This window comes from Rhinoraja longicauda, chromosome 5, assembly GCF_053455715.1.
Source record: "Rhinoraja longicauda isolate Sanriku21f chromosome 5, sRhiLon1.1, whole genome shotgun sequence".
Taxonomy (NCBI): Eukaryota; Metazoa; Chordata; class Chondrichthyes; order Rajiformes; family Arhynchobatidae; genus Rhinoraja; species Rhinoraja longicauda.
The window spans coordinates 69,437,147-69,581,325 of NC_135957.1; the positions used below are offsets into that span (position 1 = coordinate 69,437,147).

At 44.0% G+C, this 144,179-nt stretch overlaps 3 protein-coding genes across 4 annotated transcripts in view; all 3 read left to right on the forward strand.

Moving 5' to 3' along the window:
- The first annotated feature begins 23,814 nt into the window (after positions 1 to 23,814).
- On the forward strand, positions 23,815 to 72,059 carry LOC144594039 (uncharacterized). The gene is made up of 7 exons (XM_078400206.1): positions 23,815 to 24,014; positions 54,943 to 55,072; positions 55,174 to 55,355; positions 61,578 to 61,741; positions 65,592 to 65,748; positions 68,997 to 69,103; positions 71,491 to 72,059. The coding sequence occupies exons 1-7, from the start codon at positions 23,921 to 23,923 to the stop codon at positions 71,719 to 71,721; spliced, it is 1,065 nt and encodes a 354-aa protein (XP_078256332.1). The 5' UTR covers positions 23,815 to 23,920; the 3' UTR covers positions 71,722 to 72,059.
- A 9,879-nt stretch (positions 72,060 to 81,938) lies between these two features.
- LOC144593732 (interferon gamma receptor 1-like) lies at positions 81,939 to 115,922 on the forward strand. 2 transcript variants are annotated; one of them, XM_078399727.1, is made up of 8 exons: positions 81,939 to 82,281; positions 93,372 to 93,498; positions 94,586 to 94,761; positions 96,549 to 96,703; positions 101,554 to 101,710; positions 107,523 to 107,738; positions 112,410 to 112,522; positions 114,904 to 115,922. In XM_078399727.1, exons 1-8 carry the CDS (start codon positions 82,203 to 82,205, stop codon positions 115,318 to 115,320), a joined length of 1,440 nt encoding a protein of 479 aa, XP_078255853.1. In that variant the 5' UTR covers positions 81,939 to 82,202; the 3' UTR covers positions 115,321 to 115,922. The 2 variants fall into 2 exon arrangements, with proteins under 2 accessions (XP_078255853.1, XP_078255854.1); XM_078399728.1 differs by lacking the exon at positions 107,523 to 107,738.
- Positions 115,923 to 139,307: 23,385 nt separating this feature from the next.
- Positions 139,308 to 144,179, forward strand: part of LOC144594040 (interleukin-22 receptor subunit alpha-2-like) — a 7,040-nt gene continuing 2,168 nt past the window's right edge. Inside the window, exons 1-4 of the mRNA XM_078400208.1 lie at positions 139,308 to 139,377; positions 142,066 to 142,183; positions 143,428 to 143,606; positions 143,977 to 144,149. Of these exons, the coding sequence (XP_078256334.1) occupies positions 139,308 to 139,377; positions 142,066 to 142,183; positions 143,428 to 143,606; positions 143,977 to 144,149 (540 nt within the window). The remainder of the gene's footprint in view (positions 139,378 to 142,065; positions 142,184 to 143,427; positions 143,607 to 143,976; positions 144,150 to 144,179) is intronic.

The window sequence follows — 144,179 nt, forward strand, 5'->3', positions numbered from 1 at the left end:
ACCAGTCGATGTGTTATATCTGGACTTTCAGAAGGCCTTAGACAAGGTCCCACATAGGAGATTGGGGTACAAACTTAAAGCACACTGTATTGGGGGTTCAGTGTTGAGGTGGATAGAGAATTGGTAAGCGGACAGGAAGCAAAGAGTAGGAATAAACGGGTCCTTTTCGGAATGGCAGGCAGTGACTAGTGGGGTACCACAAGGCTCAGTGCTGGGACCCCAGTTATTTACAATATATATTAATGATTTGGACGAGGGAATTGAATGCAACATTTCTAAGTTTGCGGATGACACGAAGCTGGGTGGCAGTGTTAGCTGCGAGGAGGATGCTAGGAGGCTGCAGAGTGACTTGGATAGATTAGGAGAGTGGGCAAATGCATGGCAGATGCAATATAATGTGGATAAATGTGAGGTTATCCACTTTGGCGGCAAGAACAGGAAAGCAGAGTATTACCTGAATGGTGGCCAATTAGGAAAAGGGGAGATGCAAAGTGACCTTAGTGTCATGGTGCACCAGTCATTGAAAGCAAGCGTGCAGGTGCAGCAGGCAGTGAAGAAAGCTAATGGTATGTTAGCATTCATAGCAAGAGGATTTGAGTATAGGAGCAGGGAGGTTCTGCTGCAGTTGTACAGGGCCTTGGTGAGACCGCACCTGGAGTATTGTGTACAGTTTTGGTCTCCTAATCTGAGGAAAGACATTCTAGCCTTAGAGGGAGTACAGAGAAGGTTCACCAGATTGATCCCTGGGATGGCAGGACTTTCATATGAAGAAAGACTGGATAGACTAGGCTTATACTCGCTGGAATTTAGAAGACTGAGGGGGGATCTTATGGAGAGGCTAGATGCGGGAAGATTGTTCCCGATGTTGGGGAAGTCCAGAACCAGGGGTCACAGCTTAAGGATAAGGGGGAAGTCTTTTAGGACCGAGATGAGAAAACATTTCTTCACACAGAGAGTGGTGAGTCTGTGGAATTCTCTGCCACAGAAGGTAGTTGAGGCCAGTTCATTGGCTATATTTAAGAGGGAGTTAGATGTGGCCCTTGTGGCTAAAGGGATCAGGGGGTATGGAGAGAAGGCAGGTACAGGTTACTGAGCTGGATGATCAGCCATGATCATATTGAATGGCAGTGCAGGCTCGAAGGGCCGAATGGCCTACTCCTGCACCTATTTTCTATGTTTCTACGCCCGCACCTCCAGACTCAGGAGCAGCTTCATCCCCAGGGCCATAGCTGCTATGAACCGGTCCTGCTGAGCTGGATGGTCACATTGCACAATGATCCGGCACAGATCTACTTGCACTTTATTCTGTTTTAAAATTCTTACAATTTGTTTCATTGGGTTGTTTAAATTAATACTGACTAGCTAATTAAATTATTGCATCGTATGGGAGGCGAATTCCCAATCTCGTTGTACCCCTGTACAATGACAATAAAGATATATTGTATTGTATTGTATTGTGTTGTATACAAGTCCAGTCGACCCATTCTTTCACCATATGTCAGTCCCGCCATCCCAGGAATTAACCTGGTGAACCTACGCTGCGCTCCCTCAATAGGAAGAATGTCTTTCCTCAAATTAGGAGACTAAAACAGCACACAATACTCCAGGTGTGATCTCACCAGGGCCCTGTACAACTGCAGTAGGACCTCCTTGCTTCTATACTCAAATCCTCTCGCTATGAATGCTCCTATGCTCAAATCCTCTCGCTATGAAAGGCTATCCCTGTGGTTCAGTTCAAGTTTCAGTAAACCAACAGGGATGTCATACACACGCACCCATTCCGAAGAGCTTCAGGGTTTCAATTTATCACCGGTTTATAGCGGCAAAACGCAATATATTTTTTTTAATTCTGATTTATTATTTCCGAATTTCATTTGTGGAGGCTCCAAACCTAGTTTGTGAAATTGTTAGTTGAATATATAACCACGGCTCAAGGCTCATTCCTTGTTTACGTGTTGGTGATGGTCCAATGAACCTAATATATCTCCAGCCTCTGATGCTTCAATGGTAGTCAATAGTCAATAGTCGTTTATTTGTCACATACACATAAATGTGTAGTGAAATGAAACATTACCCGCAGTTGAACAATAAGACCAATAAGACATCCTTGCTGTCATACATGCACTGCACAGTGAAATTCTTGTACTCATCACCATATTTTGGCGGCATTTACAAAAGAAAAATAAAATGGCCACATTCTAAAGTCTGGTTGACGAACTCCTTCCTACCCAGTCATCACATGCATGATTTAAGATTGAAAGCAATGGCAGTTGGTCGTGAGGACCTATGGCCCTTAATCTAGTAGCGGAGGTGAATTATACTTCAGAAGCCTGAAGCTCTTCTGAATGCGTGCATGTGTGTGGCTTCCCTGTTTGTTTTCTGAAACTTGGACTGAACTACAAGGATTGCCTTGCACAGGGACCAAGGGAAGGAGACATATCATATCATATCATATATATACAGCCGGAAACATGCCTTTTCGGCCCTCCAAGTCTGTGCCGCCCAGTGATCCCCGTACATTAACACTATCCTACACCCACTAGGGACAATTTTTAAAAAAACATTTTACCCAGCCAATTAACCTACATACCTGTACGTCTTTGGAGTGTGGGAGGAAACCGAAGATCTCGGAGAAAACCCACGCAGGTCACGGGGAGAACGTACAAACTCCTTACAGTGCAGCACCCGCAGTCAGGATCGAACCTGAGTCTCCGGCGCAGCATTCGCTGTAAAGCAGCAACTCTACCGCTGCGCTACCGTGCCGCCCATGAGGGGGCTTGCAATCTTAGACCTTGTCGCCCAGATTCTTCCTGAGCCATCGTCTTCTCAGGGCAATCAGCGATGGCCCAGGCTGCTACCTTGATCTCTCCAAGAAGTCATATTTACAGACACTAAATTTCACCAAGACAGTCAGCACAGAAGTTTGCACTTTTCAAACCTCCTTTGTCCATGGTGTAAAAAAGGACACTGCTTATGTAATGTGCTTGTACTATGTGCCACCAGGAAAGTAATGGCTGTAAAAATGCAGCCTGTCTTTGGATAGTGATACAAGAAACTGCAGATATTAATTTACAACCAATGACACAAAGTGCTGGAGTAACTCAGCAGGTCAGGCACCATCTCTGGAGAACATGGATAGGTGATGTTTCGGGTCACGATCCTTCTTCAGACTGCCTTTGGATAGACGGTGTGTATATACACATTTTTAATGGATTTCATTGTTAAAAAAAGTATTTTAGTTTGTAAAAAAGCTGAAAACATCAAAAGATTTTACAGAATCAAGTGATAGTGTGCTTGGTCTGTCAAGGGCTTAAACGCATCACATATCTAGTTGTACTTTTGATTTCAGTCAACCCGAAACGTCACCCATTCCTTCTTTCCTGAGATGCTGCCTGACCTGCTGAGTTACTCCAGCATTTTGTGAATAAATACCTTTGATTTTCTTTCTATATAAATGCTTACATAAAGATAACCACTGAGACAGACATTTTACTTAAGGTTTACCTGCAAAAGCTGATTCACAACTAAAATGCCAGAGACTGTGTATGGGTAAATGATTTCCATAGCTTTTTCATATAGGAGGCTGGTTGGGCCCACTCGAGGACTGATTTCAGGATTGTTGCTGGCAGTCTAGGGTAGGTATCTAGGTTAGGGTACCTCTTGCACAATGTTAGCAGTAGTTGTGCCCTTTGGCACCCATCTACTTTGTTCAAGCTATGACCATCACGGATCCTTACAGACTTACAATCAATATGAGAGGTCAGAGGCAGTGGGATGCTGGTATTCACAGCATGATGTACCATAGAGTTTTAACTGCAGCTCAGTGGCGCACTGGTAGAGTTGCTGCCTCAAAGTGCCAGAGACCCGGGTTCAAACCTGACCTGGGGTTCTGTCTGCGTGGGGTTCCCCTTGTGGCAGTGTGGGTTTCCTCCCAGTGCTCTGGTTTCCTCACTCATCCCAAAGATGTGGGATGTTGTAGATTACGTAGCCATTTTAAATTGCCCCTCGTATGTGCATGAGAAAGTGGGATAACATAGAACTAGTGTGAACAGGCATCGGAGGTTCCATTACTCAGTGGGCCGAAGGGCATATTTCCATGCTGTATCTCTACAGTAAACTAAACTAAACCGCATGTTTTTTTTTGCCAACTACATCACTCATGACAGCAACTAAGAAAAATGAATTAAAAAGCCCAGGGTCTACACTTACATATATTTATCATTGCCTTTACAGGAATATCAAACATCATAAATCACCCAAGTATCTGTCACTTACACTTCTGGTTTTAGTGTTTTTCACTCAAAACTCCACTTCCTATAAAATCAAGTTGATTCCGCTGTTTCTGCCCAAGGCTGGATTTTCCCCTTTTGCCTTCCTCACAGAGTATCATAAGTAAAGAAAGGGATGAATACAGCAGCGGCTTCTCTCAGAACTACTGAATCCAAGCCCAAATCAAACCGTGCACTCCGGGGGTCAGCAAGGAAACAAGTGTAAGAAAGGAGCGTTTTTTTAAATCGGCATTATTTGTGTGTGGAACGCAAAATGAGAGAGGAAGAGATTTGCGTCTGCGTTCGTATGTGTGTGTGTGTGTGTGTGTGTGTGTGTGTGTGTGTGTGTGTGTGTGTGTGTGTGTGTGTGTGTGTGCATGTGTGCGCCTATGAGCATGTGCGTGTGTGTATACACATGTGACGCATGTTTGTGTGTCTGTCTGTATGCTCATATATCTCTGAAGATCTACAAGGATGTTTGCAGGATTCGAGGGCCTGAGCTATAGGGCGAGGTTGGGCAGACTAAGACTTCATTCCTTGGAGTGTAGGAGTGATAGGACTGAGGGGTTATCTTACAGAGGTGTACAAAATCATGAGGGGAATAAAGGGCCTGTCCCAGTTACGCGATTTGTAAGGCGACTGCCGGCGACTGTCAAAGTCGTAGCAGATCGCCAAAATTTTCTTTGACCCTACGACAATGACCACGACAATGCCGAGTCGGGTCGATACAAGTTACTTTTTTTGTGAAACTAACACCTGGCTAAGAGATTACACCGCCTTCGGAAACATCGCGAAATTCCCATGCTTACCTGACCGTCAAACTGTGGTTAAACAAAACTATTTTCTGGTATCTTCAAATGCCTTTTCTTAATTTAATATTACATGCTTCTAAATGCATCTGCGACAACCTAGCAAACCTGGGGACAGCATGCGACAGCGCCCGCAATAAGCTACGATACCTGGCGACAAGCCAGCGGTCGCCGACAAATTTCTATCTGGAAATTTTTTCCGCGACGCGCCGAGATCCGCTACGATTCATTGAAGACTCCTCACGATCATGCCCGCGACACCCCGGCGAACGTTCGGCGACAGCCTAGTCACCAGCAGTCGCCTTAAAATCGCCTGTGGGACAGGCCCTTAAACCGAGTGAATGCACGGAGAGTTTTTCCCAGAGTAGAGGATTCAATTACTGGAGGGCATAGATTTAAGGTGAGAGGGGAAAGACTTAATAGGAATCCATCCAAGAGGCAACTCACATAGAGGGTGGTGGATATATTGTATCTTATCTTATCGTATCATATATATGAAACGGTGATTGGCCTCATCAGCGACAACGATGAGTCGGCCTATAGGGAGGAGGTCCAGCTACTTGCAACGTGGTGCGCTGACAACAACCTGGTCCTTAACACCAAGAAGACCAAGGAGCTCATTGTGGACTACAGAAGGACTAGGGGTGGTACGCACACCCCCATCCATATTAACGGGACGGAGGTGGAGCGTGTTTCCAGTTTCAGGTTCTTGGGTGTCAACATTTCTGATGACCTCTCTTGGACCCACAATACCTCAACACTGATCAAAAAGGCTCACCAGCGTCTCTTCTTCCTGAGGAGACTAAAAAAGGTCCATCTGTCTCCTCAGATTCTGGTGAACTTCTACCGCTGCACTATCGAGAGCATCCTTACTAACTGTGTCACAGTATGGTATGGTAACTGCTCTGTCTCCGACCGGAAAGCACTGCAGAGGGTGGTGAAAACTGCCCAACGCATCACCGGTTCCTCACTCCCCTCCATTGAGTCTATCCAGAGTAGGCGATGTCTGCGAAGGGCGCGCTGCATCGTCAAGGACAGCTCTCACCCCAACCACAGATTGTTTACCCTCCTCCCATCTGGGAGGCGTTACAGGTCTCTCCGTTCCCGGACCTGCAGGTTCAGGAACAGCTTCTTTCCTGCGGTCGTTACCTTATTTAACTCTGTGCTTCGGTGATTGCTGCCATCCCCCACCCCCCCCTCGGGCACTCCTCCCATCAGTGACTGATCTCGCTCACCGGAATTTCCACTACCGCTACTGAATTACTGTATATATTATATGTTTTACTATTCCATCACATGCACTCTGGTTAAGATGCTAACTGCATTTCGTTGTCTCTGTACTTGTACACTGCACAATGACAATAAAGTTTGTATTCTATTGTATTGTATGAAACAAGTTGCCAGTGGAAGTGGTTGCAGCAACAACATTTAAAAGACTTTTGGATTGGTACATAGATGGGAAAGGTGAGAGGAATTTGGGCAAATTGCAGGTAAATGCTTGGAGGGGCCACTTTGGTCGGCATGGACGTATTGAGCTGAAGTGCCTGTTTTTGTGCTGTATGACTCTGTGACCTACCCTCAAACAAACCCTACACAGCACTTCATCTCAACACACAACTTCCTCTCAGCTGTCTGATTCACCTCAACCCCACTGCGGACATTGGACTTTGTCTATTGAATTGGCAATGCTGAGAACAACATTCTGCACTCTGAATCTTCCCTGTTGCTCTACATATTGTAATTGATTGTATTTATGTATAGTGTTATCTGATCTGATTGGATAGCATATAAAAACTAATCCTTTCACTGTACCTTGGAATAATAATAATAATAATAATAATAATAATAATAATAATAATAATAATAATAATAATAATAATAATAATAATAATAATAATAATAATAATAATAATAATAATAATAATAATAATAATAATAATAATAATAATAATAATAATAATAATAATAATAATAATAATAGCAGTTTCTATACCTTCTCAAAGTCCAACTTTGATAGCCATTACTGCTCGGGGATGTGGTGGAGATATAACTTACACATACACCACACTCTGAGATAGCAAAAATGAATCTTCCAAACGCTTTTTCTTGATTAATTGGTCTTTATTAAAGTAGCACAAATCAAAAGAATAATTCATAGCTTTTCATTCGTGTCAGCTGTTTCTTCTTCAAACAATACAGTCGAGACCGTGCGGTCGTTACCATGTGGTCGTGGTAAAAAACTGTATTCTCTCCATCTTCCGAGACTAAACTGACCCCCAATCTCTGTGGCTACGCTAGCCTCCTCAGCTGTGGACACTCCCCATTACGTATCAAATCACACCCACAAGCATGCAAAAAAGACACAAACTAGAAATATTAAACATAGCCATAATATAATGACAGTAACTAATTTAAGCGTAAATGGCTAATAATAATAATAAAAATGAAACCTGTTCCTTTTCGCCTGAGTTGCTCCAGCACTTTGTGTCTGTCCACTAGTTCTCACTGAATGATATGCTACTATGGCCATCCACCCTAAGTCCACCCAGAGAGGAACATACATTAAACCATGAATCCCTTCATCCTTGGCAGACTGGGTTTGCTTCTAAATTTTTGACAGTAGGCATTTCAAAACCACTAAAGTGAACATTACCTTCCATGCAAATGGTGAGCTTCAAATATTAGTTACTTTAGAGTCATGGAGTTGTACAGCACAGGAACAGGGCCATTGGCCCACCTCATCCATGCTGACCAAGTTGCTAACCTGAGATTTTCCGTCAGTTGGCCCATTTGTTCTTTCCTATCCATGTACCTGTCCATATGTACTTTGTGCTGAAAATATATTTCTGGTCCTCTGCTCCAAGCTTATCAGCAGAAACATTTCCACCAGTCATGTTTTAGATAAATGATTACTTATGTGAAATGTTGTGCTCTTAATGGGAGACTTAATTGGGGTGCTTAATTGGAGGTTGGGGACCAATACTAAGGGGTCATTTTCTATTTCTTATTTTTACTTCCATTTCCCATTTTTATTCAATGGCTATTTTCCAGAAGCCAATAATGGGGAAAGTGAACTTCCTGTTGATTAAAAATTTCACAAGATTCCAAAACCGAGGACATAAAATGAGCAAAAAGAGCTTTGAGCACAACAGAGTAAAAACGAATACTAAAATAAATAAAACACATGATGGCTAGAAATCCTGTGAAAAAGAAGATGCTGGAATTACTCAGTAGGCCAGGCAGCATATGTGGAGAGAGAATTAAAATTGATGTTACAAATCGATACAAGTAACATATGATGAACGTTTGACCACACTGGGCCTGTACTCGCTGGAGTTTAGAAGAATGCGGGGGGGACCTCATTGAAACGTACTGAATAGTGAAAGGCTTGGATAGAGGGGATGTGGAGAGAATGTTTCCACCAGTGGGAGAGCCTAGGACTAGAGGTCATAGCCTCAGAATTAAAGGACATTTCTTTTGGAAGATTAGGAGGAATTTCTTTAGTCAGAAAGTGGCGAATCTGTGGAATTCTTTGCCACAGAGGGCTGTGGAGACCGTCAATGGATATTTATAAGGCAGAGATAGGTAGATTCGTGATTAGTACAGGTGTTAGGAGTTATAGAGAAAAGGCAGGAGAATGGGGTTAGGAGGGAGAGATAGATCAGCCATGATTGAATGGCGGAGTAGACTTGATGTGCCAAATGGTATGATAATCTTTCAACAGAACTGTAAAAGTTAAGAAATGAAATATGCTTGAAGTCGCAGAGAAAGAGGAGAGTGGAGAGGACAAAGGGAATGTCTACAGGAGAGTGGAAACTCCGAGAGACTGAACGACACAAGCGGTGATGGAGAGCGGAAGGCCCAGTCATTAATCATGACTGATCTGTCTGGAGGAGATGTAAATAAAGGGATGACGAACAACAATAGAGGAACAAGAGTAAACAATTACTGGAACTGTGAAGTGCAAGACACTCCGATTGGTCAAAATCGGGAAGAAAAAAAAGAGAATGCTCTGGATATTTAGTGTGGCAATGCAGTGAGGGTTAAATAATCAAAGTTAACTCTACTGGTTGTTGACACAGTGGTGTAACTGGCCAAGCTGCCGTAAACACAGGTTCAATCCTGACTTCAGGAGTTTTGCACGTTCTCCCATGGATTTCCTCCAGGTGTTCTGGTTTCCTCACACACCCCATGTATGAGTTTTTAGGTTGATTGGCCTCTGTTAACTCAAAAAAATATCTGCTTGCTTTAGTAACTTTAGGAAAGGAGTTCTGAGTTAAATTACTTTGCAAAAGCATTTACGAACTGCAAAGTTTGTGCTGTTGGTTGATATAGCTGCAACATATCCAAGCTTAATCCAACACTGAATCATTTCCTGGATCACGTTGTTAAAACTTCATTAGACTTTATTGCATTATGTTACTGGTAAATCTAGTAACTGGTGTGACTTAACAGCTCGAAGAGTCGCTTGAAAACTCAGCAAAGCACCATAGCAACAATGCACAGTAAAAAAACAGTCACCAAATTGTGCTCGGAAGTGGTCTCAGTGGGAAACACCTTACATATTTAACTTCTGTGAAATTGGATATTTGTGGTAAAGGGGGAAATTATTTCAAAGAATGGATTCAATGACATTACTCGGTATGTACAGAGCTGGGGTGCAGCAAATGTTGATCATACAATTAGCAGCTGGAGTAATCATTTGTTATCTAGTTAGCTCTCACCAATAGCTTATTCATGTATCAGAGTTTTATTCATGCCAAAATATTTCATAATCTAACTCATAATACTGGGCCCCCTAATGCCATAGCAACTGTTTTATTTTGAGGAAGGGATGGGTAAAATAGAAGCATTTCACAAGCATATTTTATATTCTTTCTAAAATTGACTTTCATCTGATTAAAGTTATTTATTTTCTTCCAGAACCATTATTTTCTTCCAGAACCATTCAACCTTATCCATTTGGCTGGAAAATGTCAACACGTTTGATAATGCCAATCTTGGATGTAAACATACAGTGGTGCATCAAAATAGTTTGCCATAACTCAAATTTAATAAACATGATGAGGAGTGATCTTATAGAGGTGTATAAAATCATGAAGGGAATAAATCGGGCAGATGCACAGAGTCTCTTGGCCAGAGTAACGGAATCAAGGGCAAGAGGACATAGGTTTAAGGTGAACGGGAAAAGATTTAATAGGAAGCTGAGGGATAACCTTTTCACACAAAGGGTGGTAGGTGTATAGAACAAGATGCCAGAGGAGGTAGTTGATGCTGGGACTATCCCAATGTTTAAAAAACAGTTGGACAGGTACATGGATAGGTCAGGTTTGAAGGGATATGGGCCAAAAGCAAGTAGTGGGACTAGTGTAGCTGGGACATGTTGTCTGGTGTAGGCAGGTTGGGCCAAAGGGCCTGTTTCCACACTGTTTCACTCAATGACTCTATGACAATTATTTAGATAATTATAAAAGTCTGTTTGACCTCTTTTCCAATAGCTGTCCTTCTGCTCCCCCCTCCCCTCCATTTCCGAGTCTTGTTATTAACTTCGGGTCAGGTTCTGTATCAACAGAAACATGACTGGTGTTAGCTTGTTGAAGTCTATGGATGGCACATGCCAAAGTTAAAATATGTGGACTACTAACAAGCTCTCTCTGTTTCATGTTACTGCAGTGTGAAGTTTGCAGACCAAAGCAACAGGGAACAGTCTCAGTTAGGAACATAAGAAATAGAATCAGGAGTAGGTCATTTAATCTCTCATGTCTACTCTGCTATTCAGTAAGATTATGGCTGATCTTGTAACTCATCTCTGCTTTCTAAGAGCTGCCATAAAGCCTGTGCTAGGTAGAGATCAGACTGTCAGACAACATAGAAACATAGAAACATAGAAAATAGGTGCAGGAGTAGGCCATTCGGCCCTTCAAGCCTGCACCGCCATTCAATATGATCATGGCTGATCATCCAACTCAGTATCCCGTACCTGCCTTCTCTCCATACCCCCTGATCCCTTTAGCCACAAGGGCCACATCTAACTCCCTCTTAAATATAGCCAATGAACTAGCCTCAACTACCTTCTGTGGCAGAGAATTCCACAGATTCACCACTCTCTGTGTGAAAAAAAACGTTCTCATCTCGGTCCTAAAAGACTTCCCCCTTATCCTTAAACTTCCCCAACATCGGGAACAATCTTCCTGCATCTAGCCTGTCCAACCCCTTAAGAATTTTGTAAGTTTCTATAAGATCCCCCCTCAATCTTCTAAATTCCAGCGAGTACAAGCCGAGTCTATCCAGTCTTTCTTCATATGAAAGTCCTGCCATCCCAGGAATCAATCTGGTGAACCTTCTCTGTACTCCCTCTATGGCAAGAATGTCTTTCCTCAGATTAGGAGACCAAAACTGTACGCAATACTCCAGGTGTGGTCTCACCAATGCCCTGTACAACTGCAGCAGAACCTCCCTGCTCCTATACTCAAATCCCCTCGCTATGAATGCCAGCATACCATTCGCTTTCTTCACTGCCTGCTGCACCTGCATGCTTGCTTTCAATGACTGGTGTACCACGACACCCAGGTCTCGTTGCATCTCCCCTTCTCCTAATCGGTCACCATTCAGGTAATAGTCTGCTTTCCTGTTCTTGCCACCAAAGTGGATAACCTCACATTTATCTACATTATACTGCATCTGCCATGCATTTGCCCACTCACCTAACCTATCCAAGCCACGTTGCAGCCTCCTAGCATCCTCCTCACAGCTAACACTGCCCCCCAGCTTCGTGTCATCCGCAAACTTGGAGATGTTGCATTCAATTCCCTCATCCAAATCATTAATATATATTGTAAATAGCTGGGGTCCCAGCACTGAGCCTTGCGGTACCCCACTAGTCACTGCCTGCCATTCTGAAAAGGACCCGTTTATTCCTACTCTTTGCTTCCTGTCTGCCAGCCAGTTCTCTATCCACATCAATACTGAACCCACAATACCATGTGCAACAACACCACCCCCTTGCTTGCGGGTTTGGCGAGTAGGTTGGGATTGGTGCCAAGTGAGTAAAGGTCATTAGGCCACAAGGTCATAAGTGACAGCAGCAGAATTGGGCCATTCAGACTATCAAGTCTACTCCACCATTCAATCATGGCTGATCTATCTCTCCCTCCTAACCCCATTCTCCTACCTTCTCCCCATAACCCCCTGACACCCGTACTAATCAAGAATCTATCTATCTCTGCCTTAAAAATATCCATTGATGGCCTCCACAGCCTTCTGTGGCAAAGAATTCCACAGATTCACCACCCTCTGACCGAAGAAATTCCGTCTCATCTCCTTCCTAAAGGAACGTCCTTTAATTCTGAGGCTATGACCTCCAATCCTAGACTCTCCCACTAGTGTAAACATCCTCTCCACATCCACTCTATCCAAGCCTTTCACTATTCTGTATGTTTCAATGAGGTCCCCCCTCATTCTTCTAAACTCCAGCGAGTACAGGTCCAGTGCCATCAAATGCTCATTTTAAGTTAACCCACTCACTCCTGGAATCATTCTTGTAAACCTCCTCGGGACCCTCTCCAGGGCCAGCACACCCTTCCTCAGATATGGTGCCCAAAATTGCTTACATTACTCCAATTGCGGTCTGAACAGCGCCTTTTAGAGCCTCAACATTACATCCCTGTTTTTGTATTCTAGCCCTCTTGAAATAAATGCCAGCATTAAGTAAAGAGCTCGGTGTTCAGAGGAGGTGAGACTGGAATGGGTGAGGGGAATGGAGAATTCAAGATCAACTCACTGGAATCCCAACTTTTTGTTTACTATATTTCTGTCTGACGTACATTTGAAATAATTTAAAGAAGCAACTGGTTATTTGCAATGAAACCTATGCATGGAACATGGAACTGTCCCGCACAAAAACAGGCTCTAGGGCCGACAATGTCTGTGCCGAACATGATGCCAAGACCATCACATATCTACCTGCATATAACCCTTTATCCTTCCATCCCCTGCATAGCTGCGTGCTTATCTGAAGAGATAGTCAGTCCTCTGTTCAAGGGGTTACCATAATTCCTGCACAACTGTTTCAAACGATTTGAGTGACCTGATACTGTTGGGCTGGTATTTTCCATGTTAATGGAATGACCTGGATAAGATTGGGGCAAGTGATGTGCCAGTGTCGCTGTCCACCCAGCTGTTCTTCCACTGAACACTAGATGGGGCTGTCTTCCACTTTATCAGCATGTAAGCCAGTAAGCTAAGGAGAGTGTATGAGAGGGAGCAAACCCAGTCACCTCCCACAGCATGAAACATCCCACTGGAATTTGGGCAGTACGAGGTTCTGAGATCGTAATGAAATTGTCATTTGCACACTAAGGAAGACCGTCGTTCTGTTTTTGACTTGCACTTGTTCCAAGCTCCAGTCTCGTTAGATAGAACATAGAGCATAGAACAGTACAGCACAAGAACAGGCCCTTCAGCCCACAATGCCTGTGCCAAACATGATGCCATGACGATCTCTTACCTATCTGTACATAATCCATATCCCTCCATTCTGGAGTATTGTGTACAGTTTTGGTCTCCTGATTTGAGGAAGGACATCCTTGTAATTGAGGCAGTGCAGCGTAGGTTCACGAGATTGATCCCTGGGATGGCGGGACTGACATATGAGGAAAGATTGAAAAGACTAGGCTTGTCTTCACTGGAGTTTAGAAGGATGAGAGGGGGTCTTATTGAAACATACAAAATTATAAAAGGACTGGACAAGCTAGATGCAGGAAAAATGTTCCCATTGCTGGGCAAGCCCAGAACCAGGGGCCACAGTCTTAGAATAAAGGGGAGGCCATTTAAAACTGAGGTGAGAAAAAACTTTTTCACCCAGAGAGTTGTGAATTTGTGGAATTCTCTGCCACAGAGAGCAGTGGAAGCCAAATCACTGGATGAATTTAAGAGAGAGTTAGATAGAGCTCTAGGGGCTAGTGGAATCAAGGGATATGGTGAGAAGGCAGGCACGGGTTATTGATTGGGGACGATCAGCCATGATCACAAGGAATGGCAGAGCTGGCACGAAGGGCTGAATGGCCTCCTCCTGCACCTATTATCTATGTTTCTATGTTTGTATTCCCTGCATATCCATGTGCCTATTGAAACCACTCCTACATGCCACTATCGTATGTGCCTCAACCACCAGGCTTGCTATGCAATGGGCAGAGACAATGCAATGGGCAGTGTTTGTTTGGCATCAAGAATTTTAATGGGGGATTTAATCAAGTTATTTAAAATGTTGATAAAATACCAAAGGAGAAATGGCTTCTGCTGGCAGAACAGTCAGTAATCAAAGAATGTAGAGGGTTGAAAGGCATTTTTATGCACTGTAACAATTCTACAGTTCTCTGTCTTGAAACTTCTCAGTACACATCACGAAACTGATCCCAGGGTAGTAGACAGCAGGCTCTGGAGGAGGCACAGGTACTTGCCACCCATTGCAGTTATTTAAAGTGGATCAAGGCTACCACCGCCACAGCAGGTCCATGGCTGGTGCCATCTCCCTGGTCCTACACTCATCCCTGGAACACCTGAATAAGAAGGACACCTACGTCAGGCTCCTGTTCATTGAATATAGCGCTGCTTTCAATATCATTATCCCAACCAAGGTCATCTCAAAATGTGTGGGACTTGGAGTCAGCACTCCCCTCTGCAACTGGAACCTTGACTTCCGAACCAACAGGCAACAATCAGTGAGGATAGGTAAGTCATCCTCCACGATAATTCTCAACACTGCATTCTCAGCCCCCTACTCTACTCCTTATACACTCATGGCTGTGCAGCCAAATACCAATCCAACTCAATTTACAAGTTAGCAGACGACACCACCACAGTGGGCCAGATATCAGATAATGACGAGATGGAGTACAGAAAGGAGATTGAGAATCTTGTAACCTGATGCCAAGACAACAACCTCTCCCTCAATGTCAGCAAGACAAAGGAGATAGTGATTGACTTCAAGAAGCGAATCAGTGCACACATTAAGATATACAATGTTGGCGCCAAAGTAGAAATGGTCGAAAGTTTCTAGTTCCTATGAATAAATATCACCAGTAATTTTCCCTGGACCAACCACAACTAAGCTGTGGCCGAGAAAGCACACCAATGCCTCTACTTCCTTAGAAGGCTTAGTATGTTCGGCATGTCCCTAACAACCCTCACCAATTTCTACTGATGCGCCGTAGAAAGCATTTTATCGAGATGCATCACAGCCTAGTTTGGGAACAGCTCCATCCAAGACCGCAAGAAATTGCAGAGATCTGTGGACGCAGCCCAGACCATCACACAAACCAACCTCCTTTCCATTGACTCCATCTACAATTCAAGCTGCCTCAGCAAGGCCAGCAGCATAATCAAGGACGAGCCTCACCCCGGGCACTCCCTCTTCTCCCCTCTCCCATCAAGAGAGAGGTATTGAAGTTTGAAAACGCATAACTCCAGATTCAGGGACAGTTTCTTCCCAGCTGTTATCAGGCAACTGCCTGATCCTCTCATCAGCTCGAGTGCGGTTTTGACCTCCCATCTACCTCATTGGAGACCTTTGAAGTATCTTTAATCAGACCTTATCCTTTATCTGTGCACTGTGGACAACTTGATTTTTTCTTTGACTGGATAGATTTCCACTATATATCTGTACACGTGACAATAATAAATTAAACTAAATAACGTTTGAGGACCAGGTTCAGAAAAACTGGGGAGCACGCTGCAGAAAAGCTGCTCACTTTGCATCCTTAGCTGATCACTAACCGTTTTTTGCCCTTATGTAGGATGCACTTCAGAGTGGTGTTTCTTTAAGTCTTCACATAATAACAGAGAACCATCATCAGAAAAGTTGAAAGACTGCAGAAAAGATTCACCAGGATGAGGACTTTATGTATAAATAAAGATTGACCAATCTAGGTTTATTTCTCATTGGAACATAGGAGGTTGAAGGGTGCCCTGGATAGGAATGAATACATAGATAGGAAAGGTTTAAAGGCATGTGGGACAGGCACAAAACAGGCAAGACTAGCTCAGTTAGGCATCTTGGCCAACACCAATGAAATGGGCCAAAGGGTCTTTTTCCATGCTGTATACTCTAGGACCTTATCAAGGTTTATAAAATTACGGAGGCATAAATAGGATAGATAACCAGAATCTTTTACCTAGCTGGTCTAAAGCTGTGAACACAGATTAAAGGGGTGAGAGAAGAAATTTAAAGGAAATCTGAGGGGCAGGTTTTCTAAACAGAGGGCGATACGTACGTGGAACGAACTGCCAGAGCAATTGGTAGAGATGGGTACAATTAGAACATTTAAATGGTATTTGGACAAATACTTGGAAAATGAAGGAATTGAGGGAAATGAGCCTAATACAAGCAAATGGGAATAGTGTAAATAGACATCACGGTCGGCAAGAACCAAGTAGGCCATTGGGCCTGTTTCTAGGCCGTTTAACTCTATGACTATGGATGAAAAGATTTTTTTGATCAGTCATACATCCACAGCCTTTCATATTATTTAGTCTCACTACAATGGCTTTGTAGATAAAGTTCACATTAACAGTTTGGGTCAGTGTCCAATAGACAAGATCACAGTGACACCAAGTGGAATGTAATGGCGTAGCCTAATGAATGATTTTGTTGCAGTGATGATTGGGCAGCGTAGGTTCACTAGGTTAATTCCCAGAATGGCTGGACTGTCATATATTGAAAGACTGGAGCGACTGGGCTTGTATTCGCCGGAATTTAGAAGGATGAGAGGAGATCTTATTAAAACATATAAGATTATTAAGGGATTGGACACGCTAGAGGCAGGAAACATGTTCCCAATGTTGGGGGAGTCCAGAACCAGGGGCCACAGTTTAAGAATAAGGGTAGGCCATTTAGAACGGAGATGAGGAAAACCTTTTTCACTCAGAGAGTTGTAAATCTGTGGAATTCTCTGCCTCAGAAGGCAGTGGGGGCCAATTCTCTGGATGCTTTCAAGAGAGAGTTAGATAGAGTCAGGGGGTATGGGGAGAGGGCAGGAACGGGGTACTGATTGTGGATTATCAGCCATGATCACGTTGAATGGCGGTGCTGGCTCAAAGGGCCGAATGGCCTACTCTTGCACCTATTGTCTATTGTCTATCGAATTTAAGGGTCAAGCATCAAGAGTGTTTTATTGTCATACTAGACCAAGTGGACCCGTTGGGCCCAAACCTCTCCTGCATTGGAGCAGCACCCTCTCCTCCTCCCTCCCCTCCCCCACCCGCTCCCTCCTCCCTCTCACTCCCCCTCCCGTCCCCTCCCCCCCCCTCCCCTTCCCCTCTCCCCCTTCCCCTCCCCCCACTCCATCCCCCTCAACCCCCCTTATCCTCCCTCCTCCCACTCCCTCAGTTTCTCCCCCTCCCTCCACTCCCCTCCCTCACCCCCTCCCTAGGAGATAGATTTAAATTTTTTAATGAGGATAACTAAAAATATAACACCGATTTCATGAAACTTCTTCCATTAGCACCAAAGTGACGACGGTGTGTAAGGTGGGCCTAAAATTGCCGCGTTATGGTGTACCGTTTTGGCTGTAGTTCAGGAACAAACAAACGAGAGTTTTAGTATATAGATGACCCTGATAGAATAATGAAATTCTTACTTGCAGCAGCACAACAGAATATGTAAACATAGTACATTGTAAACAATCGAAAGAAAGCATCGAACCAATTGAACCATTGGGATCTTATCGTGAAATGTGAGAACAGAGTGGGGATATTGTGAAAAGATTTTCTCAAAAGATTTACTAACCCACTTGCCAGAAAACGTGTCTGCAAACTGAGCACACTCCATGCAATTTCACAGATAATAACTGTCCATTCGAGCAATTGCCCATGCAATTTATTGACTAACTGGAGGTGCCTTCGAATCCAACAAAGTCGCTGACTGTGAACGGTCTGGAAACTCACCACCCATGCCCTCAGAAAGCTTCTGCCATCGGCGTGGCCCTGCGGAAATGGTGGTGGAAGGAATCAATGGCAATACACTCTGCCAGACCATTTCCCACATCATCAACCCTGGTGACACCGGGATACCAGGCCTTAAAGTGAGAAATGTAAGAAATGCATGTATCTTTAGGCCCGGATCGGATGTTGCAAAGACTTGGAAGTTGCCAAATAGCAGCGGAACGTGGCAACTCAATGCATGCTTTTCCAGAAGAGCATCAAGTATACAATACAATACAATACAACACAATACAATACAATATATCTTTATTGTCATTGTACAGGGATACAACGAGATTTGGAATGCGCCTTCCATACGATGCAATAAATTAATTAGCTAAATTTATACAACCCAGTGAAACAAAATTAGATTTTTTAGATTTTTAGATTTTAGAGATACAGCGCGGAAACAGGCCCTTCGGCCCACCGAGTCCGTGCCGCCCAGTGATCCCCGCACACTAACACTATCCTACACACACTAGGGACAATTAAAAAAAATTTTTTTTTACATTTACCCAGTCAATTAACTTACATACCTGTACGTCTTTGGAGTGTGGGAGGAAACCGAAGATCTCGGAGATAACCCACGCAGTTCACGGGGAGAACGTACAAACTCCGTACAGATGGCACCCGTAGTCAGGATCGAACTGAGTCTCCGGCGCTGCATTCGCGGTAAGGCAGCAACTCTACCGCTGCGCCACCGTGCTACTCAGTATAAAGTTCAAGTAGGTCTGTGCCGTTTCCCTGTGACCATCCGGCTCAGCAGGTTCATAGCAGCTATGGCCCTGGGGATGAAGCTGTTCCTGAGTCTGGAGGTGCGGGCGTAGATGGATAACATGCAGCACCAGCATTTAACATTATCTCTGCACACGTGACAATAAAGAAAGCATCGAACCAATTGAACCATTGGGAACTTATCGTGAAACGTGAGAACAGGGTGGGGATATTGTGAAAAGTTCTTCTCAAAAGATTTACTAACCCACTCACCAGAAAATGTGTCTGCAAACTGAGCACACTCCATGCTAATTCAGTGCTCATAACTGTCCATTTGAGCAATTACCCATGCAGTGATGAATCCCTGAAAAGCAGCAATAAGCTCAGTGAAGGGGCAAGTGAGATATTATGTGTACTTGCGGGATTGTTTCACCCTCATGAGGCTTTCAATGAGAATGTGCTTTAGTTGTTGGGTCACTGCATTCATGCAAAACCTGCAATGTAACAGCGGTTTTAAGAAGCTGGTTTCAGGATGTCTTGAGGTTTGACGGAAAGTCTAAGAATATCTCCAGAAGGTTTCTCTGGTTTCACACCTGCTGTTGTTTAACCATAGGTGTGAGAAAGTAACAAGCAGACTTCTGTTAAAAAAAAAACTCCCATCAGTTTTACACTTCAAGTTTATTTGGTCTTCAGACTGTCTAATTATCAGATGGCACTGGGGACCATGGAAACAAAGGGTATGATTGAGGAGCCTGCAAATAGTTTGCACCTGAGCATTATGTGGTGCCACTTAATTTGTGTTCTGGAATCAGACAAACAATGGGCAAACAATTTTAAACAAAGAAATGTGTAGGGAGGAACTGCAGATGCTGGTTTAAACCAAAGATAGACACAAAATGCTGGCTCCAACACCTCTTCTATCACTTCTGCTGCCTCTTCCAGCCATACAATGTTTCTAGGTCCCTGTGCCTTTGCCTTCTTTGCGCTTTTGAATAGCTGCGTCCTTGGAAATTGGCTGTAAACTCTGCATTCTCACCCTAACACTCTCCTCTTCTCCTTTTAACCTGGTCCTTTAAATTCCCTCTGATCACTTCTTTAATCTTCTGATTTGATATCTTTTTCTGTAACTTTATGCCACATTTTCTTGGTTTGGTGTTTACTTATACCACTGCTAAGCAAATTGGGTTGTTTAATTACATAGATATTATATTAATGCAATTTGTTTTTGATCACATTAATCACTGATTCATAAAATTGATTTTTTCTGAAGTTAGATGCCATGGAAAAGCAGAAGAGGCCCAGTGTATAAACTGTCACTAATCTTTCTTTCCACTTTGTTTTTCCTTGTGGCAATTTTGTGATGTGTGTCTTTAAATCTGGACTTTTTGTTAAATTTGTTCAAGGGACAGAGAGCTCCCTACAATGCAGTGGGTGTAATCTTGAGCTGACTTGGCAGCTACAAACCAACTATGTTAGTGGCGTGGAGTCACAAAATAGGCCACGCCAGTAAGGACAACAGGTTTCTTCCCCCAAAGGAAGTCAATGAACCAAATGTTTTTTAGACATAATCCTACAATTTTGCTATAGTATTACTGAGACTGTTTAGTTTTAATACCAGATTCAAATATCTGAAATTTAAATTCCCCTAATTTCTCTGAATCAATGGTCCAGATTGTGGTTGCTGTTCCAGACTATGCTCATTAGAACTCATCGTAGAACTCCAGAGGATCATTAGTTACTGTTTCTTTCTACTGAATCCTTCTGGTACTGATGCAGTCCTCATCCCACAGCCAGGGCCTGAAAGGGCTCTATTCTTCGTGCTACTTCAAGGATTGATGAGGCTAGTCCACGAGGTATGGTGTTCCTGCCATGTCTTAGAACTGTGTGCTGGTTCTGCTAGACCACTGATCAGTGGGAAAACGGAAAGAAATATGGATTCATACTGCACGGAAACAGGCCTTTCAGCCCATTTATCCATGATGACCAAAATGCCCCATCGAAGCTAGTTCCATATGCCTGTATTTGGCTAATACCCCATGCAACCTTTCCTATCTAAGTACCTGTCCAAGTGTCTTTTAAACGCTGTTTTAGTATCTGCCTCAACTACCTCTTCTGGCAGCTCGTTCCATATACCTGCCGTCCTCTGAGCAACAAAGTTGCCCCTAAGGTTCGTATAAAATCTTGTCCCACTCACCTTAAACATGTCTTGTTTTGGATTTCCCTACACTGGGTAAAAGACTGGGCATTCACCCCATCAATTCCCCTCATAATCCTCTGGAAGATAACCCTTCAGCCTCCTACGTGGCATGGAATACATTCCTAGTTTGCTGAATCTCTCGTTATCGCTCAGCCCCACGTCCTGGCAATATCCTTATAACTCTTCTCTGCTCTCCTTCCAGATTAATGATAATTAAGTTGTGCCAATCGGATCAGGTAGGTCAATAGAAAACGATTCTCCGCAACCATTCATCATGACCACTGAAGAAGCAGCCCACTTCTTTGGTACCTAACCTTCCATGAAATACATGTGTTCATCTATCCCAGGAACTAAAATTGTCTTCATCATGGAGCTATTAGGAGCTTCCCACTACTGTGATGTGTGGCACTATAATCGTCGTGAATGGAATAGACTCAGAATTGATCTGACTTCTCAAATCTGGAGCACTGTGGACCAACAGCAGCACCAGGCATGTGCACCAGCACAACCTGTCACCTCATATCCAGGCAGTTCTCTCATTCTGCCATTACTATCAAGCCAAATGATCAATCATGGTTCAATGGGTAACGCGGAGGACTTGCCAGGAACAACATCAGGCATAAGTAAAAGTTCTGAACTGCCAGTCTTGTGTAGTTGCAAAGGTAGATACATACCAAAAAGAACTTGCAATAAGCAGAGATAAATGATCTAACAACCAACAGATTTGTATTTGGATCACATCTAGTCATTTAGTCATTAAAGTGATACAGTGTGGAAACAGAGCCTTCGGCCTAACGCCCACACCTGCCAACAATGTCCCAGCTACACTAGTCTCAGCTGCCTGCACTTGGTCCATCTCCCTCCAAACTTGTCCTATCCATGTACCTGTCTAAATGCCTCTTAAACGATGGGATAGTCCCAGCCTCAACTGCCTCCTCCGGCAGCTTGCTCCATTCACCCACCACCCTTTGTGTGAAAATGTTACCCCTCAGATTCTTATTAAATCTTTTCCCCTTCACCTTGAACCTATGTCCTCTGGTCCTCGATTCCCCTTCTCTGGGCAAAAGACTGTGCATCTACCTGATCTATTCCTCTCATGATTTTGTATACCTCTATAAGATCTCCCCTCATCCTCCTGTGCTCCATGGAATAAAGACCCAGCCTCCTGTCCGTGGGTGCGGGGGGAGGAGAGGGGAAGTTTTGTTGCCTCCATCACAGTGAGGGGGTGTTTGGAGTCACTGTGATGGATGTTTGTGTTGGGGTCGTGTGTCCTGTGTTCTTTTCTTTTTTTGCTGTGTCTTGTGACTGCTGAAATTTCGTTCGGTGTTGTGCCGAGTGACAATAAAGTTTTGTTATACTGTTATGTTATACTCAACCTCTCCCTGTAGCTCACACCCTCTAGTCCTGGCAACATCCTCGTAAATCTTTTCTGAACCCTTTCAAGCTTGACAATATCTTTCCTATAACATGGTGTCCAGAACTGAACACAATATTCTAAATGCGGTCTCACCAACATCTTGTACAACTGCAACATGGCCTCACTGCACTGAATTGAATGCTTTATTGACAAGTCACAGTAAACTTCTTTGCATACATACCCAAGGTATACATACAAAAATTACAAATTCTTACCCCCCCCCACCCCCTCACGGCATTCCCTCAAGCTAGGTCCATTGGCATTTGTCCTCTTGTGCATTTGACAATAATCTCACAAATTCACAAGTTCACAAGTTAAAGGAGTAGAATTGGGCCATTCAGCCTATCGAGTCTACTCCATCATTCAATCATGGCTGATCTCTGCCTCCTAATCCAATTTTCCTGCCTTCTCACCGTAACCCTTGACACCCGTTCCGATCAAGAATTTGTCTATCTCTGCCTTAAAAATATCCACTGACTTGGCCTCCACAGCCCTCTGTGGCATTGAGTTCCACAGATTAACTACCCTCTGACTAAAGAAGTTCCTCCTCATCTCCTTTCTAAAAGAGCGTCCTTTCATTCTGAGGCTTTGACATCTGGTCCTAGACTCTCCCACCAGTGGAAACATCCTCTCCGCATCCACTCTATCTATGCCTTTCATTATTCTGTAAGTTTCAATGAGGTCCCCTCTCAACCTTTTTAAACTCTAGCGAGTAGAGGCCCAGTGCTGTCAAGTGCTCATCATCTGCTAACCCACTCATTCCTAGAATCATTCTTGTAAACCTCCTCTGGACCCTCTCCAGAGCCAGCACATCCCTCAGATATGGGGCCCAAATTTGCTCATAGTACTCCAAATGCGACCTGACTAGCGCCTTATGGAGCCTCAGCATTACAGCTCTGTTTTTGTATTCCAGGCCTCTTGACGTAAATGTTATCTAGGCTTGACCTGATGCCCAAGTGAATGAGCAGCCTAATTGATCCCTTCCAAGAAGGCTGAGTTCCATCACAACTGTAGTTGTTGTGTTGGTCAGTACAGGTGGCAGGGGTTATGGGGAGCAGGCAGGAGAATGGGGTTGAGAGGTAAAGATAGATCAGCCACGATTGAATGGCGGAGTAGACTTGATGGGCCGAATGGCCTAATTCTACTCCTATAATTTATGAATGAACTGTGTGCCTGCGGATTTAGTCTACACAATCAGGTGTCATGTTATTCCCCTCTGGGCAAGATGAAACCAGCCCATTTCTGTCCAGCGAAAGGCTGGATAACCCTGGACAGGGGAATGTCCATTTAAAAAAAAAATTGTATAAAAAGTACTGATTTGCCAGTAAAGACAGCCGAGCGGTATATTTGTTGCGTCTGACGTCTCTCGTTTCTCTCTGCTGTATGGAGGAGGGAAGTCCCGGGTATTTTAGTAATAAAATCCGAGGCGCTGGCGAGTTGGGAAATCATTCAGTGAAAGCGAGACTTTGGAGATTTGCCACACTGCGGAGAAGCGTTGTGTTGAAGGGGAATGGCTCTCTGAAGACGGCCGGGCGGCATGTTTGGGACTGGGATTGCGAGCCTTTATTTCTGCCTTTGTTGTTTCACCGTGGACGGTCTGGTGGTCTCTGCACATGGACAGGACAACTCGGGTAAGCGACCCTGACAGAGTGGCTGCTGCCTGGTTAGCCAGGTCGCTCCATGGCACTTCATCGCTTGAGGCGTAATCCTTTTCCATTTCAGCTGCTAGGCGTCGGTATTTCGTTCAATTTAACTTCTTGGGACATTAATCAGGAAACTTGTTTTTAAAAAAAAAATTAAAAAAATTATTCGGCCTCTTTAATGGATCAGAATATTTCAGGTCGGTTCTATTTTCAGGACAGTCGGTGATTCTTATTGTCGGGACATTCTTATTGTTCTGTTTGCTAAACAAGTAAAAGTTTAAATCGAATTAACAAACAGCCCAGGTGCACTGTGTGAGTTACATTTTGGTCTCAGTTGGGCAGCTTTATCTGTGCAATTTATTCGGACGCGGAAAAAGTAAGCATTTCTTTCGTTTTGTGTGTGTAAATGTTGGCCGTATGTCGGTGTGAAACAAAAGTGAAAGGGTTTTCTTGTGAATCGGCTTTCCACGTACTTCTCATTGGATTCCGAAGACATTGGTGGTGTTGAATAACGAGGCACACCCCGGTCACTCCCCCCTCCCTCCCTCTCCCCCTCCCTCTCCCATCAGGCAAGAGGTAGAAACGTTTGAAAGCTGTTATCAGGCAACTGAACGGTCCTCTCATCAGCTGGAGTGTTGTCCTGACCGACCATCGACCTCATTGGAGACCTTTGCATTATCTTTCATTGGATTTTATCCAACTTCAATGTTATATCTTGCACTGAGGGCGGATCAGTGGCGCAGGGTACATCTGCTGCCTTACAGCGCCAGAGAGCTGGGCTCGATCCTGACTACATGTACTGTCTGTACTGAGTTTGTACCTTCTCCCTGTGACCGCACGGGTTTTCTCCGGGTGCTCTGGTTTCCTCCCACGCGCCAAAGACATACAGGTTTGTAGGTTAATTGGCTTCGGTAAAAATTGTAAATTGGCCCTAGTTTGTCGGATAGTGTTGGTGCATGGGGTAATCGCCGGTTAACACGGACTCGGTGGGCCAAAGGGCCTGATTCCGAGCTATAGCTGTAAAATGAACTAAATGATGTACCCTTTCTCCTTTATCTGTGCACTGCGAACGGCTGTATTCATGTATAATCTTTTGTTTGACTGGATAGCACACAAACAAAAGCTTTTCACTGTATCTCTACACGTGGCAGTAAACTAAACTAAAAATGTATTGCAGTTATTAGTACAGGAACAGCCACTTTCTTACAACTATCATATTCTTGATTCCCGCCTCAGCTTGTTGGGATTGCACTATACGCCCCCAAATTCAATGGGAATTAGGGGCATAAATACGCCAGGAGATTGCAGGCAGCTGCAATGGTGTTGTCGGAGTAGGGGGATATAGACAAGGACTGCCATAATGCCAAGGGGTGGAATTTATCAAATATGTTCAGGAAAGTTTCCTCGGGCGTGCAGGGAGATCTACAGGAGAGAGGACAAAGCATGACCTACGCCGAGGGAATTAGGGAGGGCAAGTGACAAATGTGTTAGTGGACGAGCCATTTTGGACCAGCCACCACCATTCTATCAGCTTTAAAAAATAGTTAAGGATATCGTTCTAAATTGGGCCAAGGCCAACTTTGATGGTATTAGACGTGAACTTGCAAAAGTTGATTTGCAGTAGTTTGTTTGTGGGCAAAGGGAATGTGGGATGCTTTTAAATGTGTGATAGTGAGTATTCAACACATGCAAGTTGAATAAAGGGGACGCATAGAGCAAAGGGGATGCAAAGGGGACGAGAAAATAATGAGGTTCTGGACAAGAAAAAGGAGGCAGGGGTTAGTATAGGCTATGGAATTGTGCATCCCGGAGGAGTATTAGGAATAGAGGATGAAAATCAGCAGGGCAAAAGGTGGACATGACATAAACATTTCAGATATGATTCAGGGGAATTCAGAGATATTATATGTACAGTATGTACTATCCAAATACCTTTTAAGCAGCATCTTCTGCTGCCTCCTCTGGCAGTTAATAATAATATATTCCTTTATTCGTCCCACATCGGGTTCAGACCCTATACCCAGGTTACTTAAGGAAGTAGCTCTAGAAATCGGGGACGCATTGGTGATCACTTTCCAATGTTGTATAGATTCAGGATCAGTTCCTGTGGATTAGAGGGTAGCTAATGTTATCCCACTTTTTAAGAAAGGATAGAGAGAGAAAACAGGGAATTATAGACCAGTTAGTCTGACATCGGTGGCTGGAAAGATGCTGGAGTCAATTATGAAAGATGAAATTGCGGAGCATTTGGATAGCGGTAACAGGATCGGTCCGAGTCAGCATGGATTTACGAAGGGGAAATCATGCTTGACTAATCTTCTGGAATTTTTTGAGGATGTGACTAGGAAAATGGACAAGGGAGAGCCAGTGGATGTAGTGTACCTGGACTTTCAGAAAGCCTTTGACAAGGTCCTACATAGGAGATTGTGGGCAAAATTAGAGCACATGGTATTGGAGGACAAGCGGTGTAATGGAGGCAAGCACTTATAGACTATGGACAATAGGTGCAGGAGTAGGCCATTCGGCCCTTCGAGCCAGCACCACCATTCAATGTGATCATGGCTGATCATACTCAATCAGTACCCCGTTCCTGCCTTCTCCCCATACCCTCTGACTCCGCTATCCTTAAGAGCTCTATCTAGCTCTCTCTTGAACTTACTATGGCTGCCAGTAAAGCAGGACCGTCTTCCGTCCCAGCAGCCGTTTAATTGTCGCAGGGTTTTGCCAGAATTCTGCCAGAGACCCTGAAGCCAAAATCACCACTAAACTTGCAACACCTCAGTCCCAACCAAAAATCTTTATGAATGGCACCATGTGCTTAATCACATCAGGCTGCTTAACTGTTGTTTCCCAGCGTGTCATAAATGTGCCTTGACTTATGTCTGTGGCCGATACCAGTGCATGAAGAGAAGCCTCTCTGGCCAAGGATGGCAGATTGGTTCTACACTCATTACAATACAATGGTTGACATCGCACTTTGGAAGCTGCTTCCCCCTGAGGCGACGCTGTGGAGGACATGTTAGATACAAAATGCTGGAGTAACTCGGCGTGACAGACGACATCTCTGAAGAGAGGGAATGAGTGACGTTTCGGGTCCAGATCCTTCTCGACCCGAGGCGCCACCCATTCCTTCTCTCCAGAGATGCTGCTGTCCCGATGAGTTACTCCAGCATTTTGTGTCTATATTCGGTTTACACCAGCATCTGCATTTCCTCCCTACAGATTGTGGAGGACAACATGTTCTAAGCTTCCAATTCGCTGCAAATTCAAAGATGGCAAGACACGAGAGGGAAGAGGTCAGATAGACTCTGAGCCTGGGCGTCTTGCTCCAGGACACGCCATGTAATTATGGCGTTAATGGGTTGTGGACATTACGTGGGGCATCCACCCAGAGTCGTAGGATGTCTTGGCTGGGCTCCTTCTGGCATCTCAGCCCAGAGTCTCTGTAGTGTATCCAGCTCTGGAAGGGCATTACTCCCTCAGCCCAGAGGGAGTGTAAACCTGAGGTATTTTGAACAGGAGCCAAAATGTTCCACGTCTTGTACTGCAGAGAGTCGTTTGTTTTTGCGTGGAAGTTAAGCTCTCTGCGCTCTCGCGTCTCCGTTTCCACTGCGTCGTTTCCAATGTGACGACCGCGGTGCCGATAAAGTACCAGATAAATCATAGCGATGAAAAACGCAGTGTAAACTTGACACCTGGTGACCCATGGCACACTATAGAGCTGGGGTGTGGGGGGAATGTAAGCGAGGAGGAGCTCCAATGAACTCTGAAGGCTCGCTGTACAGTAAGTGTTCAATGTTTCAGATGCCTGACCTGCTGAGTTATTCCAGCTTTTTGTGTCTCAGCTTCGATTGAAGTTCCTCTCTACACAAGCGTTCAGTGTTGTTAGTTTGGCACCGCTGGACTGATACAAAGCCGGCTTGTAACGTGCAGTCATCTCATTCATCCTTCTCTGCAATCAGTTGCCGGGCACAGCCTGTTGCTAAGTCGGTGCATTCACCTCCTCCTCTCTCGTCGGACAACTTCGTCAAAGTAGACATACCTTGAGGAGATTTTGCAGTGGAACCGACAAAATGTGTAGGAAAGAAGTGCAGATGCTGGTTTAAATCGAAGGTAGACAAAATGCTGGAGTAACACACGTGTTGCGTGTGTGACGAGTGTATGCCAGAAGCTTGCTTGTCCTCCAGAACACTTGAGCGACTCACGCCCTTTGACCTTAATAAACTCCAATACATCCAGAACTCCGCTGCCCGTCTACTCACCCACTCCCCGATCCGTGACCATATCACCCCCGTCCTTTACAGGCTCCACTGGCTCCCCATCCCCCAGAGAATCCAGTACAAAATCCTCCTCATGACCTACAAAGCCCTCCATAACCTAGCCCCATCCTACCTGACTGACCTCCTCCACAGACACACTCCAACCCGTAACCTCCGCTCTGCTGCTGCTAACCTCCTGTCCCCCCCCCCCCCATCCGGACCAAACTCAGATCCTGGGGGGACAGGGCTTTCTTCATCGCTGCTCCCACACTCTGGAACTCACTACCCCAAACCGTCAGACTCCTCCTCACTCACCACATTCAAAACATCACTGAAGTCTCACCTGTTCAGCACTGCCTTCAATCACTGACCGTCACCTCACCTTCTGTCTCCTTTTCTGTTCGTTTACTTACTTATTTATCTATTTTTTTCTATGTTTTAGTAAACCCTGTAAAGCGTCTTTGAGTGTTTAGAAAAGCGCTTTATAAATGTAATGCATTATTATTATTATTATTATTATTATGACCTACCGTGCAAGGGCCCCATAGAGCCCCGGCTCTGTATAGAGCCCCTGCTCTATTTTGAATGATACAAGCAACATTCATTCATTCATTCAGACCGGTGCAGAATCTTTGCCTGGTTGCATCTTGTTCGGTTTGCTAACTATTTGTGGCACGTCCAGAGTGCATTTTGCATTGACTGCAATCTCTCCCCTGAAGAGGTTGTGTGGCGCAGATGCACACACGGTCATGGCCATTCTCGGGGCGGGGCTGCCCTGAAGGGGAGGGGAGGGGAGAGAGTAAAGCGGCGCCGGCCAGCGCCCGCCCGCCAGCCGCTAGCAACAACGTCATCGACAGCGCGGGGGCGGCGACATAAAGCGCCGACGCCGGGGGCTGCAGCGGGAGGGTGATGCGATCGGTGACGCCGTGAGGTCAGCCCGCCTGCTCCGCTTCATCGCGTCTGACGCAACATGTGCCACGTGACTGCGGCTCCCGGCGGAGATCCGGACCTGGGTCACCTGTCAATCACAGCCGCAAGAGGAAAAGCAGTGCATTGGAAGGAATTGCAGATGCTTTGTTCACACCGACGTTAGACACAGACTGCTGGAGTAACTCAGCGGTGCAGGCAACATCTCTGGAGAGAAGGAATTGGCGACGTTTCGTCTTTACAACTGGGTGGATTCCATGTCTCTGGTCTCCCTCTTCCCTGACTCTCAGTCTGAAGTAGGGTCTCGACTCAAAATTATGTGTCTATTTAAAGGAGTTTCAGTTTGCTTTGAGTTCAGTTGCGAAAAGCTTTTGTTGTTAAAGGAAAGCAATATAATTTTTGATCTGATACATAGAAACATAGAAAATAGGTGCAGGAGTAGGCCATTCGGCCCTTCGAGCCTGCACCGCCATTCAATATGATCATGGCTGATCATCCAGCTCAGTAACCTGTACCTGCCTTCTCTCCATACCCCCTGATCCCTTTAGCCACAAGGGCCACATCTAACTCCCTCTTAAATAAAGCCAATGAACTGGCCTCAACTACCTTCTGTGGTAGAGAATTCCACAGATTCACCACTCTCTGTGTGAAGAAATGTTTTCTCATCTCGGTCCTAAAAGACTTCCCCTTATCCTTAAGCTGTGACCTCTGGTTCTGGACTTCCCCAACATCGGGAACAATCTTCCCGCATCTAGCCTCTCCAACCCCTTAAGAATTTTATATGTTTCAATAAGATCCCCCCTCAGTCTTCTAAATTCCAGCGAGTATAAGCCTAGTCTATCCAGTCTTTCTTGATATGAAAGTCCTGCCATCCCAGGGATCAATCTGGTGAACCTTCTCTGTAGTCCCTCTAAGGCTAGAATGTCTTTCCTCAGATTAGGAGACCAAAACTGTACACAATACTCCAGGTGCGGTCTCACCAAGGCCCTGTACAACTGCAGCAGAACCTCCCTGCTCCTATACTCAAATCCTCTTGCTATGAATGCTAACATACCATTCGCTTTCTTCACTGCTTGCTGCACCTGCACGCTTGCTTTCAATTACTGGTGCACCATGACACCCAGGTCACGTTGCATCTCCCCTTTTCCTAATTGGCCACCATTGAAGGGTCCTGACCCGCAATGTCACCTACCTATTTTCGCCGGACATGATGCCTGACCCGCTGAATTACTCCAGCATTTTGTGTTTATCTTTGGTGTAAACCAACATCTCCCGTTCCTTGTTGTTACAATTTATCCCCCCCACCTCCCCATTCATAACTATCTCTTTACCTTCTGTAGCATTGCAAATTAATTGGTGAAAGCAGATTTTTTTGAAAAAGCAAAGTTTTGATGATAATCAAGTTCTGCCCATTCCCAGTGTGCTTTCAACGTGTATTTACAGACATGAGACGAATTGGCAGCTCTGCAATGCTCTGTTTGCTCCGTACAATGGAGCAGTGACAATTATAATCTTCAGATGGCGACATTTCTGCGCAGCTACAATGTTTGGATCTGTTACTGGGACATTTAATCCTCTCCATTCAAGTCTCTGTAATTTTAATTTGAGACAGTAATCAATCTGCTTAAATATCGTAAAATAAAACATGATCATTTATCGTCGGTATTGCATGCAGACAGAGAGTTAAAATGTCTTAATATTTCAACACTATTCCACCATGACAGAATATTTCAGAGAATGCATCGGGCAGCATTATTCTGATACTTTATTTCAACAAAGACATGCCAGAAGCAGTATTTCTAAACAAAAGCATTTTAGGTGATTCTTGTCTTGCATTGACGCATGTTATGCATGTCTGAGCGCAGGTAATGTTCATAGAGTCATAATCTTAGAGTGATACAGCGTGGAAACAGGGCCTTTGGCCTAACTTGCCCATACCAGCCAACCTGTCCCAGCCACACTATTCCCACATACCTGTGTTTGGTCCATTTCCCTCCAAACCTGCCCTATCCATGTAGCAGTCTAACTGTTTCTTAAATGTCAGGATATCCCCTGCCTCAACTACCTCCTCTGGCAGCTTGTTCCATACACCCACTACTCTTTGTGTGAAAAAGGTGAAATCTTTTCCCCTTCACCTTAAACCTATGTTGTCTGGTCCTCGACTCACTCTGCTTCTACCCAATCTATTCTCATGATCTTATACATCTCCATAAGATCCCTCATCTGCACTGCATGGAATAGAATCCCAGTAGGGGTGCCAACTATAGCACTCCCAAATATGGGACAAGGTGAGGTCACCGCCCGGGCCTCCGGCATCTGGGTCTACAGCGCCCCCCCAGGCCGAATACGGGACAAGGGTGGTCCCGTACGGGACAAGGGCGGTCCCATACGGGACAAGCCAATTTAGCCCAAAATGGGGATGTCCTGGCTAATACAGGACAGTTGGCAACCCTAAGTCCCAGCCTACTCAACCTCTGCCTGTAGCTCAGACCCTCTGGTCCTGGCAACATCCCTGTAAAGGACTCCCAGCAACCTGGCAACATCCTCATTCACTTTGGCAAGCGTTATAATATTTAAAACTTTTGCCCACCCAGCCTATTATCTTTCAACTTTCCTGTCGCTATCATTCCTTCCAATAACTTCCTTTTCTCTTTTTTCAATTCATGTGATCATTTCTAAGCCAAAGTCATAGCGTTGTCCCCTGATGCCTCACCTCCATGAGCCCTTTCATTGCTTTCACTTTTATTCCCACTTCTTTGGCCAGGATCTGCCTCACTGGTCTCGTGGATCCGAGGATACATTTCTTCCTTTACCCTCCTTGCCATTTCACCTCGAAACATTTTCAAGAGAAAAATGGAATTGACCACCTCACCATTGAATTTAGTTTAGTTTAGAGATACAGTGCGGAAACAAGCCCTACAGCCCACTGAGTCCATGCAGACCACTAGCACTGTCCTACACACTAGGGATCATTTATACCGAAGCCAATTAACCTACAAACCTGTACGTCTTTGGAGTGTGGGAGGAAACCGGAGCCCCAGAGAAAACCCACGCAGTCACGGGGAGAACGTACAAACACCGTACAGGCAGCATCAGGATCAAACCCGGGTCTCTGGCGCTGTAAGGCAGCAACTTAACCGCTGCACCATTTCTACCACTCTCGTTTACTTAAGCATATCTCCCTCAACTCCCAACCTAACCTCGTCCAACCTAACTTTGTCAGAAATCTGCTGAGTAGAGGAACCCTGAACTTCGAATTGCCTGTAGCTTTAAATCTGTTTGCCACTCCCATTCTGACGTTTTTGACTGCTGCCTTCCATTCCATATTGTTGCAATATCGGGTTGAAAAGCCGCATCTCATCTTCCTGCTGGGCATGACTGGCCTTCAGGACTCGATATCAAATTAAACAATTTCAGATAACCCACATTTTCTGTTGAAACAAAGAACTGCAGATGCTGCTCATTACACCTATGGGCATGTTTTCTGTTTTTATATCCAAACCATCCAGTTCTGTTGTAAGGTCATTCATCTGCAATAATATTTTTTATCTTCTCTATCTATGGGCAACAGCCTGACCTGCTGGGTATTTCCAGCATTTTCCTTTTGGTTTCAGGTATTAGCAATGGTTCTGAACTGCGTTTCACTGTTTAAACATGTCCCGTTGTTTGATTTCTCTCTCTAATTCCCCTCATTAATCTATTAACCAGATAGCTGTGTAAACACCAGGATTACCTGGAAACCCTGGTAACCTTTGCCTCACCACAGTAAAGGGATTCCCTTCATGCCTCCCCCCACTCTTTCTGCAACTTAAAACAAATTAAAAGCAATTTATCTTTCTGATAAATAATAGTTTTGCACTATTCCACCCTGACCTCCCTCTTTCTGATAAATAGATTCTGAAGAAGGGTCCCAACCCAAATCGTCACCTATCCATGTTCTCCAGTGATGCTGCCTGACCGGTTGAATTACTCCAGCACTTTGTGTCTCTTTTTGCAGTTCATTGTATCCACTTAAAACAGACTTGTTTCCTCACTTTCCAAACTCTAATGAAGGGACTCTGACCTGAAACATCAACTGTTTTCTTTGCACCGATGCTGCCTGACCTGCTGAGCATTTCAAGCAGTTTCTAACCTAGTTCAGATTTCTGTTTTTTAGCGAACTGACCGCTACATGTGGAAAGTAAATGCCATCGATCTTATACCTTCCATCAAACCAGGACTATCTTAAATATCAGTTGGTTGTATCCCGAATTGTCAGTGATCCCATCTCTGGAGATGGAATTTTACCCATTCCTTCTCTCCAGAGATGCTGCCTGGCCCGCTGAGTTACTTCAGCATTTTGTGTCTACCATCTCTGGAGATCTTTCCTCTGCAGCTTCTAAGATCATTGTTCCACCCACCTCGACTCCACACAATGTGTCTCTGCCTGTCTCTCAGGATCCACAAACAGGATTGCACTGTTCCAGCATTGTATTGCATTGTTTGCGCCCACTTTTTCCCCCACGGAACCAAACTATCTCAAATCTTTTTTTCTCTCTTTTTCCAAAGTGTTTATAGATAAGCACGACTCTTTCAATGCCCATCTGCATCTTTAAGAGTGACCAGTATCTTGGGCCTAACCATCTTCCCTTTCTCATGGATGTTCAGCCCAATCTCTGCACACTGACATCCTCAAACACCACGGTCATTTCTTTCCTGATCCGACATCCACCATCACCACATTCTGACCATCAATTGTCATTGATTGACCAAACCTTACTTTTATCATTCCATAGACATAGACATAGAAAATAGGTGCAGGTGTAGGCCATTCGGCCCTTCGAGCCTGCACCGCCATTCAATATGATCATGGCTGATCATCCAGCTCAGTAACCTGTACCTGCCTTCTCTCCATACCCCCTGATCCCTTTAGCCACAAGGGCCACATCTAACTCCCTCTTAAATATAGCCAATGAACTGGCCTCAACTACCTTCTGTGGCAGAGAATTCCACAGACTCGCCACTCTCTGTGTGAAGAAATGTTTTCTCATCTCGGTCCTAAAAGACTTCCCCCTTATCCTTAAGCGGTGACCCCTGGTTCTGGACTTCCCCAACATCGGGAACAATCTTCCCGCATCTAGCCTCTCCAACCCCTTAAGAATTTTATATGTTTCAATAAGATCCCCCCTCAGTCTTCTAAATTCCAGCGAGTACAAGCCTAGTCTATCCAGTCTTTCTTCATATGAAAGTCCTGCCATCCCAGGGATCAATCTGGTGAACCTTCTCTGTACTTCTTCCGACTTCTTCCAAATGAATAGTGCTGCCCTGGGAACCTCCAGCGGTTTGAGCAAAGTAATTTTTCCATAAGATACGCAGAGCATTGTCCAATTCTATGCTGGATCCTACAAGTTAATTATTTTTCACCTCTGTCCTGCTTTCTCTTCTCAGCATGATCTGGCAGATTTCATCAACTTTTCACCCCTCTCTGCCTTTACAGGGTATGTTTCTGATATCACCCTTCCAAGTTTTCAACATTTAGACAATAGATAATAGGTGCAGGAGTAGGCCATTCGGCCCTTCGAGCCAGCACCACCACTCAATGTGATCATGGCTGATCATTCTCAGGTTGTCCCCCAATAACCAATACAATCCGAATCACTTCTGCAGCTTCATTGATTATATTTTCTCCCAACTCATTAAGGAACTCAATTACATAGAAGAATATAAAGCGGCTTTCAGAGGACATGGACAAGTGGAGTGAATGAATGGGTCGGAAAATGGCAGGTGGAATATTATGTGGAAAAATCCAATTTGCTGAGCATAACAAAACAGGAATGTGTTTATTCAGCGGTAAGACATTAGGTATTGATTGCTGTTCAAAGGGCTAGATGTGCATATATACAAGTCCATCAAGGTTGACGTGCAGGTCAAGCGAAATAATTAGAAATGATTTGCAGCAAATTTATCATTTTTGATCGTTTCTAATGTTGCTGTGAATAACGAATAGAAGCTGCAAAATTCTCAACAATTCTGCTCAGTCATGTTTTTCTGGGTAATCATGCACCACAGTTCTGAGTAACTAAAGACGTGCAAGTAACCCACGTCTGCTTCTCCTGATAACACTGCTACTTGGTTTCCTATTCACTATGGAGACAAAAGTGGATAAGTCTCCAGGTCCTGATAGGATATTCCCTAGGACATTGAGGGAAGTTAGTGCAGAAATAGCAGGGGCTATGACGGAAATATTTCAAACGTCATTAGAAACAGGGATGGTGCCGGAAGATTGGCGCATTGCGCATGTTGTGCCTTTGTTTAAAAAAGGTTCTAAAAGTAAACCTAGCAATTATAGACCTATTAGTTTGACGTCTGTGGTGGGAAAATTAATGGAAAAGATACTTGGGGACAATATATATAATTATTTGGATAATCAAGGCCTGATTAGAAACAGTCAACATGGATTTGTGCCTGGAAGGTCATGTTTGACTAATCTTCTTGAATTTTTTGAAGAGGTTACCAGGGAAATTGATAAGGGCAAGGCTGTGGATGTTGTCTATATGGACTTCAGTAAGGCATTTGACAAGGTTCCACATGGAAGGTTGATTAAGAAGGTTAAATCGTTGGGTATTAATAGTGAGGTTGCAAGATGGATTCATCAATGGCTGAATGGGAGATACCAGAGGGTAACGGTTGACAATTGTATGTCAGGTTGGAGGCCAGTGTCTAGTGGAGTGCCCCAAGGATCTGTGTTGGGTCCACTGTTGTTTGTCATTTACATTAATGATCTGGATGATGGTGTGGCAAATTGGATTAGTAAATATGCAGATGATACTAAGATAGGTGGAGTAGTTGATAGTGAGGTAGATTTTCAAAGTCTACAGAGAGACTTGGGCCTTTTGGAAGGGTGGGCTGAAAGATGGCAGATGGAGTTTAATGCTGATAAGTGTGAGGTGCTGCATTTTGGTAGGACAAATCAAAATAGGACGTACAGGGTAAATGGTAGGGAATTGAGGAATGCAGTGGAACAGAGGGATCTGGGAATAACTGTGCATTGTTCCCTGAAGGTGGAATCTCATGTGGATAGGGTGGTGAAGAAGGCGTTTGGTATGCTTGCCTTTATAAATCAGAGCATCGAGTATAGAAGTTGGGATGTAATGTTGAAATTGTACAGGGCATTGGTGAGGCCAAATCTGGAGTATGGTGTGCAGTTCTGGTCGCCAAATTATAGGAAGGATGTCGACAAAATGGAGAGGGTACAGAGGAGATTTACTAGAATGTTGCCTGGGTTTCAGCACTTAGGCTACAGAGAGAGGTTGAACAGGTTGGGTCTTTATTCTTTGGAGCGTAGAAGGTGAGGGGGGACTTGATAGAGGTTTTTAAAATTTTGAGAGGGACGGACAGAGTTGACGTGGGTAGGCTTTCCCCTTTGAGAGTGGGGAAGATTCCAACAAGGGGACATAGCTTCAGAATTGAGGGACAAAGGTTTAGGGGTAACATGAGGGGGAACTTCTTTACTCAGAGGGTTGTGGCTGTATGGAATGGGCTACCGGTGGAAGTGGTGGAGGCTGGCTCGATTTTATTATTTAAGAGTAAATTGGATAGGTATATGGATAGGAGGGGATTGGAGGGTTATGGTCTGAGTGCAGGTAGATGAGACTAGGTCAGGGAGAATGGTCGGCGTGGACTGGTAGGGCCGGACAGGCCTGTTTCCATGCTGTAGTTGTTATATGTTATATGTTATAGAGACAGGCCCTTCGGTCCCATACAGTCATGGAAACAGGCCCTTCGGCCCAACTCGTCCATGCCGACCAAGATGCCTTATCTAGGCTTTGTCTCATTTGGCTACATTTGGCCCATATCCCTCTAAACCTTTCCTATCTATATACTCTTGGACCACATTGCATACTCACATTTCTATTTTGTATGTATTTATGGTCCAGTTTCATTATCTCCTTTGCTTCTCGACTAACAATGTCAACTTTCACATCTTCTTTTAACAACCACTCAAATTCAGTTTTATTTAACATAGTGTATGTCTAATTTTTCAATGCCATTTTATTAAAGGTTGTACTTTTACTATTACAACTGATTATGTTATCTTTTTAGCCATAGTGCAAGAGTAAAATGCCAAAAATCTATTTTGTTTTCTGTGTGACAATGTGTTATTGCCACTAAAACTCACAAGTTAGTTTTGGGTACTAAGTCGTCGGCAGTACATTTTTTTTAAATTCCTCTTTATTTGTGGTGAAATTGAGACAGCATCATCAACTCATACAGCAGCCAAACGATCATTTTGGCCCACCATAGCAATACCATCCGTTAAGTACCCGTTTATCAGTACTGTCTCGATATTAAATGCACTCAATGTGTGTGCATCTGTAAACCCACTTCCTGTTTTAAATAAACAGCAGGAAGTATGAATCTGACATACTGTAAGGTTGTGGCTGATATGGTTTTGCTGAAAGACACCAACTGCAATAAACCAGAAATACCTGGTGGAAACTTAATAACGTTGAGCAAGCTTGAAACTTGTGAACAACGAGATTCACTTCCTTCCCAACTGAACTTCCCTTCCAGCCAACTCGACAGGAGCTTCCAAAATTACTTTCAGCAGCAGTATCCTTCAGTGAAAAGGTCCCCTTTAAGAACTGTCTGTTAACACAGGATCATTGCACAGCTGCATGTTTGGTTATTACAAGTTCTGTACACCATACGCAGGATAATGCAGGAATTCTTGATTAATACAGGTGTCGGAGGTTATGGGGAGAAGGCAGGAGAATGGGGTTATGAGGGAGAGATAGATCAGCCATGATCGAATGGCGGAGTATACTTGACAGGCTGAATGGCCTAATATCACATGACCTTATGACCTAATTAGTGTATAAAATCATGAGGGGTATAGATAGGGTGAATGTACAGTCTTTTACCCATGGTAGGAGAATCATGAATCAGAGAACATGAGTTTAAATTGAGAGGGGAAGATTTAACAGGGTTTTCTCCAGGTACTCCGGTTTCCTCCCACATTCCAAAGACATGCAGGTTTGTATGTTAATTGGCTTCTGTAAATTGTCGCTAGTGTGTAGGATAGTACTAGTGTACGGGGATCGCTGGTCAGTGTGGACTCGGTGGACTGAAGGGCCTGTTTCCACACTGAATCTATGAGCCCGCTCTGCCATTCAATAAGATCATGGCTATCTCATTTCAGAATCAATATCACAGCACGGTTTTGTGCGTGGGAAATCGTGTCTCACAAATTTGGTTGAGGTTTTGAAGAAGTAGCCAAAAGGATTGATGAGGGGCAGGGCCATAGACATAGTCTATATGAAAGAGCAAGGACTTTGATGAGGTTCCACATGGTAGGCTGCTCTCGTAGGTTAGATCCCATGGGATCCAGATAGAGCTAGCTAACTAGATGAAGAATTGGCTTCATGGTAGGAAGCAGAGGATGGTAGAGGAAGGTTGTTTTTTTGAACTGTAGGGCTCTGATTACTGGTGTGCCTCAGAGATCAGTTGTTTACTGTCATCTATATAAATGAGTTGGATGATAATTTACAAGGCATGATTAGTACATTTGTAGAAGGCACTAAAATAGATAGTGTCATAGACAGGGCAGAGGGTTGTCAGGAACTACAGCACGATCTTGGTCACCTAAACCTTAACCTACCTAAACCTTGCTGGGAAAGCGGATTAAGGAATTGCTAATGGAGTATAATTCAGATAGATATGAGGTGCTGAATAACTGAAGAAGGGTGCTGACCCAAAAAGTCACCAATCTATGTTCTCCAGAGGTGCTGCCTGACCCCGCTGAGTTACAGCACGTTTTGTCCACCGACTTCATTCCTTGGAGCGCAGGAGCTGAGAGGTGATCTTATCGGGGTGTAAAAGATTATGAGGGGAATAGATTCCTTCTCTCCTGAGATGCTGCCTGACCTGCTGAGTTACTCCAGCATTTTGTGAATAAATACCTTCGATTTGTACCAGCATCTGCAGTTATTTTCTTATACTAGGGGAATAGATATGGTGAATGCCATGTAAGGGGGATCAAGAACCACAGGGCACACCAGAGAACCAGTTGGTTAAGATCTATCTGAGGTAAGCAAATCAATACATTGTGCCTGCAACTGTTGAGTAAGTGCAAGATTTCCTTTTAATCAGTGTGGTAAATTTCCAAGTAAATGAGTCACATGTGTGATACAATATCGTAACATGTTGTAGTTTGGTTGTTAACTTTGCGTGAAAAGAAGAAAGTCTCAGCTCCTATTGTTTCTTAGAGTTTCTTCAATTCTAAACCCACCAGCTTGACAATAGAACTGAAATAATGCCAGTGAATTTTACTTTAACGAGACTACTTCCATTTCAGACACTGCTTAGATGTTATTCTTGGCTTTCCTCAAAGAGAATTGTGAATCTGTGGAATTCTCTGCCTCAGAAGGCAGTGGAGGCCAATTCTCTGAATGCATTCAAGAGAGAGCTGGATAGAGCTCTTAAGGATAGCGGAGTCAGAGGGTATGGGGAGAAGGCAGGAACGGGGTACTGATTGAGAATGATCAGCCATGATCACATTGAATGGCGGTGCTGGCTCAAAGGGCCGAATGGCCTCCTCCTGCACCTATTGTCTATTGTCTATATTATTACGTTAAGACGGAAAGTTCTGAGTTCAATATCCTCTCCTTAGATTTGAGTATTTTATCACGAGTCAAACTCCGAGGATGGGTCACATTGTTGGACACTTGCAGTCCTGAGGATAAGATGCTAAGCAGAACTTTATTCCAACTCACTGCAAAATGTTCTGCAGCACTATTTATGAAAGCCAGGTGCCTCCCTCTTCTGGTTGATGTTACCCCCTCAAGAAAATTCAGTTAAACATAAAATATTATATTATTATGCTGGAATGCATAAAATACTCAGCACATCAGGCAGCATTTGTGGATCGAGTGCAGAGTTAATATCTCAGGTCAATGTTTTTTATCAGGTCTTCTTAATGAATAGCTCTTCTTCCACGAGCTTCCACGAGGTGAACCTCCATACTTCATTGGCAAGGAGTCTTCACACTTGACCATGGACTCTTTATCTTGTTCAAAATTCACAATCGACCTGGACCCCTACATTCAGCCTATTATCTTTGTTATGTCTATTGTTTGCTGATCACTGGTCTAACATTGACCATTGCTTCTTTTCAAGCTCACTGTCATCTGAACTTGCAGCACTCTTCTCATTAGAACAATCCCAAGAATGTCATCAAAATCTGCAAAGCCAAAGCAAGGATGGTTTTCATGTTGGTGAACTGCCCCCTGTTTCACAGAAAATGAATGCCAGTTCTTTGACATCTCATCCCACCCTCTCACCTTCATTGCCCTGCGACTGGATATGAACCACTGTTCCCCCCCCACCCAGGAAGTTATTGATTTAACTTCCCCTAATCTGTGACCTCCACTCCCATTGCCCTTCATGTCCATGTCTATTGCCCTTCATGTCCATGTCTATGTTCTCCAGAGGTGCTGCCTGACCCCGCTGAGTTACAGCACGTTTTGTCCACCGACTTCATTCCTTGGAACGCAGAAGCTGAGAGGTGATCTTATCGGGGTGTAAAAGATTATGAGGGGAATAGATTCCTTCTCCCCTGAGATGCTGCCTGACCTGCTGAGTTACTCCAGCATTTTGTGAATAAATACCTTCGATTTGTACCAGCATCTGCAGTTATTTTCTTATACTAGGGGAATAGATATGGTGAATGCCATGTAAGGGGGATCAAGAACCACAGGGAATAATTTTAAGGTGAGAAGGAAACATTTAATAGATACCTGAGCAGCGAAGGACTTTTTCACACAGGTGTTGGTTGGTATATGGAATGAGCTGCCAGTGAAGGAGTTGAAGCAAATATGATAACAGCATTTAAAACACATTTGGATAGGTACATGGATAGGGAAGGCTTAGAGAGATATGGGCCAGCCTGGGGCAAATCGAATTAGTTTAGATGGGCCATCTTGGTCAGCATGGATGAGTTGGCCCACAAGGCCTGTTTCCATGCTATATGACACTGACTCTATAAATACTGCCAGGGTTGATACAAAATGACCACATGGAGTTAGGTTGTCACCAAAGATTTTCCAGTCGACAAAGACCAGGTTGCTGCAGGGCATAGAGCTTAAATATATAACCAAGGGAAATCTTCATGTCGCCATTACCACCAAGGTATACAATCTTTATGCTTGAAAAGAAGTTCCAAACAATGACACCACCACAATGTGAAACTCAAATGAACCCTACAACTCTGAGGTAAATGCACTTTTGTCTGACCAGATGTCTGCCTTTTAAAACTGAACACAAATGTTTTACAACCTATCAAGAACATAGAATCATAGTCATACTGTAATTCAGTGTGGAAACAGGCCCTTGGTGCCCAACTTGCCCACACCGACCAACATGTCCCATCCACACTAGTCCCACATGCCTGCATTTGGCCCACATCCCTCTAAACCTGTCCTATCCATGTACCTGTGCAGGAAGGAACTGCAGATGCTAGTTCGAACCAAAGATAGACGCACTCTGAAGAAGGGTCTCGATCTGAAACATCACCTATTCCTTTTCTCCAGAGATGCTGTCTGACCCACTGAGTTACTCCATCTTTTTGTGTCTATCCAAGTATTTGTCTAATTGCTTCTTAAACACTGCGATAGTCCCAGCCTCAACGATCACCTCTAGTAGCTTTCACAAAATGCTGGAGTAACTCAGCAGGTCAGGCAGCATCTCAGGAGAGAAGGAATGGGTGACGTTTCGGGTCGAGACCCTTCTTCAGACTGATGTCAGGTGGGCGGGACAAAGGAAGGATTATAGGTGGAGACAGGAAGATAGAGGGAGAACTGGGAAGGGGGAGGGGAAGAGAGGGACAGAGGAACTATCTAAAGTTGGAGAATTCAATGTTCATACCGCTGGGCTGCAAGCTGCCCAAGCGAAATATGAGGTGCTGTTCCTCCAATTTCCAGTGGGCCTCACTATGGCACTGGAGGAGGTCCATGACAGAAAGGTCAGACTGTTCCACACACCCACCACCCTTTGCGTTAAAAAGGAACCCCTCAGATTCCTATGAAATCTTTCTCCCTTCACCTTAAACCTACGCTCTCTGGTTCTCGATTCCACGACTCTGGGTAAGAGACTCTGTGCATCCACCTGATCTATTCTTCTCATGATTTTATACACCTCTATAAAATCATCCCTCATCCTACTGTGCTCCGGAGTCCCAGCCTCCTCAACCTCTCCCTGGTGACCAGAACTGAACATAATACTTTAAATGCTGCCTCACCAACGTCTTATGTAACTGCACACAACCTCCCAACTTTTATAATCAATCCCATCTCTGACTGATGAGAACATTGAAAATACATAAAGAACAAAATAACATGGAAGAAATCATATTGATTTTGGATATGGTTCAGTGCTACTCAATGTTTCTATCAGAATAATCAAAAGTGTTGGTTGCACTGCAAGAAAGAGCACATGTTTCTCAGAACAAGAAAGAGCACACCAGAGAACCAGTTGGTTAAGATCTATCTGAGGTAAGCAAATCAATACATTGTGCCTGCAACTGTTGAGTAAGTGCAAGACTTCCTTTTAATCAGTGTGGTAAATTTCCAAGTAAATGAGTCACATGTGTGATACAATATCGTAACATGTTGTAGTTTGTTTGTTAACTTTGCGTGAAAAGAAGAAAGTCTCAGCTCCTATTGTTTCTTAGAGTTTCTTCAATTCTAAACCCACCAGCTTGACAATAGAACTGAAATAATGCCAGTGAATTTTACTTTAACGAGACTACTTCCATTTCAGACACTGCTTAGATGTTATTCTTGGCTTTCCTCAAAGAGAATTGTGAATCTGTGGAATTCTCTGCCTCAGAAGGCAGTGGAAGCCAATTCTCTGAATACATTCAAGAGAGAGCTGGATAGAGCTCTTAAGGATAGCGGAGTCAGGGGGTATGGGGAGAAGGCAGGAACGGGGTACTGATTGAGAATGATCAGCCATGATCACATTGAATGGCGGTGCTGACTCAAAGGGCCGAATGGCCTCCTGCACCTATTGTCTATTGTCTATATTATTACGTTAAGACGGAAAGTTCTGAGTTCAATATCGTCTCCTTAGATTTGAGTATTTTATCACGAGTCAAACTCCGAGGATGGGTCACATTGTTGGACACTTGCAGTCCTGAGGATAAGATGCTAAGCAGAACTTTATTCCAACTCACTGCAAAATGTTCTGCAGCACTATTTATGAAAGCCAGGTGCCTCCCTCTTCTGGTTGATGTTAGTTACCCCCTCAAGAAAATTCAGTTAAACATAAAATATTATATTATTATGCTGGAATGCAGAAAATACTCAGCACATCAGGCAGCATTTGTGGATCGAGTGCAGAGTTAATATCTCAGGTCAATGTTTTTTATCAGGTCTTCTTAATGAATAGCTCTTCTTCCACGAGCTTCCACGAGGTGAACCTCCATACTTCATTGGCAAGGAGTCTTCACACTTGACCATGGACTCTTTATCTTGTTCAAAATTCACAATCGACCTGGACCCCTACATTCAGCCTATTATCTTTGTTATGTCTATTGTTTGCTGATCACTGGTCTAACATTGACCATTGCTTCTTTTCAAGCTCACTGTCATCTGAACTTGCAGCACTCTTCTCATTAGAACAATCCCAAGAATGTCATCAAAATCTGCAAAGCCAAAGCAAGGATGGTTTTCATGTTGGTGAACTGCCCCCTGTCTCACAGAAAATGAATGCCAGTTCTTTGACATCTCATCCCACCCTCTCACCTTCATTGCCCTGCGACTGGATATGAACCACTGTTCCCGACCCACCCCCCCCCCAGGAAGTTATTGATTTAACTTCCCCTAATCTGTGACCTCCACTCCCATTGCCCTTCATGCCCATGTCTATCTCCTCCCTAAGATCTATAAGCAGGACTGGCTTAGTTAGAAATAGATTCTGATGAGAGATAAACAACGAAGCATTAACCCTTTCTCTTTCCACAAATTCTCCCTGCCCTGATGAGTATTTCTAATATTTTTTGTTCTATATTTCTGATTTCCAGCAACTGCAGTTTACATGCATTTCAAAGTTATATTCTCTGCCACAGAAGGCAGTGGAGGCCAATTCACTGGATGTTTTCAAGGGAGAGTTAGATTTAGCTCATAGGGTTAACGGAATCAAGGAATATGGGGAAAAAGCAGGAACGGGGTACTGGTTTTGGATGATCAGCCATGATCATATTGAATGGCGGTGCTGGCTCGAAGGGCTGAATGGCCTACTCCTGCACCTATTTTCTATGTTTCTATGTTACAACTGTGTCTTGGCTTCAAAGTGCTTTGTTGCCTTTAAAACAATTTGGGGTGAACTGAGGTAATGAAAGGCACACAATATATGCTTAACAAAACATGAGGACAATTTATTATTCCAATGCACTTTCTACAGAATCCTTTGGAGGTGTATTCACTGATTTGAAATACAAACTAAGATAACATTTTTCACACGGCAAGTTCCCACTACCAGCACTGTGTAATGATCAGACGATAATGCTTTTAGTGCAAGAAGTGTAAGAAAATAACTGCAGATGCTGGTACAAATTGAAGGTATTTATTCACAAAATGCTGGAGTAACTCAGCAGGTCAGGCAGCATCTCAGGAGAGAAGGAATGGGTGACGTTTTGGGTCGAGACCCTTCTTCAGACTGATGTCAGGGGGGGGTGGGACAAAGGAAGGATATAGGTGGAGACAGGAAGACAGTGGGAGATCTGGGAAGGGGGAGGGGAAGAGAGGGACAGAGGAACTATAGGTAAAATCGGGCCGTGCGGGGCTTGGGAACTATAAGTTTGGAGGCATTGGAGGGTAGATCACCGGTCTGTAGTCCGGGTTGGGTCTGAATTGGGAGGTCTGGAAACGGAGCTGGAATCCACGAGGCAGAAGATGGAGGCGCAGGCTTCTAGTCCTGTTGTTTCAGGGTAGACACAGGTCCAGGCTTGATTTAATAGCACATCTGAACGACAGCATCTGCAAAATTGATGGTCCAGGGAAATTGTAAAAAGATAAAATTGAAGGGTTCTTTATCTGAATGCACACAGCAAATGGCTGAATTAATTACTCAAATTGGAATAACTGAGTACGGTTCAATAGCCCTTTGCAGACATGTGCAAGGTTAGGAAGCAATTATTTCAGAATTGTTAACTTTTAGGAGGAAAATGAAGAAGGAAATGAGATAGCTGTGATATTGAAGAATAGATTAAAAACAGGAGGTAAGAAGTATTTAGCTTAGATAACAGAGAAGCAAAATCCATTTTGGCAGAAATGATGAATGGCTGGGGATTGAAAACATTGGTGGTAGTTGTAAATATAGGCTCCAGAATAGTGTGGTCATGTAGACAATACAATAAATCAGAAAAAAGACACAAAGTATTGGAGTAACTCAGCGGGTCAGGCAGCATTCCTGGAGAACATGGATAGCTGACGTTTTGGGTCGGGACCCTTCTCCGGACTGAAGGAGGGTTCCATCCCAAAGCGTCACCTTTCCATGTTCTCCAGAGATGCTGCCTGATCCGCTGAGTTACTCCAGCACTTTGATCATATTTTGGGGAATAAAACTTGCAAATGATACTCGTGCAGAAGCTAATGGTAAAAATTGAATCGAAAATGTATTATTTAATCTAACCGCAATTGCAAGTGGCACTCCGCAGTTGTTCTTCATATTAATGTTCTGCCTTCAGATGAATTTATGCACGCCATCAAATTTAAAGTGCTACTTTTAGACATTATTGTGGGCCCATGGGAAGGTGTACAGAGAAGTATCAGCCCCGTCTCCATTGGTATGGGTCTTGTTTCCGAAGCAAGAGTTTACTGATTCAAGCCCAACACTGATGACATAAACATTAGAGAAAATCTGGGCTGATAATCTTCGAGTTTACAATGATTAAGTGTCCTGAATTGAATAAATTGTTTTTCAGATCTGGCTTAGTCATGCTTCCTTCAGTCATGGAGGTATTAATTAAAACAAAAATACTGGCCATTTTCCACAGCAGGATCAGCGGACTATGTTTTCACTTATTCTTATGATGCGGCTGCTCATCCCAAAGTCACATCGGAAGGAAGAAAATTGATACTGCTGGTACACTCCAAATAAAGAAGAGCTGAAACAGGAACCAAAGTATTGTGAACAATGTAGTAAGACTTTGGCATAACTTGATCAGCATGGACAAATTTGCGTTGAAAGGCCTGATTCCATGTTATATAGCCCTATGACTAAATCCATCAGGCACGATGCCGGTATAAAGATTCTAGGCAGCAGAGGTGCTCAAGTGAAAACATGCCTGAGCATGGACAGCTTTACTCTGTTCCGTTTGAATCCACTGTCAGTCCATAGATAAATATCTGTGCTCTCTCAATACTGATGTCAAGAGCTTACAACAGCAAGCCTGCATTCCTTCTCAACTGGTAATGAGAAGGTCCCTTCCAACCACAACTCTTCAGGGACAGCTGAAGTATCATTAGCTGTGAACAATGAAAACCAGTCTGTGAATGAGACCTTTGTTCATCTGCTTCTTGAAAGCACACTTGCTGAGATGGTCTGGAAAGTGTTGAAACATTATTTGTACAAGTCCTAAGGGGTTGTACATTATTAAGGGGTTGGACACGTTAGAGGCAGGAAACATGTTCCCAATGTTGGAGTCCAGAACCAGGGGCCACAGTTTAAGAATAAGGGGTAGGCCATTTAGAACAGAGATGAGGAAAAACTTTTTTAGTCAGAGAGTTGTGAATCTGTGGAATTCTCTGCCTCAGAGGGCAGTGGAGGCCAATTCTCTGAATACATTCAAGAGAGAGCTAGATAGAGCTCTTAAGGATAGCGGAGTCAGGGGGTATGGGGAGAAGGCAGGAACGGGGTACTGATTGAGAATGATCAGCCATGATCACATTGAATGGCGGTGCTGGCTCGAAGGGCCGAATGGCCTTCTGCACCTATTTTCTATTGTCTATTGTCCTTCAGGAACACGGGCGGCAAGGTGGCGCAGCGGTAGAGTTGCTGCCTTATAGCGCTTGCAGTGCCGGAGACCTGGGTTCGATCCTGACTGTGGTTGCTGTCTATATGGAGTTTGTACACTTTCCCTGTGACCGCGTAGGTTTTCTCCAAGATCTTCGGTTTCCTCCCACACTCCAAACATGTACAGGTTTGTAGGTTGATTGGCTTGGGTTTGTAAACTTGGTATAAGTGTATATTGTCCCTAGTGTGTGTAGGCTTGTGTTAATGTGCGGAGATCGCTGGTCGATGCGGACTGAATGGGCACTATATCCGCACTGTATCTCTAAAACTATCCAGCTGTGTAACACAGGACTAGCATGTTCCATGATCCAGGAATAAATGCTGAGAGACTCATTGAACTTTGGTGGTTTTATGAGAAAAGTCACCCCTTTTTGCCTTCCTAGCTTTGCACACCGAGAGCCTGACGTTCATAAGTGTTAGGAGGAGAATTAGGCCATTCGGCCTCTCAAGTCTACTCCGCCATTCAATCATGGCTGATCTATCTCTCCCTCTTAACCCTATTCTCCTGCCTTCTCCCCATGACCTCTAACACCTGTACTAATCTATCTCTGCCACATCTGTGTGATAATCCTTCAGACTGTTCATTCAAGGAATATATGCAAAGGAAAATAGATGTCGTAATGTAATGGAATGGCCTTGTTTTCTCCTGTGGAGTGTGAAGTGAACATTATGCATATTGGCAAATTTTATTTTTTAATATTTTTGAAAAAGAAGCAAATATCTTAACCTAGTTTCCTTAGTGTTGACATTCTGGGTTCAGCCGGCTCACTGATAACTACCAGAGATGGGGCTTCCATCAGATAGCTGTTATTTTTTCCAAAGCCATTTACCCCAAAACAGACAAACTAGCAGTAAAGATCAAGGAACCTCAAAAGACTGTGTGGTTCAAGTTTCCATGATGTTTTATGCTTGTTTCAAAATATCCACCCACATAACTAACTGATCACAGCCAGAGAACAAATTAATCATCACTGCCCTTTTATCACCAATCGAGCCTCAAATGTTATTTTTATTTAATGGGGAATGAGGCACAAAATGTCATCTGTTAAAAAAAAATTATTATGAAGATGCACTTGAAACCGACTAATGTACACCGGTGAAACAAGTAAATGTTTACTGTAGTTTCAAAAATGAATGAAAGTATTCAAAACCAGGTTACTCACAGGGGTAGATAAAAATACATATTTTTGTGATCACTTCCTGTCATTTTAAGTTGGGTTAATTAAAATGAGTACCTATCAATAAAATAAACAAGAAACCTTTTCACCCAGAGAGTTGTGAATTTGTGGAATTCTCTGCCACAGAAGGCAGTGGAGGCCAATTCACTGGATGAATTTAAAAGAGAGTTAGATAGAGCTCTGGGGGCTAGTGGAATCAAGGGATATGGGGAAAAGGCAGGCACAGGTTACTGATTGTGGATGATCAACCATGATCAAAATGAATGGCGCTGCTGGCTTGAAGGGCCAAATGGCCTCCTCCTGCACCTATTTTCTATGTTTCTAAATCAATTTTATTATATGCTCACATCCCCCTTGCTCCTAAAAGTTTTTATGTTCATGGTCTTATGGATATATTTGAGTGAGCTGCCAACTTCCCTTGGAAAAAACATTCAGATTTGAGTGCACTTTCACATTATTTGCTGACCACTCAGGGAAGAAGGCCAATCAAGAGATGGTTATTTATTCATCAATGTAATTATCAGAAGGTCATAGGTGAATTAAGCCATTAGGCCCGTCAATTCTTCGGCATTCAATCATGGCTGATCTATCTCTCCCTCCTAACCCTATTCTCCTGCCCTCCCCATAACCCTTGACACCCGTACTAATCAAGAATCTATCTCTGCCTTAGAAATATCCACTGACTTGGCCTCCACAGCCTTCTGTGGCAACAAATTCCACAGATTCACCACCCTCTGACTAAAGAAATTTCTCCTCATCTCCTTCCTAAAGAAACATCCTTTAATTCTGAGGCTATGATCTCTAGTCCTAGACTCTCCCACTTGTGGAAACATCCTCTCCACATCCACTCTATCCAAGCCTTTCACTATTTTGTATGTTTCAATGAGGTCCCCCCTCATTCTTCTAAACTCCAGCATGTACAGGCCCAGTGCCGTTAAAAGCAGAAGTCGGTCACAGGTTTTCTGTGCAAAGAAAGGAGATGAGGAGGAATTTCTTTAGTCAAAGGGTGATGAATCTGTGGAATTCATTGCCACAGACAGCTGTGGAGGCCAAGACAATGGATAGTTTTAAGGCGGAGATTGACAGATTCTTGATTAGTAAGGTGTCAGGGGCTATGGGGAGAAGGCAGGAGAATGGGGTTGAGATGGAATGATAGATTATCCATGATTGAATGGTGGAGTAGACCAGATGGGCCGAATGGCCTAATTCTGCTCCTAGAAACTTATGAACAAAGAGAGGTAATGTACAGACCGTATGCGAGGATTGCAGTAATCCCTATGTTGTAGAGTACTTTTGATTATCTGCATCGGTATTAGCCTCTAGATGACACCATCAGATACTTACACCATGAACAGTTTCACTCTCAACACACCATTGGTGTGTGACCCCAGTGATACTTGGGTATGTGCTAGTTTTCCTGTAGTAATCACATTGCTTTCATTCTGTGTCAGTGTTATGTGTCAGCTGTACTTTAACCACCACTTCAAACTATAAGTGGCTACCAGGAAGCAAGTGTTAGCCACAGTAACCTGTCTCAAGACACAAATGTTCGTAGCAGGCACATAACAAAAACCACAGGAAAGGCCACAGAAAATTGAATACATCAATGCAATCCCAAAGCAACAGTAAAACTGTCTGGCCCCTGTCAAGAAAATCGCACGGAACTCAAAAGTGCAGCTGTTGAGATGGATGAATGATTCTTTATTGTCACATGTGACAAGTCAGTGATATTCTTTGTTTTAAATACCCAAGGTATGCAAAGGCTCGCCACATAAAGGGTGCCGACAACATTACAAGTATCCCATTTTAACACAAACCGTTTTTAACACATTCCATTTGTGGTCCACCTTAGTTCTCGGCGGTTCCCCCCACGCCGGGTCCTCCTGTGTTCTCCCTCTCGGCGAGGTGATTTCCTGAATGCTGCATAACCTCACCATCATGATACTTAGGCTATGGCACACCCCCCCCCCCCCCCCCCCCACACACCCCCCCATAATGCAGCCGAAGGGACGTACATGAAGAACAGCAAGAAGAAGAGGAAGGGAGGTTGAAACATAGAGAGTCTCTTTCAGCCTTAGCTTTATCGGAATAAATAAATGACGTGGGTAGCAGCAAATTCAATCCTAGTTCCCCGTGCACTACTGTACCACCCTATCTCTGTCACTCAGTTTTATCATAATACAAAGATACAATTCGGCACAATATGGCGGCCAGCAGAGGTGCTACCTCGCAGTGGCTGGGACGCAAATCCAATCCTGATCTTAAGAACTGTCTTTGTGGAGCATGCACATTCTCCTTGTCATTGGATATAGGTGGTCCAAATTTCTCTCGCCTCCCAAAGCCATGCAGTTTATTTGACCGAAGATAGACACAAAATGCTGGAGTAACTCAGCGGGGTAGGCAGCACCTCTGGGGAGAAGGAGTGCGTGGCATTTCGGGTGGTGATCATTCTTCAGACTGGTGAGGGATAAGGGGAAACGAGAGATAGAGACGATGATGTAGATTTAGATTTTTAGATTTAGAGATACAGCGCGGAAACAGGCCCTGCGGCCCACCGGGTCCGCGCCGCCCAGCGATCCCCGCACATTAACACTATCCTACACACATTAGGGACAATTTTTACATTTGCCCAGCCAATTAACCTACATACCTGTACGTCTTTGGAGTGTGGGAGGAAAACGAAGATCTCGGAGAAAACCCACGGGGAGAACGTAGAGACTCCGTACAGACGGCGCCCGTAGTCAGAATCGAACCTGAGTCTCCGGCGCTGCATTCGCTGCAAGGCAGCAACTCTACCGCTGCGCCACCGTGCCGTTGAGAGATAAAACGCGGTCGGAGAGCAGGAGGCATCACAGAGGGGGAGGATGTTGCAAAACCTGTCCTATTCATGTAGCTGTAAATGTTTCTATAATGTTGCAATAGTACCTGCCCCAACTACCTCCTCCGTAAACCTAAAATGTCACCCATTCCTTCTCTCCAGAGTTGCTGCCTGTCCCGATGAGTTACTCCAGCTTTTTGTGTCTACCCCCTCCGGCAGCTCGTCCCATACATCAGCCACCCTTTGTGTGAAAAAGTTGCCTCTCAGGTTCCTATTAAATCTCCCCCCCCCCCCCCCCCACCTTACACCTATGTCCTCTGGTTCTTGATTCTCCCATCTCTGGATAAGAGAATCTGTGCATCTTCCCCATCTATTCCTCCTTTATTTTTTTACGTGTCCAACAGAATTTCCATGCCATTTTTCTCAATGAGTTGCATTGCGTCATTGCAAAGGTAGGGTGCCCGGTAGATGTTACTCCTTTTGTAACAGGAGGAGTTTTGTAACAGGAGGAGAAGGTTGGCAGTAATTCCAGGTAAAGTACAAAATGGGACTTCTGCCAATGTTGCTTCAGTACTGTTGCTGCTGATTGAAAGACAAAATTTCTGGTGAGAATCGTTAACAATAAGTTGGTCTCTTGCAGCAATGAGACATCTTGAAGATGGAGTGAAAATCTTTATACAATTGTTTAGTTTAGTTTATTATTGTCACGTGCAGTGAAAAGCTTTTTGTTGTTGTGTGCGATCCAGCCAGCTAAAAGACTGTAGAAGACTATTACAATCAAGCCATCCACAGGATAAAGGTTATAACATAATTCTTTCTCCTTACACAATCCTATGGTCAGGAGAGTCTACGACCAGAGGGCATAGCCTCAGAATAAAAGGACGTACCTTTAGAAAGGAGATGAGGAATTCCTTTAGTCAGAGGGCGGTGAATCTGTGGAATTCATTGTTACAATGGCTGTGGAGACCAACAGGTTTCTCCTGTTTCTATTTCTTATATTATTATAAACACTGAATATTTCTTCTATTTTCTGTTTTTATGTCATTTTTCTAGGATCAGCATGGTTTCTTTTTTTTAAACTTTAAATGCATTCAGATCTGTATTGCTGGATGAGATAACAACAGATTGCTTCATTTGCAGTCCATAAGGTCATAAATGATAGGAGCAGAATTAGGCCATTCGGCTGATCAAGTCTATTCCACCATTCAATCATGGCTGATCTATCTCGCGCTCCGAACCTCATTCTCCTGCCTTCTCCCCATAAGCCTTGGCACACCTGATTACAGTTATCTTTAGTCGTGCACTGTCACCATCATTTCCCCCCATTTAATATTAATGGCTACAGTAATGTTAATGGCTATCATATCATATCATATCATATATATACAGCCGGAAACAGGCCTTTATCGGCCCTCCAAGTCCGTGCTGCCCAGTGATCCCCGTTCATTAACACTATCCTACACCCACTAGGGACAATTTTTACATTTACCCAGCCAATTAACCTACATACCTGTACGTCTTTGGAGTGTGGGAGGAAACCGAAGATCTCGGAGAAAACCCACGCAGGTCACGGGGAGAATGTACAAACTCCTTACAGTACAGCACCCTTAGACAGGATCGAACCAGAGTCTCCGGCGCTGCATTCGCTGTAAAGCAACAAGTCGACCGCTGCGCTACCGTGCCGCCTAGATATGGGCTAGATATATCGTGGGCTAGATATGGTCTAAGCTGGTTTTCAAAGATGTCATAAGCTGTGACATAGTGGCGCAGCATTATTGTTGCTGCCTTCCAGCGCAGGAGACCCAGGTTCGATCCTGACCACGGGTGCTATCTGTACGGAATTTGCATGCTCTCCCTTTGACCGCACGGGTTTTCTCCGAGTGCTCCGGTTTCTTCTCACCTTCCAAAGAAATGCAGGTTTGTAGGTTAATTGGCTTCTGTAAATTGCCCCGAGTGTGCACGATAGAACTAGTGTACGTGTGGACAATAGACAATAGACAATAGGTGCAGGAGTAGGCCATTCAGCCCTTCGAGCCAGCACCGCCATTCAATGCGATCATGGCTGATCACTCTCAATCAGTACCCCGTTCCTGCCTGATCCCCATACCCCCTCACTCCGCTATCCTTAAGAGCTCTATCCAGCCTCTCTCTTGAAAGCAGCCAACGAAGTGGTCTCCACTGCCTTCTGAGGCAGAGAATTCCACACCTTCACCACTCTCTGACTGAAAAAGTTCTTCCTCATCTCCGTTCTAAATGGCCTACCCCTTATTCTTAAACTGTGGCCCCTTGTTCTGGACTCCCCCAACATTGGGAACATGTTTCCTGCCTCTAATGTGTCCAATCCCCTAATTATCTTATATGTTTCAATAAGATCCCCCCTCATCCTTCTAAATTCCAGTGTATACAAGCCCAATCGCTCCAGCCTTTCAACATACGACAGTCCCGCCATTCCGGGAATTAACCTAGTGAACCTACGCTGCACGCCCTCCATAGCAAGAACATCCTTCCTCAAATTTGGAGACCAAAACTGCACACAGTACTTCGACGTGGATTTGGTGGGCCAAAGGGCCTGTTTCCACACTATATCTTTAAACTAAACTAAACTAATATTGAAATGTAAGTTCTTGCTATTTTACACACAAGCTTAGTATTTGAATAGCTTTCCTCAGTCTTCAGATGAGATTGCCATTTGCCCACAATTCCATAAAGCAACAATTTAGGCTTCAAGCACCTATCCATAGATTGCAACATGTGCCTTCTGACTTTAGAGTCCCATGGCCTTTGACATTCCAACATGAACCTCTGATTACAGAGAAGGGTGAAATCAGACAACTCAGGTTATTTTTTTCTTTGGACTCAATAGCAATTTAACTTCTTTTGAAACAACTGCACGTCATTTCTCCAAGACCCACTGTGACTGGTTAGTTATTTTTAAGGATCCAAGATTTAATTACCATTAGTCTTTAGAGACTAAAGGCGGCACGGTGGCGCAGTGGTAGAGTGGTAGAATTGCTATCTTACAGCGCTTGCAGCGCCGAAGACCCTGGTTCAATGTCAACTCCGGGTGCTGTCTGTACGGAGTTCGTAGGTTAATTTAGATTTTTTAGATTTAGAGATACAGCGCAGAAACAGGCCCTTCGGCCCACCAGGTCCGCGCCGCCCAGCGATCCCCGCACACTAACACTATCGTACACCCACTAGGGACAATTCTTTTTACATTTGCCCAGCCAAATAACCTACATACCTGTACGTCTTTGGAGTGTGGGTGGAAACCGAAGATCTCGGAGAAAACCCACGCAGGTCACAGGGAGAACGTACAAACTCCGTACAGACGGCGCCCGTAGTCAGGATCGAACCTGAGTCTCCGACGCTGCATTCGCTGTAAAGCAGCAACTCTACTGCTGCGCCACCGTGCCGCAGGCTTAGTATAATTGTAAATTGTCCATCATGTGTGTAGGATAGTGTTAATGTACGGGGATCGCTGGGCGGTGCAGATGGTGGGTCGAAGGGCCTGTATCCGCTTTGTATCTCTAAAGGAAAAAAACTAAGCTAAAGGCAACACAATTTAGTTGAAAAAATGAAATTGCATTGTGGTAAAGGAAGTGTGGTAAAAAATTCTGGACATGCAGGAATCTGGACTCTTTTATTTTCCTTTTATCTTCATGTTATTTATTTTGCAGGTTATCATCAGCATCCTCCACCAGTGAACCTCTCTTTAACATCTTCCGATTTTAAGACCATTTTAAAATGGGCTTATGTGGGCAAGTCACCTAGTGCAACAACGTTTACTGTTGAAACCATGAATTACCGGTGTGTATTGTTTTGCATTTGTAACTGCTTAAAACTGGTTCATGAAACATTTGCTTTGGCAAGTCAAACAGGAATGACTGGTGCTGTTTGTGTGTTTGCAGAACTGGACACTGGCAGCTGTTTTCGCCGTGCTCAAACATTTCATCATATTCCTGTGATGTCACTGAAGCCTTCAGCATGAACCTGAGTGCATTAAGTTCTTACTACGCTAAAGTCAAGGCCGTTACACATTTTCACGAGTCACAGTTTGCTTCGACTGCCAGGTTCTCCTTTAAAGAGAATGGTAAGTTGATATTGTCCCTTAACAGAATTTGGCGGGATGACTTTTATAGTCATTGAGCACAGAAATAGAACTTTGACCCATTGTGTCCATGCAGACTCCAAATCCTTCTCCGCCAATCTCACTTCTCCTCTCACAACCCTCTCAACTTTAGTAAAACATTCCACAGTGTCCCCCTTGTTACTTTAATAAAGCATTCAATCAGAAGAAGGGTCTCGACTGAAACGTCACCTATTCCTTTTCTCCAGAGATTCTGTCTGGGGAGACAGGGGAGAGTCAGTGGATGTGGTGTACCTCGACTTTCAGAAAGCCTTCGACAAGGTCCCACATAGGAGATTAGTGGGCAAAATTAGAGCACATGGTATTGGGGGTAGGGTACTGACATGGATAGAAAATTGGTTGACAGACAGAAAGCAAAGAGTGGGGATAAATGGGTCCCTTTCGGAATGGCAGGCAGTGACCAGTGGGGTACCGCAAGGTTCGGTGCTGGGACCCCAGCTATTTACGATATACATTAATGACTTAGATGAAGGGATTAAAAGTACCATTAGCAAATTTGCAGATGATACTAAGCTGGGGGGTAGTGTGAATTGTGAGGAAGATGCAATAAGGCTGCAGGGTGACTTGGACAGGTTGTGTGAGTGGGCGGATACATGGCAGATGCAGTTTAATGTAGATAAGTGTGAGGTTATTCACTTTGGAAGTAAGAATAGAAAGGCAGATTATTATCTGAACGGTGTCAAGTTAGGAAGAGGGGATGTTCAACGAGATCTGGGTGTCCTAGTGCATCAGTCACTGAAAGGAAGCATGCAGGTACAGCAGGCAGTGAAGAAAGCCAATGGAATGTTGGCCTTCATAACAAGAGGAGTTGAGTATAGGAGCAAAGAGGTCCTTCTACAGTTGTACCGGGCCCTGGTGAGACCGCACCTGGAGTACTGTGTGCAGTTTTGGTCTCCAAATTTGAGGAAGGATATTCTTGCTATTGAGGGCGTGCAGCGTAGGTTCACTAGGTTAATTCCCGGAATGGCGGGACTGTCGTATGTTGAAAGGCTGGAGCAATTAGGCTTGTATACACTGGAATTTAGAAGGATGAGGGGGGATCTTATTGAAACATATAAGATAATTGGGGGATTTGACACATTAGAGGCAGGAAACATGTTCCCAATGTTGGGGGAGTCCAGAACAAGGGGCCACAGTTTAAGAATAAGGGGTAGGCCATTTAGAACGGAGATGAGGAAGAACTTTTTCAGTCAGAGAGTGGTGAAGGTGTGGAATTCTCTGCCTCAAAAGGCAGTGGAGACCACTTCGTTGGCTGCTTTCAAGAGAGAGGCTGGATAGAGCTCTTAAGGATAGCGGAGTGAGGGGGTATGGGGAGAAGGCAGGAACGGGGTACTGATTGAGCGTGATCAGCCATGATCGCATTGAATGGCGGTGCTGGCTCGAAGGGCTGAATGGCCTACTCCTGCACCTATTGTCTATTGACCCGCTGAGTTACTCCAGCTTTTTGTGTCTATCTTCAGCGTAAACCAGCATCTGCAGTTCCTTCATACACATTCAATAAGACCCTATGTCCTAATCTGTAATTTATAATCCACAGGGAATAGAGGGATGTGGACCATGTGCACACAAATGGGATTAGTTTAAGCCGGCAACATGGTTGGCACAAACATCAGGGGCTGGAGAGCCTGTTCCTGTGCTGTACTGTTCAATGTTCTAACTCCCACTCCACCACATACAATAGGAATAATATACTGTGTTGGAAAGAAATGCAGATGCTGGTTTAAATCGAGGGTAGACACGAAATGCTGGAGTAACTCAGCGGGACAGGCAGGATCTCTGGAGAGAAGGAATGGGCGACGTTTCAGGTCGAGACCCTTCTTCAGACTGATGTCAGGGGAGTGGGCGGTAAAGAGATCAAATGTAGTCACAGTAAGACTGGTAGGAGAACTGGGAAGGGGGAGGGGATGGAGAGAGAGGGAAAGTAAGGGCTACGAAGTTAGAGAAGTCAATGTTCATACCGCTGGGGTGTAAACTACCCAAGTGAAATATGAGGTGCTGTTACTCCAATTGCGATGGGCCTCACTCTGACAATGGAGGAGGCCCTCGACAGAAAGGTCAATGTGGGAATGGGAGGAGGAGTTAAAGTATTGAGCAACCGAGAGATCAGGTAGGTTTAGGCGGACGAAGCAGAGGTGTCCAGCGAAATGATCACTGAGCTTGTGCTTGGTCTCACCAATATACAGGAGTCCATTCCTGGAACAGCGGATACAGTAGATGAGGTTGGAGGAGGTGCACTCACCTGAAAAGACTGTCGGGGTTCATGGACAGAGATAATATACTGAATGCACGCTTGCCAAACTTTTACACTGGAATTGACAGCACGTTCACAATATTTTCCATTTGGATATTGGAGTGGCTTGAAGTGGGCCATGGAAATGTTGTAGGTGGAGCCTCAGAGGTAAATAGGCTGACAAACCACGTTCCAGTCAGCACAAGAGTGAACAAGGCTTGCAAAATTACTCACTCCACTTCTCTCTAAAACATAATTAAGGCAAACACAAGAACCTGTTAACAAATCAAAGATAGACACAAAATGCCGAAGTAACTCAGTGGGTCGGGCAGCATCTCTGGAGAAAAGGAATAGGTGACATTTCGGGTCGGAACCCTTCTTCAGACTGAAAGTACAGGTGGTTTGGGGGTGGGGGGGGGGATGAAATAAACTGGATGTGAGACAAGGCCAGACCAAATCAGGGCCGGCAACAGATGACCTGAGGAAGGATGGAGCCCATTATGGCCCATTGTTGGCTGGAGATGGTGCGATAATAAGAGGGATACATGGCTGTGAACAGTGGAACTGGTAGGATGACGAGGAGCGGGGAAGAGAAAAGGGGAGGGAATGCAGGAGTTACATGCAATTAGAGAAATCATGTTCATACCGCTGGGTTGTAAACTGCCTAAGCGAAATATGAGGTGCTGTTCCTCCAGTTTGTGTGTGGCCTCACTCTGACAGTGGAGGAGGCTCAGGGCAAAATGCTCAACAAATCCTCTCGATTGCTCAGCAATCAAATCGCGACTGAGAGTTTGATGGATTTTTTTAGCTTTTAATGAAATGTCAGTCTCACCTAGACTCCAGGCATGCTTGGAGCACGGTTCTTTACTGGGTTTCTTCACATCAAAGCCACCCATACTATCAAAATCAGAGTTTACGGTATCGTTAAAGGGTGTCAAAAGATCAGGTTACACTGATTTAGTAGTTGTGCTAAGAGGAAAAACCTGACTGAGTTTTTGAAGGATAAAAGGAAGTGTCAGCAAGAAGGTGAAGTGGAAAGAAAAAAATGTGCACCATTTCCCACGATATATTTTTATGGATTATTTTGTGTGAGTGATTTCTCATAAAACAAGGTGGGGAAAGATTTTTATGTGGGTCATTATTTTCACTGAAGCTGAAAATGTTTTCCCTATAAGTATATTTGTATTCTTGATACAAATAGCAACAGGCACTGTAAAGCTTCACCTGAATTGCTATCTGCTAATTTCCCCCCCTCCCCTCTCCCCTCCCTCCCTCTCTCCCCCCCTTCCCCCTCCCTCCACTACCCCCTTCCCTCCCCTCCTCCCCCTCCCCTCTTCCCCTCCCCCCCACTCCATCCCCCTCAAACACCCCTTATCCCCCTTATCCCTCCTCCCCCCTTCCCTCCCCCCTCCCTCCCTAGGAGATAGATTTAAACTTTAAAATGTGAATAACTATAAATATAACACCAATTTCAATGAAACATCTTCCATTAGCACCAAAGGGACGACTGTGAGTGAGGTGGGCCTAAAATTGTCGCGCTACCGTGTACCGTTTTGGCTGTAGTTCAGGAACAAACAAACAAACAAATGAGAGTTTTAGTATATAGATGTCTAATTTTCTCACCTTTCCTTGGCTTAATCGGTCTTTAAATGTTCTCCAAATAATTTTTCAAACAATATATTGTGGTCAGAAAAGGTCCAGATATGCTAGGTTTGTAGCACAAAGAGAATGCCCATCTGTTTGAAGACCATCAGAAGCATAAATAGTCCATAACAATAGTAAATAAATAGTCTGAAGAAGGATCGCGACCCGAAACTTCATCCATTCCTTCTCTCCAGAGATGCTGCCTGGCCCCCTGAGTTACTCCATCAATTTGTGTCTACCTTTGATTTAAACCAGCATCTGCAGTTCTTTCCGACATAAATAGTCCATACTGCCCCTTGACTGCTTCATCAGTTTGTACAGCTGACACTATGCCTCAAATTCACATATCCGTTAATTACCTTTAGGGTTGAAAAAACTACCGATTGAATGTACATAAGGACTGAGCAAATGGGAAACTTGCCTTCATTAATCAGAATATAGAATATAAGAGCAGAGAAGTTGTGTTACAGCTTTATAAAACATTGCTGAGGCCACATCTGGAATATTGTGTACAATTTTTATCACCTTAGTACAGAAGGGATTTGATTGCAGTGGAGATGTTGCAGAGGAGAAACCCAGCATGTTATCTGGGATGAACCATTTAGAGCTTGTAAGATGGAATAAGCTGGGTTTGTTTTCATTGTGATGGTGGACACTGAAGGGTGGCAAAATAAAATATACAGAATTATGATAGTAGAAAGCTTTTCCCCATTAGATAGGAGTCTAAAACAAAAGGACATCGGTTTAAGGTAAGAGGTTTTTAGAAGGGACCAGAGTGTGGATGGAATCTGGAATGCACGACCTGAAGGGGTTGTGTTTCAAAGAGATTCACGGAGTATCCAGACAAGCACTTGAATTATCCAGCATGGAAGGCTACTTGGTGGAAAATGGGATGGATGCGTAGGGCTCAAGGGCCTGTTTCTGAGCAGTATGGTGCTATGATTTGTTTAATAGGCCAGAAATTTTGCTCTGTTGCATCATGCTTTAACCTCCCAGGTGCCGTAAAAAAAATTACTAAAAATATATTCCATAACTTTTCACTAATACCTAATAAGCAGATCTTCAAAAGGTCCCGAAATTGGGAGCGCCTTCTTTTAAGCTATTGTTAGAGATCCCTCTGAGGGGCTTTGCCGCAAGGAAGCATGGACAATGATCACAGCCGCAAAGAACCTCTTCTGCCGTGGCGGCAGAAGAGCAACAACTGTCATGGAGGTGAGAGACAATTTGGGTGGAAGGGTGGAATATGAGGCTATGTGCAGGTTCATCCCTCTGCCCTTGCCGATTGTCCTCTTACCACTGCAAGACAAGGGTCTGCTATTCAGGCAGAGATTGCAACATATATCTGCTGTGCACAGCTGTGAATGTCTTCAATAAGCACAGTGCTTCCACATGGCAAAGGCACGCGGCAGGCAGCTGCCACTAGGAACTTAGGGCGGCACGGTGGCGCAGCGGTAGAGTTGCTGCCTTACAGCCAATGCAGCACCGGAGACTCAGGTTCGACCCTGACTACGGGCGCCGTCTGCACGGAGTTTGTACGTTCTCCCCGTGACGTGCGTGGGTTTTCTCCGAGATCTTCGGTTTCCTCCCACACCCCAAAGACCTACAGGTTTGTAGATTAATTGACTGGGCAAATGTTAAAAAAAGTGTACCTAGTGTGTGTAGGATAGTGTTAATGTGCGGGAATCGCTGGGCGGCGCGGACTCGGTGGGCCGAAGGGCCTGTTTCCGCGCTGTATCTCTAAATCTAAAAATCGAAATAACAATTGCCAACAAGTTTTTGCAAATAAATGTCCCATTTTTGGAGGTCCTGTCATTAGGTTTTAGTGAGGGCCGCAAAAATTCCTAAATATTTGTCATAATTTTTTTTTTGTTGTTGTGGCACCCAGCATGTGGGGGATATTGCAACAGAGAAAACAGAACATTCCTCCCTCATTAATTATCAGGTCAGATATGGTGAGAATACCAATAATGTAATAACATTGTGCAGCATTAATAACACAAGTAGCAACATGTAAGTGGCATCCGCTCTCTCCAGTTCTCCGGCCCTCGGAGGTCGAGCAAGGGGCCAAGCCCAGCGATCCTCCCTTCCGGCCCCAAGACCCGTCCGTCCTTCCTTCTACTCCCCAGGGATCACTCCCCTGCTCTTTTTTAGAAATAATACCACGGGGTCTATCACACAAGAGATCACAGAGAGCCTATGCAACTTATTGTGAGCTGTAATTTCTGGGCTATACATAGACTTAAAAGGCTTCTGAAAATTGCTCAATCACATCGCTACCTTATTTTACACAGCCACATTAAGTGCTCCAATTGTTGACATCATGGTCCATGGCAAACAAGTTACTCTACGATGCATGTTTCCTCATATTGAAACAAGAAGTACAGAGGCCAGCTTGAACATAAACAAAGACTTTAAATGTAACATTTGTGTTGGACAGGAAGGACACAATATCTTGGTATGTACGATTAAATAATTTCATGCCTTAAGTAAGTGTTGATATGCATCAATTAGCAAATGCAAATTCACTGCTTCTGTTAAGCGATGTTGGTTATAATTGTGTTCTGCTTCTTATTATGTTCTTAAACTTCGTATGATCAACAGTACTTAACCAGATAACTGAAGCAGATTTATTTAAAAAATGTATACCATTATGTTCTGACCAATTTTTAATTGAAATATTTCTCCACAATCTTTTTAAAAAGCTATTATAGATTCAGTTTCTACTTTTCGTGAACATTCCAAGTCCATCAACTAGCGACATTCATAAATATTCCCCAAGGTTATTGATTAGGATATTCATTTCACCTGTCATTGCCAGCTGGATACCATTACCAAATGTATCTTCCCTTCACCTTTCAGCAGTACGAAGGAACCTTTCCTTTCGCGACACCTTAGTCCTCTCCTCAGCTACCCTAGATCTCCTCTGCTTTCTCTGGCTGTTTCCTATGCCAGTGCAGTGCAGGCATCAGATCTCCCCTGCCCCCCCCCCCCCCCCCCCCCCGCCCACCTCCTCCCACTGCCCTGGATTGCAAATGCCCCTTTGAAATAGATTTCTAATTCATCTGAATTTTTTTCAGGCTTAATTCAATGCTCACAAGGTTGTCTTCGAAATTAGGGAGATCCAACACAGAATGAATGATTTTTTTTTTGCAATACATCACCATTCAACCCGCAAGCATTCATAACCCACAAATTCCAGTCACATGTTACTTTATTTCTCTGCCCATACCATTTTATTCTGCCTGCTACAATATAAGCTCCAGAATCAGCACTTTTATTCTTGGATCAAGCACATTATGACCTTCCACATACAATAAAGTCAGATAATGATTTTTATACACTGGAATTTAGAAGGATGAGAGGGGATCTTATCGAAACGTATAAGATTATTAAGGGGTTGCACACGTTAGAGGCAGGAAACATGTTCCCAATGTTGGGGGAGGCCAGAACAAGGGGCCACAGTTTAAGAATAAGGGGTAGGCCATTTAGAACGGAGATGAGGAAAACCTTTTTCAGCCAGAGAGTTATGAATCTGTGGAATTCTCTTCCTCAGAAGGCAGTGGAGGCCAATTCTCTGAATGCATTCAAGAAAGAGTTAGAAAGATCTCTTAAGGATAGCGGAGTCAGGGGGTACGGGGAGAAGACAGGAACGGGGTACTGATTGAGAATGATCAGCCATGATCACATTGAATGGCGGTGCTGGCTCGAAGGGCCGAATGGCCTACTCCTGTACCTATTGTCTATTGTCTATACTCATTTATATCTGTTGTAGATCCATCTTGTGTTTCCTTATTACTCCCATTAAAATGCCATTGCATTGCACAATCACATCTGTGTCAATAAACTTCTGGCTTGCACATATATTTGTAGATGTAATATGCAATATTTGATAGGGGAACCAGTAGATGTTACGTAATTGGATTTCCAGAAAGTATTCTGCAAGCTCGCTTGTAAAACGTTAGAGGTGTGATACATAGAAAGGATAGAGGATTGGTTAATGAACAGAAAATGGAAAAAACACAAACAGCTCATTTTCAGATTTGAATCAGTGACTAGTGGATTTTCAGAATGGCAGGCAGTGGCGAGTGGAGTGCTGCAAGGCTCGGTGTTGGGGCCGCAACTATTTACAATATATATCAATGATTTGGATGATGGAATTGGAAGTAACACTAGCAAGTTTGCAGATGACACAAAGCTGGGTGGCGGTGTGAACTGCGAAGAGGATGTTACGAGGTTGCAGGGTGACTTGGACAGGTTGAGTGAGTGGGCAGATGCATGGCAGATGCAATATAATGTAGATAAATGTGAGGTTATCCACTTTGGCGATCAAAACAAGGAGGCAGATTATTATCTCTGGTGTCAGATTAGGTAAAGGGGAAGTGCAATGAGACCTGGGTGTCCTTGTACAACAGTCACTGAAAGTAAGCATGCAGGTACAGCAGGCAGTGAAGAAAGCTAATGGCATGTTGGCCTTCATAACGAGAGGATTTGAGTAATGAGAGGATTTGAGTACACTTCTGCAGTTGTATATGGCCCTGGTGAGACCACATCTGGAGTATTGTGTGCAGTTTTGGTCTCCTAACTTGAGGAAGGACATCCTTGCTATTGAGGCAGTTGAGCGTAGGTTCACGAGGTTAATCCCCGGGATGGCGGGACTGTCATATGAGGAAAGATTAGAAAGACTGGGCTTTAGAAGGATGAGAGGGGATCTTATAGAGACATATAAAATTATAAAAGGACTGGACAAGCTAGATGCAGGAAAAAATATTCCCAATGTTGGGGGAGTCCAGAACCAAGGACCACAGTCTAAGTATAAAGGGGAGGCCACTTAAAACTGTGCGAAGAAACTTTTTCACCCAGAGAGTTGTAAATTTGTGGAATTCTCTGCCACAGAAGGCAGTGGAGGTCAATTCATGATGAATTTAAAAGAGAGTTAGATAGAGCTCTAGGGGCTAGTGAAATCAAGGGATATGGGACGAAGGCAGGCACAGGTTACTGATTGTGAATGATCAGCCATGATCACAATGAATGGCGGTGCTGGCTTGAAGGGCCAAATGGCCTCCTCCTGCACCTATTTGCTATGTTTCTATGCCATTAGGGTCATTTCTGAAGTCTCAAATATTTGTAATCTACATTGACGAGTTTCATAAACTGTCCTCTGGCAAGTTTGATAATAATACAAAGTTAGCAATGCGTCTTCCCACATCTTTAAACTTGAACTAATTTGGAAGTCTTTTATCCACATCCATTTTTCACCAAGTTCCTTTTATTCAAAGTCTGTGTTCACAAACATAGATTGATCCCAGTTCAGCAACAGTTTTATTTAAAAAATTTACATTCTTATTTTCAAACCTTTCCCTAGCTTTATTGTTCATTATAGAGTCATACTGCATGGAAACAGGCCCTTCGGCCCAACGTGCCCACACCATCCCATCTACAACTAGTCCCAACTGCCTGTTCCCCTGTAGTTATCTCTGTAACTTCCTGTACCTCCAAAGCCACCAATTTTCTGCCTCTGGCCTCATGTGTACACCAATTGTCATTACCTCTCTATTGCAGTGTTATATGCTGACTAACAACCAAGCTCACAGATTCCCTTGTTATACCAATCTGCCTTTCGATGTCGGTAGCTTCCATCACAGTATCAAGATCAAAATTTTGGGCATCTATTCTGATATCTGAATTGATTCTGTGTTAATTTTGATATGAGCTGCATTCCTGTGAAGTACCATGGAACAATCGACTCTGTTCGAAATCGTACAGTTAGTTGCTACCATTGTTAATGAAAGGCACTTAATCTGAATATCTCTCTCTCTCTCTCTCTCATCTCTCTCTCTCTCTCTCTCTCTCTCTCTCTCTCTCTCCTCTCTCTCTCTCTCTCTCTCTCTCTCTCTCTCTCTCTCTCTCTCTCTCTCTCTCTCTCTCTCTCTCTCTCTCTCTCTCTCTCTCTCTCTCTCTCTCTCTCTCTCTCTCTCTCTCTCTCTCTCTCTCTCTCTCTCTCTCTCCTCCTCCTCTCTCTTCCCCCCTCTCTCTCACTCCCTCTCTCTCACTCTCCCTCCCTGACCATCTGTGAATTTCCACCATTTTCTGTTTTGTTTCAGGTTTGCATCATCTGCACATGCGACTGTCTAATCTTTGGTTTGTTTACCAGCGTATTATTCTATTCTTTTATATAATGAGATGCTTTGATTAAGAACAGACTAACTGGAACATATAAACATCAGATACAATTTTGTTGACATTAAACATTAAATTGGACTACCTTGTAATCTTACCCCCTTTTATTTTACCACCTAAAACAAAAGGCAAATTGCTCAATAAGGAGATCAAGATTGAAGCTTCGCGTAAGGCAATCGAGAATTACGTTATGTGTGTCTGCTCAAGTGAATTCAGAAAATTGGCAAATGAAAGCAGAATGGTCAAGTCAAAGATGCTTCAGAGTTCAGTCTTTGAATCTACAAGGTAACAAGGTTATAAATATTGCATATTTAGAATAGCAATCTGTATTACACCGTATGCTGCTGCTATTCAGGTGCCATTGTAAAATGGCAATCACCAGAACTACCTGCTTTACTTGCAGATCCAGTTTATTGGATATTTAAATAGTCCCATTTGTTAACAAAGATCTTTTCAGAGATAGTCAAAGTCATTATTTTTAATTAAAGATATATTTTGTTAACCTTTTGCATCTCACAGTCTTGACATGAATTATAGCTTGAACAAAGTACATGTGAACAAAGCACATATAAATATAAAAAGTAAATCAAACAAAACAGGCTGTATTGGTTTCTCATTATTATGTTAATCCATGTAACCATTAACCTTGATTCTGTGAAAAAATCTGACCTGGTTTGATTTCATAAAAATAATTATCATACATTTAATTTATTTCTGATTCGGCTGTAAAATGTCAATAAAATGTGCATTGATAGGTTACAAATGCTGTGCCGAATTAACTTGGCATAGGATGTATGAGCAGAACCCAGCATTCAACTGTTTAGAAACCTATCAAGTTCTGGAGCAACACTGTGGATTTGTGCTCTGCTCACTGGACTCCAGTGGCAAAACCAACTAACAGACTTACTAGTTACAGGAAAAAACTGCAGATGCAAGTTTCCCTGAAGATAGACACAAAATTGTTTGACGGCACTGGACCTCTATTTGCTGGAGTTTAGAAGGATGAAGGGGACCTCATTGAAACCTACCGAGTAGTGAAAGGCCTGGATAGAGTGGATGGGGAGAGGATGTTTCCACTAGTGGGAGAGTCTGGCCCAGAAGTCATAGTCATAGAGTGATACAGTGTGGAAACAGGCCCTTCGACCCAAATCACCCACACTGGCCAACAATGTCCCAGTGTAATGTCCCAGCTACACTAGTCCCACTTGCATGTGTTTGGTCCATATCTCTCCAAACCTGTCCTATCCATGTACCTGTCTAACTGTTTCTTAAACAATGGGATTGTCCCAGCCTCAACTACCTCCTCTGGCAGCTTGTTCCACACATCACCGCCCTTTGTGTGAAAAAATTACCCCTCGGCTTCCTATTAAATCTTTACCCCTGCACCTTGAACCTATGTCCCCTGGTCCTCGATTCCCCTACTCTGGGCAAAAGACTGTGCATCTACCCGATCTATTCCTCTCATGATTTTGTGTATAAGATCTCCCTTCATCCTCCTGCACTCCATGGAATAGAGACCCAGCCTACTCAACCTCTCCCTATAGCTCACACTCTCTAGTCCTGGTAACATCCTCGTAAATCGTTTCTGAACCCCTTTCAAGCTTGACAATATCTTTCCTGTAACATGGTGCCCAGAATTGAACACAATATTCCAAATTCGGTCCCACCAACGTCTTATACAACATGACCACCCAACTTCTTTACTCAGTACTCTAACTGATGAAGGCCAAAGTGCCAAAAGCCTTTTTGACCACCTTATCTCCCTGCAACTCGACCTTCAAGGAACCATGCACTTGTACTCCTGAATGCTTTTGCTCTACAACACTACCCAGAGGCCTACCATTTACTGTGTAGGTCCTGCCCTTGTTTGACGTCCGAAAATGCAACACCTCGCACTTCTCTGTATTAAATTCCGTCAACCATTCCTCCCCCCCCCCCCCAGGCCAATCGATCCAAATCCTCCTGCAATCTTTCACAACCATCTTCACTCTGCAAAACCACTAACTTTTGTATCATCAGCAAACTTGCTAATCTTGCCCTGTATGTTATCATCCAATCATTGATGTAGATGACAAGCAGTAATGGGCCCAGCACCGAACCCTGAGCCACACCACTAGTCACAGGCATCCAGTCTGAGAAGTAACCTTCCACCATTACCCCTCTGCTTCTTTCCATGAAGCCAATTTGCTGTCCATTCAGCTATCTCTCCTTCGATCCCATGCAATCTAACCGTCCAGAACTGCCTACCATGCGGTCATAGCCTCAGAATAAAAGGACATTGCTCTCGGAAGGAGATGAGGAGGAATTTCTTTCATCAGAATCTATAGAATTCATTGCCACAGAAGGCTGTGGAGGCCAAGTAAATGGACAATTTTAAGACAGATAGATAGATTCTTGATTAGAACAGGTGTCAGAGGTTATGGGAGAAGGCAGGAGAATGGGGTTAAGAGGGAAAGATAGATCAGCCATGATTGAATGGCGTAGACTTGATGGTCCGAATGGCCTAATTCTGCTCCTATCACTCACTTATGAAAATGCTAGGGTGACTCAGCAGGTCAGGCAGCATCTCTGAAGAAAAGACATAGGTGATGTTTCGGGTCGAGACCCTTCTTCACACCGAGAGTCCTTTTGTCCAGAAATGCTGCTCGACCCGCTGAGTTACTCCAGCATTTTGTGTCTCCTGACAGACGTACTCGTGGAATATGAGACTTCCAAATTCAGATGCATGTGCACATTTCAAATCCTACATTTGCTTGCAGTTATGGGAGATAATACTAGCACTTTACTGCCTAAACATCTAAGCATGTTTCAGCACAGTATATTTTATATTTCCAATTACATATGATATACAGCATACATATTTATTTGTAATTATTTTTATTTAATTTAATATTATACACACAAATGCCCCCCAAACTTAGATTTGAGAAAAGAATCATCCACCTGTGCAGAAACTCAGCAGGTGAGGCTGCATTTGTGGAGGTAAATGTACAGACAAGTTTTGGGCCAGGACTCTTCTCCAGTCTGAAAAATGTTCCCAACCCGTTTTATTTCCCACCTTAGATGCTGCCTGGCCTGCTGAGTTCCACCAGCAGTTTTCTGCTCAAGATTCCACCACATGTTGTGTTTAGTGCTTCCACTTAGATATGGAAGTGGTTTTAGATACCCTCATTAATTTCCACCCATGATCTGACGGAAATGCCATCGATTCTGTGACATAGATTCAAATTAAATTATTCGTACGTATCAGTAGTATGCAGTGTGTGGGAAGGAACTGCAGGTGCGGGTTTACACTGAAGATAGACACAAATTGCTGGAGTAACTCGGCGGGACAGGCAGCATTTCTAGAGAAAAGGAATGGGTGACGTTTCGGTTCGAGACCCTTCTTCAGACTCCGCAATATTTTACATTATACTTTAAATACAATACGGTGCTATTCCAATTTTATTTTTCAGAAAGTTTCTCACAGGAACTCTAGTGAGTGATAATCCATTTGTTTTTCTTCCCCCCCCCCCCCCCCCCCCCCAATCCAGACACATTAATTGTCCTTTTTGCTGTGGTTGGATTTATCTTGGGGATTGCAAGTGTTAGCATTCTCTGGAAGCTTTCAAAGAAGAAGTTGGTCTTGCCAAAATCATTGGTAAGTTGTTCTGCAAATTAAAAATTAAAGGCTACAGGGGACAGTTGGAGTGTCTGCATTGCTGATAATCACGTTACGTAATTTTAGTCTGAACCTCAGCTAAGACATGCCATTGATCTGCTATAAATTGACTTTACCTGCTCTGCTTTTTATGTAAATTTGGAAGTCAATGCAAAGCTGAAAAACACAGACACTTTGACTAATAACAGGAAGGAGCACATCCCCCATTTGCAATTGGGTGAGATTCTGCAATGTTCAGACACAGGAAGGAACCAGTTGCTCTTGGATTAGAGGTTAAATAGTGATTTATCTCTGTCGACTTCTCGGTATACGTTTCTCAATATGTTCGATGTTTCAAACTATAGAAAACTGTAGGAGTTGTGCAGCAGGTACAAAAGGATTTTGTCCTGATATGAAGAATTCTGCGCACACACGTTGCTTTCAAACATGTGTGGATTCTCCTTGAAGGGCTTTGTTACACAGCAAAGTGCAAGTAAATCAGGACCAGAAATAAAAGGGGAGAAGTGGGAAACTGGAAGTTCAGGGAGCAATTCCCTTTCATATATGTCGGACAGAAGGTTTTACATCAGTGCTTTAACAAGAGTATCCTTACTGAAATCTATTGCAACCCAGACCATTAAACATTTTGAATTACATTAAAAAAACTAAAATATGTAATATTGCACCAATCCATCGTTATCACACTTACGTGTTCTTTTAGTTCATTGGTTCATAGGTTCTAGGAGCAGAATGAGGCCATTTTGCCCATCAAGTCTACTCCGCCATTTAATCATGGCTGATCCATCTTTCCCTCATTCTCCCCATTCTCCTGCCTTCTCCCCATAACCCCTGACACCCTTACTCATCAATTCTACTATTATTTTTCCAACTTGTGCTTTGTGCGGCTACTACATAGGTCATGGAAGATGGCTGTATTTCAACAAATTACCATGCAAATTACCTGGCAGGATGATTAAAAACAGCACAGAGTCCAGATGGTCCAATATCTGACTAAACATAGAACAGCATCTCAACTGGAGAAATTGGATCAATTTGGCTAACTGCCAACAGTAAGAGCATTGTCAAGGATATGGGTAAAGTGGCAGTGTTGGGATCATGAACAGCTTTATCCCTAGAGCTATAGCTACTCTGAATCGGACCTGCTGAGTGCCCCCCATGATCTGTCTCTGCCCCCATGGTCATCTGGCACAACTGACCCTGCATGAACCTTCTTTTGCACTTTACCTTGTATCCTTTTGTTTTCCCCTTCCCTTTGTTGTATTTGTTTTTGCCGTGATTTATTTATTTTATAACAATCGATATGGAAGTGGCATTCTTAATCTCCTTGTACTTGTACAATGACAATAAAGATATTGTATTGTATTGTATGAACACTGCCATCCTAAGAGATTTCTTTGCACATTGCCATTCAGAGCCATGATGGAAACATCTTGACCTTGCATTAAGTCTGTGGTTCCACTGATGTAGACAATGGTCTATTTCTGCTTACCCTGCATTAAATTATCACCTATCTGATACTGCCAGAAATATTCAAATGGGGTTGGAAAGGGTGGGTTCTAAGCAAACCTCTTTGTAAAGTTCTAGCTGGACACTCCTTGTCTTTGCAAGTTGACTGCTTGGAGACCTGCGATGCACCAAGCATTTTCTTAGGCTGGATGCATTTGGCATTCATGACTGTTCTCAGTCGACATGGATTCCATTGAGTTATGAAAAGAATAATGGATATTTGAGATAACCCTCGGATATTTGAGATAATCCAGAGCAGTCTCAATGAATTTAAATTCCTACCTATGTTATGGCAGATTAACCTTCTGCAGTCTTGAAAAGCACTGGCATTTTCACGGAAATGTAATTAAAGTATAAGTGTGCACTTAATAAATAGTGCACACTTACACTTTGTTCCAATGTTCAATGGTTCTTAATTATCATGTGTACCAAGGTAAAGTGAAATTCCTTTCCTGCATACAAATCAATAAGATCATTACATTTCTCTGGAAATGCCACCGCTGTAGAAGACTGAAGAAGGTCAATCAGTCATGGGAGAGATCTCATAATGTTGGGTGGAACTTGTTAATAAATAACTCCATAGATGTTACACAACAGTGTTACCATATAGTTGTTTAGTCAATCCTCGCAGTATGATGGTACTGAATATCTCAGTGCTCTAATTCTGAATTAAAAGATCAAAAGGGTTTGGAGCAGAATTAGGCCATTTGGCCCATCAAGTCTACACCCCCATTCAATCATGGCTGATCCATCTCTCTCTCATAACCCTATTCTCCTGCCTTCTCTCCATAACCCCTGACACCAGTACTAATCGAGAATCTATCTATCTCTGCCTTAAAAATGTTACTTTTGTTTCCCAGGTACTCATTGTAAAGGCCATCAACCCACTTGTGGAGAAGATTGAGGAGGATACTGTGTCTGTTGTGATTAAATATGAGGAACTGATTCCTGTGGCACATGATCTCATTTCTGAGGAAGTTGCAAAACCCAGCACATGTGCAGAGAACCGTGAACCACCTGCAGATGACCCGAAATATGCTGGGAAAATCTGTGCCTATGATAGGCCTCAAAACCTGGAGAATATTTGCTAATTCTTTAAGGCCCAAGGATGCCGTTTGCTCTCATTGCAACTCCTTGTCCTCGGTAGATGTTGTGCATCGTTATTGCTACGTGGTAGAATTGATTTGGGTGGGGGGGGAAAAAAGCACAAATTTCATTTGAGTGTGTTGTGCTGCATAATGAGTACTGTGCTGTGTGCTGAGTAGTTAAATCCTCCTAGAAATGAATTTCTGATGTGATTCGAACAATACAAGGGTCAGAATCAGAACAATGTTAGCTTTTCAGAATCTGGTCGGTAGCAAGAACTTGCCTGGTGTTGAGAGAAGAATGTAACGTCTGTTTGTACAATATGTACATTTGAATAAAATAGAGAAAAACTTAAAAATTAAATGTTTGTGTCCAAAATACATTTTCAGTCTGTTTTGAGATGGACAATAGTTCAATAGTGTTTTATCTGTCACATTTGCAACTGCACAGTGAAATTCATTTTGCATATATTACACATGCGGGCGCCTCCATTTTTGGCGTCATTATTCAAAGTCCAAAGTCCAGTCAGCCTTGATGCACTGGAGCAGTTCCCACAAACTGACATCCTTCTCCTCTCCTTAGTCAATGTTGCTATGAAGGCAGACACACATTTTCAGGCAGCAAGTGATATAAGTGACCCAAGTAATTCATTTTGATTAGATTGACTGAAGGATATGCGTTAGCTGGGAAAAGGGAACTCCTGTACACACTGTTGCCTTTAATATCCAACCAAACAGGCTGATCTCCATTTTCATTTACTTTGGTAGGTGGATCAATCACATCATCTGATGAGCCTCACATAAACTATTTTTATGGTAGGACTCATTGGAATGATATTACAGGCCTGCCACTCAAGTGCTGCTCTACAGTTTACCAATCAGGGAGCCAAGAAGTGAATGAGTTGCAAGCCACTGAGAGAGAAAATTCTGAAAGGGCAATAGACGGAAATGCTTAAAGCCAAATGTGTCCTAAAAATAATGAGATTCAGACCTGGTTGGGAATACTGGTTGTCTATCTCACTTTGGGCGACACAATGGCGCAGCAGTAGAGTTGCTGCCTTACAGCGCCAAGGACCCCGGTTTGATTCTAAGGGTACTCTCTATACGGAGTTTGCACGTTCTTCCTGTGACCACATGGGCATTCTCTGGTTTCCTCCCACATTCCAAAGACTATCCCAGTGAAACTGAATAGAAACTACAACAACAGTAGTATAATAATAATAAGCATTTATTTTATATAGCGCCTTATCGGGTGCTCAAAGCGCTTTACAAAAACAATCAACATAAAAACAAACAGACAAACTATCCTAACGGAAAAGCGGCGAATAAACAACGCCAGCGTCCTCTCACGTCAGGGTCCGGCAGTAGACAACAAAAAGCACAGGACACACAGATACAATTTTTACACAAACAGCCATCACAGTGATTGCTCTAGGCACACCCTCACTGTGATGGAAGGCAAAGAAAAGTCTTATCTCCTCCTCATTCTTCTCCCGTGGTGCCACGAGGTGATCAAGGCTCCCAACTTTTTGAAGCCCCCACCGGGCGATGGAAAGTCCCAGGGCCGAGCCGAGCAGGCCGATGAAAGTCCTGAGCCCCCACTGGGCGATGGAAAGTCCCAGGGCCGAGCCGAGCAGGCCGATGAAGGTCCTGAGCCCCCACCGGGCGATGGAAAGTGCTGCGGCCGGGCCACGCAGGGCGATGAAGGGCCTGCGAGCGGGTCGATCGTACCTCGCGCTTCGGGGCGGTCGAAGCTGCTACGGCTGGAGCTCCCGAAAGCCGGTCGCCAGCCAGGGACCTGCGAACTCCCGATGTTGCGGTCTGCAGGGCCCACGGCCGAAGCCTCCGAGATGGTAAGTCCAGGCCCTGCGACCGGAGTCTTCAAGGTCGATCCCAGCTGGAGGCCGCCGACTCCACGATGTTAGGCCGTAGCGCGAACGGAGATACGACACGGTAAAGGTCGCATCTCCGTTGAGGAAGAGATTAGAATAAAGGTTTCCCCCAACCCCCCCACCACCCCTCCACATACACAGAGTTAAAAATAGAACAAAACGTACATTAAACGATGACAATAGACAAAAAACAAAAAAAAGTATAGCACAGGAATAGGCCATTCAGCCCATGCTGAACATGATACCAAGTTAAACTAATCTCATCTACCTGCATGTGATCCGCATCACTCCATTCCCTGCATACCCCTGTGTCTATGTAAAAGTCACTTAAATACTATTGTTGTATTTGCCTCCACTAGCACCCCTGATGGTGTTCCAGAAACCCATCATTTATTATGTGAAAACCCTGCCCCGCACATTTCCATTAAACTTTGCCCCTCTCTCCTTAAAGTTGTCCCCTCTAGTCCGAACAGGCTATTGGGAAAATTGTCAGCACAAGATATACACAGTGTCTCACATGCGGAGGTATATGCAAACAATATCGCAACAAATTATTTCTGAGGAAATGAATGGTGCAGAATTTGCATACGCATTCAATAGCCTTATTGACACTGTGCCAGTGTTTTTCCCAGAACTGACACAATGGCAATCATTGTATTTTGACCTCCACCAGCAGAGTAATCTTGTACAGATTTATCTTGCGTTGACTGGAAGGAGTGGAAAACACAGGTTTGCACAATTCCTTTTGTTTTTAAGGAGACTAACGTAACCATGTTGGAAACTCTTCAGCTGCATTAGGCTTGAAATACTGTTCGAGATAAAATTTGATCAGTGACTCTAATAAGCAAAACTTTATTTTGTCAAATGGAGAAGGGATGCAAGGGGCAGCAGACCCGATGTGAGTGGATCACTAGCCCAGTGCAGGCCTGATGTGAGTGGATCACTAGCCTAGTGCAGGCCTGATGTGAGTGAATCACTAGCCCAGTGCAGGCCTGATGTGAGTGAGTGGATCACTGGCCCAGTGCAGGCCTGATGTGAGTTGATCACTAGCCCAGTGCAGGCCTGATGTGAGTTGATCACTAGCCCAGTGCAGACCCGATGTGAGTGGATCACTAGCCCAGTGCAGACCCGATGTGAGTGGATCACTAGCCCAGTGCAGGCCTGATGTGAGTGAATCACTCGCCCTTCAAAAGTGAAAAGAGTAATTGGTATCTCACCTCTTCTCTCTCCTCCATCTGTTAGTTTAGTTTATTGTCACAGGTCCAGTGAAAAGCTATCGATGTGTGCATACCAGTCAGCGGAAAGATAATCGTTTAGTTTAGAGATACAGCGTGGAAACAGGCCCTTCGGCCCACTGAGTCCGCGCTGGCCAGCAATCGCTGCACACGCACTATCCAACACACTAGGGACAATTTACAATTTTACCAAGCCAATTAACCTACAAACCTGTATGTCTTTGGAGCGTGGGTGAAAACCAGAGAGGCTGGAGAAATCCCACGCAAGTCACGGGGAGAACATACAAACTCCATACAGGCAGCACTCATAGTCAGGAGCGAACCTGGGTCTCCGGCGGTATAAGGCAGCCACTCTACCGCTGCGCCACTATGCCACTCTATTGATACATGATTACAATTGAGCCATTCACAGTATACAGATACATGATAAAGGGAATAACGTGAATAATGTTTAGTGCGTTTTCCAGGGGTGGTGCTGGAAAATTCTTTCTCAATCACTTCTGAAATTCTATTCTATTTACTTCAAGCTGAGTCATTCATTTGGCAGATGCAATGAATTTCTCCCCATAACACTTATCAGAAGTCTGAAGTCATCTGAAGCCAACACGGGGCGTGGCTGTGTTCTGCAGCTGCGGCTCACCGGCAGTCTCTCCGGTTTTTTTTTGTGTTTTTTTGTCATTGTTGATGTTAATTGTACGTTTTGTTTTATTTTTAATTCTGTGTATGTAGGGGGGTGGTGGGGGGGGTTGGGGGAAACCTTTTTTTAAATCTCCTCCTCAACGGAGATGCGACCTTTACCGTGTCGTATCTCCGTTCGCGCAACGGCCTAACATCGTGGAGTCGGCGGCCTCCAGCTGGGATCGACCTCGAAGACTCCGGTCGCAGGGCCTGGACTTACCATCTCGGAGGCTTCGGCCGTGGGCCCTGCAGACCGCAACATCGGGAGCTCGCAGGTCCCTGGCTGGCGACCGGCTTTTGGGAGCTCCAGCCGTAGCAGCTTCGACCGCCCCGAAGCACGAGGCACGATCAACCCGCCCGCAGGCCCTTCATCACCCTGCGTGGCCTGGCCGCGGCACTTTCCATCGCCCGGTGGGGGCTCAGGACTCTCATCGCCCTGCGTGGCTCGGCCGCGGCATTTTCCATCGCCCGGTGGGGGCTCAGGACTTTCATCGGCCTGCTCGGCTCGGCCCTGGGACTTTCCATCGCCCGGTGGGGGCTTCAAGGGGTTGGGAGCCTCGATCGCCTCGTGGCGCCACGGGAGAAGAACGAGGAGGAGATAAGACTTTGCCTTCCATCACAGTGAGGGTATGCCTAGAGCAATCACTGTGATGGCTGTTTTGTGTAAAAAATTGTATCTGTGTGTCTTGTGTTCTTTAATGTCTACTGCCGGACCCTGACGTGAGAGGACGCTGGCGTTGATTATTCGCCGCTTTTCCGTCAGGATAGTTTGTCTGTTTGTCTGTTTGTTTCTATGTTAATTGTATTTGTAAAGCGCTTTGTGCATGTGTTAAGGCGCTATATAAAATAAATATATTATTATTATTATTATCTGATCTACGGTATGATCTCAATGTCTAATTGCGTAGATAAGAAATGATTCCAACAAATGCTGCAGCACTAAGCTGCTGATTACATATTGGTGCCAAGGTAAAGCAATAGAAACAACAGTATATCTGACGGAATTAAACTTGTATTGTTTCGTTCCTGTAACTGTTAGCTTACTTACTTTTTTTATTGCATGTATTTTACATTTGCAATGCATGAAAGTAAATGCATATAGTATACAGATATACAAATATATACATAGTATTTGGGAGAATTTGGAAGATTGCCAGGGGGACGGGATCCAGTGCAGGAATGTGCAGGTGAGAGGCCAGAAGTCAGTACTGAAGGTGATGAAAACACATTTGGTATGTGGGATAGGCAGGAGCATGGCAACGAGCGAGTTAGGACTTGGATTACATCGCATGTATTTCAATGCTAGAGGCCTGAAGGGTATGATGGATGAACTCGGCGTGTGGATAGGTATGTGTGACTGGGATGTTACAGCTGTTACTGGAACCTGAAGGTCATGACTAACAGCTTAACACTAGGGCGGCACGGTGGCGCAGCGGTAGAGTTTCTGGCTTACAGCGAATGCAGCGCCGGAGACTCGGGTTCGATCCTGACTACGGGCGCTGTCTGTACGGAGTTTGTACGTTCTCCCCGTGACCTGCGTGGGTTTTCTCCGAGATCTTCGGTTTCCTCCCACACTCCAAAGACGTACAGGTTTGTAGGTTAATTGACTGGGTAAATGTAAAAATTGTCCCTAGTGTGTGTAGGATAGTGTTAATGTGCGGGGATCGCTGGGCGGCGCGGACTCGGTGGGCCGAAGGGCCTGTTTCCGCGCTGTATCTCTAAATCTAACAATAAAAAATCTAATAAATCTAAATCTAAACATTCCAGGGTGCAGGTGTTACCGGTGACATAGAGGTGGGAGTAAAAGAGAAGGGGAGAAGGGGGGGGGGGGGGGTTATTTTTTGATTAGGGAGAATGTCATGGCAGTAGTCCGAGATGACATTACTGACGGTTTGTCAAGTGAGGCTACATGGGTGGAGTTGAGAAATAAACAGGAGATGATTCCCTCACTGGAATTGTATTATAGTGCCTCAAAATAGTCAATGGGAATTAGGAGAACAAGTAAACCAGGAGATTACAGGCAGCTACAAATCTAATAGCCATGTCTTAGTAGGGGATTTTAACTTTCCCAATCGAAAGTGATACTGCCATAGTGCCAAAGGCTCAGACGGGATGGAATTTTTCAAATAGGTTCAGGGGTGTTTCCCTAGGCAATATGTAGAAAGTCTACCAGGGAGAGGGCAAAGCTTGATCTACTCTTAGGAAATGGGAAAGGCAAGTGACTGAAGTATCCATGGGCGATCCTTAAGGGACCAACAAATACAAAACATCATTGTGAATAAGGATAGGATAGGCCATGAGTTAAAGTTATGAGTCAAGGCAATGTAAACATTGGGAAGAGCTTGCTAAAGTTGATTGGGTTGAGTAGGATGTTTCCAGGTAAAGGGACATCCAGAAAGTGGGATGCTTTTATAAACGTGATGGTGACAGTTTAAGGCATGCATGTTCCTGTGAGAGGAGGTAGTTGAGACAGGGACTATAGCAACGTTTAAGAAACAATCAGACAGGTACATGGATAGGACAGGTTTAGAGGGATATGGGCCAAATGCGGGCAGGTGGGACTAGTGTAGCTGGCCAGCGTTGGCAAGTTGGGCCAAAGGGCCTGTTTCCATGCTGTATGACTCTATGACTATGGGAATGAATGGAAAGACAGGTGGGAGTAAGGAAGCCTGGATGATGAAAGAAATTGAGGCTTTGATCAAGAAAAGGGAGGCAAGGGACAGTCATAGGCAGCTGGGATCATTTGTATCCCTGGAGGAGTTTAGGGAACAGAGGAGCACACGTTAAAAGGATATCAGAAGGGGAAAAAAGAGGGCAGGAGACAGCTCTGCCACATAGCGGCACGGTAGCGCAGCGGTAGAGTTGCTGCTTTACAGCGAATGCAGCGCCGGAGACTCAGGTTCGATCCTGACTACGGGTGCACTGTAAGGAGTTTGTACGTTCTCCCCGTGACCTGCGTGGGTTTTCTCCGAGATCTTCGGTTTCCTCCCACACTCCAAAGACGTACAGGTATGTAGGTTAATTGGCTGGGTAAATGTAAAAAAAAAAAAATTGTCCCTAGTGGGTGTAGGATAGTGTTAATGTACGGGGATCACTGGGCGGCACGGACTTGGTGGGCCGAAAAGGCCTGTTTCCGGCTGTATATATATGATATGATATGATATAAGATTAAGATAATCCAAATATATATTTTAAATACATTAAGAGGAAGAGGGTAACTAGAGAGAGGTTAAGGCCCCTCAGAAACCAAACGGCATTGAGCTGCAGGAGATGGTCAAGATCCTCAATGAGTTTCTCCTTTTTTTTTGACCATGGAGAAAGACATAAGGAGAAAGACTGGAGTGACTAGGTTTGTATACACTGGAATTTAGAAGGATGAGAGGAGATCTTATCAAAACGTATAAGATTATTAAGGGGTTGGACACGTTAGAGGCAGGAAACATGTTCCCAATGTTGGGGGAGTCCAGAACAAGGGGCCACAGTTTAAGAATAAGGGGTAGGCCATTTAGAACTGAGGTGAGGAAAAACTTTTTCAGTCAGAGAGTTGTGAATCTGTGGAATTCTCTGCCTCAGAAGGCAGTGGAGGCCAATTCTCTGAATGCATTCAAGAGAGAGCTAGATAGAGTTCTTAAGGATAGCGGAGTCAGGGGGTATGGGGAGAAGGCAGGAACGGGGTACTGATTGAGAATGATCAGCCATGATCACATTGAATGGCGGTACTGGCTCGAAGGGCCGAATGGCCTCCTCCTACACCTATTGTCTATTGTCTAAGGACTAAGGAACTTGGGACAGTTAATGGAGATGTCTTGAGGATGGGCCATATTAGGGACGAGGAGGTCCAAAGGTGTATGAAGGTACATAAATCTCCTGGGCCTGGTCAGATGTATCCAAGGGCACTGTGGGGAACCAGAGAAGAAATTGCAGGCGCCCTGGCTGCGATATATCAATCATCGATAGATACAGGTTGGGTGCTAGATGACTGGAGGGTGGCTAATGTTGTTCCTCTATTTAAGAAGGGCTGCAAGGAAAAGCCTGTGAAATATAGACCAGTGAGCCTGACATCTGTAGATAGACACCAAATGCTGGAGTAACTCAACGGGTCTGGGAGCATCTCTGGAGATAAGGAATAGGTGACGTTTCAGATTGGAACCCTTCTGCAGACCCTAAAGAAGAGTATGAAGGAGGGTTCCGACCCGAGACATCATATATGTCTGAAGAGACTGAACAGGTGTTCTGACCCAAAACGTCCCCTATTCCTTTTCTCCTGAAATGCTGTCTCACCTTTCACCATTTTCTCCTACTAGTTCCTCTACTTCCTCCAACTGCTCCTGACTCTCCTCCCCCCTCCAGGTCAGCCATGTACCTCCCACTTCACTCTCCCTCCCTTCCTCCCCCCTCCTAGATATATGTGTGTGTGTGTGTGTGTGTGTGTGTGTGTGTGTGTGTGTGTATATATATATATATATATATACACAAACAATAAAACACTTGACTTGACTTGACTTGACTTGACTTGACATCTATATACTAAAACTCATTTGTTTGTTTGTTTGTTCCTGAAATGCAGCGAAAACAGTAATGATAGCGCGACAATTTTAGGCCCACTTTACTCACCGTCGTCCCTTTGGGGCTAATGGAAGAAGTTTCTTTGAAATCGGAGTTATATTTTTAAAGTTATTCACATTTTAAAGTATAAATCTATCTCCAAGGGACGGAGGATGGAGGGGGTGGAGGGAGGGGGGAGAGGGAGGGAGGGGAAGGAGGGAGGATAAGGGGGGTTGAGGGGGTTGGAGTGGGGGGAGAGGAAGGGGGGCTGGGAGGGGGAGGGAGGGGGAAGGGAGGAGGGAGGGGGAGGAGGGGGGAAAGGGGAAGGGAGGGGAGGGGAGGGGGGGAAGGGGAGTGGGGGGGGGGGTACAAGGCAGCTTCTGGAGTACAATGCAGCTTCCGGCATACGCTCGTAATACACGCAACATGTAAGTTACTCCAACATTTTGTCTATCTTTGATTTCATACAGCATCTGCACTTTTTTCCTACACATTTTATCCGTTCCACTGCAAAATCTCCTCAAGGTATGTCTACTTTGAAGAAGTTCTCCTCCTCTCTCCGACGAGAGTTCAGCAACATCCTCTCTCATTGCTCCCCCTCTGTGATTCCGCTATATTATATTGTCAGGCCAAACCCTTGGCCATACTTTCCTCCTTAACTTCGTCCAGCCTGGCTACACTCCCTGTCACCATTGTCTTCCAATTCCAGCATTTAAGTGAGCTGATTTAAATCCCTCCACCACTGGTATCCATAACCTTAAAGGTTTTGCAGGAATATCTTTTGAAATGTAACCAGAGCCACTGAAATTGGTCTCCTGTTTACCAAAGCAAGAAAAAGGAACTGTAAAATATAAGTAAGCTCTTTTTCATTAAACCCTAAGGAAAGACACAAAGTGCTGGAGTAACTCGGCTGGTCAGGTAGCAACCCATGAGAACATGGACAGGTGATGTTTTGAGCCAGGACTCTTCTTCACATCAGTCTGAAGAAGGGTTCCAACCCGAAAAGTCGCCTATCCACGTTCTTCAGGGGTGCTACCTGACCTGCTGAATTATTCTGGCATACGTGTCTTTCTCTGGTATAAACCAGCATCTGCAATTCCTTGTTATTACAAGCCCCAGGAAGAGTGATTTGTGAGTTCTGTAGCTGGTATCTGGCTTATCATCGGTCATCAAAAGAGCATCTTAAGCTTAAATATCATCTTCACCATAGAAAGAAGTCCCAAAGAACGCTACAATAAATGGAGCAAAATAACACAAGGACAAATTAGTCCACCCAATCAATGAGTAACGGTAGGGAGAATGTAGGAAAGAAGTTGCTGGACCAGAGGACATAAGTTCAAGGTGAAAGGGAAAAGAGTTAATAGGAATATGAGGGGTAACTTTTTCCACACAAAGGGTGGTGGGTGTATGGAACAAGCTGCCAGAGGAGATAGTTGAGGCAATAGACAATAGGTGCAGGAGGAGGCCATTCGGCCCTTCGAGCCAGCACCGCCATCCATCGTGATCATGGCTGATCATTCTCAATCAGCTGGGACTATCCCATCGTTCAAGAAACAGTTAGACAGGTACATGGATAGGACAGGTTTGGAGGGATATGGACCAAGCGCAGATTGTAGCTGGGACATTGTTGGCCTGTGTGGGCAAATTGCAACAGGAATGGCCTGTTTCCACTCTGTGACTCGATAGATAGTGTTTTATTATCATATGTCCCAGATAGAACAATGAAATTCTTACTTGCAGTATATATATATATATATATATATATATATAATCTACAATCTCTTGTGTCAGCTCCGGTGTTTCTGCAGCCTGTCGGAGACGCCTACATTTGGAGAGCCCGTCCTTCCCGTCCCACCGTGCAGCGCAGAGCAGAGCAGAGCAGCGCAGAGCAGAGCTCAGTACGGTACAGCACAGTACACACGCTGCAGCACTGACGCGTTAAACCACCCACCTCCCAAACACTAACCCAACCCCAACCCCAAGCCAACACGGCCCTTTGGACGCTCGCCGGCTGCTTCCTGTTCCCGGTTCATCCTGTGCGGGTGAATGCGGGCGGCGTGAAGGCAGAGAGGGGGGAGAGAGGTGACGGAGCGGAGGGTGGCTGGCTGGCTGGCTGGCTGGCGGAGCCGGGTTAGAAATGTGGGGCGACCGAGTGTCGCAGCCGGGCGTGTTGATGGCGTCCGCCCTCTGCCTCTTGTTCTCAGCCCAGACCCAGGGTAAGTGTCCGATCCAAACTCTCTCTCCTCCCCTCTCCCCCACCATCTCTCACTTCTCCCCCACCATCTCTCCCCTCTCCCCCACCCTCCCCTCTCCCCCACCATCTCTCCCCCACCATCTCTCCCCTCCATCTCTCACCTCTCCCCCTCCATCTCTCACCTCTCCCCCTCCATCTCTCACCTCTCCCCCACCATCGCTCACCTCTCCCCCACCATCTCTCACCTCTCCCCCACCATCTCTCACCTCTATTCCCCACCCTGCCCTCTCCCCCACCATCTCACACCTCTATCCCCCACCCTCACCTCTCCCCCCCACCCTCACCTCTCCCCACCATCTCTCACCTCTCCCCCGCCATCTCTCACCTCTCCCCCACCATCTCTCACCTCTCCCCCACCATCTCTCACCTCTCCCCACCATCTCTCACCTCTCCCCCACCCTCCCCTCCCCTCCCCTCTCCCCATCATCTCCTCTCCCCACCATCTCCTCTCCCCACCATCCCCCTCCCCCACCATCTCTCACCTCTCCCCCACCATCTCTCCCCTCTCCCCCACCATCTCTCACCTCTATTCCCTACCATCTCTCACCTCTATTCCCTACCATCCCCTCTCCCCTCTATTCCCCACCCTCTCCCCTCTATTCTCTACCCTCTCCCCCACCAAGCCCTTCGACTACTCTCACTGCCAGCGTTTGGAGCGAGAGGGGCCGCCCCTTGGTAGTGAACTCCCCCCACACCGCGATCTCCACTCTCTCTCGCCCAGCTTCTTGTTCAGTTCTGGGCCGGGCCTTTAACCCTCTCTCTCTCTCTCTCTCTCTCTCTCTCTCTCTCTCTCTCTCCCCTGGCTGTCCTTGTACAGTAAAACCAAGCAGGGTGTTGTTTTTGGCAGCTTCTGGGGGAGATTCCCCAGTGACTCAGTCACCGACCAAGTAAGTTTAACCATTCGATTGATCGGTATTTTGTTTAATTTGGAGAAGTGGGGGGGGAGAATTAAAACATCTCCCAACAACGTTAAAATCTATTTTGGTGCCCCAAAAACAGAAGAGTTTCTTTTTTTTTGTGACAAAATTGTAGTTATTGCTGTTCAAATGGCTGGGTTTATTTTCACCGGTAAGCAGAGCCGGGAGGCTTCACCTTGTCGACACAATTTCTTGGCACAGGGTCCATTTGAAATGTCATTTCCTGCTGGGAATAATGGCGGAAGACAAACGAATATAGCCTGCCTTGAGTGCATGATGTTGAGTGATCTTTACACTGTGCTATTTATAATGCAGAATTACCTATGTGCTAATTATAATGGATTTATAGGAATAGGGCAGAAAAGAACAGGTCCCCACCCTCCCTCCTTTCGAAACATTGAATGTAAAGTTACTCAGTAGACTTGGTTACTGCAGCCCTGTGCAATCGGTGCCAGGAAAAGTTGGAGATTGCAACATTTCCTTTCTGAATCCGTGTCAACTGCGCGTGCTTGGTGGTGCACTCGCCTCCGTTGCTTGTATGTTCAAGTGACATTTTAGATTTGAGCACGTAGAACCAGACTGACATCCTGTGACATACCGTGGGAGAGCAGCATTGTCAGCTAAGACGGGGCCACCCTCTGACTGAACCTGACATCAGGGCACTTAGAAAATACCGAAGAAATAACAAATAGGACTAGCGTTTGGGCCATTGTGCTATTCAGTAACATCATGGTCGATGCATTCAAGACCATCTCTCTGCCATTTCATGTTGCTCCTTGGCCCCCTTGTGTGTCAGATGTATGCCAATCTCTGTCGTTAAGAAGTAAAGAACTGCAAGGATTTAGGACTGAGGGGGAAAAAAAAGTCTCCTCAAGTCCCTCTAAAATAGATAACATTTTATTGTAAAAGTCTGATCTCAAGTGTAAGATAGCTACACTAAGAAATGCATCCTTGAAGCATCAACCCTATCAATCCCGTCAGAATTTTGAATGTTTCAGATAGTTCACATCATTCTTCCTAATGTCAATGTACATGGCTCAACTGATCAATCCTTTCATGCTCAGTTGACCCTGTGATACTTAGATTAATTGCTGCCCCTTTCCTCCCCCCTGCTGCCACCATGTCAATCAATAATCAATAGTCAATAGTCGTTTATTTGTCACATACACATAAATGTGTAGTGAAATGAAACATTACCCGCAGTTGAACAATAAGACCAATAAGAATAATCAATAAAAATGCAATAACACATACAATCACAAACTAACACCAAACAAAAAGAAACATCCATCACAGTGAGTCTCCTCCAGTCCCTCCTCACTGTGATGGAAGGCCACAATGTCTTTTCTCTTCCCCTGCCGTCTTCTCCTCATAAAATATTCTTTATGAATCATAGTGTAAAACTATACTTAATACAGTTCCACTGGGACTCTATAAAGTAGATTCAAAGCTCATTGTTGCATTAGTGTTGCATTAGCCTTCCTAATTGTTTCTTGTGCTGGCAATTTAATGTGTTTCACGCACATGTACGAGGACCCAGGTTATTTTCTAGTGCGCCATTTGTAGTTTCATTCCAATTTTTAAATTTTTTTTTTCCACATTATCAAAAATTCTAACAAATTTGTCAAGAATGATTTCCACTTTGTAAAACCAGGTTGATCCTGGTAGAACCAAGTTGACCCTAGTGGGACCAGGTTAACTATGCTTGTTTGACTTGTACTTTAGTAAATGTTCTGAAATAACATTAGAGATGTTACCATTGTGGAGTTCTACATATGCTTGGGGGTCTATCCAAAATCTTGGTATTGTTACTTGATCACAATCAATGATCCATCGTCTCTGCAGTCACTTCCTTGTGGTTGATCATGAAGTATGGTGAAGTACGTAGACCCAATCAGCATCAATGGTGCAGAAGGGGAGATGTTTGAGAGCTTCACCTTCCTTGGTGTTAATATTACCAATGATCTGCTGTGGGCCAACCACGTTGGTGTAACCGCCAAGAGGTCACACCAACTTCCTGAGGAGATTGAAGAAATTTGGCATGGGTAGAGAATTCTAAAGATTTATTACTCTCTGGGTGAAGAAAAAATTACTCCTCTCTGGCCTGTGGTGTTCCACAGGGATCAGTGCTGAGACCTCTGTGGTTGGAGATAAATACAAATGATATGGACAAACTGTAAGTGGGCTGATTATGCATTTTTGTATCAACATTTGGCGGAGTTGTGGAAAGTGGGGTGAGCTTGTCAAAGAATACAGCAGGATATTGATCAGTTGGAAAAATGGCAATGGAATTTAATCTGGACAAGTGTGAGGTGTTACACTTTGAGAGGTAAAATATGAGATGAAAATATATGGTAAATGGCAAGACCATTGGGAGCATTGGTGTACAGAAGGATCTTGGGCTGCAAGCTCATACCGCCCTGAAAGTGGCAACACAAATAGAGTGGTTAAAAAAAGACATCCAGCATACTTATCTTCACCAGCAACGGGCATTGAGTGTAAAATTTGTCAAGTCATGTTGCATCTTCATAAAACTTTGGTTTGGCCATGTTTCAAGTATTGTGTTCAGTTCTGGTTTTTTTTCAACATTATAGAAAAGGATTCTTGCAATAATGTTTCAACATTATAGAAAAGGATTCTTGCAATAATGTTTCAAGCTAGCAGTTGTCAAAAAAAATCAGTCCGCATAGGAATGGGGTGGTGGGGCAATGTTCCGGCTTAGACTGAAGATTGATAATGCAGAGATTGATGCTACGGCCCCCAATTGTTCATCGATTATACTCTACAAACAAGGCCAAGGTATTGAATGTATTGTGTTGAAGTTTGCTGTTGATAGGAAGTGAGGAGATACAAACTGCAGTCGCTATAATCTTGAACAAAAAGCAATCTGCTGGAAGATTGCAGCAGCGACTCAGGCAGAATCTGTGAAGGGAAATGGACAGCCGATGTTTCAGGTTGGAACCTTTGTTCTGAAGAAGTCACTCTGAGAAAGAGTTTGGACCCATAATTTAATCTGTCAGTTTCCCTCCACAGATGCTGCCTGACCCACTGTTTCTCTAGCAGTATTTAATTTTGCTCAGCCTGGGAGGTGATGTGGGATATATGGAAACACTTCAGGAGAATGTAGGCAGGTGGTGTGAATGGAAGAGCAGGTGTTAAATTGAGCACCAAATGGAATAAATATGTGTTCATGCTTATTAGTAGATAAAAAAGAAAAGCTGTTTTTTTTAAAAGGTGAACAATTGAACACCAGCACTTGTCAAAGGCTCCTGGGTGTCTTGTTGATGAATGGAAGTTAATGTGCAGGTACAGCAAGCAATTAGGAAACCAAACAAATATGTTGGTCTTTGCAGATTCAAGTTTGCAATTTACACCACTTTTGAGGGCTGGATCTCAAACAACGATAAGACAGAGTACAGGAAGGAGATTCAGAGTTTAGTAATATGGTGTCATGGGGACAAACCCTCCCTAAATGTCAGCAGAACAAAGGAGCTGGTCATTGACTTCAGGCAGTGGGGTGCAAACGGGCTCCAATCTGATTTCAAGGGCTTCAATTTCCTGTGTGCAAATGACACCAACAATTTTGTTTTGGTCCAACTACATTGATGTGGCAGCCACAAAGGCACACTAAATGCCTCTACTTCCTCAGGGGGGCTAATGAAATTCAGCATGTCTCCAATGACACACCATTTTCTACAGATGCACCATCGCACACTATGGGGGTGTATTACAGCTTGGTATGGCAACTGCTCTGCCCAAGACCACAAGAGCTTGCAGCGTGAATGCAGCCCAGTTCATCACATAAACCAACCATTGCCATGCCCTACATTGACTCCATCTGCACTTCATGCTGCCTCTGAAAGGCAGCCAACTAAAGCAAGGACCTCTACCACCTCCTCTGACAGCTTGATCCGTGTACCCAACACCCCCTGTGTGGAAAGGCTTCCCACTCAGATCTTCTCAAAATTTCTCCCCCATTACCTTAAACCTATCTCCTCTAGTTTCAGACTCCCCTATCCTTGCTAAAGAATCCAGCCAGCTCTCGCCAGTTCTTGTCCCACCCTTTCTCTTGCTTCTCTCCACCAGCTTTCTCTCCTCTACTCCAGTCTGAAAAATGATCCTGACCCAAAACTGATGCTGCGTAACCTGCTCACTTGTTCTACCAGTTTTTTTGGGGAGGGTTTTCTCATGATTCCAGCATATACAGTCTATTTACCTTGGGTTATTATTGTAAAGAGTGGCTTAGGATGTCAATTGACAGAGATAATATTGCCTGGGAATCTGTGTTTTCAAATTTAACTGTATGAAAAGTATTGCTGTCTTATCAATGCAGTCACATCCATTTTATCTAAGTAGTATTACATTTCAACAATGAGTATAAGAAAGTTGCCAATATTTTCCTCTGGCTGTTTTATGTTAAACATGCAATATGATTTGTTTTTTAAGTTTTTGTGGTAATCTTAAAATGTGATCTACTTTGTAAAAGTTGAATTAATGTGGCATAGTTTTTAGACAAAGTTTATGACTAACTCTCAACTTTTGCCTTCCATTCATGTTAAGATGGCTGAGCAAATATCTGATATAGAAATGTAAGAGGTGCTGTTTGATTCAATGCTACCTGAATAAAATGATCAGCTGAGTTAAACACAAAGGCCAGATTTGAGTTGCATTGCATCACAAGTAATTTGACTGAGTGACTCTGAGGAATAAATCACATGAGGTTTCTAGGGAACTGGCTGCCATACCCGATGTTGCTCAGATTATTGTGCTGGCAACCAAAATGTTTGTACATAATTCCATGCAATTGCATTTTATGGCACACTGGGTAAATAAAATAATGTCTAATGTAAATAAATAATTTTTGCCATGAATAAAATAATTGAGTTTAAATTATGTAGTTTAACTTACACACTGAAACTGTTACTTATGTTGTTTCCTTGTTCTACAAAGGCCTGGAATCTACAAATCAGTGACCCTTGCAATAGTGGTAGGCAAGTTGTTGGAGAAAACTCTGAGTGATAGGATTTATGTTTCCATGGACAGGCAAGGAATGATTAGGTAGAATCAGTGTGGTTTAGTGCAGGGAAATCGTGTCTCACAAGTATTTTTTATTTTCGTGAAGTTCACAAAGAAAATTGTGTGGCACCATGGTGCAGCGGGTAGAGCTGCTGCCTCACAGTGACAGAGATCCGGGTTCAATCCTGACGTTGGATGCTGCCTGTGTGGAGTTTGCATGTTCTCCCTATGACCACATGGGTTTCTTTCGTGTGCTCTGGTTTCCTCCCATATCGCAAAGATGTGCGGGTTTGTAGGTTAATTGGCTTCTACAAATTGCCTTTAATATGTTGGGAATGGATGCAAAAGTGGAATAACATTGACCCAGTGTGAACAAGGTCCTGCATCATAGGCTAGTCCAGGAGTTTGAGTCACAAGGGATTTGAAGCAAGTTGGTAAACTGGATTCAATGTTTTCTTTGTGGTAGGAGGCATAGCTGTTTCTGTAACTGGAAAACAACTCGTGGTTCACTCTGTCCATGCTTCTTGTGATCTTGTACACCTCAATAAGGGCACCCCTTGGCCTCCTCTACTCCAAAGAGAAAAATCCCAGCCTATCGAACCTCTCCCTATGACTGAAGCCTGCAAGCCCAGGTAACATCTTGGTGAATCTCTTCTGCGCACTTTACAGATTAAAGACATCTTTCCTATAGCTGGGTGACAAAACAGTGCACAGTTTTCCAAATGTGGTCTCACTTGTCCAGCTGCATCATAATGTCCCAACATTTGTACTCAATACTCTTCCCATTGAAGGCAAGTGTGCCAAAAGCGGCCTTCACCATACTGTCCACCCATACTGTCCACTGACTTGCTACTGTTTGAGAACCATGCATGTGAACTCCCACACTCTCCGGAGCTCTACCATTTAATGTGCAAGTTATAGACAATAGGTGCAGGAGTAGGCCATTCGGCCCTTCGAGCCAGCACCACCATTCAATGTGATCATGGCTGATCATTCTCAATCAGTACCCCGTTCCTGCCTTCTCCCCATACCTCCTGACTCCGCTATCCTTAAGAGCTCTATCTAGTTCTCTCTTGAATGCATTCAGAGACTTGGCCTCCACTGCCTTCTGAGGCAGTGAATTCCACAGATTTACAACTCTCTGACTGAAAAAGTTTTTCCTCATCCCCATTCTAAATTCTTGTTCTAAGTTCATGCCTAATTCAACCTACCAAGTGCAACACCTCACAATTGTCAGAGTTAAATTCCATTTGCCAATCTTTGGTCTACCATCCCAACTGATTTAGTTCCTATTGTAGATTTGGATAGCCTTCCTCACTTTTCACTACGCCATCAATTTTAGTGTTTGCCAATTTACTAACAATGTTAACTACATTGTCATCCACTAACAATTTGGATGGCAATGTAGTTAAAGACTCTACTGGTCACAGGCCTCCAATCAGAAAAACGACCCTTCACAGCCACCATTTGACTTCTTCCTCAAAGCCGATTTTGATTCCAGTTGGCTTGCTTACCTTGGATTCTATGCGATCTAACTTTCCTTGTCAAAAGGCATTGCAGATAATGTCCACTGTCCTGTTCTCATCAATCCTCTTGATGACCACTTCAAAAAATTCTATCAGATTAGTGAGATTAGATTTCCTACACACAAAGTCATGCCGGCCATCCCTAACCAGTCCATGTCTATCCAAATATTGGTAGATCCTGTCCCTCAGAATCCCCTCTGGCAACTTTTCCCTGCTGATGCCAGGCCTGTTGTTCCCTGACTTGTCCTTGGTGACCTCCTTAACTGACGGTGCAACATTGATCACGCTCCAGGCTTCTGGAACTTCACCTGTGTCCAAAGATGATTTGAGTATCTCTGCAAGGGCCTCTGCAATTTCCTCCGTAGCTTCTCACCAGAACCAAAGATTCACTTGGCCAGGCCCTGGGGGTTTATCCATCTTAATGAGCTTTAATTAGTCAATACCTCCTCTCTGGTAATTTAGTATGAGCCAAGACGCAAGTCAAATGCCTCATCTCCTGAGCTTCCATGATATTCTCAGTAAAAACCGATAAGTATGCATTTAATATCTCCCCCCCCCCCCCCATCTATTGTGTCTCTACACAAGGACAGATCGTGGTGATCTTTAAAATACCTATTATTTCTCAAGTTACCCTTTAACTTTTAATATATCTGCAGAATCTCTTTGGAATTTCCTTTACCTTGCTTGCTGCTCCATTTCTTATCCTCTTTTTGACCTCCTGTTGTCCTCTTAAGTGTCCTACTACACATACTCATGGAGGGATTTGTTTATCCCAACTGCCTAAATCTGACATGCCTCCACGCCCCAGGTTTGCCCACTTTACTTGTTAAACCTCCATCTTGCAGTTTAAACCTCCGGTCTTTCCTCTCTCTTTGTCGTGCACCCATGTATCTTGTCTGTTACTCTTGCTCGCTTTGCCTACAGTTATTGCCCTCAACTTCTCATCTGCCTTTTGGACCCCCCCCCCCCCTGCTATTCTAGCTACATGCCTCCCGAGTAACAGAAGCAAATCCTCACAGAATATTGGTCCCCCTCCAGTTCAGGTGCAACCACTTGTGAGGTTATCCACTTTGGCGGCAAGAACAGGAAAGCAGAGTATTACCTGAATGGTGACTGATTGGGAGAAGGGGAGATGCAACGTGACCTGGGTGTCATGGTGCACCAGTCATTGAAAGCAAGCGTGCAGGTGCAGCAGGCAGTGAAGATATCGAATGGTATGTTGGCATTCATAGCAAGAGGATTTGAGTTTAGGAGCAGGGAGGTTCTGCTGCAGTTGAACAGGGCCTTGGTGAGACCGCACCTGGAGTATTGTGTGCAGTTTTGGTCTCCGAACCTGAGGAAAGACGTTCTTGCCTTAAAGGGAGTACAGAGAACGTTCACCAGATTAATCCCTGGGATGGCGGGACTTTCATATGAGGAAAGACTGGATAGACTGGGCTTGTACTCGCTGGAATTTAGAAGACTGAGGGGGATCTTATAGAAACATATAAAATTCTTAAGGGGTTGGAGAGGCTAGATGCGGGAAGATTGTTCCCAATGTTGGGGGAGTCCAGAACCAGGGGTCACAGCTTAAGGATAAGGGGGAAGTCTTTTAGGACCGAGATGAGAAAACATTTCTTCACACAGAGAGTGGTGAGTCTGTGGAATTCTCTGCCACAGAAGGTAGTTGAGGCCAGTTCATTGGCTATATTTAAGAGGGAGTTAGATGTGGCCCTTTTTGCTAAAGGGATCAGGGGGTATGGAGAGAAGGCAGGTACAGGCTACTGAGCTGGATGATCAGACATGATCATATTGAATGGCGGTGCAGGCTCGAAGGGCCGAATGGCCTACTCCTGCACCTATTTTCTATGTTTCTAACCCACCCCTCTTCAACGGGTCACTTCTGCTCGGAAGAAGTCCCAATTATCTGAAAAGCTGACCTTTTCTCCTCTGCACCAACTCCTCAGCCACGTATTCATCTGGCCTATCCTTCAATTCTTGCCCTTACAAGTCATGGCACGGGGATTAATCCAGAGATTACCACCTTTGAGATCCTTTTTAACCTCTTAGCTAACTCCCTAGACTCGCTCAGCAGGACCTCCTCTCTTTTCCTACCCATGCTATTTGCACCGATGTGCACAGCGACCGTTGGCCGCTCATATTCCCCTTGAGCATGTTCTGCAGCTGCTCCAAGACATTCTAGACCCTGGCATCAGGGAGGCAACACACCATCATGGAGTCCCATTTGTAGCCACAGAATCTCTCGTCTGTCCCCCTAACTGTGGAGTCTTCTAACACTGCAGTAATGTCTGACTTCACCCTCCCCCCCCTCAGAGCCAGAATGAATGCCACTGACCTGACTACTGCTGCTGCTGTTTCTTGTGCTATCGTCCCTCCAACGGTATCTGAAAGGTTGTCCCAGTTTTTGAGAGGAATGGCCACGGGAGGTTCCTGCATTCTCCAGTTACTCCCTTTGCCTTCCCGATCGCCCATCCACTTTCTGCCTGCACCTTGGGAGTGACCACCTCAATACAAAGTCTATGAAGCCTTCGGCCACCTAGATGATCCTGAGGTTGTCCAGCTGCAGTTCCAGTTCCCTCGCATGGTCAATCATGAGCTGCTGCTGGAGGCACTTCCCACAGGAGTAGGTTTCAGGGACACTGGAAGTATCCCTTACTACCAGCTCCTGTCGGAGGAGCATACCAGTTCCCTAAACTCCACTAAAACCACAAAATGCTAGAGTAACTCAGCGGGACAGGCATCATCTCTGGATAGAAGAAATGGGTGACGTTTTGGGTCAAGACCCTTCTTCAGACTGAGAGTCAGCGGAGAGGGAAATACAGAGATAAGGAAGCGTAATAGACAATAGGTACAGGAGTAGGCCATTCAGCCTGTCGAGCCAGCATCGCCATTCAATGTGATCATGGCTGATCATTCTCAATCAGTACCCCGTTCCTGCCTTCTCCCCATAACCCCTGACTCCACTATCCTCAAGAGCTCTATCTAGCTCTCTCTTGAATGCATTCAGAGAAATGTGTGTGATAACAAGAAATCAAAAGAGATGAAATCCAAGGAAAATGCCGAATAGATCGTTGTTAGCTAGGAGAAGGTGACAACAAAGCTTACCAAAAAAAAGGACCTTGCCTTAACTTGCCATCACCCTTTGCTCAGCCTCCTTGATGCAGCCTCTCGAATCAAAGATGTAACACTTATCCTCACGCGTAGCTCTTGCACCTCACCACATAGCGTCTTCCAAAATGGCTCTGCTGCACCACTGCTTCTTCCAACTGACTACTTTGTCAATGAGAAAATCAATCAACACTCTTTTAAACCTTCCCACCTGCCCCGCTCTACTCATGCTCTCTGGAAACTCTTGTCGCAGTGCTCTGTTATGCCTAATCAGGAAGCAATTAACTCTCTTTTTAATCTGCATATAATGCAACAGAATTAAGGGGAAAGCGGGAAGAGCAAGCTTGTGATTTAAGCAAAGGATGGTTTGCCTCCAATATATGGGTTTTCGCTAACCCTCATTTTTCTTGTTGCTAATCAGAACAAGTAACTTGGGATGGGGTAAAAAAATCCTGACCACTTTTACTCAAAATTATTTTGAACAGGTCAACATGCGATCCCACCACCAGTGAATCTCTCAATACAGTCTCATGACTTCCACACTGTCCTGAAATGGGAAGTACCTGATGTAAATAGAAGAACTAGGTTTAATGTCTGCTTTCGTGAATATGAGTAAGTTCATGCATCTTTTTCTACAAATTTGTCAGAATGATGTGTTGGATGCAAAGGCTGATGAGGTGAACAATGAGGGTCAGGGGAGCACCCTTTGTTCTAGGGGAGTGGGGGTGGGGGGATGAAGAAAGAGAACGAGAGCATAACTGGGGACCGAGGAGACACGGCTGGGGAGCTCCATCCGACAGCATACGGGAAACCACATTAACTGAAGGAGGACATCTTGGATGTTCTAGAGTGGAAAACCCATCTTCGGAGCAGATTGGTGGAGATGGTGAAATTGAGTGCAAAGGATGGCATTGTTGCAAGAGGCAGGGTGGGAGCATGTGAAGTCGAGGTAGCTGCGGGAGTCAGTGAGTTTATATTAGACATCAGGAGATAGCCTGTGCTCTGTAATTGAGTCTGAGAGATCGAGAAAGGGGAGAGAGGTGTCGGAGATTGTTCAAATGAATTGGAGGACAGGGTGGACATTGGTGATAAAATCAATAAGTCTGCACAGATGCAGGACGCAGACCCAATGAGGTCATCGATGTTGCAGGGTAAAAAGTTGGGTATTGGTGCCAAGGTATAGTTGGGACAAGGAACATTCAACATAACCAACAAAAAAATCGGGCATTGCTGGGGCCCATGCCTTTGACTTGAAGAAAGTATAAGTAGTCAACAGAAAAATTATTAAGGGTGCAAATAGATTCCTCCAGGCAGATGAGAGTGTTCATTGATGGGAACTCATTGGGTCTCTGTTCAAGGATGAACGGGAGAGCCCTCAGTCCTTCTTGATGGGAAATGGGGGTGTTAAGGCACTGGACGTTCAGGGTAAAGATGAGGCGATGGTGACCAAAGAATGGGTAGTCATTGAAGTGGACAAGGGGGACAATATAGTATCAGGGTGTTTCGAGGTCAGTTCGGTGAGGCAGTGACGGGCAGAAACAATGGGTTATTCAGGGTAGTCCTGTTTGTGGATTTTGGGAAGGAAGTAGAAACTGTCCGTGTGGGGTTGGACAACTAAGGTTGGAGGCTGTGGAGGGGAGATCGTGACAGGATCTGTATCGTTGTGAATTATAAGCTCATAGAATTTCTTGTTTTTCAGAGCTGAGGATTGGAAGCCAGTTTGTTTAAATATTTCAACACATTATTGTGATCTCAGTAATGCTTTTGTACCTAACCAAGAATTGATAAGTGGTTATTATACGAAAATTCAAGCATTCATAGGATCACAGACATCAGAGAGTGCTCTGACTAATCGGTTCACTTTTGGTCAAAATGGTAAGTTGGAATTTAAAGGTTAACTCCGCCCTTTGTCCCTTGACCAAAATCTGAAGTTACTGAATAATCTGTTTTTTTAAGGAATAATAGCATGTTGGATGTAAGGAAAGGAGCTTTTGAATTATTAATGCATTTGATTTTATTCTCCTGAAAAAAAAAGTTGTTTCCTTAAGCATTCCATAAAAGATCTATAAAATATCTGTCGTGACATAACATGTGTCTTCAGTATCACTTTTCAGCTGGTTTCTTATTAGATATAATAAAAAAACTAAAGATAAATTGTAAATATTATCAACCATTTTCTTCCTCTTCCTGTTCCCAAAAGGAGGGGAATGGGTCTACATTGCCACATTTTCATTAAATACAGTAAAAGCAAATTGTTGCTACCTGTCAGTTGAGAGCTGCAACATAAAAGACTACATTTATTTATCATTCACCCATTTTCCTCTCTCTGTCTCTGATTTAGCCATGGGCATTCCTCATTTCCATTAATGTCAGCTAAATAGAAGAGAATATATTACAACCAGAAATTTTGTGATCTTCCTCAGCATAAAGGCATCTTCACACAATACTTCAGTGGTGAAAAGAGCAGATTGCCTGGTGAAAAGGGGACCTAGCTAGTGGAGCTACTGCCTAACAGCTCCAGCAACCAAGTTCAATTCAGAACTCTGGTGTTGTCTGAATGGCAGTTGTATGTCCCTTCTCCTGTTGCATGTGCTCCAGTTTCTTCCCACATCTCAAAGGTTAATTGGCTGCTGTAAATTGTCCCCATTGTGCAGATAAGCAATAGAATTGACAGGCAGTGGGGGAAGAGTTTATGGGAACGCAAGAAGAATAGGTAACTGGGCATATTAGATGGGGAATGCGATTCGAAAGAATTAGATTTAGCTCTTGGGGCTAAAGGAATCAAGGGATGTAGGGGGAAAAGCAGGAACGGGGTACTGATTTTAGATGATCAGCCATGATCATATTGAATGGCGGTGCTGGCTCGAAGGGCTGAATGGCCTACTCCTGCACCTATTTTTATATGTTTCTATGGTAAGAAAATTAGTAATTATGCTTCAGTACCAGTGGTTTATAATTTCATTGTAACATCACAATAAAATAATGAGCCCCATCTAAACTAGACCTGTGGAGGCCAAGACATTGGGTACTTTTTATGCGGAGATCGATAGGTTCTTGATTAGTAAAGGCGTCAAAGGTTACGGGTAGGAGATGGAAGGATGGGGTTGAGAGGGGAAAAATATAGATCAATCATGATCGAATTGTGGAGCATACTCAATGTGCCAAATGGCCCAATTCTGCTCCTGTGTCTTATGGTTTTATGATCTAAAAAAGGATGTTTTTTATGTCTGACATACGAAATGTGCCAATAATTCTGTGATAATTTCCCACAGATATGTCCCTGCACAGAAGTGACCAAGACATGGGGGCCAAGGAAAGATACAATAAAGAATATTTCCTCAAGTTTGGGATTATAATTTATCAGGGTTAGGGAGAAACATTTATCTCCAGCTAACTTTCCATCCATAACCAATGATTTTCAACACTGGCATTTTCCCCTCACAGCTCTGTGTATCTTAGTTACTTATTTAAAAATTAACTGATTAATAAACTTGTGATTGATTTCAAATGGTGTTGCTCAAACTAAGATAATTGTCCTGCTCGTTGAAACATAATTAATCTATTCCTCCATTGGCATATGACGGTGATGTTCGCTCAGTATTTATTAAAATTTTCATGTGACAATTATTGTATGTTCATAATTGTAACTTTGATTTCTACAGCCACCTTGGGCCCTCCCTCTGTACTGCTTGCAGCTAATGGCAATGACTTAACAGTGGAAGTTAAGTATCCAGCTCTTAATTCCAGATCAAGCAATGTGTCTTTTGACTTTTTATCATATATTGTATACTGCCGGAAGCAGGACCATCATAAACAGGTGAGACTTTTTTAAAACTACTAGACAAAGTGGACCCATTGGGCTCAAACCACTCCTGCATTGGTGCAACACCCTCTCCTCCCCCCCTCCTTTCTCCACCCCCCTCCCCCTCCATCTCCCTCAACCCCCCTTATCCTTCCTCCTCCCCCTCCCTCCCCCTCCTCCCTCCCTCCCTCCTTCGGAGATAGATTAAACTTTAAAATGTGAATAACTTAAAAAATATAACACCGATTTCAATGAAACTTCTTCCATTAGCACCAAAGGGACGATGGTGAATAAGGTGGGCCTAAAATTGTTGCGCTATCGTGCACCGATTTGGCTGTAGTTCAGGAACAAACAAACAAACGAGAGTTTTAGTATATAGATGTTGGGAGGTCATGTTGTGGTTATATAAGACGTTGGTGAGGCCGCATTTAAAGTATTGTGCTCAGTTCTGGGCACCATGTTGTAGGAAAGATGTTGTCAAGTTGGAAAGGATACAGATAAGACGTACGAGGATGTTGCTAGGATTCGAGGGTCTGAGCAATGGGGAGAGGTTGACTATTCCTTGGGGCGCAGGAGGAGGAGGGGTGATCATGTAGAGGTTTATAAAATCATGAGAGGAATAGATCAGGGAAACATAGAAACATAGAAAATAGGTGCAGGAGTAGGCCATTTGGCCCTTCGAGCCAGCACCGCCATTCAATATGATCATGGCTGATCATCCAAATTTGGTACCCCGTTCCTGCTTTCTCCCCATGTACTTTGATTCCGAAAGCCCCAAGAGCTATATCTAACTCTCTCTCTTGAATACATGGGTAGGCGCATAGTCTCTTGCCCAGAGTCAGATGTTTTGGGTCAGCACGCTTCATTCAGACAGATAAATGTTTAACAGGCCAGAAACATGGGGGAAAGAAAATAAAAATTTAAATAACTTAACATTTGTATATGAAAACTGATAATGCTGGAGCAGTTTGTTTAGAAATCCTTTCGCTCTTTTGCTTTTCCATTGGCTCTATGTTAACATAGAAACATGGAAACATAGAAAATAGGTGCAGGAGGAGGCCATTTGGCCCTTTGAGCCATTCATTGTGATCATGGCTGATCATCTCCAATCAGTAACCTGTGCCTGCCTTCTCCCCATATCCCTTGATTCCACTAGCCCCCAAGAACTCTATCTAACTCTCTTTTAAATTCATCCAGTGAATTGGCCTCCACTGCCTTCTGTGCAGAGAATTCCACAAATTCACAACTCTCTGGGTGAAAAAGTTTCTTCTCACCTTAGTTTGAAATGGCCTCCCCTTTATTCTTAGACTGTGTCCCCTGGTTCTGGACTCCCCCAACATTGGGAACATTTTCCCTGCATCTAGCTTGTCTAGTCCTTTTATAATTTTTTACGTCTCTATAAGATCCCCTCTCATCTTTTTAATCTCCAATGAATACAAGTCTAGTCTTTCCAATCTTTACTCGTATGACAGTCCCTCCATCCCAGGGATTAACCTCATGAACCTACGCTGCACTGCTTCAATAGCAAGGACATCCTTCCTCAAATGAGGAGACCAAACCTGCACGCAATACTCCAGATATGGTCTCACCAGGTCCCTATACAACTGCAGAAGGACTTATTTGCTCCTGTACTCAAATCCTCTCGTTATGAAGGCCAACTTTCTTCACTGCCAGCTGTACCTGCACGCTTATTTTCAGTGACTGGTGTACAAGGACACCAAGGTCTCGCTGCACTTCCCCTTTACTTAATCTGATACCAATGAGATAATAATCTGCTTCCTTATTTTTGCTGCCAACGTGGATAACCTCACATTTATCTACATTATACTGCATCTGCCATGCATCTGCCCACTCACTCAACCTGTCCAAGTCACACTGCAACCTCGTAACATCCTCTTCGCAGTTCATACTGCCACCCAGCTTTGTGTCATCCGAAAACTTGCTAGTGTTACTTTCTAATTCCATCATCCAAATCATTAGTATATATATTGTAAATAGTTGCAGCCCCAGCACAGAGCCTTGCGGCATTCCACTCTCTACTGCCTGCCATTCTGAAAAGGACCCTTTTATTTCCAATCTTTGCTTCCTGTCTGCCAACCAATTCTCTATCCATGTTAATACCCTACCCTCAAATACCATGTGCTCTAATTTTGCTCATCAACCTCCCGTGTGGTATCTTATCAAAGGCTTTCTGGAAGTCTAGATACACTACATCCACTGGCTCTCCTTCATCCATTTTACTTGTCACATCCTCAAAAAATTCCAGAAGATTAGTCAAGCTGGATTTCCCCTTCATAAATCCATGCTGACTTGGACCAATCCTTTTACCGCTATCCAAATGTGCCGTTATTACCTCTTTAATAATTGACTCCAACATCTTCCCTACCACCGATGTCAGGCTAACTGGTCTATAATTCCCTGTTTTCTCTCTCGCTCCTTTCCTGAAAAGTGGGATAACATTAGCTACCCTCCAATCCACAGGAACTGATCCTGAATCTATTGAACATTGGAAAATGATCACCAATGCGTCCATGATTTCTTGAGCCACCTCATTGAGTACCCTGGGATGCAGACCATCAGGCCCTGGGGATTTATCAACCTTCAGTCCCACCAGTCTACCCAATACTATTTCTCACCTAATGCAAATTTCTTTCAGTTCCTCTGTCTCCCTTGATCCTCTGTCCACTAGTACATCTGGGAGATTGTTTGTGTCTTCCTTAGTGAAGACAGATCCGAAGTACCTGTTCAAATCTTCCGCCATTTCCTTGTTACCTATAATAATTTCACCCGTTTCTGCCTTGAAGGGACCCACGTTTGTCTTTAGTAATCTTTTTCTCTTAACATACCTAAAGAAGCTTTTACTGTCCTTCTTTATATTCTTGGTCAGCTTCGCTTCGTACCTCATCTTTTCAGCCCGTATTGCCCTTTTTGCTTTCTTCTGTTGCCCTTTGAAAGTTGCCCACTCCTCTGGCTTCCCGCTACTCTTTGCTATCTTATACATCTTTTCTTTTAGTTTTATTCCATCTCTAACTTCCCTTGTCAGCCACGGTTGCCTCTTACTCCCCTTAGAATCGTTCTTCCTTTTTGGTATGAAATGATCCTGCATCTTCTGGATTATGCCTAGAAATTCCTGCCATTGCTGATCCACTGTCATTCCTGCTAGGATCCTTTTCCATTCGACCTTGGCCAGCTCCGCTCTCATGCCTTCATAGTCCCCTTTGTTCAACTGCAACACTGACATTCCTGGTTTAACCTTCTCCCTCTCAAATTGCAGATTAAAACTAATCACATTATGGTCACTACCTCCAGGCGGTTCCTTTACTTTGCATATCACTTCCTCCAAGCGGTTCCTTTACCTTGAGTTTATTTAATGAAACCATTTTGATTTCATGTGGAAAATATCAGCAAGGTAATTCCATTATTGTTGAACAGCCTCATTTTGGTGTTGCGGATTTTAAACTTATTAATCTAAAATCTTCTTTATTTTTTGTCATCATTGTTCGACTTTTTGTCATCATTGTTCGACATTGTTTGACCATTGTTGGACTTTTTAACGATCTCATAGCTTATGATGCATGAATAACAATCCACCCGTGGTAATTTGAAGTCCCAGCACTAGAAGCTATGAAACTGAATTCCATAAATCTGATGATTTGTGGGCAAAACATTGGGGAAAACCATCAGTCAGTGTGTAGGAAGGATCTGCAGATGCTGGTTTACACCAAAGATAGACACAAAATGCTGGAGTAACTCAGCGGGTCAGATAGCATAATTGAATATGGAGTAACTCAGCGGGTCAGGCAGCATCTCTGGAGAACATGGATTGATGAAGTTTTGGGTCGGGAACCTTCTTCAACTTGATCTTCCAAGATGGCGCCCAACCCAGGCAACTATTTGCATGCTAGCCACAGAAGCAGATCTACAATCACATATTACAATTGCTCCACACTTTTAAATCTCTGTACCCTGTATGGCTCGATTGTGATCATGTATTGTCTTTCCGTTGACTGGTTAGCACGCAACAAAAGCTTTTCTCACTGTACTTGGTACACGTGACAATAAACTAAACTGAGAAAAGGAATAGGTGACATTTTGGTTTGAGACCCTTCATTAGTCTGATGAAAGGTTGCTCTAAAGTTACTGTCCCCCCCCCCCCCCCCCCCCCAGTGCCACACTGTATGGTTCCCCCCCCAGTGCCACACTGTATGGTCCCGTCCCCCCCCAGTGCCACACTGTATGGTTCCAACATGACTTCCAGTGCAGAATCCCATTGGGACTCCAGCTCCCAGCACCCTCCTTGAGTGATGCAGCTCTGTGCACAGATGTCTTAGGACCGGCACCTGCTTGCACTTGCAAACCCTTCTGACAGCCCATAAACCTCATCCTCTGGCTCACATCCTGTCAAAGCTGCAGGTATGATCTGGACCTTTTGAACACTTGTCTTTGACATTAACTAACATTGCCTAGTGCTTTATCTCAGTAAAATGAAAGATTTTATTGTTTAAAGAATTTAAAAATGAAGACATACTGGAAATTATAGTTCCTAAAACATATTCAGATATATCATCACAATTGTGATTGTACAGGCATCCAAATGCACAGTAATACAAAGCAAAACACTGGATGCTTGAAATGGGGGGGGGAGGGAAAGGTAAAGCCTTGGAAATATTCATCAGGTGAGGCAGCATCTGTGGTGAGAAAAACATTAGTGAAGACAATTAGGATCCATGACTTGTTTACTTGAACTGTTCATTTTGTTTCTTTCTCTGTGGTGTTGGCTGTGCTTTGGACCATATCACAATGTGAGGTATTTCACCAGGATGCTATTTTACTGCCTGTCTGATCCAGCATTTCATTTGTCCCAGACATGTCGGGAAATGACTCCCAAAGAACAAAAGCAGCATTTTCATGTCTCAGAAGGAGTCGTTTGTGTATCTGCTAAAGTACAGGCATCGATATTTGGTCTAAAGGGAAATAAATCCGAAGAAACCTGTTTGAGAATTCGCTTGAGTAACCTGTCAGGTACAATTTTAAGCTTATTTGTTGCTGAAATGTAGTTCCATATTTTCCGTGCTTTCCGATCATGCACAGTTCCAACAGCAGACTTACAGACTGTACCAAAGTTGCATGTTGAATGGCAATGAACAAGTTGCTAACATTGTTGCCTGGATAGAGTGGATGTGGAGAGGATGATTCCACTAGTGGGAGAGTCCAAAATAAGAGGCTATTGCCTCAGAATAAAAGGATATACCTTTAGGAAGGAGATGAGGAGGAATTTCTTTCATCAGAGGATGGTGAATCTGTGGAATTCATTGCCACAGAAGGCTGTGGAGGCCGACAATGGATATTTTTAAGGCAGGGATTGATAGGTTCTTTCGATTTATTCACAAAATGCTGGAGTAACACAGCAGGTCAGGCAGCATCTCGGGAGAGAAGGAATGGGTGACGTTTCGGGTCGAGACCCTTCTTCAGACTGATGTCGGGGGCGGGACAAAGGAAGGATATAGGTGGAGACAGGAAGATAGAGGGAGATCTGGGAAGAAGGAGGGGAAGGGAGGGACAGAGGAACTATCTAAAGTTGGAGAAGTCGATGTTCATACCACTGGGCTGCAAACTGCCCAGGCGAAATATGAGGTGCTGTTCCTCCAATTTCCAGTGGGCCTCACTATGGCACTGGAGGAGGCCCATGACAGAAAGGTCAGACTGGGAATGGGAGGGGGAGTTGAAGTGCTCGGCCACCGGGAGATCAGTTTGGTTAATGCGGACCGAGCGCAGGTGTTCAGCGAAGCGATCGCCGAGCCTGCGCTTGGTTTCGCCGATGTAAATAAGTTGACAATAAGAACATTGATAGGTTTTTGATGGGAAGGAGGATGGAGAATAGGGGTTGAGAGGGAAAGATTGATCAGCCACGATTGAATGGTGGAGTAGACTTGATGGCCCGAATGGCCTAATTCTGCTCCCTTCACTTATGAATGTATGAACATGAGTATCTCATTTATCAATCCTGTTAGCCTTGCTGCTGCTGCCTAACTGAACTGATATTCCAGTTGCATCTGCAGTGCTTTGCCATAGTTTTGTTACTAGGATTATACCTTAATAGCCAGATGTCATGCTACGTTAGACTACCAACCACTCTGATAAACTCAGAGGAAGTCACTCCATAACCTCGCACCAACATGTTGTGATATCCTGGTCTGATGTCGAGGTTTACTTGTTTGACAAAGTATTACTAAAATTTTGATTAAAACGGGAATGATTAAACATGAGAGTAAATTAGCAAAATAGATTAAAAGAGCTTTTACAAGAATATATATATTTAAAAAAAAAGAAAATCTAATCTGAATATTGGTGTCCTGGACACAGAAAAAGCAATTAATTGTGTAGAATGCAGGAGCAATAGATTTGTTGAACAAATATTCTGAATCTGCCTTCAGTGGCTAGGGAGATAGGTAAGCTAAAACAGTGGGAACTAAGAGGGAGGGTTATTGCCATTATTAAGTTAGGTTTTTAGTTTTAGAGATGCAGCGCGGAAACAGGCCCTTTGGCCCTCCGAGTCCACGCCAACCAGTGATCCCTGCAAACTAGCACTATCCTACACACACTAGGAACAATTTACAATTATACCACGTCAATTGACCTACAAACCTGTACGTTTTTGAGTTTGGGAGGAAACGGGAGATTTCGGAGAAAGCCCACGCGGTCGAGGGGAGAATGTATGTTCAAACTCCGTACAGACAGCAGTCTCAGTAGTCCTTAGTCAGGATCAATCTTAGGACTCTGGCACTGTAAGGCAGTAATTCTACTGCTGCACCACTGTTCCACCTTATAACACCTGTTAATACCTTTGTTACAATAGATTAACTAATTGTGCTATAGAGAGACAAATGCTGTTGGCCCATATCCAATGTTCCAGAAGCGTGTGGAGAAATGTCTCGACCCAAAACGCCACCTAATCCATGTTCCCCAGAGATGCTGCCTGACCTGCTCCAGCACTTTTCTATCCTTTTATGAATAGGACATTGCTGGAGTAAATAACAGAACACTGTGCAAACCATAATATAATTAGGAAGAGTTTACTAATTATAGGTTACTGAAAGGCAAAAATGCTTCAAAATTGGAACTCTGAAGATGGTGGACATCAAGTTGGACAATGGGAACACCGAGAATGCAATATATTTGGATTTCATTAATGGGTCACAGCTTAAGGATAAGGGGGAAGTCTTTTAGGACCGAGATGAGAAAACATTTCTTCACACAGAGAGTGGTGAGTCTGTGGAATTCTCTGCCACAGAAGGTAGTTGAGGCCAGTTCATTGGCTATATTTAAGAGGGAGTTAGATGTGGCCCTTATGGCTAAAGGGATCAGGGGGGATGGAGAGAAGGCAGGTACAGGTTACTGAGCTGGATGATCAGCCATGATCATATTGAATGGCGGTGCAGGCTCGAAGGGTCGAATGGCCTACTCCTGCACCTATTTTCTATGTTTCTATGTTTATTATTCTCACTTGTTTAGTTTAGATTTGTTTATTGTCATGTAAACTGAGTAATGGAGAAAAGCTTTTGTTGCATGCGAACAATTTCGCGGAAAGACGATACCTGATTACAATCAAGGTGCCCATAGTTTACAGTTAAAGGATAAAGGGAATAATGTTTATTGCAAGGTGAAGTCCGATTAAAGACAGTGCGAGGGTCTCCAATGAGGTAGATCGTAGTTCAGGACTGCTCTCTAGTTGTTGGTAAGATGGTTCAGTTGCCTGATAACAACTGGGAAGAAATTGTCCCTGAATCTGGAGATATGCTTTTTCACACTTTAATACCCCTTGCCTGATGGGAAGAGGAAGTGGCCGGGGAGAAACTCGTTCTTGATTATGCTGCTGGTCTTGCCAAGGAAGCGTGAGGTGTCAATGGAGTCAATGGAAGGGAGGTTTGTTTGTGTGATGGTCCGCGCTGCATCCACAATTCTCTGCAATTTCATGTGGTCATGGATGGAACTGTTCTCAAACCAAGCTGTGATATACCCCGATAAAATGCTGAGATGCATATTTAAATCCCTATGATTTATCACCATGACAGTTGGGAAATTGTAATTAATTAAATAATATTGGATATAATGGTATTATTACTGAAGTGATATGGAAATCTAGTCGATTGTTAAAAAACACTCACCTAGTCCACACATATCTGCTGTCCACAATCAGTTGTTTGTTCTTGGCTCAAGAGGCAATTCAAAACCCTCAAGATAAGATGATGGGAATGGGTGAAAAATATTGACTTGCTTCTGACATCAATATCCAGTCATGAGAATGTCTGCTTCCTGCATGACTGTGAGTCACTCTTTAGATGGAAAGCTATGATGCAATCCTATCTATAAAATCCCACTGAAAACATTTGCCACATCTTCAGATCCGAAAAGTAAAAGCTGCTGATGCTGCAAATCTGAACTAAAAGCTAATATACTAGAACATTCAACATATCTGTAATGGCAGTTTCTATACCTTCTCAAAGTCCAACTTTGATAGCCATTACTGCTTGGGGATGGAATGGAAGTACAGCTTACGCACACACCGAAGTCTGAGGTAACGAAAACGAATCTTCCAAATGCTGTTTCTCGATTAATTGGTCTTTATTAAAGTAGCACAAATCAAAAGAGTAATTCATAACTTTTCGTTCTTATCAACAGTTTCTTCAAACAATACAGTAAAGATGGTGTAGTCATTACCGTGTGATTGTGGTTGGCGTGAGTGTGGTTATGGCTGGCGTGTGTGGTAAAAAACTGTATTCTCTCCATCCTAGGAGACTAAACTGACCCCCAATCTCTGTGGCTATGCTAGCCTCCTCAGATGTAGACACTCCCCATTACGTATCAAATCACACCCACAAGCATGCAAAAAAGACACAAACTAGAAATATTAAACATAGCCATAATACAATGACAGTCACTAATTTAAGCGTAAATGGCTCCTACAATATCAACCAACTCAAATATCTCCTGGGTCTGTTCATTCTTGACCAACATCACGAATAATTGTTACCGGGTATGTTTAGCTTATTGTCACGTGTACCGAGGTACAGTGAAAAGCTTTTGTTGTGTGCTAATCAGGGTACCAAAATGCCCTGCAATAAAACAAATGCTGGGAGGTATTTGTTGCGTGCTATCCATGCAGTGATGCATCCCGATAAAATGCTTAGAAGTTGTTGAGAGCTGTCGGGAACATGCCGAACTTCCTCAGCCTTCCAAGGAAGAGGCATTGGTGTGCTTCCTTGTCCATTGCTGCAAGGTGCGGAGTAGAGCAGTGAGAGGTTGGATCCAGATAAGGGAGGGGATGATGGATGGATGGAACCAGTGGGGGAAATATGAACCAAAGGAGAAGAAACATGGGTGGATATATTTGTAGGTGAAGGACAGGTGGAACAAGGTGGTTTGTGGGGGTGGGGGGGGGGGGGGGGGGGAAGAGGAAGTAACAAGTCTGACTAATGAGTGGGGAGATGGAAAAGGTGATTAAAGGGAAGGAGAATCTGGTTGCACACTTCTGGGTGTCTGTTGGAAGCAGAAAAAAAAGTGGGATTTGAATTAACTGGAATTGATAAATTCAATATTCATACAATTGGGTTGTAGGCTATCCAAGTGGAATATGCAGTGTTGTTCTTCTAGCTTGTGTTTGGCCTTCCTGTGGTGATACAGAAGGCAGATGACAGTCAGTTTGTGTGGGAACTAGACCAAGTGGGCCCAAACCTCTCCTGCACTCTCTCCTCCCCCCCCCCTTCCCCATCCCCCATCCCTCCTCGCTTTCCCCTCCCCCTCCCCACTCCATCCCCCTCAACCCCCCTTTTCCTCTCTCCCTCCCTCCCCTCCTCCACCCCCTCCCTCCTTAGGAGATAGATTTAAACTTTAAAATGTGAATAACTTAAAAAATATAACACCAATTTCAATGAAACTTCTTCCATTCGCACCAAAGGGACGACGGTGAGTAAGGTGAATAATGGTCGCGCTATCGTGCAGTTCAGAAACAAACAAACAAACAAACAAACAAATGAGTTTTAGTATATCGATGGAAAGGAGAGTTGAAAAGGAATATATCCGGAAGCTCAAAGTAGACAGAAATGAGATGCTCTGTCAGATGGTCGTGTGTTGGACACTTGGTCTCACCAATGTAGAGGAGGAGGCCACATTGTGAGCACCATATGCAATTAATTTACCTATTTGGAGGAGGTTAACATGAATCTTTGTCTCTTCTGGAATGAAGGTTTAGGTCCTTTGATGCTAGTGAGGGAGGTGGTGAAGTGATATGTGCATGCTTATCTTGGACAAAACTGCTTTCAAGAGACTGATGGGGTTGCCAAAGTCAGTAAGATCCACTCTTGGTGGCTGTGTGGAAACTATTGTTCCTTGATCCTATTTTATATTTGGTAACGGTCACATGTTTTTCAGTTTTGCCTCCCTCGACACTCACTTCCTTTGAACTTGGCTGAATTACATCTGTAGCTCAGATTACAATCAAAGAATCTTTGAGTGTTGAGTCAAAGAAAATTGAGTGTTCTTTGACCTTGTACATGGTTAATTCTAAAGAACCTTATTTGGAAGGGGAAAATTAGCTCAGTTGTTCCAAACCATTTGAAGACAAAGGTATGGTTATGATGATCATAACCTCTCTCCTAAAACCATGATGTAGGAGGACTACTTGGGATAGGAAATGTAGATCTGCTTCAACTCTGACTGCAGCAACTCTGACTGAAGGCATAGAATGATATTCACATGGCCAGTACGCTAACACCACTTGAAGTTCAGCCATGTGAAGGCAAGGGTCATTCATAAATGCCATACAATATTTTGACAGATTCAACCAACTTGACTTGGCCACCTCCCTTAAAGTTTGAGGACAATATCACTTCTGTCACTTGTGACCTGGATTATTATGAATATAATACATTAGAAGAAGAAGAAGAGGAGGAGTATGCGTTGGAGTATGAGGAAGACGAGGAAGAGCTGGAGGATGATGAGGAGCATCCCCAGTCCACATTGCTCTCAGATGATGATCCACAGTATACCTCAGGTCAGTTGGAATATGGTGTCGCACCCAAATTGCAGCCAAAAGAACCTCAGTCCTCCAGAGTTGTGTAAATTCTGCTTGGGTATGTGCCAGTGCGAACCAAAATGGAACACTGAAATAGTTCAGTGCAGCTGAATGCACTGCACTAGATTAAAAGTAGTGCAGATGAATCGCTGCTTCGCCTGGGAGAAGGACTCTTTGGGTTCCTGGGTGGTGGAAAGGGAAGAGCTGTAAAACAAGGTGTTGCATCTCCTGCAGTTTCGTGGACAAGTGATGTGGCGAGAGAAGTGGTGTCTGCAGATGGAAACTGAGACCCGGGGTTCATGAAGGGAACTCTCCCCTTTGAGATGCCGGGAGTGGAGTATGTGTTTGGTCTGAAAGGTGGTGAGGGAGATTGTTAACTGCTGACGCGGGCCATAAATGAATTTAGAGAGGATACGAGGCCAGAAGAGGGGGTCCAGGTGATTCTGGAGGCAGGTGGAAAGTCTAGCAGATTCTAAACTCGTTATAGTGGGCGGCACGGTAGCGCAGCAGTAGAGTTGCTGCCTTACGGAGCCATAAACCCAAGTTTGATTCTGACTGTGGATGCTGTCTGTACAGAGTTTGTATGTTCTCCCCGTGACCTGTGGAGGATTTCTTTGTTTCCTCCAACACTCCAAACATGTACAGGTTTGTATGGTAATTGTCTTGGTAAAATTGTAAATTTGTCCCTAGTGTGTGTAGGATAGTGCTAGTGTAAGTGGATCGCTGGTCGGCATGGTCTCGGTGGGTCAAAGGGCCTGTTTCCTTGCTGTATCTCTAAACTGAACTAAACCACAAATAAATGGGCACAGAGGTGGTGGAAAAAGAGCTCCATTTGTCTTCCCTTGCAACATCAAAGGAAGCAACTGGGCCTACCGGTTCTGTCAACTCCCATCCCAGATTCTCCCTTTGACCTATACTTGGGGAGAATTTACAGTGGGCGGAAATGGACATTGTCACAGGGAAAACTCCACAGCAGCACTGGAGATCAGGATTGAACCTGTCACTGAAGCTGTGAAGTAGTAACTCTACCGGTTGGACACAGTGTCATTCAATGTGATGCTGAGGGCAGAATCTATGCCGGGAAGGAGAGATGAAGTTAAGGCTCTGCTGAGGTTCTATTCATTTTGGGATCAGAGAGGTGAAGACAAGAAATGAAGGTGAAACTGCAGCAGGAGCTGATACTGAGAAGAGAAATGGTAATCAAAAGAAAGTGAAGGGAGAGAAAGGTCCAGCAATGTATTGGAATGTAAGACCAGTAGAATTTAAGACTTGTAGAAGTTTGCGATCTTTGACCTCTGTAAGGAAGGAGAATAAAAATGTCACGTTATCGAATCCTGTCAAGGAAAAACTGCATATCACCAGTGGTTGATGGTGTTGCTGCAAAAAAAGGTCAAGCGCATATGTAAGCTGATAAATCACGTTAAACGTTGATCTTGGGATGCAATGAGAAGAATTGCTCGAGAAACGCCAGATGGTTTGATCATACCTCTCTCTGTTCCTGAGTGGGAACCATTTATGAAAAGTGGAATTACAGTTGGATCCATGGGAATGAGTTAGAGGCAGAGATAAGTCCCAAGGCACTTTCCCGCAGAACCTGCAGGTGATGCAACGCCTACTTTTCCATGTCATCTCTCGGCATCCGGGAACCCAAACAGCTCTTCCATCGGTGTAACCAAACAGCTCTTCCATCGGTGTACGCAGCATTTCTTCAGCACTTCTGATCTAGTGCATTGCATTCTCTGCTCAGAATACAAGAAACCAAACACAAATTGGTTGACATCATTGTTCACTCTGTAGGGCGGCCCTCAGTTTCCAGTTCCCTATCACTTGAATTCTACATCCCACTCCCTGTCTGACTGACCTTTCTGTCTTTTGGTCTGTTTTCCAGTGAAGCTCGCCATAAACCTGGATGGCAGTGGAGTCAGTTACATAGAAAATAGGTGCAGGAGGAGGCCATTCGGCCCTTCGAGTCAGCACTGCGGTTGAGGCACATTTTCAGATAACTCTAGAACTCACTCATTGACGTTTTGTTTCAGTAACAGTTCTGCATTACACAGATTACCGTCTCAATTTGATTATTTTCTCTCTCTTGCTGTTCTTTGTTAATCTGTTGTCCAAGCAGCATCCAGGCAACTGGCTTTACCCAGTCAACAATACTCCTATTGTGCTGTCCATCCTTCCCCCGCCTTTTCTACAGCTTTAAGCTAACTTGTTTTCTCCTTTTCCCAGTTCTCATGACAGGTCACCTTGATAAAACAGGAAATCTGTTGTCTTTTTTTTTTCCACACCAGTGCTGACTAACTCGCTGATTGTTTCCGGCATCTGTTCTTTATCGATTTTTCAAAATGAAACACTGGTTAAAAAGCATGGAGACAATAAAGAGAATAAATATTACTTTCTTGAAAGGGGAAACTGGTTTCTTGCTGTCCACAGTTTACTAAACAATGCAGTGATGAGTGATGATGCAATTTCAGTCTTCTCGTCCAGCACGGATGCAAGGCTGGTGGGATATAAGCCATGTTTTAAAAAAAGTTGCTTTGTACTCGCCTTTGACCAGAAGAAATAGGCAGTTGGGTAATGCCACATTCCTGAGGATTTTCTTGGCCCAATCCCACTGCAGTCCATGCAACTTGTCCTATAGGAATAATGGATTCGGAAACTAATGATCGATCCAAGGCACTAAGGCAGCCACTGACTTTTCAAATGCGACTAAGTCGTAATCCTGCTCGAGCAACATTGCTTTCTTTGTTCGACATGAGCTTCTGCCTGGGAACAATCTTCAGCATGCTGTTTTCGTGTTGCATGGGTCTACTAATGTGCAAAGACGCTTGCTTCTACAGTTCGATCTTAGTTGCCTACAATAAAAGCTCTTCAAACCTTGACTGCAACCTGACCATTCTCTCTGCGGCTACAACATTGTATTGTCACCGGCATAATTTGTTCTGCTAAATCCAAACTCCTTTTAACATAAAGCTTTAAAAATATATATATTTTGAGTTTGCTTTGTGCTGTATTTCTTTTTTACACCGCTTTACTAAATCACGCGTCTGTGTCTCTGAACAATAATGTGAATGTAGATTGCGAGATAACAAGAAGATAGAAGAGCCAGTGGAATCGGCAAAGGCAGCACAGAATTACCAAATATGTACATATTATCCAAGTAGGTAGATAAATAGCAGGTGAAGTTGACAGTAAACCTGTGTAATGTTCCATATCAAAGGGGGAGAAGTTGGGTGATCCACCAGCATTAATTGAAAAAGACTGATGCAGGGTCTCGGCCTGAAACAGTAACCATCCCTTTGCTTCCACAGTTGGTGCTCGAGTGCTATGTTTCTTCAGCAGTTTGTTTTTGCAAAATGTTTAATGTGCCCAGAATGTCCACCAGCTAATTCTACGCCTGGGTTAAGCTTGCTGACCCCAAATCCCTGCGACCAAGAAGACTACCGACTTCTACTACCTTTGCATCTGTGCTTGTGCCTCAGTCCATCTTCTGTTGAAACTCTTATCGCTGCTTTTGTAGTCACCAAACGTAACATTGAATGGCGGTGCTGGCTCGAAGGGCCGAATGGCCTCCTCATGCACCTATTGTCTATTGTCTATTGTAACAATTCTAGTTCTCTTCTGGCCGACTTTTGTTACACCATTGATAAGTCGGAGCTTATTTAAAATATGGCTGCTAATCTCTTGTAACAAGGAAATACCACCATCCATCACCTTAGTCTTGCTATAATACATTGGCTCCCTGGGGGGAAAAAACACATCTAAAAGTTAAAATGGTTTACAAAGACCTTTTTACTCCATTTTCATAAGTTATAAGACCAGAATTAGGCCATAAGGCTTGTCAAGTCTACTACGCCATTCAATCATGACTGATCTATCTTTCCCTCTCTACCCCATTCACAATGCCTTATCCCCATCACCCATGACACCCGTACTAATCAAGAATCTATCAATCTCCGCCTTAAACATTTACATTGATGTGGCCTCCACAGCCTTCTGTGGCAATGAATTTCACGGATTCACCACCCTCTGACATCCTCCCTAGGCTCTGCATCCTTCAGAAATAGTCTGTTCAATTTTGGATCTTTGCAAATCGTACACTTTTTTTCCCCTCAGTGGCTATGCCTTCAACCACGCAATGCTAAATCTCCAGAATTTTATTCCTAAATTTCTCTCTAGAAATTTAGACAAAGGGACATAGCTTTTTATCACCATCTTTAATGTCACATTTTAATTTATTCATTTTCCAGGATGTAGTTTTCACTGCCCGTCCAACATTTAGAATTCGTAATAAAACTACGCCGAGTCTCATTTGACCAATAGCCCATAATGTAATGCCACATTTGGTATCTCACCAGCTTTGTGATGATCGGTATGGCGACAATACTAAAAGAATCTATATAAATCAGCAGCCTTCCAGCAACAATTTGTACTTGGATAACACCATTTATTGCATAAAATATTATGAGATACTTTACAGAAGCTTAACGTAACATCCTGAATAAAATTTCTTTGAAAATTCAGCAATCCTTTAGACATGGTGAAATTATACTATATTGTAATTTCATCGATGCTCTTGTGTATGATTCATTGTGATAAATTGCCTTTGTTCTTATGCTGTTGGTCAACATTTCTTCTTTTGTGCTTCAGTTTCTACAGTTGTGATTCCAACAGTATTGGTCTTTGTCATTTTGGTCATTTCGATATCTGCTCTAATATACTTTCACGTATGTAAAAAGAAACTGGTCCTACCCAAGTCTTTGGTGAGTGTTCATTTTTTTAAAATTGGTACTATAAGTGTATAATGGTGCTTATGGTTAAGTAAAACCTAGACAACAGGATAGCTGCCAGAGGAAGCTATGAAGCTGTTGGAGGCTGTTAACATCTGATGAGCGTTTGTTGGCACTAGGCCTGTACACACTGGCATTTACAAGGATGAGGGGGGGGGGAAAGGGGACAGTGGGGGTGGGGAAGAGGGGAGAGTGGGGGGGGAGGAGAGAGTGCGGGTAGGGGGGTGGGGAGGAGATTGGGGGGGGGAGTGGGGCTGGGGAGGAGGGTGGGGTGGGGAGGAGGGGAGAGTGGGGTTGGGGAAGAGGGCAGGGTGGGGTGGGGAGGAGAGAAGAGTTGGGGTGGGGGTGGGGTGGATGGAAGATTGGGGTGGGGGGAGAGGGGTGCAGGCAGGAAGAGTGGGGGTGAGGAGAGGGGGGGCAGGGGAGGGGCTGTGGGGGTGGGGGCAGGGAAGGGGCAAGTGGGGTGGGGGCAGGGGAGGGGCAAGTGGGGATGGGGTAGGGGGGATTGAGTGGGTCAATGGGGGGAGGAGGGGAGGATAACGGGGATTGTGTGAGGGGCTTGGGGGTGCTACACCAATACAAGAGAGGGTTTGGGTCCATGACTCACTCACTCTCTCTCCTCTTCCATGCCCCCACCCCCCCCCCCCCCCCCTCCACGAGGAATGGGCCCAACGGGTGCACTGGTCTAGAGGAGAGAGAGTGGGGGAGGAGAGAGAGTGGGGGAGGAGGGGGAGGGTGGGGGGAGGAGAGGGTGGGGGTGGGGGATGAGTGGGGCTGGGGGGGAGGGCCGTAGGAAAAAATAAAGAAGTGTGAGTTTTATAAATTTAATGAACTCAAAAAAAGTTTAGATTAGGTTACGTTTGATTAGATTAGGAAAGGTTTAGAACGGAGATGAGGAAGAACTTTTTCAGTCAGAGGGTGGTGAAGGTGTGGAATTCTCTGCCTCAGAAGGCAGTGGAGGCCAGTTCGTTGGATGCTTTCAAGAGAGAGCTGGATAGAGCTCTTAAGGATAGCGGAGTGAGGGGGTATGGGGAGAAGGCAGGAACGGGGTACTGATTGATAGTGATCAGCCATGATCGCATTGAATGGCGGTGCTGGCTCGAAGGGCTGAATGGCCTACTCCTGCACCTATTGTCTATTGTCTATTGTTAAACTAGGTTAGGTTAAATTAGGTTAGTTTACATTAGGTTTATATGGCAACAAATAAATAATATTCAATTTAAAAAAGAGCTTGAAATATTGGAATATATATATACCGTAGGTATACAATTATTTATAGAACAAAAAAAATACAGTGACCACCAGTGGGGGGGGGGGAGAGAAAGAGGTAGAGGGGGGAGGGGAGAGGAGAGAGTGGGGGGGGGGGGGAGTGGAGAGGAGAGAGTGGGAGGGGGGGTGAGAGTTGGGGTAGAGGGAGCAGCGGGTGAGGGGGGGAGGGGAGAGGAGAGAGTGGGAGGGGGAGAGTTGGGGTAGAGGGAGCAGCGGGTGAGAGCGGGAGTGCAGGGAGCGGGAGCGTGTCAGAGGGTCCGGTGAAGGAGCGCTGCCACTTGTGGAGTGCTGCTCCCTCCCTCTCCCTCCCTCCCTCTCTCTCTCTCTCTGTCTCCCTCTCTTTCCCCTCTCTCCCAGAGCCAGCGAGATCTGTGCCTCTGGTCCACTCTCTTCCCCGGCCCCGTCTCCCTCTAACGCAGCAAAATAAGACCAAGGAGGGAGGTTTCACTTGCGTTCGAGGGAGACGGGGCCGGGGAAGAGAGTGGAGGAGCGGTGCAGATCTTGCTGGCACACTGGGAGAGAGAGGGGGAGAGCGAGAGAAAGGGAGAGAGCAGCCCCCGCTAACACCCTCCCTCTCCCCGCGCTCCAGCTCTCACCCGCTGCTCCCTCTACCCCAACTCTATCCCCCCTCACTCTCTCTTCCCAGGTTGAGCGACGGTGAGGAGGGAAGTTTCCTTGGGCTTTTTGTTTGCGAGGGGGCGCTGCGATCTCTCGCCTTGTCCCGGCTCTGGGTCGGTTGCGATCCGCTCTCCGGCGAACCTTCGGCGGCAGCCTCTGCCTCCATTCCCCGCTGTCTAAGAGCTTGCTGCGGGCCGGATAAAATCTCGTGGCAGGCCGGATGTGGCCCGCGGGCCATAGTTTGGAGACCGCTGGTTTAGAGGGATTATGGGCCAAACGCAGGTAGATGGGACTAGTGTAGATGGGGCATGTTGGTCGGATTGGGCAAGTTGGACCAAAGGGTTGTATGACTCCTAAGGAGTAATACAGGTTTTTATGTGCATGAGGTTTTTTAAACGCGTGTGAAAATATTTTAAATAAGATTATTTGGCATTTAAATTTAACTGTAGTTGTCATCTAATTTCCAGGCACACATCATTGTGAATGAAAAAGCATACCATGTGATAAATCCAAAAACTGAGGAACGCAGCCAATGTGTGCTCTTAAAACCGGAGGAAGTTACGAAAGATACTGAAATCGATTTGAATCACGAGCTACAAGAGAAAGTTAAATATTCTTCGGACAATGTGGACCGTGGTACCATTAATGCTGATGAAGGCAGCAGCGAACTTCTAAATGCTGACTCAACTGATCTATATGCAGCTAAATTGAATATCAGTGGCACTGATCTAAAGTGTGTCGACCAAGACGATATCGAAGGAGGTCTCAGTGATCAGGACAGCAGTCGCGATTCATGCCCGACACATTTTGACAGCATGAAACAAAATTTTACTCCAGCCAACTGGGGTTATGATAAACCTCAGTTTCCACTTAATATGGTTTAAATAACAGTACGCATTTTAGGAACTTATACAAAGAGAAAACATCTTCCTCGGCCGTGGCGTGGATTAGGAATTTAATTCAGTAATGAGGATGCATTTCGCTGAGCACACGAGACATTAATTTTGTTTTCATTACAGATGTCGCCTGTAACACTCACAGTCCTGCTAAAGTTCTAGGTATTTTAAGGACTGAGCATACTTAAGATGCTGCTCGGAAATATTGCTGCAGGTTCTGACCACACAGCCAGAGGACAATAGTAGATTATGCTTGCACATTCACACAGTCTGAAAGTGCTTGAATGCTCTGTCGAATAACTAAATATTAAGTTATTTGCCTTTGTAACAGGAAGGCATTGAACCACAATAGTACACACGGTGCAGTGGAAAATAATTTTGCCTTCTAATTAAAAGGTTCATGCATTCAAACCCCACACAAAAGATTTGAAGAAAACATCCAGTCTAGCACTTTACAAGAGTATTAAGAGAAAAATGGCACCATGAGTGCTGCAACTTTAAACATGTTGTTGAAATACAAGTACTGCTATAACGCTATTGCTGCAGTCCTAAGAAACTGTGGATAAATGCAATTGTGTCAATGGGAAAAGTGGGGGGGGGGGGGGGCTAGATAGTTTCAGACTTTTGTTGGGCCATATTTGGAGTATTGTGTGTAGTTCCTGTCGCCCCATTAAAGGAAGGATGTGGGGGCATTGGAAACGGTGCAGGGATGGTTTATCGGAACGATGCCTGGATTACAAGATATAAGCTACAAAGAGAGATTGGACAGACTTGGATTATTTTCTCTGGAATGCCAGAGGTTGAGGGGATTTATATTAAAGATTTAATATTATATTAATATTATATTATAGATTTATATTAAATTTAGAGAGGCATAAATAGGGTAGACAATCAGAACATTATTTCAAGGATGGAAATGTCATGTACAAGAGGGGCATAGCTTTTAGGCAAGAGGGGCAAAGTTTAAAGGAGATATGCATGGCAAGTTTGTTTTTTTTACATTTACGAGTCATACAGCATGAAACCAGGCCCTTCAGCCCAACTTGCCCATGCTGACCATGATGCCTCCCCCCCCCCCCTCATCTACACTAATCCCACCTGCCCATCTTTGACCCATATCCCTCTAAACCGTTCCCATTTATCCAAACATCTTGTTGCTACAGTACCTGCCTCAATTACCCTCTTTGGCAGCTTGTTCCATATACCCACCACCTTCTGTGTGGGAAAGGTTGCCCCTCACATTCCTATTAAATCCATTCCCCTTTCGCCTTAAATCTAAGTCACCAGATTCATGATGCCCCTACTCTGGGTAAAAGACTGTGCATTTCCCTGATCTATTCCTCTCATAGAGATGCTGGGTGCCTGGAATGTACTGCCAGGGGAGGTAGTGGAAACAGACACGATGGTGGCATGTGGGAGGCTTTTAGATAGGCACATGGATATGGAGAGATACGTATTAAGTGCTTAGTCAAGCGCTTATCCTGGAGTTATAGCACAAGTACTTTGTGTTTTAATTGTAATTTATTCTTGGCATCATGTTCAACATTGGGGGCAGAAGGATCAATTCCAATGCTATACTGTCCCATGTTCTAAGTGCCTACAAACTTAATGGCCTTCTGCACTGAAACTGACAGACTGTGTTCTTAAGGGACCTGGCGTCCGATTACTGCAGGGGGGTTACACGTAAAGAGGTGTTTCTTCCAATACTGATTTTTTTCCCCCCCAAGACAACTGCTATTTAATTTCCAAAGTAACCTTTAAATGGTTCTGCAGTTCCCGTTAAAATTGTAGTATAAACAAGTTAGCCTGCATAATATAAATAGTGAGACACAAGGAGCTGTAGATGCTGGAATCTTGCGTATAACCACAAAGTACTGGAGTAACTCAACGGGTCGGGTAGCATCTCTGGAGTACATGGATTGGTGGTGTTTTGGGTCAGGATCTTTCAGACTGATTGTAATAGGGGTTGATTAGTAGGACTAGATGTTACAATCCCTAAGATTTGCACTACAATTGACTGGTGTTGTTCTTGGGGGTGACCACTAGGTGATGTTGCTACCATTCAGACACATCTTCAGTTGTGTACCTCAACGTCACTGGGTGTTTCGGCCTTTTATCACAAGACACCCTCAGTCGAGGCAGGCCCACCACAGGGTGATCAGCCCTGGGTGTGTGTCTTATGGTTAGCCTCTAGGTGGTCACGTGGCAGCCCAGACAGTATCTCTTCTTTTCAGCCACAGCCAGTGACTGCTCCGTTCGGCGGCATTTGCAAGTTCTTTGAAGAAAGTTAGAAAAAAAGATGGTTGCAGAACAAGTAATAAGTAGATACAGGTGAGATGGAGGGGGTTGACTGGTCAATGGGTAGACACAGATGAGAGATAAAAAGGAGGCAAGGATGCCAAAAGGGTGTCAGGTAAGGAGTGAAATGTAAATCCAGTATTACATTTGGAAAAATGTACTTCAGGTTATTATTACAAGCTTACTATGTAGAATAAATTGAGTTGAATCAGGTTCAAGTCCCTAAAAGTCAAATGCAAAAATCTGTAGTCGGGTATCAAAATTTAGGAAGAGTTATACAATGAGAGAATACTTCTCTGCACAATCAGGAGCCAAGCATGAAGATGTCCTAAAGATACTGGACTGTTGCTTTGATCCACTGTGTAGATGCTTGGGCAAAATGCCCCAACAATTGCTCACCCATCGGGTGAGCTTGTCCAAATGGCGTCTCCTGGCTGTGCTGATAAGAACACAAAGTACCAAGAGACCCAAAACGTCAACTACTCCCCAGAGATTTATTCACAAAATGTTGGAGTAACTCAGCGGGTCAGGCAGCATCTCAGGTCGAGACCCGAAACGTCACCCATTCCTTCTCTCCTGAGATGCTGCCGGACCCGCTGAGTTACTCCAGCATTTTGTGAATAAATACCTTCGATTTGTACCAGCATCTGCAGTTTTTTTTTACACTTCTCTCCAGAGATGCTGCCTGACCCGCTGAGTTGCTCCAACACTTTGTGATACCCAAGAGAACACAAAGTACCATGAGATGGTCACAGATTGCCAATCCACCGTTACAAAAGCACATAGTTCAGAAGACTGATTTACTAATTCATCAGTTGTGTTATATCCAATTTGTGTTATGGAAAGTGTGTAGGAAGGAACTGCAGATGCTGGTTGAAGTCTGTCCGATGAAGGGTCTCAACCCGAAACATGACCCATTCCTTCTCTCCGGAGATGCTGCCTGACCCGCTGAGTTACTCCAACATTTTGGGTCTATCCTTGTGTTGTGGAAACGTGTGTCCAAGTAGAAACAGCAATTCATTAATATCAGATTGACAGCACTTGTGATATTTTTGCTTTTTCTTTCGTTTAAGTCAATAATTTAAAAAAATTAATAATTTCGGAATGCTGTTAGGCTATTAGGAACTGGTATTCAAAACCCCATTCACCCTACAAAAGATACAAGGGTGTTTTTCAAACACGAGGAGTGGTCAGATTTATCCATCAATCATTAACATATTATCTCCGAAGATTGGGGTAGATAGAAATTGATAATGACTTTGTCTACACTGCAATGGTTATGACATTTTAGAATGTTCTAAACTATATTCTTTAACCAACTTTTCTTTTTGTCTTAATTGTAACATGAACTTGTGTAAAACTGAAAAGATTCTAAGGCAGATGTTTATTCTTGGAAAGGTTTATGAATCCAAGGAGACTTAACATGATGAAATAAGAAGTTCTGTGCACGTAGTTATTTTGAAAATTTACTTTTAACACAAGATGCTGGTTTACAAATAAAGGACACAATATGCTGGAGCAACTTTGGTGAACATAGATGGGTGATGTTTTGAGTCAGGACCCCACTTCAATCCGGTTTACTCCAGCACCATAAAACATAAGAGCTGAATTAGGCCATTCAGCCCATCGACTCTACTAATCTATTTTTCCCTTTCAACCTTTTTCTCCTGCCTTTTCCCTGTAACCTTTGACACCCTTCCTCATCAAGAATGTATCTATCTCCGCCTTAAAAATACCCAAAGACGTGGCCTTCACAGCCGACTGGCAACGCGTGCAGCGTAGGTTCACTAGGTTAATTCCCGGAATGGCGGGACTGTCGTACGTTGAAAGGCTGGAGCAATTAGGCTTGTATACACTGGAATATAGAAGGATGAGGGGGGATCTTATTGAAACATATAAGATAATTAGGGGATTGGACACATTAGAGGCAGGAAACATGTTCCCAATGTTGGGGGAGTCCAGAACAAGGGCCACAGTTTAAGAATAAGGGGTAGGCCATTTAGAACGGAGATGAGGAAGAACTTTTCCAGTCAGAGAGTGGTGAAGGTGTGGAATTCTCTGCCTCAGAAGGCAGTGGAGGCCAGTTCGTTGGATGCTTTCAAGAGAGAGCTGGATAGAGCTCTTAAGGATAGCGGAGTGAGGGGGTATGGGGAGAAGGCAGGAACGGGGTACTGATTGAGAGTGATCAGCCATGATCGCATTGAATGGCGGTGCTGGCTCGAAGGGCTGAATGGCCTACTCCTGCACCTATTGTCTATTGAATTCCACAGATTTGCCACCCTCTGGCTAAAGAAATTTCTCCACCTCTCCATTCTGAAGGTATGGCCTATTATTCTGAGGCAGTGCCATCTGGTTCTAGGCTCTCCAATTACTGGGAAAATCCACTCTACATGGGCCTTTCAATGAGATAGAAACATAGAAAATAGGTGCAGGAGGAGGCTATTTGGTCCTTTGAGCCAGCACCACCATTCATTGTGATCATGGCTGATCATCCACAATCAGTAACCCGTGCCTGCCTTCTCCCCATATCCCTTGATTCCGCTAGCCCCTAGAGCTCTATCTAACCCTCTTTTAAATTCATCCAGTGAATTGGCCTCCACTGCCTTCTGTGGCAGAGAATTCCACAAATTCACAACTCTCTGGATGAAAAACCTTTTCTCATCTCAGTCTTAAATGGCCTCCCCTTTATTCTTAGACATTCTTATGCCCAGAAATTCCTGCCATTGCTGTTCCACTGTTATTCCTGTTAGGATCCTTTTCCAGTCAACCTTGGCCAGCTCCAATCTCATGCCTTCATTGGCCCCTTTGTTCAACTGCAACACTGACACTTCTGATTTAACCTTCTCCCTCTCAAAGTGCAGATTAAAACTTATCATATTATGGTCACTACCTCCGAGTGATTCCTTTACCTTGAGTTCCCTTATTAAATCTGGTTCATTGGACAACACTAAATCCAGAATTGCCTTCTCTCTGGTAGGCTCCAATACAAGCTGCTCTAAGAATCCATCTCGGAGGCACTCTACAAACTCCCTTTCTTGGGGTCCAGAACCAACCTGATTTTCCCAGTCTACCTGCATATTGAAATCTCCCATAACCACAGTGGCATTACCTTTGTTACATGCCAATTTTAACTCCTGTTGCAACTTGCACCCTATATCCAGGCTACTGTTTGGGGGATGCTCTGCAATTGGTCCGGACGTCCTGGACCCTGGCACCAGGGAGGCAACGTACCTTCCTTGAATCCCGCCTGTTGCCGCAGAAACCCCTGTCTGTACCTCTCACAATGGAGTCCCCTACTACCACGGCCCTACCTGACCTCTGTCTCTTCGGCTTTGCTTCAGCCCCACGTTTTGACTCGCAGACCTGTCCACCGCTCAGACTGGCAGTGTCTTCTGTCCCGACAGCTTCTAAGAGGGTGAAGAGGTACAACCCCCGGGGTCTCCAGTACTCCAAGCTTCCTTCCCTTCCTCATTGTCACCCACCTTCTCTTGCAAACCTCCATCTAGAAAAAGTGAAGTTCTAGCCACAGGCACAAAGTCCCAGAAGTCTGGAGGAATGTCAGTGTTGTAGGGTGGCACAGTTGCACAGCGGTAGAGTAGCGCCGGAGACCCAGGTTCAATCCTGACTACGGATGCTGTCTGTACAGAGTTTGTACTTTCTCCCCATGACCTGCATGGGTTTTCTCCAGATGCTCTGGTTTCCTCCCACACTCCAAAGATGTACAGGTTTGTAGGTTAATTGGCTTTGGTGTAATTGTAAATTGTCCCTCGTGTGTAGGATAGTGTTAGTGCGCAGGGATTGCTGGACGGCGTGGAATCGGTGGGCCATAGGACCTGTTTCTGAACTGTATCTCTAAGGTAAACTACTCAAAATGTAGGGAATGCTGTGCAAATTAAAGCATTAAACTGTAGTCACATATCTCTCCGATGGATATAATGGCATTGATGGCACTAATTTGAAGAGCCAAAAGCTACCCTGATAACTTGACTGATGTTTATTCCCTGATTTAAAACTCTGCAATAGTTGATGCATTTTTTTAAAATCACCATGCTGTATGAGCCACCTTACAGTATGTAATTTGGTTGCTGTCTTTCCTTAATTGGATGTTATGCATGATGGAGTCTACAGCAGGTCACGAAAACAGCTTACATTACTTTTTTTTTTCCTCTGAGAAGCCTGCCACTTAAATTAAAAGATCCATTAATTTTCATTGCCATCATTAATGGAGAAGCAATAAATAAATGAGGCTTTAGACTGTGTACTATAATTACATACTGGAATTTGCTTTAGTATAATGTGAAAATGTAGTATAATGTGTAAATGTGTCCTAACATTTAAGGCACAATATATACAGAGATTATTTGCAAAATCCTTGTGGTGACCTTTTGAACCATTGCTTGGGGGCTGAAGCTGGCTGATACAAATACAAAATGGTGGAGTAACAGCCGGACAGGCAGCATCTCTGGAGAGAAGCTAAGGGTGGTGTCTGGGTCGAGACACTTCACCCATTCCTTCTCTCCAGAGATGCTGCCTGTCCCGCTGTTACTCCACCATTTTGTGTCTATCTTCGATTTAAACCAGCATCTGCAGTTCCTTCCCACACACTGGCTGATATAAATGTCTTTATTTGTCAGGTGACATTCTTAAGATCAAAGATAATACCAGGTGATTCAATACATTGAAAATTATGTTGTTTATTTCAATTTTTTGTCTGACAAAAGGTTAGAACTTTTAGCTTAGTTTATTATTGTCATGTGTACCGAGGTACAATGAAGAACCTTTTTATTGCATGCTGTCCAGTCAAAGAAAAGACTATACATGATTACAATCATGCAACCCACAATACAACACTTAATGCAAGATAAAGCCTGCTAAAGTCCAATTACAGATAGTTCAGGGTCTCCAATGAGGCAGATGGGAGGTCAGGACCACACTCTAGCTGGTGAGGGGATAGTTCCTGATAACAGCTGGGAAGAAACTGTCCCTGAATCTGGGGGGTGTGCATTTTCAAATTTCTGTACCTCGTGCCTGCAGGGAGATGAGAAAAGAGTGAGTGACTGGGGTGAGACTGGACCTTGATTATGCTGAGTGATGACCTTGCTGAAGTGGTGTGATGTGCAGATGGAATCAATGGAAGGGAGGTTGGTTTGGGCTGGGTGTGATGGATGGCTACATTCACAATGCTCTGCAATTACACATTTACAATGTAATTGACAAGACACCTCCGAATATTTCAACACCTTTGCTGGTTTTCTTGTTTTGAATTAATCGCTGCTGCTTCCACATAACTTTATAACGCCTGAATAATCCCTAACAAGCCTGACCAAGTGAAAAATTCCCAGGACACAAACTGATTTGGATAGTTGATCAATATTTCTATTACAGTATGTTGAGCCACAAGATGGTAAAATGAAAGTAACATGAATATAGCACAGGAGGGGAAAATCCAACATCAATATTGATGTTTTCCAGTTCATTCACATTGTAATTAAGATTCATTATGTGAATGAACTGGAAAATGTCAATATTCATGCTGGATTTTCCACTTCTGTGCTACATCGATGTAACTTTCATTTTACCATCTTATTATGGGAGGGACAAGAAGATGAAATGTGTGAATCTGTGGAAACATAGGTGATCAGAGGTTTGATCAAGCAGAAGGAATTTATGCTTTTGTGATGAATGTAGAATAATAGAATGATTAGATCACAGAACGCCCCTTTGTATTCACCATATCTCTAGTTCTATTCATTCGACTCTGACCACAATTTATTGTCTCACGCAATAGATATTCAATTCCATCTTGAATGCCAAAATGGAACCCACCTTCATCATTATTTATTACAGTGATTTGGATGAGAACGTACAAGCCAGGGTTAGTAAGTATGTAGATGACACTAAAGTGGATAGCATTGTAGATGGCAAAGGTGGTTATCAAAGGTTACAGCAGGATCTTGATCAGTTTAATGCAGATAAATGTGAGGTGTTGCATTTGGGAAGTATCCAGGGAAAGGACCTTCGCAGTAAATGGCGAGGCTCTCGGGGAGTGTTGTAGTCCAGAGGGATCTATGAGTGCAGATACATAGTTCCTTGAAAGTGGCATCGCAGGTAGATAAGGTGGTCAATCAGGCATTCAGCACATCGGCCTTCATCAGTTGGGGTATTGAGTATAGAAGTTGGGATATTATGTTACAGCGAAGATGGTTATCACAGATTACAGCTGGATCTTGATCAGGTGGGCAAGTGGGCTGAGTACAGGAAGGAGATTGAGAAACTCGTAACCTGGTTTGAAGACAACAACCTTTCTCCCAATGTCAGCAAGACAGAGGAGATAATGATCGACTTCAGGAAGTGAAGCGGCCCACATACATTGACGTCACTAATGTAGAGATGGTTGAAAGCTTCAAGTTCCTAGGAGTAAATATCACCCCCAATTGTCCTGGACTAACCACATCAAAGCAAAGGCCAAAACAAAGCACACCAGTTCCTCTACTTCCTTAGAAGGCTTAGAAAGTTTGGCATGTACCCAACAACGCTCACCAACGTCTACAGATGCATAATAGAAACCATTTTATGAGGATGCATCACAGCTTGGTTTGGGAACAGCTCCATTACCCCAATAAATAAGGTCATAAATCATAGGAGTAGAATTAGGCCCATCAATATATATATATAAAAATAACTGCAGATGCTGGTACAAATCGATTTATTCACAAAATGCTGGAGTAACTCAGCAGGTCAGGCAGCATCTCGGGAGAGAAGGAATGGGTGATTAATGGGTGACGTTTCGGGTCGAGACCCTTCTTCAGGCCCATCAAGTCTAGTCTGCCATTTAATCATGGCTGATTTGTCTCTCCCTACTAACCCTACTTTCCTGCCTTCTCCCCCAAACCACCTGTATGAATCAAGAAAATTGCAGAGAGTTGTGGACACAGCTCAAACTATCACACAAACCAACCGCCCTTCCATTGACTCCATCTACACTTCACACTGCCTCAGCAAGGCCACCAGCATAACCATGGACGAGTCTCGCCCTCTTCTCCCCTGTCCCATCGGGCAAGAGTTACAGAAGTGTGGAAATTCTTATCTCCAGGTTCAGGAACAGTTTCTTCCCAGCTGTTATCAGGCAACTGAAGTATCCTATCACTAACTTGAGAGCGGTCCTGAACTACTATCTACCTCATTGGAGACCCTTGGACTACCTTGATTGGAGTTCACTGGACTTTATCTTGCACTCAACATTATTCCCTTTAACCTGTTTCTGTACACTGTGGACAGCTCGATTGTAATCACGTAAAGTCTTTCCGCTGATTGGACAGCATGCAATAAAAAGCTTTTCACAGTACCTTGGTGCACGTGACAATAAAATAAAATAAAATAAACTAAGCTGTACAAGGTGAGGCCACAGTTGAAGTAGTGTGTTCAATTTTAGTCACCCTGCTATAGGAAAGAGCAGCGGCAGGCCATTAGAGTTGCTGCCTTACAGTGCTTGCAGCGCCAAAGACCCGGGTTTGATCCCGACTATGGGTGCTGCTTGTACAGAGTTTGTACGTTCCCCCTGAGACTGTGTGGGTTTTCTCTGGGATAGCAGATAGTGAAGATGGTTGTGAAAGAGTATAGCAGGATCTTGATTGATTGGCCAGGTGGGCTGAAGAATGGTTGATGAAATTTAATAGAGAAGTGTGAAATGTTGCATTTTGGGATGTCTAAAAAGGGCAGGACCAACACAGTGACTGGCAGGCCTCTGGGGAGTGTGGTAGAGCAGAGGGATCTAGGAGTGCAGGTGCATGGTTCCTTGAAGGTTGAGTCACAGGTAGATGAGGTAGTTGCAGGTAGATAAGGTGGTCAAAAAGGCTTTTGGCACATTGGCCTTCATCAGTCAGTATTGAGTATAGAAGTTGGGAGGTCATGTTGCAGTTGTATAAGACGTTGGTGAGACCACATTTAGAATATTGTGTTCAGTTCTGGGCATCATGTTATAGGACAGATATTGTCAAGCTTGAAAAGGTTCAGAGAAGATTTACGAGGATGTCGCCAGGACTAGAGGGTCTGAGTTATAGCGCGAGGTTGAGTAGGCTGGACCTCCTTGACGCGCAGGAGGATGAGGGGGTGATCTTATAGAGGTGTATAAAATCATGAGAGGACTAGATCCCAGAGTAGGGGAATTGAGGACCAGAGGACATAGGTTCAAGGTGAAGGGGAAAAGATTTAATAGGAATCTGAGGGATAACTTTTTCACACGGGGTGGTGGGTATATGGAACAAACTGCCAGAGGAGGTAGTTGAGGCTGGGAATATCCAAACGTTTAAGAAACAGTTTAGGCAGGTACATGGATAGGACAAGTTTGGAGGGATATGGCAAGGTGCAGGCAGGTGGGACTAGTGTAGCTGGGACACGTTGGCCGGGCAAATTGGGCGGAAGGGCCTGTTTCCACAATGTATATCTCTATGATTCTATCTTTGGTTTCCTCCCACACTCTAATGACATACTTGACTTGGGTTTATTAACTTGAGTTTGTGTAAAGCCTAGTGTGTGTAGGTTTGTGTTAATGCTTGTGCTAATGTATGGGGATTGCTGGTCAGTGTGGACTTGGTGGGCTGAAGGGCCTGTTTCCGCACTGTATCTCTAAACTAAACTAAACTAAAGATGCTGTTAAGCTGGAAAGAGTGCAGACATTTACAAGGTTGATGTCATGACTTGATGGCTTGAGCTATAGGGAGAGGTTAGGCAGGCTAGGACTGTACTTCTTGGAGCAAAGGCTTATAGAGGTGTAGAAGATCACGAGGAAATAGATAGGGTGAGGTGAAGATATTGTGAAGTTCCCTGAGCAGCTGAATAATTGTGAACACAAAGTCGCCACCTACTGTGTGGGAGGGAACTGCAGATGCTGGTTTATGCTGAAGATAGACACAAAGTGCTAGTGTAACTCAGTGGGTCAGACAGCATCTCTGGAGAGAAAGGATGGGTGTCACCAATTGGCATTGAGTACTTTCCCCCTTTGTGCCTTGGCTACTTAGCTTGTCAAATGGTCAGAAGGATCCAAGAGTTATTCCATATGTACTGACGAGAAATGATCAGCTACCTGAAATCCAATATCATTAATAAATGTTAAAGCATCTTTTTTTTTTGAAGAGACTCTATTTGTGGATGTTTGTTAAGAGATGTTTTTCAGTAATAAACCGAATTTTCAAAATAAGATAATCTTATTGGCTTCTGTACCTGTTTAAAGGTTCAAAGGTCAGTTTATCGTCACGTGTACCAATTAAGGTACAGTGAAATTCGATTTACCATACAGCCATACAACAAGACACACAACTACATAAAAGTTACTGTAACATAAACATCCACCACAGGGATTCCCCACATTCCTCACTGTGATGGAAGGCAATAAAGTCTAATCTACTTCCTCTTTATTCTCCCACAGTCGGGGCAGTCGAACCGTCCGCAGTCAGGACGATCGAAGGTCCCGCAGCCAGCGATCGAAGCCCCCGCGTCGGGTCGGTCGAAGCTCCTGCGGCTTGGAGCTCCAGAAGTCGGTCTCTAACCAGAGACCGCGAGCTCCACGATGTTAAAGTCCGCAGGCTCCTGCGGTTGGAGCTCCAAGGTCGATTCCTGGCAAAAGGATCGCCAGCTCCACGGTTAAGTCCTGCAGGTTCCCGCAGTTGGAGCTCCCAAAGTCTGTCTCCAGCAAGAGGCCACTAGCTCCTCGATGTTAGGCTGCAGTGCAAACAGATTTACGATACAGAAAAAATTGCATCTCTGTCGAGGTAAGAGATTAAAACAAGTTTCCCACAACTCCCCCCACCCCCCACATAAAACAAGCTAAAAAACATTAAAACATACATTTAACACATACTAAAACACAACAAAGAATGAAGGAACAGACAGATTGTTGGCGAGGCAGCCATTGCTGGCGCCACCCGGTGGAGAGGTTCGTTTCTGAGTTTTATATTGGTGGCCATATTTAATCACCTGGCATTGTTGGCCTGCCCACTATTTCTTTTTTTTTTATCCATACAGAAATTAGGCCATTTAATTTAGTTCACTGTAGAGATACACCGTGGAAATAGGCCATTCGGCCCAATAAAGTCCGTGCCGACCAGCAAACACCCATACACTTGTTCTATCCGACACACCTGGCATAATATACAGAATCCAATTAACCTACAAACCTGCACCTCTTTGGAGTATGGGCGGAAACCGGAGCACCCAGAAAAAACCCCACACGGTCACAGGGAGAACATACAAACTCTGTACAGGCAGCACTGGTAGTCAGGATCTAACCTGGGTCTGTGGCGCTGTAAGGCAGCAACTCTACCACTCCCCCCCAAGTCTACACCAACTCTTAATAAGGCAATTCAGTCTGTTCCATTCTCTCGTTTTTATTATCATTAAAAAATATTTTCCTGTCAAAATGTATCACTTTGTTTCATCGACATAACCAGTTCTGTATTAAGCAAGAATGTAACTCTTTACTCCCGGCCACACACTAGAGAAATCTCCAGTAGCCAATTAATCTACTACTCAACATATCCTTGGGATGTGTGAGAAAATTAGAAGACATGGAGGAAACCCACAAAGTCAGAATAGAACTCCGCAGAGCCAGCTCCCAAGGTCAGGATCAACCCCGGGTCACTGGAGCTGTGCAGCAGTGGCACAATAGACAATAGGTGCAGGAGTAGGCCATTCGGCCCTTCGAGCCAGCACCACCATTCAATGTGATCATGGCTGATCATTCTCAATCAGTCCCCCGTTCCTGCCTTCTCTCCATACCCCATGACTCCGCTATGCACGAACTGTTTCACCCACAGTGCGGTGCAAAGAAGTAAAAAATTAGCAGCAAGTGCTAAGGTACAGCAGGCAGTGATGGCATGTGTAATGAATAACATAAAACACTCCTGTGTTAACAGTATCCTTCATTTACCACAAGCATCACACAGGAAGTACAGAAGACCGGCTATGGCGATGTAATTCTCGGAGGTCGGTCGTTCCAGGGTGCAACATCGTAGGACACATGCTGACCTTCAGCAGCTGGTGGGAACATGGTGGCAAGGCTACAATGGGTTGCTGCATACTCTCCAAGTACCCCCCACGTAAGCAAGAGTTAATGATAGAGGGAGGCATGGATTTCAAACCAATTAAACCTGCACCGGGCTTGAGTGAGTGGAACCCATGGTTCCGTTCATTCACAATGGATTCAGGATGGTGCATTGTTGCAAAGAAAGAGAACAAAATAAAGGGTACAAACAAAAATCCTGGTTGAGATAACAGACAATAGACAATAGGTGCAGGAGTAGGCCACTCGGCCCTTCGAGCCAGCACCGCCATTCAATGTTATGTTTGGTGACTACAAAAGCAGCGATAAGAGTTTCAACAGAAGATTTAATTCAGATACGTGGAAATATTATTTTATCTGCACAGAGATCAATAAGTGCTGTCTGCAATTTACCAGAAAGAGATTAACCAGACAGGATCTGCCAAAGGGGTTTCCTTCTGTGCTGCTTCTATGCCTCTATAAACTTTTATCAAGTTGAACTCTGCCTATTTTGCATCCCACCAGTAGTACCATCCTAATGCAACGCTCTGTGGCTCAAAGCCAACATATCCTTGATGTTCTCCAGGTATTACTCCAGGTAAGAACTGCCCATTTGTGAGCAACTTACTTGAACCTTCTAGTCCTCATAACTGTGCTCGGCAGAGGGAAATCCAGGCTTGAAATCCAATGATCCTATTCTCATAATGAGACTTCTTCTATTGTATATATAGTTCTATCGTATTGTATCGTTAAGTAATTCTGGTGAATCTGCATAAACCCAGGAATCCTTAGCTCATTCTCAGACTCTTACTACTGCTGCAATTCAGAGAGTTTAGGGCGGCACGGTGGAGCAGTGGTAGAGTTGCTGCCTTACAGCGCCAGAGACCCGGGTTCCATCCTGATTATGGATGCTGTCTGGCCCAGTACTTTGCACAAACCAGCCACCTCCCCCCCTTTCGACCCATCAAGTCTACTCCGCCATTTAATCATGGCTGATCTATCTTGCCCTCTTAATCCCATTCTCCTGCTTTCTCCCCACAACCCCTGACACCCGTACTAATCAAGAATCTATCTATCACTGTCTTAAAAATATCCACTGACGGCCTCCACAGCCGTCTGTGGCAATGAGTTCCACAGAATCACCACCCTCTGACTCAGGAAATTCCTCCTCATCTCCTATCTAAACGTACATTCTTTTATTCTGAGGCTTTGGGCTCTGGTCCTAGACTCTCCCACTAGTGGAAACATCCTCTCCACATTCACTCTATCCAGGCCTTTCACTATTCGGTTAGCTTCAATGAGGTTCCCCCTCATCCTTCTAAACTCCATTTTTCAGTGAAACCTGATGAAAATTATTCATTTAGGACAACTCGTAAACCTCCTGGCTCCATACATAGATCACCCCTGTTCCCCTTCATGGTCCCTGGTTATTCTTTTCCCCTTAGTGTATTTCCAGATTTTTTTTTGATTCATCTAAACCTGTTGAACAGTGATATTTCGTGACATCTTTGTCTTCCGTTTTCCATTTTAAGCACCTGCCTACACTTTAGTTCTCCTGGCGTGCCTCGTCCATTTTTGGTTCCCCACAATTGCCTTGGGTTTCTTTTTTTCTTTTTATCCAACCCTCAATTACCTATCGACATCCAAGCCTCCCTTTACTCATTACCCCAGGCTTTTTCCCTAACAGAAACATGTATGTAGGTTAATTGGCTGGGTAAATGTAAATGTTAAAATTGTCCCTAGTGGGTGTAGGATAGTGTTAATGTACGGGGATCACTGGGCGGCACGGACTTGGAGGGCCGAAAAGGCCTGTTTCCGGCTATATATATATATGATATGATATGATGATGATATGTTGGCCCCGAATCCAAGCTATTTCTCCTTTAAATGTTTTCTACTATGCTGATATAGACTCAGAGGTAAGTGAACACTTAAGTAGACACAATGTGCAGGAAGGTACTGCAGATGCTGGCTTATAGTGAAGTTAGACACAAAGAAGAGTTCCAACCTGAAACGTCACTGGGTACTTTTCTTCAAGGATGCTGCCTGACCTGTTGAGTTGCTCCAGCGCTTTGTGTCTAACTTAAGTAGACGCTCCCGATCAACTTCAGCCAGGCCTGCCTTATTCTAATAAAATTGGTCTTCTCCCAGTTTGAGACGGGCAAAAGCAAAGAAACTATTTCCTCTGGTTGAGAAATCACTAAGCACTATTCATGAGTAAAATTGTACAAGTTGGTGCAGTGTGTTTCCTGCAGGATGTGGGAAGGTAGGGACTCAGCTGGAGCTTCTGGGAGCTACACCTGCAAGAACTGTGTCCAGGTGCAGCTCCTGAATGGACATGTGGTGGAGTTGGAAAAGCAGCTGGATGATCTCAGGGCCATCCGGGAATGCGAGTTTCCTGGACAGGACCTACTGTGAGGCTGTCACGCCAAGGGTCCAGGTCGAGTGAAGGTGGGAGACCGTTTCGGTCTCCCACCTGGTATGTTGGCATTCATAGCAAATGGTATGTTGGCATTCATACCAAGAGGATTTGAGTTTAGGAGCAGGGAGGTTCTGCTGCAGTTGTACAGGGCCTTGGTGAGACCGCACCTGGAGTATTGTGTGCAGTTTTGGTCTCCTAACCTGAGGAAAGACATTCTTGCCTTAGAGGGAGTACAGAGAAGGTTCACCAGATTGATCCCTGGGATGGCGGGACTTTCATATGAGGAAAGACTGGATAGACTGGGCTTGTACTCGCTGGAATTTAGAAGACTGAGGGGGGATCTTATAGAAACATATAAAATTCTTAAGGGGTTGGAGAAGCTAGATGCGGGAAGATTGTTCCCGATGTTGGGGGAGTCCAGAACCAGGGGTCACAGCTTAAGGATAAGGGGGAAGTCTTTTAGGACCGAGATGAGAAAACATTTCTTCACACAGAGAGTGGTGAGTCTGTGGAATTCTCTGCCACAGAAGGTAGTTGAGGCCAGTTCATTGGCTATATTTAAGAGGGAGTTAGATGTGGCCCTTTTTGCTAAAGGGATCAGGGGGTATGGAGAGAAGGCAGGTACAGGCTACTGAGCTGGATGATCAGCCATGATCATATTGAATGGCGGTGCAGGCTCGAAAGGCCGAATGGCCTACTCCTGCACCTATTTTCTATGTTTCTATGTTTCAAAGGGGAGTGAACATAGACTCCAGGAGACCCCGGTGGCTGTGCCTATTGCAAACAGGTACACCCTCTTGGGAGCTGTCGGGGCAGAAGACGCTTCCAGTCCGAGCGGCGGACAGGTTGGTGGCTCTAATCCAGGCAAGGAGACTCGACCGGGGAGACCGCAGTCAGGAAGAACCATAGTAGTGGGTGACTCCATTGTCCGAGGTACAGACAGTAGATTCTGTGGCCGCAGGCAGGACTTGAGGATGGTCTGTTGCCTCCCTGGTGCCAGGGTTCAAGACATCACGGACCGACTTCAGAACATCCTAGCGAGGGAAGGCGATCAACTGGAAGCAGTTGTGCACGTGGGCACAAACGACGTACTGCAACGTGAGTTTAGAGAGTTAGGAAGAAGCCTGAGAAGTAAGACATCGAGGGTGGTTATCTCTGGATTGCTACCTGTACCTCGTGCTGGTGAGGGCAGGAACAGAGAGATTGGGGATATGAGGGGCTGGTGCAGGAGCAGGGATTTAGATTTCTAGACCACTGGGATCTCTTCTGGGGTAGGGGCGACCTTTACAAAAGGGACGGGTTACACCTTAACGGCAGGGGGACCAACATTCTGGCAGGCAGGTTTGCTAGTGTTACACGTGTGGGTTTAAACTAAGTAGTGGGGGGGAGGGGTTGACAAACTGGGAATATGGAGATGGAGTTAAAGGGGAAGCGAATACAGGAGAAATTGCAAAGGACTCGAATAAATGGGAAGGAAAGTTCTAGATGGGATAAGAGTAAAGTCAGGGCCAATGGTGACCGGTGTGAGAGGGGAGGTGAATACCAAAGTTAAAGTGTTGTATTTAAATGCGCGAAGTATAAAAAATAAAGTGGATGAGCTTGAGGCTCAGTTAGACATTGGCAAGTATGATGTTGTGGGAATTACAGAGACATGGCTACAAGAGGATCAGGGCTGGGAACTGAATATTCAGGGGTACACAACATATAGAAAAGACAGACAGATGGGCAGAGGGGGTGGGGTTGCTCTGTTGGTGAGGAATGATATTCACTCCCTTGCAAGGGGTGACATAAAATCAGGAGATGTAGAATCAGTATGGATAGAAATGAGGAATTGTAAGGGTAATAAGACCCTAATGGGAGTTATCTGCAGGCCCCCAAACACTAGGGTGCAAGTTGAATCAAGAGCTAAAATTGGCATGTCGCAAATGTAATGCTACGGTGGTTATGGGAGATTTCAACATGCAGGTAGACTGGGAAAATCAGGTTGGTACTAGACCCAGGAAAGGGAGTTTGTGGAGTTTCTCCGAGATGGATTCTTAGAACAGCTTGTATTGGAGCCTACCAGGGATAAGGCAATTCTGGATTTAGTGTTGTGTAATGAACCTGATCTAATAAGCGAACTCAAGGTAAAAGAGCCATTAGGAGGCAGTGATCACAATATGATAAGTTTTACTCTACAAATTGAGAGGGAGAAGGGAAAATCAGAAGTGTCAGTATTACAGTATAGCAAAGGGGATTACAGAGGCATAAGGCAGGAGGTGGCTCTAGAAATTGTGGACGCATTGGTGATCATTTTCTAATGTTCTATAGATTCAGGATCAGTTCCTGTGGATTGGAGGATAGCTAATTTTATCCCATTTTTTAAGAAAGGAGGGGGAGAGAAAACGGGAAATTATAGACCAGGTAGTCTGACATCAGTGGTGGGGAAGATGCTGGAGTCAATTATAAAAGACAACATTGTGGAGCATTTGGATAGCGGTAACCGGATCGTTCCGAGTCAGCATGGATTTACGAAGGGGAAATCATGCTTGACTAATCTTCTGGAATTTTTTTAGGATGTAACTAGGAAAATTGATAGGGGAGAGCCGGTGGATGTAGTGTACCTTGACTTTCAGAAAGCCTTCAAGAAGGTCCCACATAGGAGATTAGTGGGCAAAATTAGAGCACATGGTATTGGGGGTAGGGTACTGACATGGATAAAAAATTGGTTGGCGGACAGAAAGGAAAGAGTGGGTATAAATGGGTCCCTTTCAGAATGGCAGGCAGTGACTAGTGGGGTACCGCAAGGCTCGGTGCTGGGACCGCAGCTATTTACAATATACATTAATGACTTAGGTGAAGGGATTAAAAGTACTATTAGCAAATTTGCAGATGATACAAAGCTGGGTGGCAGTGTGAACTGTGAGGAAGATGCTATGAGGTTGCAGGGTGACTTGGACAGGTTGTGTGAGTGGGCGGATACATGGCAGATGCAGTTTAATGTGGATAAGTGTGAGGTTATCCACTTTGGTGGTAAGAATAGGAAGGCAGAGTATTATAAATTAATATCCTTTATTTATAATACTCTCCTAGATACTGATATTCCATCATCAGAATCATATAGACGAGCATGGGAGGACGAATTGAACCAACTCATAATGCAAGATATATGGGATGAAAGTTTACAACATATACACCAATGTTCATTAAATACTAGACATTCCTTAATACAATTTAAAATAATACATAGACTACATTATTCGAAGACGAAATTAAATAGGATTTTTCCTAGTATCTCTCCAATTTGTGATAAATGTCAATTTCAAGAAGCTAATTTAACTCATATTTTCGTAACTTGCATAAAAATGCAAAATTTCTGGTTGGATATTTTTTAAATAGTTTCTAAAGTCATCGACAAGCAATTGGATATGGATCCAAAATTAATAATATTAGGATTATCAGAACATATTACAAACTTCACAACAAGTCAGGTACATTTTCTTGATTACAGTTTAATAACTGCGAAAAAATTAATACTTAAATTTTGGAAAAAAACAATAACCCCCACAATTAAAATGTGGATTACGGAAATGACAGAGACCTTGCATTTGGAAAAAATAAGATTTGCCTTAATTGACAAACCTGATTTATTTTTTAAAATATGGTCTCCATTTATTGAATTTTTAGAAAAGTAAATGGGTTTGACACAGGACTAAAATAAAAATTTGAAATTAAAGTTGAAACTTGAGTTTAGGGTTGGATGTACAACTGTGGTTATTGTCTCCCGGATCTACCCCCTTTAATTTTTATAGTTATAACTCTTTTTTTAAATTCTCTCTTCTCAATAGTTTATAGTTTATTTTTCCTTTTTTTTTCCTTTTTTTTTTCCATTCTTCTTTATTTTTATTCTCTCTTTTTAAATTTTTTTAAATTGAAGCTATATAAGAATTTTGTAACAAATTTGTCTTTTACTTCTATCTGTACATATGCTTTTCAAAAATAAATTATTGTTATTTTTTTTTTAAAGAATGGGAAGGCAGATTATTATCTGAATGGTGTCAAGTTAGGAAAAGGAGACGTACAATGAGATCTGGGTGTCCTAGTGCATCAGTCACTGAAAGGAAGCATGCAGGTACAGCAGGCAGTGAAGAAAGCCAATGGAATGTTGGCCTTCATAACAAGAGGAGTTGAGTATAGGAGCAAAGAGGTCCTTCTAGTCCTTCTACAGGGCCCTAGTGAGACCGCACCTGGAGTACTGTACAGTTTTGGTCTCCAAATTTGAGGAAGGATATTCTTGCTATTGAGGACGTGCAGCGTAGGTTTACTAGGTTAATTCCCGGAATGGCGGGATTGTCATATGTTGAAAGACTGGAGTGACTCGGCTTGTATACACTGGAATTTAGAAGGATGAGAGGGGATCTTATCGAAACATATAAGATTATTAAGGAGTTGGACACATTAGAGGCAGGAAACATGTCCCAATGTTGGGGGAGTCCAGAACCAGGGACCACAGTTTAAGAATAAGGGGTAGGCCATTCAGAACTGAGATGAGGAAAAACTTTTTCAGTCAGAGAGTTGTAAATCTGTGGAATTCTCTGCCTCAGAAGGCAGTGGAGGCCAATTCTCTGAATGCATTCAAGAGAGAGCTAGATAGAGCTCTTAAAGATAGCGGAGTCTGGGGGTATGGGGAGAAGGCAGGAACAGGGTACTGATTGAGAATGATCAGCCATGATCACATTAAATGGCGGTGCTGGCTCGAAAGGCCGAATAGCCTACTCCTGCACCTATTGTCTATTGTCTATTGTCTATACTGTAAATGTAAAACTATTTCTATAGAATTGCAGATTCATTGAATCATGCAGCATAGAAGCAGGCCCTCAGGCTCAACATATCATATCATATCATCATATCATATATCTACAGCCGGAAACAGGCCTTTTCGGCCCTCCAAGTCCGTGCCGCCCAGTGATCCCCGTACATTAACACTATCCTACACCCACTAGGGACAATTTTTACATTTACCCAGCCAATTAACCTACATACCTGTACATCTTTGGAGTGTGGGAGGAAACCGAAGATCTCGGAGAAAACCCACGCAGGTCACGGGGAGAACGTACAAACTCCTTACAGTGCAGCACCCGTAGTCAGGATCGAACCTGAGTCTCCGGCGCTGCATTCGCTGTAAAGCAGCAACTCTACCGCTGCGCTACCGTGCCGCCCTGATCACGTGCACCATTGTACTTATCTGTTCTAGTCTGATTTATCTGAAATTGGTCTAAGTCCTTTATCTCAACAACTCAAGTGCTCATCTAGATGCTTCATAAATGTTGTGAGCGTACCTGCCTCCGCCATCTCCTCAGGCAGCACGTTCAAGTGTCAAACCATACTCCATGTTAAAAAGTTTCTTCTCTGTTCCCCGCTAAACCTCCTACCACACACCTATCCCTCTTGTTTCAAATGCCCCAACCCTGGAAATAAAATTCTAACTATCTACCCTGTCTATCACCTTCATCATTTTGTATATCTCTATCAGCCTCCACTGCTCCACTGTGAACGGCTTGATTGTAATCACATGTAGTCTTTCCGCTGACTGGATAGCACGCAACATAAAAAACTTTTCACTGTACCACAGTCCACGTGACAATAAACCAACCTAAACTAAAGTAAATCTAACCTATCCAAACTATCTGAATAACTGAAATGCTCCAATCCAGGCCACATCCTGCTGAAGAAAGGGAGAACTGCTGGAGGAACTCGACGGTCAGGCATCATCTCTGGAGGGAAATGGATTGTTGGCATTTCGGGCTGATCTCCTCCATCTGGATTGGATGTAGCCAGCATAAAGAGGTGGTGAAGGGCTGGGGCAAAAACTAGCAAGCTACAGGTGAAGATAGACACAAAATGCTGGAGTAACTCAGCAGGTCAGGCAACATCTCTGGAGAAAAGGAATAGGTGACGTTTCGGGTCGAGACCCTTCTTCAGTCTAGAAAAGGGTCTCGATCTAAAACATCACCTATTCCTCTTCTCCAGAGATACTCCCTGACCCGCTGAGTTACTCCAGCATTTTGTGTCTATCTTCGGTGTAAACCAGCATCTGCAGTTCCTTCCTACACAAGCCGTATGTGAGTGGAGGTGAGAAGCTTCATGTCATCTGGTCCAACGCCTTTCACCCCTTTTTTGATCTCCCTGCCTCCATCTCAGGAGACGATCCACTGATATCTACAACTCACCCACCGACTCCCACAGCAAACCAGACTAAACCTCTTCCCACCCAGTCTCGTGTAAGGACGCCATCTTTTTCTCTCAATTTCTCCATCTCCACCATGTCTGCTCTCAGGATGAGGCCTTCCACACCAGGACAACTGAAATGTTTCCATCTTGCAGGAAATTGAGCCTCATCTTCACTGTGATTAACCAAACCCTCACCCGAATCTCTCCCACACTTCTGTTCTCACCAACCCCTCCCTCACCCCCTCCGCTCCCTAGACAGACATGGGTAAAGTGTTTCCGTGCTGTGTTGTTCAATGGCTCTATAACTGCTTTTAATTGTCTTCTCTAAAGTGAAAATAATAATACACGAAATAGGAATTTTACTAATGAATCTGACCTGGAGAATATTATCCAGACAAAAGCAGAAACATGATACATTGTCAATGTGAGATGTTAACTTTGCTTCTCTCTCCCTAGGACTGGTTTGACCTACAAAGAATTTATGGGGGTTTTTTAGTTGTTATTCCAGTATTTTTGAATTGGCAAGATTTTGCCTTATTTCAAAAACAGTATCGTTACTCATACTAAACGAGTACTAATTGGTAAAAATCTGTTTCACTCAAAAGTTAGTTTCAATAATCTTAGAGAGTTAAGAGTCAAGCGTGCTTTATTGTCATGTGTTCCAAAACGGAACAATAAGATTCTTACTTGCAGAAGCACCAGAGATATGTAAACACTGTACTCTAACCATAGTGTTCTAATGTCCCTGCAAATCTATCTATGACTGCACCCACAGTTCTTCCTTTGTTTTGCCATTGTTGGCCAAGCCAAGCTTTTACCCACATGGAGTAGCTTTTGAAATCCCCCCCCCCCAAAAAAACAGCTTTATTCTTCATTTTCCCACCTCCCTATACTCTTTTAAAACACTCCTTGAAAATCCTTGTTATGCCCTTCACTGTATTTTCTAATGCCACAGCCATGCCACAATTGCTCTCCCTTCTCCTAATCAGTGGGCAGTCTAGGCAGGAGATGCCCATGTATTCCTAATGAGCTTTGGTGAGGCTGCTGAGGAAAACTACTGCAGATTTTAGGAGAGCTGGAATATTGCAGTTATGAAATGGATACGCTGTTTCTCTTTACCTTTGAATAGAGGAGAGTTAATTGAGCAAAAAGTAAAGTTCTGGAGAAGCTCCACAGCTCGACAGCATCTGTGGAGGGAATTGGACAGACAACGCTTTGGGTGGGACCCTTCTTCAGACATCCAGCATCTGCAGTGCTCTGCATCACCATACTGCTTCATTCAGGTTTATGAAATAATGATGGAGCTAGGGTAAATAAGAAGGATTTTTTACTTTCAAAAGCCAGGAGTCATATATTGAACGTACTTGGGTGAATGATTAAAGGAGAGATAGATAAAATGCTTTCAGTCACAGTCTGATTGACATCCGGAATTTCATGTTTCAATGGACAGCAGATTTAGTTTAGTTTAGTTTAGTTTAGTTTAGTTTAGTTTAGTTTAGTTTAGTTTAGTTTAGAGATACAGGGCGGAAACAGGCCCTTCGGCCCACCTAGTCCACACTGACCATCGATTACCGCACATTAGCACTATCCTACACGCACCAGGGACAATTTACATTTATACCAAGCCAATTAGCCTGCAAACCTGTACGTCTTTGGAGGTGCACAAACCTCCACCACATTTGGTGTTGCTTGGGTGTATCCTTGGAACCTGACCTGCAGGACTTAAGACCTAGAACCAAAGTGGGATTATGCTGAAGGTTTTTTTTAATAACCAGCAGAGAAACAATGACTGCATGGCTGACTGCTTACGTGCTGTAGATTATTGCCTCTACTTGCAGTAAATGTTTCGATTGTATGGAACAGGCTAGGTCTACGGGAAGAGGTTTTGCTCCAATAAACCCCCTACTGCCAAGAGGGAACCTTAGATAAATATCTTTCAACTAAAATAGTTTCATTTCTGCTTTTCTACCTGATAAAAGCCATTCCAGAGCCATTGGTGGAGGAGGCAAGATGGGTAGATTCTCCCTTCCGTTCTTGGTGATATTGGGTTTCACGCGTTTGGTTGGTGCACAGGTTTCAGGTAAGCAAACCATGTGTTACGTTCATGTCTGTCTATAGATATACTGTGCCTTGAGAAATCTCCAGTGGAAATATTCTTGAGAAATCTCCAGTGGAAATATTCACCAGCATTAGATTCTTTCTGTGGTTTCAATAGACAATAGGCAATAGACAATAGGTGCAGGAGGAGGCCATTCGGCCCTTCGAGCCAGCACCGCCATTCATTGTGATCATGGCTGATCATTCTCAATCAGTACCCCGTTCCTGCCTTCTCCCCAAACCCCCTGACTCCGCTATCCTTAAGAGCTCTATCCAGCTCTCTCTTGAATGCATTCAGAGAATTGGCTTCCACTGCCTTCTGAGGCAGAGAATTCCACAGATTCACAACTCTCTGACTGAAAAGGTTTTTCCTCATTTCAGTTCTAAATGGCCTACCCCTTACTCTTAAACTGTGGCCCCTTGTTCTGGACTCCCCCAACATTGGGAACATGTTTCCTGCCTTTAACGTGTCCAACCCCTTAATAATCTTATACGTTTCAATAAGATCTCCTCTCATCCTTCTAAATTCCAATGTATACAAGCCTAGTCGCTCCAGTCTTTCAACATATGATAGTCCCGCCATTCCGGGAATTAACCTAGTAAACCTACGCTGCACACCCTCAATAGCAAGAATATCCTTCCTCAAATTTGGAGACCAAAACTGCACACAGTACTCCAGGTGCGGTCTCACTAGGGCCCTGTACAACTGCAGAAGGACCTCTTTGCTCCTATACTCAACTCCTCTTGTTATGAAGGCCAACATTCCATTGGCTTTCTTCACTGCCTGCTGTACCTGCATGCTTCCTTTCAGTGACTGATGCACTAGGACACCCAGATCTCGTTGTACGTCCCCTGTTCCTAACTTGACACCATTCAGATAATACTCTGCCTTCATATTCTTACCACCAAAGTGGATAACCTCACACATCCACATTAAACTGCATCTGCCATGCATCCGCCCACTCACACAACCTGTCCAAGTCACCCTGCAACCTCATAGCATCTTCCTCACAGTTCACACTACCACCCAGCTTTGTATCATCAGACTGACATTACTTACTCACCTTGAGGTGGGCTCAGTTAGTCACTGTTATCACAGGTGGGGTTCAAGAATCGTATTAGTAAAACTGGGCCATGATTTACCGTCAGTTAATTTCAGCATGATCACAATGAATTGTTTAGTTGTTAAAAACACATGAATTCGTCAAACTACTTTGTGAGACACATAGTGCTGGAGTAAACTCAATGGGCCAGGCAGCATCTGTGGAGAAAAAGGATAGGTGACGTTTCGGGTCGGGACCTTCTTCAGCCTGAAAATTTATTTCTGAACTTTCAGTCTGAAGAAGGGTCCCGACCCGAAACGTCACCTATCATTTTTCTCCAGAGATGCTGCCTGACCTGTTGAGTTACTCCAGCACTTTGTGTCTACCTTTGGTATGAACTAGCACACCACAAACTACTTGGTTAACCATTTCTGGCTGTACTAAGGACATGGAAAAGGTCAGAACAAAATGAAAACAGATTATTCAAATAAACATGGTTATTTGGCTGCCTTTAGCATTCTTGACATTCTTGATTAGTACGGGTATCAAAGTTTACAGGGAGAAGGCAAGAGAATGGAGTTGAGAGGGAAAAATAGATCAGCCATGATTAAATGGCAGAACAGACTTGGTGGGCTGAATGGCCTAATTCTGCTCCTGTCATATGGTCTCATTGTCTTATATGGAAAATGAGCCACCATAAGGATTACCTGAACTGATCAGATGTCACTTGTGCTTTTCTCATTCTGATTTTGAGGTTCTCTCATGAGGGCTTTATTAATCCATCAGATTCGGCCTCCGAACCATAAATCATTAGAGGCAGACTTCAAGACTGTGGGGAGGTTGTGCTACGATTTGGGATCTTAGAGATTAGGGAAGGTTAAGAAGGTCGCACCACTCTTCGCATTTAAATATAGTCTGTTACAGTATCTTCTCAGCTCCATTTGTTCAACTGATGCTTATAGTACTGGGTCAAAAAGATATAAAGAACCTGTAAATCATAATAGACACAGAATGCTGGAGTAACTCAGCGGGTCAGGCAACATGTCTGGTAGCAAAGAGATGCTGCCTGACCCACTGAGTCACTCCAGCATTTTGTGTCTATCTTCAGTGTAAACCAGCATCCAGTGTAAACCAGTTCCTTTGTACACCATTAATCATATTGCTACAATTTTAGACTTTAGACTTTAGAAATATACCTGAATGACAGAGCAGAATCAAGAGGCTGATGTGCCTAATTCTCCTCATATGTCTTATGTTCTTAAAAACCTACATTAGTTATAAATTGCTTTATATTGTATGACACATTAGAAAAAGAAAATTTAGCCTGTCATCACAATGGCTAGTCCTCTCGGGCATTCAAGATGTATGTTTCCGGACCAGCCCAGGAATGCAAAGATTTGATGTCCTTCATTATTGATATCGTGCCGGGCAAGACTTTACACTAGAGGGTACAAATCACCAGTCAAAATGGTATCATAAAATATAATTGCTTAAATTCACAAACTTAAAGTGGTATTTCCAAGGCAATTTGGGAGATCAGAATAAAGGCGTTGCAAAGCTTGCATGAAGTGCATGTGCTTTTTAACCTTCTTATCATTCAACATAACCAGTTTTTGTCCTATCTTCAGGTCATATTCCAGAGCCACAGCAAGTGAACTTCAAGTCGACTGACTTCTACAACGTTCTACAATGGCGGAAAGGCAGCCACAATAGCATGAATGCAGTTTACATCGTGCAATACAAAATGTTGGTTTCTTTCACTGATATAAGTATTCGAGTCTGCAAAGGTGTGTTGAGAAGGTAGCCAAAGAACCTGGCAGACACAGCAGAGAAGAATAAAAGATACTTTATACCAAAAAGGCCAACAGGATAATAAAATGATAAATAGCAAGCCAACTAGGTGAAAAAAATTAACCAGTTATTAGGGCTAAAAAAAAAGGGATGGATAGGACTTAGAGATACTGGGGATGAGGCATATAGAATATTATAGGCATTAATGAACAATGAAGAGGTCCAATAAATTCTCATTCATATTAATCCAGCATGAGATAAAATATTGATTTAAATTATCTAGAATATGCTCTAGAAATGTTTGAAAAGTGACAGCCTGATAAAGAATAGTTTCGTTTGAGTTTTGTTTAGAGATGCAGCACGGAAACAGGCCCTTCGGCCCATCAAGTCCACGCTGACCAGCGATCCCCATATCCTAACACTATCCTACACACGCTAGGGACAATTTACAATTTTACCAAGCCAATTAGCCTACAAGCCTGTATGTATTTGGAGGGTGGGAGGATACCAGAGCACCTGGAATAAGCCCACGCAGGTAAATTAGTCAATTTTACTAATTGGCTTGGTAAAACGTACAAACTCCATACAGACAGTCCCCATAGTCAGGATTGAACACAGTTCTCTGGTGCAGTAACTCTACCACTGCGTCACATGCACCACACACTGGACATATATCAAGCCCCACTATTTGTTCCATGTTGGATAAAGCAGTAACCTCTCAAAGTTTAACATGAGTGGGGACAATTGTCCAAAATATCATAGAATCTATATGCATTCCAAGAGTGTCTGAGATGTGTGGGAAGGAGCTGCAGATGCTGGTTTAAACTGAAGATAGACACAAAATACTTGAGCAACTCAGCAGGACAGGCAGCATTTCTGGAGAGAAGGAATGGGTGACGTTTCGGGTCAAGATCAGTCTGAAGAAGTGTTTCGATCCGAAACGTCACCTATTCCTTCTCTCCAGAGATGCTGCCTGTCCTGCTGAGTTGCTCCAGTATTTTGTGTCTATCCAAGAGTTTCTGAAGTTGACTGGGTTGTGTATACTCTGAGCCAAGATATTGTTGGTTACTTGTCAAACTTGTCTTCCAATGGATTTCATTTTGAGGTAGTAATCTGCTGAAATGCTAATAATCCATTTGATGGCACACTTTATTTGATGCACTAGCACCTGCTTCAACCTAAACAGTTATCGTTTGTAGGTATGGAGAGAAGCACTGGAATAACAAGACAGAATGCTGGAAGATTCATCAGATGTTCTGCGATCTTACACAAGAGACCAGACATTTCATGGAGCCACACCTCGCACGAGTTCGAGCCCTTGAAGGCAATGGTCAATCAAACTGGGCCATGAGTGAAACGATTATACCTTTTTGGGAAAGTAAGTAATTATTAGTTTAGTTTAGAGATAGTTTAGTGGAAACAGGCCCTTCGGCCCACCGGGTCTGCGCCGACCACCGATCCCCGTACACTAGCACTATCCTACACACTAGCGACAATTTACGATTCTTACCAAAGCCAATTAACCTACAAACCCGTATGTCTTTGGAGTGTGGGAGGAAACTGGAGCTCCCGGTGAAAACCCATGCAGGTCACGGGGAGAACATACAAACTCCGTACAGACAGCACCCGTAGTCAGGACCGAACCCGGGTCTCTGGCGCTGTAAGACAGCAACTCTGCTACATGCCACGCCAAAATGCATTCACATTAATATGTTTTCATCTTCTGCCCCATTTTGTTTTATCTTTAGCTGTCATTGGTCCACCAAGGATTAAACTCATACCCCAGGCAAGATCGATACTGGTGAAAATGCTTCCTCCTCGAACGCCTTTCAGAAGGAAAAATGGCTCCTGGATTACGTTGGACAAAATGTACAATGGCATTGAATATCTAATAGAAATGTCAGGCAATCTGGTGGAAAATGTAAGATTAAAGCTATTTCCATCATGGTAG

Coding starts and splice junctions, on each gene's coding strand:
- LOC144594039 (XM_078400206.1), top strand. CDS start 23,921: ATGTTTGGGACTGGGATTGCGAGCCTTTATTTCTGCCTTTGTTGTTTC. Junction 55,356..61,577: donor GTTCTCCTTTAAAGAGAATG/GTAAGTTGATAT, acceptor TATTTTACACAG/CCACATTAAGTGCTCCAATT. Junction 65,749..68,996: donor TCAGTCTTTGAATCTACAAG/GTAACAAGGTTA, acceptor CCCCCAATCCAG/ACACATTAATTGTCCTTTTT.
- LOC144593732 (XM_078399727.1), top strand. CDS start 82,203: ATGTGGGGCGACCGAGTGTCGCAGCCGGGCGTGTTGATGGCGTCCGCC. Junction 101,711..107,522: donor TCGCTTGAGTAACCTGTCAG/GTACAATTTTAA, acceptor ATATTTTGACAG/ATTCAACCAACTTGACTTGG. Junction 107,739..112,409: donor TGATCCACAGTATACCTCAG/GTCAGTTGGAAT, acceptor TTTGTGCTTCAG/TTTCTACAGTTGTGATTCCA.